This window comes from Cinclus cinclus, chromosome 7 (assembly GCF_963662255.1).
Source record: "Cinclus cinclus chromosome 7, bCinCin1.1, whole genome shotgun sequence".
NCBI classification, from domain to species: domain Eukaryota; kingdom Metazoa; phylum Chordata; class Aves; order Passeriformes; family Cinclidae; genus Cinclus; species Cinclus cinclus.
Window position 1 is genome coordinate 20,738,660 of NC_085052.1, and position 144,179 is coordinate 20,882,838.

The 144,179-nt window shown below is 43.0% G+C and overlaps 1 protein-coding gene across 8 annotated transcripts; it reads right to left on the reverse strand.

The window, feature by feature from the left end:
• Nucleotides 1-3,546: 3,546 nt before the first annotated feature.
• CAMK2G (calcium/calmodulin dependent protein kinase II gamma) lies at nt 3,547-121,382 on the reverse strand. Of its 8 annotated transcripts, XM_062496955.1 has the most exons (22): nt 121,195-121,382; nt 119,288-119,382; nt 116,383-116,511; nt 68,067-68,126; nt 52,881-52,935; nt 52,249-52,314; nt 49,353-49,425; nt 46,106-46,208; nt 45,152-45,235; nt 44,193-44,287; nt 41,475-41,597; nt 39,089-39,172; nt 38,411-38,453; nt 30,458-30,498; nt 17,768-17,836; nt 16,126-16,170; nt 15,431-15,479; nt 13,286-13,399; nt 8,797-8,872; nt 8,219-8,313; nt 6,890-7,135; nt 3,547-4,286 (listed from the first exon to the last, which is right to left on the reverse strand). In XM_062496955.1, exons 1-21 carry the CDS (start codon nt 121,257-121,259, stop codon nt 6,903-6,905), a joined length of 1,797 nt encoding a protein of 598 aa, XP_062352939.1. In that variant the 5' UTR covers nt 121,260-121,382; the 3' UTR covers nt 3,547-4,286; nt 6,890-6,902. The 8 variants fall into 8 exon arrangements, with proteins under 8 accessions (XP_062352939.1, XP_062352940.1, XP_062352942.1 ...); XM_062496956.1 differs by lacking the exon at nt 17,768-17,836; XM_062496958.1 differs by lacking the exon at nt 116,383-116,511 and having other exon boundaries at nt 121,195-121,380.
• Nucleotides 121,383-144,179: the final 22,797 nt, after the last annotated feature.

The following is a 144,179-nucleotide window of genomic DNA, read 5'->3' on the forward strand; positions in this document are numbered from 1 at the left end:
AGTACTGGAGCTATTACAATGCAGGGATGTACCATTCCCAATCCCAGTTGGCAGCTAAAATGTAAGACATAAACCAGGCCCCATATATATACTACAATAAATACTCTTGACCTGAGTGTGACTATTTTGCTTTCAGTAAGTGTTTAAATTACTCTTACCTTGGTTAAAAGAGCTACTAAAAACATGGGAGATCATCACTAATTTTATGAGTACCTTCCTAGTGCTTATCGGCTCATACTGCAACATTTCTTCAAAGATCATTAAGAAAGGATTAACTGCTTCAGGAGAAACTGTACCTGATGAATGCTCCTGCCTCATATGTCAGAAATGAGAGCAGAACGTCTCTTTGCTTCTGAAATAGCAGGAGTAATTTCTTCTGGGCACAAACAGATTGCCTTCAGTCCCAGTAAAATGGACTATAAAACTCTTACCTTTTTCCTTTAAACAGTAAGGAAGGTATTTTCCTCCTGTTTCATCAGGCAGCAAAAGTAATCATCTCTTTAAGCAGCAGCAGCTGACACCTATTTACTGGGTAATTGCTGCAGTTAAAGGGGATTAAGCACAATGAACTCGCTTTCAGTGATAAGGCAAAACCACCCCCTTCTCTTTGCTGCACTTCCCAGACACACCTGGGAAGAGCTCAGGGGCATGGAGGCCAGCCAGGCCTGCCAAAGGGGGGGGCACATGCTGGCTAGAGCGCCTTAGCTGCAGCCAGTGCCAAAACGAGATGTGTGTCCCCTGTGCAATCACAGCAGTAACTGTGCCAGACACGAGGCCAGTGGGTAGCACAGACGAGGAGAAGCCCCTGAGCATCTCTGTCCCACACAGCCACGCTGGGGCAGGGCTCGACAGAGGGCACGGGCAGCACCTGCTGCAGCCTCCCGGCTCAACCACTTGCCCTCGAGAGCAGGTGAGATCCACAAGGTGGGAAGTAACAGAGAAATGGCAAAGCAGCAAAGGCCTGAGTGGGACAAAGCCTACTTAATGGGGCATACATGAAATGCTAACAACAAGAGGCAGCATAGAAACAAAACAAATCCAACTAACTTTTAATTTCCTAAGAAATTGTGCTTACACTGCTAGACCTGACAAGTGCTGTGTCTCTGCAGGAGCATCCCAGCTAGGACACAAAATACATTATTGGCAATTAACTAAGTCACACAACTTGAAATCAGCATGTTTACATCAGGCAAACCAAACAGCGAGATAGCTTCTCCCATAAGGTGTCTTAAATATTGGTGAGGAAAACAAAGACCAGGAAAGGAAATAACAGCATAAATTTGTCAAGGATCAGGCTATCAGGAGCAAAAGCAGAATTTCCTTGTTATCCCTGGTCTCTCAGGGAAATGCCATAAAGGTTATTTTAACTGGTTCTGTCATCCTTTTGTTTTTAATGTGAGTATTCTCCCCTTCCCCCCCCGTAGGTATCGTGTCACTTAACTTTTTAAACATTACATTTTTAAATGACACATGAAAAAAATCTCCTCTGACAACTGATTCTTATCCCAGAAGTACCAATTTCATACTGTTCCATGGTTTAGGAGAATAATGTGACACTCCACATTTTACACTGTTTAAATGTTATTTTATTAAATATCTTCAAGGTTTCATTGTAACAAAGCTATGAAGGTTCTACCAACATTCAGACCAAACAAACAAACACTAGCTAACTTTAATTATTTCTATATCATGCAAAAATTCTGCATCAAATGCCTTCCATTTCCTGTTTAAAATGTGATATTTATAATATATATTATATAGATGCTTACATTAGCCCCATAAGAGAACATTAAGAATGCTAAAGGTGTACAGCTGTGTTTGATAATGGCCATACCAAGCTAAGGTTCTCATTAACTTAAAAGGAAACAAAACAAACAAAAAAAAATCCAAAAGAGTTTGTCTCCAAGACTGTGCAAAAACAAAAAACCCAACAGTTCTGTTCTTTTAAAATTTTCTCAGAAAGATGCATATACTTAATATAGAGGGTTCCCTTTTTTAACTATTAATAATCATCAGGTAAAGAGACAAGGAAGATCAGACTGAAAGAAGGCATGCATAATGTTTTGTATTAATCTTTCTTAAATGGCATAATTGTAATCTGTTTGCTCTCTTTGTGGCTTAAAAAATTTCTGAATGAAATATCAAGGCGTTTGCTTTTCCACTTCACTCACTGGTTTAGTGCTGTCTTAAGAATGTTTTGAAATAATAAAATCTAGTGTTTGCCGCCCCATGGGTTCAATGCCCTCCTCACTCCTCCCCTGGGATAATGGAGGGGGGAAGAAAAGGATGTTTGCTCAAACAAACCTGGGAAGTGTGGATGGTCTTTTCTTTCATCAGTGGTTAGCTGATCTAATCCCGGTGTGGGATAGCACCTCACCAACAAAGGGAGCAGAGCACTATCGGCTGCAAAGTGACAGCTCCGCTTTGTGCAAATGCTTTTATTTTCTGCATTTTATTAAATAAGGACTAAAATTCTAAATTGTCTTTCTTCTCTTCTATAGTCTGCTGAAAGACTGCCACACACTTAGCACACTGTCAAGACAATCATTTTAACTCCCTCTAGAGATCCAAGAAATTATTAGGGATAGATAAATTCAGGTAAAAGCCCATTCCAATTTCTGCAAGTGATGCCTTCCCTTGGTCAAGACATATCCCATCAGATCTGCCAGAACGGCCATTTTCTTCTTGGGGCTAGGCTCCCTCCTTGATAAGGTTAACAAAACACTTCCACATCCCCCACCCAATGAATAAAGGAACTGAATTCCTTTTGCAGCAAAGAAAAGAAAGGAAGATGAATTGGCCCAAAGGACAAGTATCAGATCACTGTGCTCATTCCCTTTCCCCTCAGCTTCATGAGGTATCCTCTAACACCTAAAGGCAACACGGGGTGGGGGTGGCCTGGATTCCTTCAGCTACAGCTTCTGAGGTTCTGATCTGATAGTTTTCTGTGTTACAACATCACTGTAAAAAATAGAAAAATTACCCAAATAAACACTAGGAAACATGACACTTACAAACATCAGATGGGTTAGTGATGGGGAGAAGCACCTGGCTGGGGCTGCTGGCTCCCACTGCTATTTTACTGGAGACCAACAAATCAAACAGGAGGCCAGGTAACCCCTTTAATTCTACGGGTGCATATATTTCAGTATAAAAAACACACACTATTTATGCCTCATATAGGAGTGTATGTGCAAGTTTTCATGAAGAATGTAACACTAAGTTTTTTGTCTGCTTCCTAAGGAACATGTGTTCTGCAACGCTGTGGATCCCGACTATGCTATGAAAAAGGAAAAACAAATAGAAAATCCCATACAAACAATCCCATACCCTCTTCCTCTAAAATCTCTGCTCTTAATGAATTTTTTTAAAAATTTAATTAAATAAGCTGGCTTCAAAACTCCATGTTTGTCCAGGTAATGGCTGTTTCTAAAACCAGTATCACTAAAGAGTGAGCTTCTATTCAAGTTATATTCACTTAAACCCATTTTTAAATCCTTACTTCCATCTTTAGTTTCAGATCAACATTCCATTTTGCTTTAGTTCTTAAAAAAAAAAAAAAAAAAAGGGAAAAAAAAGGGAAAAAAAAGTCTGTTTTGGGATCCAGCAGCCGAGCAACCAGGTTTCCGTAGCGTTCTTGCTGTGCAGAAATCAAAGAAACAGGCTGAAGTCAGACTGCTGGGCAACAGGAAGAGAAGCACCTCCTCTCTCTTGAACCCCAGTCTTCACACTGGCTCCTCTGGGGTCTCCTTGCCACCTCTCACCGACTGCAGCTGCGGCACAGCCTGAATGCGGTATTAACTTCCACCATCGCTTTGCGGAGCACAGTTCAGCCATCCGCTGTTCAAGCCGCCTCCTTTCTTGCTCTCCCTCTCTCTTTCTCTCCTTCACTTTTGCTTTCCCCCTTACTTCATTTCTGAAAGATGTTCTGGCTGCTGCCACTTTCTTAGCCCTGGGGGAGGGGGCATGTTGGATAATCTGTCATTTATTTAGCATTATTCCTGTTTTTCATTATTTTATACAAACAACATGTCTTTTTATTTTTTTAGATTTAAAAACACCTTCATACAGCAGAAACAGACACGATGGATCCATGGAAAACAACAGAAAGGCAGTGCCCGGAGCATCAGATGCATGCAGGGTTTCGTGCATTTGGCTGCTGCCTGTTTGTAATTTGTATTTATTTTTTTAATGTCAAAACAGACATGACCGTTGCTGTCACTCAGGCACTCCAGAGCTGCTTGCTAAGAAGATATTGCCCTCCAGCTGAGTATCTCCACAAGTTGCTGCAGTCAGGAAGAGGTGGTGTCCACCCAGCAAGAAGAGGGAAGAACACGATGGAAGATGGAAGGAAATAAAGCCATACATTAGCTGTACACAATTTAAAAAACAAGTTTTCTACAGGCTAATTATATGGTGTAGGTAGAAACCCCTAACACAAGACAAACTGGGGCTCATGAGGAGAGCTCTAAAGATAAGAGGCATTCACTTCCCCTTGCAGGTGGCTAAGTGTGCCAATGAACATTAACTAATTGCTAAAATGTATTACGTGCTGCTTTGGAGCAGGCCTGGGCTCCCTCTCTCATAGCCGTGACACAGAAGTTCAAGAAATTTCCTAAGGGGTGCTCAATGTTCCTAAGGAACATTTTCTGTCTCACTTTCCATTGGCTTTTGCCTTGAACTGAAAGGAAATTTTATTTTTCTTGGGATTTTTACTTTCCAAATCTTCAGTAGTTTTGTCTCTGAACTTCCTTAAGCTTCCTTAAGCTCAATGAACACATGAGCTTTTCTGCAGTTTTGTGAAATTATAGTCCTAGTGACTGTTTTTGGCTAAAGCCCTTCCTAGTTAACCTTCATGTGCCAAATTACTTGTTTTATTTTGATCAGTTGTAAGTTTGGGGTTTTTCATGTCTGTATAGCATTATGTTGTCATGAAAGTATAGCCAAACACTTATTGCTACAATTTCTTAGTTTGCAAATTTTTGTAGAATCTCCTCTATTAGTCTTCTCCCTTCTTGGTTCCCACATTCTCCTTACACAGAAGTCCTCTGATTAACATTGAACTTCTTTTCTGGCTGCAGTTTCCTTTTGAGATGATTTACCCAGAACTGAACTCTGCCTTCCAGGTGAGAAGAAAACACTAATTTCTATTTAAGCATTCTTACTCACCTCATCCATTCTTCATCCTTAGCTTTCACTGCACATGGGATAACACTGCTTCCAAATGATTCAGTGAATTCAGATGGGGGCTGCCCACACTGACCCCATTTGTAATTGCTTGTGGGTACACTTCCTTCAGAACCCAGAAATGTATGCAAATACTTCAACTTCTGTTAGTTTACAGGGTATTTTTAAATATTGCTTTAACCAACATTTTGTGGTTTGGAAATAGCTTCTGCCTGAAGTTTTCAGAAACCCTCCAGCACATACTTTTGGAGAGCTTTAGCATTTCCACAGCCAAGAAACATACCTCTTTTGCAGCAGACTTTCCATTCCTAAATTTCCTCAGAACTCCTAGGCATAGCCACACTGATCTTTAATTTAATGATTTCTTCTGCATCTTTTTTTTGGGCAGGCATCCAAATCCAGGAATCCAGGACAGACATCTCCCTCACCATTTCTGTGTTAAAATCTGATGCAAGTCTTTTTGTTTCCCTGCAAAGGCTTTATCTTCCTCACTGCCTTACTTCCTGGAAATTCAGTTGATTTTCCAGCCCTCTTGAAAGCTTCCCTGCTTCTGGTGCCCCCATCTGGCTTTTGCTTTTCAAATTCCATCTGTGACCTCTGCAGCTTGCTTGTGATAGTTCACATTCCTTCCCATTGCCTTCAGTAGGGTTGAATACCTCACAACACATGAACACAAACTGCTCTTGGCTTAGTCCCAAGTTGTTCACAGAACTAGGACTCAAGTAGCAACTACACTTGAGTGGTTCATCCTTAAATGACCACATTAAAAAAAGGATGCCTCCCAGCTGTAGATATTTGTTGTGTTTGCCCTTAAATAGAAAAAGGATTGCCTCCAAGCTGTAGATACTTGTGTTTGCCCTTAAATAGAAAATATTTAGTAAAATGTTCCTAAGATTAGGAAACTTTGGGCTATAAAATGAATGTGACATATACTTCAGCATAAAACAAAAGGATGCAGGAAGACTTTGTACATCTAATTAAAAGAAACCACTAAGGCAATAAACAAGAATGTCTTAATGCTGAAGAAGTAAATGGATCTGATGTCCTTCAGGAGCAAGCAACAATCATTCCTTCGTGACATATTTTAGAGTCAAAGTTTCTTCCAATGCTGAATTGTGGCAAGTTAATTGGGGGATATTTTCAATCCTCTGATATTATTATTTGTTTAGATTCTTTGCCCCTCTCAGTTTTCTCAACACAGTACATTAAATAGTTTTTGCTTATCAGAAATTCAGTGGTAAAATTTCTATGAATTAATATGAAATCCTTACCCCTTACAGCATAGAAATTGTTCTGTATGGATTCTACATTATCCTTTCTAGAAGATGACATAATCATCAAAATGACCCCCAGCATGGAAAGGTAGATGTGAAAGGGCCAACCTGTGCACAGCACGAGATACTCTTCCTCTCTGCCTCCTGATTAGCAGTTTGCCCAAGCACAGACCTGAGCACCTGGGAGGAAGCACAGCTACTACAAGGGTACCTATGCCCAGGAACACCTGTCTGGTTCACCAGGAGTGGACAATAACCCTACTGAGTTCAGAGGGCAGGACTTAAAGGAACAGCATCTACAGGCTGAAGTTTTCAGCCTACGGACAACTAAATATGGTTCTCTACAGTCAGCTAAAGAGCCTTGAATGCTGAATCCCTAATACAGCAGCCTCAGCTGTGTGATGTACTCCTACCCTGAGAGTCCATACCCGTATTTGATCCTCACTGGAGAGGTGCTGCAGGAGCTCCAGAGCAGTGGTAGTGGACATTGAGCCACTTGCCATCTCGGCGGTGCCAGACACGGGTCTCCTCCGACTGCGTGGTGCGGGGCCGGCCCTGGCCGTCGATGTACTGCGTCAGGCGGATGTACGCGATGCACGCGGCGTCCTCCCCGATGACGTGGACGTGGGGGTTCAGGATGGTCGTGTGGATTGGCTTGCTGTTCTTCGACAGCACTGGTAGGACATGTGAAACCATCGGATTTGTTTTACGACTAAGAAGGAATAGCGTCCCACATTCTCTAACCTCTTCTATATTCTACTCACACTGGATTCTGGAATACCACAAAAATTTCTCCTGCCATTTTTCAGGCAAAATCCGAGCAATTCTTTCCCCTATCACCTGTTGTTCTCCTTAGGACTTGCACACTTACTGCCAGGAATCCCCTGGCCCTTTTGCCCCCACTTCCTCCGTAAAGCATACTCGCTGCTTTTTCAACATCAGTGCTGCTGTGTCTTCAGTTATGGGGAAAGATCTTCCACTTACAGAATATCATTGCAAAGGAGCCAGTAATCAGGAGATCTTTAAGCTAGGACGGCATTAAATATGAACAAACCTCAGAGAAGTGTTAAAATCACTCCATAATAGGCTCTTGAGAGAGTCAAAGTCCCTGCATACTTAGAGAACTATATATTGCCCATACTAAGGACCTTGACATAACCCCTAAAATAAAACAGATTGAACAGCTCAGGATTTAAATTTCAATTATCTCACCCTGTGGAGACATCCAGGAAGGGAGACAAATCCTATAGTATAAATGATAGCATTTCTCCCAACTCTTTCCTGCCCCAGGCTGACAAGGTGACCCTTATATCTATGTAAAATGTTCGTTAGGTGTTAGAGATCTGAAACCATCCAGGGAAAACTAAGTGAAAGCATCTTTATGCCTGACCATTCAGTATGTCTACCCTAAACATACATGCTGATTTCACCAAAATCCGATCTTTTTTTTTTTTTTCCATTTTCCTGTCAGTAAGGAGTCCAGTGCCTCAAATTTTTAAAGATCCTGCAGTCCATACCCGGTACAAAACATTTTCATCTGGCAGATTATATGACTAGAGTGAAGGAATGTGGGGTTAGAATTGAAATTGTTGCTGAACAGGCTTTTTGACAGAAAGCTACTGGCTTTTGTGAATGCATACAAGCACAGTCAAGTTCCTGTTTATTCTGATAACCAGTAAAAACAAGGTCAATTTTCCATCCCATATAAAGGAAGAGTAGAGAGAAAGGTGTTGGAGTTACCAAATCTACCCACTCACAGTTTTCAAAGTAAAACTTATGGAAATCCATTCCTTCAACCAGGTTCCCCAGTGCTTCAGGTTCAAATGAGGTCAAGCCAGGATCACAGATTTTTCTGCAAAGAAAAGCAGCACAGGCTTACAGTTTGTATTTGAGCCCAAGAGCTATTCATGCAATGAAGAGCTGGTACGCCATTTGACTCACCCTGTGTCCACCTAACTACATCTCCCTACTCCAATAAGTAAGTTCCTGAAGACTCAGGCCTACTGTAACTCAAGGAGCCAACTAGATGGCATTTCACATGAAATAAACCTCTAGGTTTCTAACTTTCCTTTTATTCTCTTTCTGTTCTTCTCCCCTGCACTTTTCTTACAAACCCAGGACATTTTCCCATTGCTGCTCCTGTTGCTGTTTGATACCTAACCTGATATTCATTTAGAGCTCTACTGCTCCATCCCTTACTCCTAACTGATGTAGGCTAAGAAGGCTAAAACCTTTTTACCATCCCTGACTGTGTGACAGCTCCTCATACACAGGAGCCAGAGCATCACTTGCACACAAACTGATAAACAACCTGTCAGAAAGCATCTCTACTTACGTATATGCCTCAAAATCTCCATTGTTGATGGCCTCTATCAGCTGCTCTGTTATCTTAATGATCTCTTGCTTACGCACTGTGAACAAGAAGAAAGAGCAATTTAGCTGTGCTGAAGAGTTCAGTAGAAATATGAGGCTAGTGGGCGCTTCCTACAAGCAATTTGTAGAGCACCATTAATCTAGATCTCATAGAATGCTGCTCTCTGCATTCTGGAGATATGCAGTAAAGACAGGCATCCACATGAGAGTAGAGGGGCAGTGATATGAAAGGGAAATGGTGATCCCATAATGCAGGGAGAAAGGAAATAAAGAGACCACATTCAATTTTTTTCTTCTAGAAAGGTCTAATGTGTCTAGAGGTGTCTTCTGAATCACAGCCTGAGCTGCTTCTGGGGAGTCTTACCAATGAATGCCAGTGACCCTGCCCATGTGAAGTACTTGTCTGGCACCTTAAGATGTGGAAAACCTTCACCACAGTAGCCATATACAAATGGCCACCACACAGATCAAGCCAATTGGAAAGATTCTCCCAGTAACTTGCCTATCACCATTTAGCAATACCTCAGCTATTGCAAACAAGCAACTGGGACATGTAGGGATGGCTTCTGCAAGCTAGAAAGACAGCTGCAGCAGGATGGATGGGTTGGATGAGCAGGTCCTAGCTATGTCTGAGTGTGCACACAGTTTCTCAGGCAGTTAGCTTCTGCCAATCCCTATGGCACAATTCTTCACAGCACCCTGACAGCATTGCCATTAACCCAGCCCAGCATACTAGACTTCAAATGAATGAAGACAGGGCCTGTCTGTCTACTGTTGTTTGGCCTCCATCTGGCCAGCACCTCTGCACTCTCCTCTCTTGGCTCCCCACAGCAGATTGTCCAGGCCCCATCCCCTCTGCAGTGCTCCATCATCCATGCTGGTCTCAAGAACTCTTAACATTTACAAAGTTTAAATCAGCTCTGTTAAACAGCACAATTCCATTCTATGACTACTATGTGCACCACACCTATGCCTAAGCCTATATGCACAACCTCACATCTCTTCAGCCTTCCCCACACCTGTAAGTAGACTTTCTACACATTATACAGGTATTTATGAGGTTCTCTAGCATTCTTTTCAATATTAGCAGATAATATATAATTCCTACCACTAAAAGTGCCATTCTTGTGCCTTTCAGCATCTAAAATACAGGTGTCTGAAATGGAACCCGTCCCCTTTGGGCCCTGAAAGAAATTGGGACTTCTGAAGTGTCACATAGGCATGTGACAGATGCCTATCATTAGGGGGATGGTGTTTAAATCCAACCTAGCATCTTTAGATGTTTGAGTCAGGGAAGCTGAACTCCATTCTAAATGCCAGAAGATGCTATTCTGCCTTGATGCTATTCTCCCTTGCCCATAAGCTTTCATCTACACGCGTACTTCATCCTACCATTGGTAAGTGCAGCCGAAGAGCAACAAGGTAATAATCTCACTGGTTATGAAAGATGTTTATACCCACTCTGGAAATCAGTTAAGACAATTTTACTACAGAGCCAGCCACAGACAGCTCTCAGACAAGGGACATCTGGCTCATAACAAGAAGGTGGCTGGTTTTGCCATGCAGGCTGCACACACTTCCACATGTGAAAAGATGTACACAGGGAATGAGTCAAAACAAGACAGTGGGCTATGTCTGTTGTTTAAAGTGTCCTTAAAAGCAAATTGTCTGGGATTACTTTTATATGAAGAAGGGCTACTTGTTGGACCACCAAACCATGCACCACCAATGTCCAGAAGACGGAGTCCATTGGAAAGGCTGCATGAGTAAGGGAGCCTGCAGACCACAGTTATGGTGTGCTGGCTCATCTTAAAGAAATTTGCATCCCCTTCCAAGGTGGCTTGATGCAGGGACATCAGGCCTGTCCTTCTACACTAGTCCATCCCATCAAACCGTACTCGTCCCCTGGCTTTCACTACATGTCCCGACTCCACCCGGCACACGGGAGGATGTCAGGGGACGGCATTCGCGCCTGCCACTCCCGGTGAATCCGCGGGGCCTCCAATCTGGCACGGCAGAGGCGCAAGCGGGAGGCGACACGCATCATCACGGACATCGAACACGGCCAGCGGCGGCTACACCCTGCTTTGTGCGAGCCCAGGAGGCAGCCCCGCCACAGCAGCTACGCCACCGGCCGGGAAGCGCTGCGGGCGCGTTTAGCGGGCACGGCTCGAGGCCGGGGCAGAGGTTGGGCCGGGCTCCGTCTCCTCCAGGCACGAGGGGGGAGCAGCGCCGGCCGCGGGCGGAACGGGCTGGGCTGAGGGCGGCACGGGCTGAGGGCGGCCCCGCTCCCCGCCCCTGCGCGTGGCGCCCCCGGCGGCCGCCGCCGCTCCCCGCACCCGGGACCGATGGCGCCCGCTCGGAGCGCTCAGCCCCGACCCGGCTCGCCCGGACGGGGTGAGGGGCAGGGGAGGAGAGAGAAGGGGGCTTTACATCTAGGGAAACTAGCACGAGTTGCACTACTCCACTACTGCTACCCAGTCGCTAACTTACACGGTGCTCGGTTAAGTACAAAGGGAACTACTGGAGTTAGCAACGGCTCCGACCGAGCACGCTCTAACTCCAATGTCTGCCCTGGGCTGTCCCAGGCATGGAGCTTCTCTTCACAAGACTGTGTAGCTGCAAAACAAATGTAAGCGTTAAAATGACAAACAAACATAAAATAGAAAGTAAAATAAAAACGACAAAGTACAAACACACACAGCCCCAAGCCCTGGTCGGCACGCAGACACATCCACATCCCAGTAACTTCTACCTGCGCTCCTGCCTCTGTCACATCATTTGGGCCAGACACTGCTTGGCAAGGGCCACCTGGGCACTGGTGCAAAAAGCATAGCAGGAATTACACTGATGCTGGAGGAAGTTTGAGGGTGACCTAAAACAATGGTCGGAGTAGTGACAGAGCAGCACGAGGGCAAATACAAGACGGGGTTAAAGAAAGTAGGGATATCCAAATCACTGCAAATCTCAACCTGGAGGGAAGCAAAGTGGGAGGACACTGACCCACTTGACAGAGAAGTGATTTGGCACTCCTCAGTGTACCAAGCAGGGCCTTGCTATGAGCAAGAGGGAGGAATTAACAAGAGCAGTGATGGACAGCTCATAGCAAACAGGACTTGAGAAGAGATCATTTCCCTTCCATTCTGGCTAACCCCTTTCCCAGTGCACCTTATAAACCAGCAGTCTGACATCCTTTGAGCTACTTCAAAAGCAAGTAACAGAGATGCTCCAACTGCTGCATCGTATAACATATTGGTGCTGTGTGTAGAAAACCAGGGAAATACAACAGGAAGAGGTGGAAGAGGGCACACCTGGTTCTTCCTTCCTACACTGACATGAACAGAATCAAATACTCCAGATGGTCCCAGCTTACACTAAAGTTCCTTCTACTGTTGCTTTGAATAGGCAGCTAGTACAGTATGTCTGTGTAGGAGAAAGGCTACAAATTCCACCTAGATTTTCTCCAACCTAATAGCCTTTCTCATATGCATTTTCAGAGTTTTTTCAGCCACAGGCTCCTCTACAGAGCTAAGAAGTTCAGGAGATATCAGGCAGAACTTACCATAATTCATAGTTCCAGTCCCAGATTTCTTTTCCTCACAGCATTTGTATTCCTAACTTATAACACCCATTGGTGCAACTAGCTCAACCATGGGACCTCTCCAGAATAAAAAGTGCCACAGGAAACAAGTTTCTGGACAAATACCTGTTCTAGATGGCTATCCAGAAGAGATGATAAATCAAATGCATTACCTCACTACAAAACCCTACTGACCATGGTACCAGCTAACTGAGCTAGCAAGACAAACACAAAAGGGAAAGCTCACAACAGACAAATGCTCTTCAGAGCCAACATTATCCCAGGGTCTGCACTCAAAGCACCTGATAATGGATTCAAAAATGCTTTGGGGTCTTTCAGGAGCCACAGCCTCCCTTTCAAAGCACCTTAAAGTAGTCTGGAAAAAGTGGTTTTTGTTCCTTTGGTATTTCTGAGCACCATCCATGTCTGAGGTCCTCAGAAGTTCTGACAAGTGAGACTGAATTCAGTCTCATGCATCCCCTCCATAAACAGACCTGTACCACTGACCCCATCTTACCACAAGGAAAACTAAGAGATGCAGTGACTTGCCTGAGGAAAACCCAGAAGGCAGTGTCTCTGCAGAGAACTCCACATCTCACCCAGATGAAAGCAAGGGAATGAAATTACCTAGGATGAGGTTCTGGGGGTTTCTTTCAGAAAGGGAAGGAAATGTTTGGAAAATTTCAGTGTGCAAAGGAGGGTATTTTGCAGGAAGGGAGATGATTTCTCTTTATTCTGGAGTACTGGAAATGAAAAATCAAAATTTTGGAAGGAAGTTGAGGAAAGGAAAAATCTTAGGTAAGGAGAAATGGGAAGGGTGGAGGAAGGGGTGGGAAAAAGATGCTGTGAAGCACTGCACCCCTGGACTTACTGGCTGAGAAACAGAGAGAAAGCTGGGACTGCATGGACTCAGTCTGTGTTTTGCTCTCACTGTGCCTCCGTCCTTCAAGCACTGAGCTGCCGTCCCCGGTGGAGAGAGGGGGAGCTAGCATGGCAGGGAATTAAAACACAAACACAAACAAAACACGCAAGTTCAGTAAATAAAAAAAGAAAGGAAATAGGAGAACATTAAAGAAACCACAATGCTGGGCACAAAACATGCAGGAGTATCCTCCAGGGTAAAGCCAAGTAAACAGCTCTACAACATGAACCTGCTGTGCAATTTAGAACGACACAAGGGCAAGGGGATGGAGGAAGAATGACAACACACACTGCCTTTTAGCCCCACCACAATGTAAACAACATATCCCTGAGGCAACTGTCAGTGATGGATAAAAACAATGTCTCCTACAGCACAGCAGAGCTGATCTGTGCATCCTGGTGTCAATTTAAAACAAGAAGTTGGCAGAGGAACTGCACAAGCACTTCCATTTTCCAAGAGCTATGCAGAACAGTGAGAACTCCAACACTCCAAAACGTTTTGGTCTACTTAGTTTTGCTCACATGCTTGCTTATCTTAAAATGTGGAAGCGCAGGAATGGAAAAGGAACACTGGTGAACACAGCTATGCTTAAAACTGGAGGACTAAAATGACCAAAGCTGACCACAGCACAAACCACTAACTACTGTGCAAACTCTTTCCCTCCCAATCACCATTCAAATGCTCCCTTCTATTAAAATCATAACAAAATTTTCTAACCTTTGCCAAAAAAAAACCCCAAAACATAGTTTTGAACTGTAGCAATGTATCCCTATACAACTCTATACACTAACCAGCTGCCTTCCTTCCTCCCCACCTTCTGTTCCAGTCCTAGACTTCTCCTCACACATTTGTATTCCTGACTTACAACACCCATTGGCTCAGCTACCTCAACCATGGGACCTCTTCAGAATAAAAAGTGCCACAGGAGACAAGGTTCTGGACAAATACTCTGGCTATCCAGCAGAGATGATACATTAAATTCACTACCACACTACACAACCCATCCAGTTCCCATCCCTCAAAGCTAGGTTCTTAAACCATGGATTACTCTTTGGCAAAAAGGTGGGATCTAGAACACTGTCCTGTAATGAGGCTAGGTCTTATCTTAAACAATCTGTGTTGCAGAGCTTATTCACTCACTGGCAAGTATTTCTGCTCCCTGTGATTCCTCAGAAGAGGAGCCAGCAGCTTGTGACATGCCACAGGAAAAACATCAGGAACCACCCCACTGACAGAGGTGACATTGCTGCTACATCACAGGGAGGGTCAGCACTGATTTTTCCCTGGATATGTAACTCAGATGAACTACAAAGAGAATGAGAATACCTCTGCCTCAAAATGCAAGTTATTAACAAGTTTGTCTCAGAATGCAAACTACCTTCACCCATCCCAAACTTGCTTATTCAGGAAAATGTCTGCTCATCCTTTGTTAGGGAGGTTAGGCAAAAGATAGCTGTTCAAACAACACGAGCAGATATGGAACTTGGAGCTCCTTCATTTAAAGAGTTTTACAAACACAGAATATTTATGATATGGTCACTGAAAGGCACCAAATCTCTTCTCAGCCTCTCCCTCTACTGATATCTCAGTCAAGGACAACAGGCTAAGAATGATCTTCATCTTAGAAAAAAAATAGACCCAAAGAGAAAAAAATAACAAGGGAAGTCTTTGCGTATCACCAAAGACATTCCCAGAAAGGGGTGAAAAGGGAGACTGAGTAGTAACAGAGAGGTTTCAGCTCCCTATAATCTACAAGGAAGCACAAAAACACAAGCAGAGTCCAAATCTCAAAGGACTGGTAGGGATTTTCCACATCTCGAAATGGACTGGAGATGAACAGATTATGATATATGCAAGAAAATAATTCCAACTCTGAGACAAAAGCAAATTAGCTCAGTGTTTATATACCACAGAGGGCAAGTCAGATGGTTCCCCAGTGCACAGTCCCACTGTGACAGGAATGACAACGTCATGGCGAATTTATGAACTCAGTCAGACACAGAAATCTGGGAAGCTAGTTCAGGGCAATGACTGAATCTCTAGAATCCCTTGTCTACACTTAACTGTATTAGAAATTACAGGCAAAATACCTACCTTTCAGATCCTCATCTTCAGTTGTGGTATTACAGCTCTCTGTGGAACCCTGCGTGGTAGAACAGAGCATTACCAGGCATCAGTAGTCAGGAGCATGAGCAAATAGTTTGATTTCTTTGTGAGGAAAGATGGGGGAAAGCACAAAAACGTTGGCAGGAATGGAAGGGAGATGATACAAGGAAGATTTGGATGTAAGCAGGCCAAATACAAAGCATAACATGGCAGCATCTCTGCTCAGCTTTTGCATGTTCAAGCCATTGACCCAGAGCTTTTATAAGTGTGGAAGTTACCAAACTCTGTCAAATGAAATCTAATAAAAGTTGCTTCTGTTTGGAAGAATAGCCACCAGAGACTAAAAAGAAGGGCTCCTAAGCTTTCTCAGAGGAAGTGCCCATTTGCAGAAGAAAAAAAAATTGCGTAAGTGCCTATATCTCCTGTTCCTCTTCCCACATATGAAACAGAGTGGCGGTTCTACATCACAACAGGAAAGATGTGTTAATATCTGAACAGTTGTCTTTACTCTGCCTCTTTCAGAGATCCACTGCCATATAACACAACCCTCCTAGTCTATTGTCAGCAGTATTCAGGAGCACGCTACAAACCAGACACTAGAAAGGTAGAAACTGAATTAAGACACACGAAGACAAGAACAAGAGAGAAGCAGAGGTTTCTCTGGCAACACTCCCATCCCTTACCTTTATGCCATCTGTAGCATTATGGACAACAGTTGTTTGAGGCTCCTAGGAAAGGATGGAAGAATCATTAAACTCTAGCTCCAAAGCATTGTCTCATTTACTTTTACTCCCCAGCAAGTAGAGAAAAGGTGACTGACATTAAAAAATCAAATCAAATCACAAACTCCAAACAGCACACATGTGTCTGCGTGTGTGTGCACACACTTCCTGCACAGGTTTCATTAATAGAGAGGCTGCACTAAAAGCCACAGTCACAAGGAGACAAAGCCCCCAGCTTCCCTGCAACTGCCTCTAATTCCCAATTCGCTTCCAGTGAACCAGGCTGGCACAGACACCAGGGGGCAACCAAGCAGCCAGTCTGCACCCTCTGCATGAAGTAATGACCCCTCAGCAGCATCTTCACTGGAAAATGCTTCAGAAGAGGAGAGGGGGAAAGAAGAATAATACTGGGCTGGGGCCTTTGTCTCCCGGTTTTTGGGAAAGGTTGCTGGGTATTTTACCCTAAAAAAGGGACATTCATAATTTCCATAATAAAAAAAAAGATGAGCCATACCACCTCAATGCCTCTCAGAGAGGAGTTGCTAAGGAGCTCTGAAAAATGACACATTTTTCTAGAAGTCTCTGAAATAAGCTCCAATTTCAATAATAACCATATTTAATAATTTAGAAAGGCTCTCTCAATATCAAAAACATTATGAACAAAGCTAGTGAAAGAAAAGTGGAAAATTATGAAGTGTCCCAAGAATCCTTCATCATACAGCAAAAAAACCCAACACCAAATCCCACCCTCCCACGCCCCAAAAATGCCAAATCCAACTCTCCAGAGACAGACAACAAAGAGCAGCTACCAGGCCTAGGGGTGATAACTAGCTCCTGCACTCATCTCTTCATTACCAGGACAAGATTTCAAGATCCTGCACCATCTCATCCCACTGCTGTCATTCGTGCTGGGTGGCTCAGCAAGGGCATCAGAGACAGTGCTGGGCAGAGCTGTACACTCACCCATCTGCCTCTGCCACCCACTGCACTGCTGCCTGATCTTCCATGGGCACTGAGGCAGGCCACACACCCAAGCTGTGCCGTTCAATGCACTTGGCACAGGCACTGTACTGGCACTGTAGAGCTTGTACATGGGCCAAACAGAAAATGCCAGCCCAGCAAGCCAGTGAGCTGCAGGAGATCAGCCACTCAACTAGGCAGGCCAAATAGGCCAGCAAAGGCTTCTTCTAAAAACCCTTTGTCTGCTCTTATTTTCTGATGTCCTGAAGTCCATCCTCCATTTCCTGAGAGTTGGAGAGTGGATGGAACTTGACACTCTTCTTCAAAACCATCCTCCCCAAAGCCAGCAGGAACAGTTGAACGGGACACACAGAACTATACAGGGGGGGCACACGGGGAAGACCAGGCAAGCTGCGATCCCCACATCCAACCACAGCTCTGCTCAGCACCCCAATCCCAAAGCCTGCAAGGCTGTGATCAAGCCCCACAGCAGCACAGGGACACAGACAGAATGAAGCCAAAACATAAGCTGAAACAGAGTGGCACAAGCAGCACTCAGGAAGGGGTTTGGGAGGAGAAGGGGAGAGGACAAAATCAAAATTAAACCAAACAGTAAAAAAAAAATAGCGGTTGGGGAAGATACCATGGACGTCTGCACTGGGGATGTTTCTTTTGCAGTGCTTACTATACTGGTTTTGTTGTTGCTCTGTGGCTGAGACAGAAAAACATGGTTTTAGTTCCCCTGCTAGGCAGCAGAGGCAGCAAGAAAATTACAGTATTGCTTCAACCCCAACCATCTCCTCAGACCCGACCCTCCCCACAGGATCAATCACTAAGAAGAGGGAGGAAGGAGGAGTGCTGCCTGGGTTGCTGGACATCATTTTTCCCCCAGAGGCAACAGAAGTTGTAATGGATGTACCAAAATCCAAATGAATGGACTGCTAGAGCTATAAGGAGGGAAAACAGAAGGCAAAAAGGCAGCAGCCCAAAGGGGTGGGGAGAACCCTGCAATGAGAACTAATAAAAATATCTGATGAAGGAAAATGAGAGATGGCAGCTGTCCTGAGAGAAAGAGATTACAGAAGTGAGAGACACAAAATAGCCATGGTCTTAAACAGGGCACAAATGGGATTCAACTCTGAGGTGTCCCAAAGTATACAGAAACAGTTCTAGGTATGTGATAATGCTAACAGTTCCATGGAATCTATTAATTCAAGTAGAAGTGTGGCCAGCCCTAGAAAAGGTAGAGAAAAGGTAACGTATGATATGTTGTATCCCTGCTGTGACCTGAACAAAGAGACTTCAGGACCAAAATATTGAAAGGAATAGGATTGGGACATAAGGAAAAGGCCATATAGTTCCATAAGTAGGAAGTTCTCTGGATGGTGCCCAGCAGCTTTACATCTTTCCCCTCTTCAGACTCTGTCAGAGCTGTGGTAGAAGAATAAAGTCTCTGTTTCCTGCATTCATACAGCACAACAGTGACGCCATCACCAGCTTGCTTAAAATAATAATCCCATTGAGTCATGTACAACAGGAATGAGCAAAGTCTATGTGTGTAGGAAGTCAAACCTGTGTCCATAAGTATAGAGATCCTAACCCACAAATCCAGCCCACGTGTTACCCCTCCACGAGGCCATGTCTTTTTTTGCTGCTAGATGCCAGCAGCAAGGTCAAAATTGGCACTGCAGGAGCCTTGCTCACACTCCATAGTTCACAGATCAGGGCACCCGATGGGAGCTCACCATAGTGTGCCCTCGTTGCAGTGTCTCTCTATCCCACTCAGGGAGTGCAAACTCATACCGCAAAACATCAGGCCCTCATCACTGTGCCACAAACACCACGAAGAATGGAGAAGTCAAATGCTAAGCTGGAAAACATCTGCCAAAGGTATAATTATGTCAACCAGTGACAGATCTTATACGACTGAGACTTAACAAACACTAACAAACTGCTAAAAATGCGTTTTTTTTCTTCACAAGCAACATGTCTTGGCTTAATATCCCTTTTGGAGAGGGAGAGAAGAGAAGAGAAGAGAAGAGAAGAGAAGAGAAGAGAAGAGAAGAGAAGAGAAGAGAAGAGAAGAGAAGAGAAGAGAAGAGAAGAGAAGAGAAGAGAAGAGAAGAGAAGAGAAGAGAAGAGAAGAGAAGAGAAGAGAAGAGAAGAGAAGAGAAGAGAAACAAAAGAGGAAGATGGGTCAGGTAGAAGGGGAAGGAAGTAGAAGAGAGAGAGGCAAGAATGAACTCTTTAGAAGTCCATGGGGAAAAAAAGAACATATGCACTCAAACTCCAACATAGGAAAGGATAAATAGCACAGAAATTACAGTTTGCTGCCTCTTTCTAGAAATCCCTGCATTGTTCTAGGACTCTGGCCTTCCAAGAGTTTTATTTTATGCATGTATTTCTAGCCTGATGGCAGAAGAGATGACAGGTCACTGTGGATGTCAAAGAGAAGCAGATCAACCTGAAAAAATTAATCTCAAGCTATTTTGTGGCTCAAACACAATCAAACTCCTGACAATGGTCCACTCATCCACACAGCACTGAGGCTCTTGTACTTCTTTAGAAACGGTGATCCTAATGCAGAGATCTATCTTTCAAACCTCTTCCAGTGAGAGGAATGTAACCCATTTTTCTTAGTCCACTGGGATAAGAAGATAAAATTAACATGAAAGAAACTATATAAAAATAATTCCAGTGTTTTGGAAGACTTTATAGCTAAGGCCAAATGAGGGGGGGAAAAGCCCAACAAAACCAAAATGAGAAAATAAATTAAAACAAAACGTAACAAAAATCCCAAACAAACAAACAAACAAAACAACAACAAAAAAATCCAAAACCAACCACAATCTAAACAAATATCCAGGCAGCCACTGTTCAAAAAAAAAGTTGACAACAGCCTATTAGCAGTGTTATGTTGCCTTATAAAGTGCAAACTCCTACACACCCAAAGCACACAGCCTGCCCTCCAGTCTTAACTGAGCACCCAGCTCACCCATAACATTCTTCCCCAGCCAGCTGGGGCTGAAGAAGACCAAGTATCATGTTTGCTAGTCCAGAACTGGATAGCATTTTACTACAGGATAATGTTCCAATGAAATTAGAGGCAGCTTAGCCTAAACATTTTTTCACAGTTCTTTCTCAGGTGAAGGAAGGTATCTGACAGCAAGCTTCCTGCACACACTCATATCCCGTGGCCATCTAAACCAACTGCTCTACCCTGGAAAAAGCTAGTCTTCTCTTCCCAGAAGTACAGGCAGCACAGCCAACGCTTACGTCTCCTTCCTCCCTGCTGCCAGCCAACATCAGTCACTGGCCAGTGTACAATCCTTTGTAATTCTCTACAGCTCAAGTTAAAAGAGGCCAATTCACCTAAAAAGGTGCTAGGCCCTTCTTAAAGTGTGTAGCACATTAGTTTTGGCAAAGAAGTTGGCAACATTTCCTGAGCTCGACAAGAGACAGAGAGGCATGAACAACACAGAGGGTGCAAGAGAAAGAAAACAGGCCAGTGCTCATATCGTAGGGACACACACATGTAGCCCTAAAAGAACTACCAACACATGGGCTGTCTCTGGTTATTCAGCCACTTTCACTGCTTTCATGTTTTCAGTGGTAGATGCTTACATGGTTTACATATCCCAGCTGCTTTAAAACAATAGGCAAAGGGAATATAAATACTGCTGGCAGTGGGCAAAAAAGAAGGGCAAGAAAGGCACAGTGAACTTTTTTCCTGCATAAAGGCTGGGCTGGTGAAAAGTTAGTCACTCACTTCAGGTTTTCAAAGCAGTACTTTGGGATTACTTTTTTTGTGGAATTTTTTACACAGTTTTAAGATGTCAATGAAGGAGGAAGAGGAGAAGTATCTTCCAGGTAGTAATGCAGAAACAATTATTCTGCTTTCTTGGTACTGTAACATTTCCAATTCTATCTGAAACAGGGGAGAAATATTTTCTGTTATTTTTCTGTGCACAGGAAATAATAGTTGATTTTTGTACTTTAGTTACTGTTCATATCTTGGTGTCAAAGTGTGTCACTGGGCTGTGTATGACTTCTGACAATATGACACTGGCCAATTTCCTCTTTGGACCCTTGAGAGTGGATTTGACTACTTTTTTGACAAATTGTATAAATGTCAAACACCTTGATGGATGAAAAAGGAAATGAACAGGACAGGGGAGGCAGTTACTGGGCATTTGGTAATGCTGGGATACATAAACAAGATCAGGACAAAAGGAAGTTTTGCATTATGAAGGCTCTGACAAACTTTTTCAGTAAGTATGCTAAAAAAAAAGTGACTGGCAGCTCCGAGCTGCCCAGTGGTGCTGTGCCCACACATTTCATCAGAAGAGTGGAGCCCCGTCAGTCTCTGCCACATTTGGAGTGACTCCCAGTTTGTTCTACACTGCAAGGCTCCTATTAAGGATGACAGCACCAACACCAGGCAAAGCACCTGTTCCTCTTTTTGGCACCTCTGCAACAGAATGACAAAGCCTGGTGTCCAGGCAAGGCACACACCTGCTCTGCTGAGCCCAGGAGAACCACTGCCTTTTTTTGTTTCACACTCAGAGCAGGCAAAGTCAAACTGTGTTGCCAGCAGTTGGATTTTCAGCACAAAATGGGAGCTGTATGTGGCCAGAGGATCACAGAGCCCTTTTTGTGAGGACACGGACCCTTGAGTGCATACTGATTCCCCCTGCCACCCCCCTGCACGGACATGCTATGTAGGGTGATGAGCACAAGCCGAGCGTGCATGGCATGGAAATGGCGGAGGCACGAATCGCAGGCAGCTTACGGGAGGTGCTCACCATCAAATGCACACTGGAGCTCGACTTCCTTTTCTGGACACATCATTGAGAGAGGGAAAGAGAAGGGAAGAGAGGAGATGAGAAGAAAAGCACAGAAACTATTCACACATCAGTGTGCCAGCAAGGGCCCCCCTGCCAATAATGCTCCCCTGAGGCAGGTATAAGTAGCAGCAGAAATGCACAAACACAGAAAAAAAGAACAGAGAGAGAAGTCACCATTAAAGTAAACAACTACACAGCAGGGGAAAGGGCAGGGCTGAAGACCCCCATCCCCTAAAACACTGAGGTCAGAATATAGGTGCCCCACACACTGATATAAGGAAAGAAGAGAGAGCAATATGTATGCACAAGGTACAAGGGATACAAGGGGGTGTCTCTCCGTGCTCTCCCACCTCAGGAAATGGGGCAGTTTCCCCAGCCAAACTGAAGAGGTAGGCAGAAACCCGGTGTGTTCACATTTGCAGGATGCAGAGGTGTGTTTGCAACTCAAATTAGAGGGTAGGGAGGAGGCCACAATGGAACGGCACACGCAGGGGCTAAAGAAAGAAGAGGGAACCTGTGTGCATAGCATGGGAAGGAGAAAGGCTCCCTCACACATAATTTGGGGCTGATTGGAGAGGTAAGGTGTACTAATGCTCAGACAAGAAAGACAGAAGCACTCAACAGCCAGAACACTTTGCACTGTCAGCTATTGGGAGAAGCACAGCTTCAAACACTACCCAGCCTTCTTGGACTCTACACTTGTTCAATGGTATCTTCAGTCATCTTCAAAGACACCTTCACACCAAACTGCACTCTCCAATACACAAGGCTCAGCAGCTCAGCATGCACTTCCCTCCTCTTTCTTCTGTCTCCACGTACATTTTCCATCTGCCCTTCTCCTTCAGTACTATCTAGGCTATTTCTTTGCTGCTTACTACAGTCTTGCCCACAGAGTGGTACAGGACAGCACACCTCACGTCAGTCCAAGCCCACGATGGTGTGGGCTCCATTCTGCAGCTCTGGACTCCTGCACACTACCACAGCACCCACTGGGGCAGCCTGTGAACGCACAACAGGCCAGGGAGCTGTAGCTCCCCACTTTATACACTTACTAAGCCTTCACAGCTCTTACCTTGAATATTGCCTTCATCCCTGCTACCCTCACATCACAGCTCAAGCACACACAGACTGGCATGTTTTTGAAAGCAGAAGTGCCCAGGTTCACCTCATGCCCAGAAGCACATTCATCATCACAACCATACAGTCCACGGTCACTGCATGAACAGACACAAACTAGCAAAGCTTCTGCCTCATCTGATCTTTAATTCCAGTAAAGGCAGACTCTGATCCGTTCAGCATTTGGCACACTAATCCTCCACTTCACAGAGGCACAGTATAGGACTTGCTATTACACGGTTTACAAATTTGTGTTTCCCCTCATTTCTTTCAGGACAATTTAGCTTCTCCACAGGCTTTTCCTCAAGCTAGAACTAAAATAGCATGTACTACCAGTGCATGAATATAATGCTTAGACTGCCATCAGCAGAGAAATCCTTGTATGCCATCACAACAGGGAATTTTTAACTGGGAAAAGTGGAAATTCATACCAATGAAAAACGTCAGTTTTTAATGTATCCCTTAAGTTGCAGCAGACAAAATGAGACTATAAGAATACTGAGGTAAACCTGTCTCTGAGAAACAGTCTCATTTGAAATTCATACAGACTTCCAGTAAGTTTCAAAGGAAAATAGGGACAGAAAAATGTTAAGATACCAACAAAAGGTTCATTATGAAAAGAATCAACCAAGCCATGCAGAAAACATACACCCTCCTACACAGAGGCACAAGTAACACTGACACAGGAGGAAAAAGAACCCTCTGCAGATCAGAACTTAATTAGAGTACAAACTAAATTTAAAATAGTGTTAGTCTATTACAGGGCATGATGTAGTATAGAAATCCCAGAAGGCACATTATTACTGGCTACTAAAATAACACAGGGAAAAAAAGCTAGATAGATTGGCAGTACAAAAAGGGAAGGGAGTGAGGACTGTGTTATAACCAGAGCAGGAAAATACTACTAAAACACAAAACAGTTTAGATAATGCCAACTTGAGGCACTGGCAGTAAGTGCTAAAGCGTCAAAATTTATTAAGTCAAATCATATGCCAGGAAGTTACTGAAACCAGATCAATCTCCCAATACATCTTAACAGCTGCATGAGAACCATCTGTTGTTACCTTCCCAAGGTGACTAGCTGAGTGAGCAAAGCTTTTTGCTCTTCTTGTAATGTGACTGCAACTTAGCAAAGTAAATAAGAGAACAGAAGTTTATAGAGTTCTCTTTCCCTTCATAACACAGATACATCTCTAAGAGCTACTAGGCAGGGCAGAGATGTCCCAGGGAATGAAAAAAATTGTTAAAGGCAGACACAGCCTATAGTAAAGTAACTCACTGATCACTTTAAGGGTTTCCCTACACCTGAGTAACAAAACATTATCCCAAAGCAGTACAGACAGACAACAAACCTAGGATGAATGTTGGTCACAGTTCTCTTTTTACTATGTGTGTGAATTTTAGGTGTTCATCTAAGAAGAGAAGCAGATTCTCTACTGTGAAACTTAAGGAAGAGTCTTGCTTTAGGAAACACTCAACAGAAGTCAGTGGGTGGCAGAAGACAATCTGAAGAATCACTTTCTCTTCAGCATGGCAGCAATGCTAGAAATGGTGAGCATAAATCATTACACAGCACATGCTAAAACATACTGTAAGTAGTAGAGTGGTTCCAAGCAAGGTCCCATTCACAGTCCCGGGAACTTAACAAGACTATTTTTTTAATGACAGCTTTCTGTGTTTCCATCTGGTACATGAAGTTCTCCCCTAGCCTGATACTGACAGTATTTATGTTAAAATATCATGCTTGCAGCAGCTCATATTCCTATGGAGAGTATAGTAATTTCAGAACTTAAGTCAGGGAAAAAATGTTGAACTAAAAGCAGATCATCATAGTGAGAGTCATCTTGAACCAGCAGATTTGAGGTCCTATTTCTACTTCTGCTTTAGCCCTTTTGTGTGACGCTGAGCAAATAATTTAATCTTTTTCAATCCATCTTCTCTCTTGCCCTTTTATCAGCTTGTCTATTTAAATTGTAAGCTAAGAGGCAGGGATTTTCTGCTTAGCCATCACTAGCTAAGCACACTGGACCCTTGATCTCTGTTGGTGTTTCTAGGCATTACAACAATGCAGTGAAAAAACTGAATGCATCAAAAGTGGATAAAATGTGCTACTGGATGTCAGCACTTAAACAGATCTGAAGCACTCCCCAGGTGTCTTGCATAACACAGTTCAGCACGAAACTCTGCTGTTCAGATGAACTTGGTTCTCCCTGTTTAGCTTTACCATAAACGATCTTTAAACAGTATGGCTTTAAGATTATAACAAGTCCAGATAGAGAGATAGGAGCATTAACTCCTGTTGGTCACTGTGTGAATGTTACTTGACCCTTGCAGATTTTATGGGTCGCTTCACCTTGCTACTGTGCCTTCTCTGTTTAAGGCATGCTTTCACCAACTGCTTCCCAGCAGCCATGCCAGTTTACAGAACATCATTGCTTCACCACATACTCTTTTTCTGGGCAAAGGGCAGGGAAAGCTGGAACATATGAGGCATAAAATGTACACTTACTGCAATATTCCTTACAAACAGCAGAATAATTGGTATATGGTATCTCTTTGCAGTTATGTAATATATAGGGCAGATTTTAGAACCTTAACCTTGTTAAAACAAATAAATTGATTTTTTTCCTCTTTCAGTTTTGTTCTCCTTTCAGCTGTGCTATTCAGCTTTTACAGGGAAAAAAAGCAAGAGTGCATGTGGCAGAAAGGCAAGGTAGAAAATTAACAGACTTGACAGAGCATTTCAAGTGAATCCCACAGCATACTTCACAATTTACTATCTACTTAGAGTGTTTCAGTGGGCATGAAGAGTATTACTGATGTATTTTTGTAAATCCTAGTCACAAACCCAAGTGGTCAGAAGTAAACAAGAAAGAGAAAAAGAAACTGGCAATGAGCTTAGAGAAGGACCAATTTAAAAATAATTACAATTACATGCTTAAGTGAAAGTAAGACCTTGTGCATTAAAAAGTTCTGATTATAGAAATGGATCTTACAGACCCTGTTAAAACTGGAAACACACGCAGCCTCTCACACCAGCAGGAAGTGAAATACCCCTTTGGAAAAAAAGGAACACAACTCTTTTAAGTGCTACTCAAAAAAAAAAAAAAAAAAAACAAAAAAAAACAACCAGCAGGAGGACTTACAGTAACTACAGGGAGCCCAGACCCTGACAAGCTTAGAAGGACACTCAGCATAAAGTGTCCTTAGTCTGCACCCAGGTGTTTGCCCCAGCCCACTCCTTAACCCCTCTCTCACCTTGCAGTAGATGGCAACTCCAGATTACAGACAGAAAGGGGAACAAGAAAGCAAATAAATTTGATTTGAAACTATCTAAAGTAAATTCTAAAATAGTAGATGCACACTGTTGCTCATAAACTTAGAAAAAAAAATACCTGGGACCTACAGTGATGACCACAAGATATGTGGCATGCTACAGGGGCTCTGCAACTCGTCACTCAGTATCTTCTAGCCTCACTTTCTGGATTTGAAAGCAGAAAACCATATTCCTTGGGGATAAAACTTGGGCCTTCCTGCTGCTACTCCAACAGCCTGGATCCAAATTCTGCCTAAAGAAAATTAGTGCAGCACTACTGTTTGGTGAGCAGGCAGAATTTAAGATTCAAGGCAGTTTAAATCATTCATTATTTAAGATAATGGAAAAGTTCTCAAGTGCCAAGCTGATGAAATATCTACCAATTAGCAAAATTAGTACTTGAAATAGAAGCAGCAGTGCAAAATGAAAACCAGGAACGCTTCAAATAAAATTTGGAAAGGAATTTGCTAGGGGGGGGGGGGGTCATATCCATGGAAATTTATCAAAACAACCCCAGTGTGGACACATTAGTACTGGAATAAAAAAAAAAGTTTGTTTCCTGTCCCACCCTCATTATTTAAGCTTCTCCCACTGCATTCCAAAATGGTCTGATCCAAGTAAAATGCATGCATCCTCACTGCTTTAGTACTAAACTTTCTTCAGTGAAGGATTTGACTCTACTGTTAAGAGACAAAAATTGTGTCTTTTTTTTATGTATCAGTTCAACACAACTCATGCTGGATGCTCATGTCACCACGTATGACTGTTAAATCATCCCTCTCTCATTTATGCTGTCAGCAAGTACGTGCTACACCTTGCATAAGAAATTCACCAACACACATTTTCATGGAGTTATTGGGAATAAAGCATGAGAAAGATATGTGTGTTTTACTCAAGCTTGTGTAATACTATGTAATAGAATTCCTACTATCCTTGTCAAACAATGAGGAATTCTAGCACAGACAGCTCTGAATACCAGCCATAAAAAAGGGGAAGTTATCTTGAACAGAAAGTAAATTAACACAAAATGGTGGTGCTTTTTTCTCAATGTCTTTAAAGGCATTAAGTTTTACACTAGTGTAATAATTTATTTGTGGAAGAAATACTCTTTACATTCTTATCTACTTTGTGGCTATCTGTGACAACAGTCTTATGGCACATAGTCACTCTGGATCAGATAAAACCAATGAAGAAACTGAAACATATTTTCTCTCAAATCTCCACAGAGAGCTGATTTCCAAGAAGGTTGTAAGAGACAAATGAACAGAAAATAAGCCAGTCTTCTTATCTGGAGGAAACATGAGAAACAGCCTAACCAGATGGCATGTGATCAGCAGCAGACTACAGTTAAAACTACAGCACGCAGTACTTGTTCTAAATCTACATCTGATGTAGAATAATTTATATAGGAAGTGGGAGTGAAAAGGATACCACAAAACTGAAAATCTGGTTGGTGTTCAAGCCATGGTATTTGTGCTCTGCACTACTGTAATGAGCAGAAAATCATCGTTGTCACATGTAAGACCGGATGCTCTTACCTCAACCAGACACTGGCACAAGTTATTTGTCAGAACTCTACAGGGTGAGAAAGTGAGTGGAGCTAAAATTGCAAGTTTCCTGCACACAGAGCAACACATGGCTAGTATGCTGGTCAGTGGTGAGACCACCAACCAGATGGTGATCAGCACAATGACATCCTAGCAGTAAATAGGCCAGTACTCCTCCAACAACCAAACTGACATGGTAAAAGTCTACACTTCTAATGGGATGCAGTACCCATTACAGTAGGGCAAGGAAAGAGATAAGCATGTAGACACAGAAATCCTACACCAGAAGTGTTAAGGATGTCCTACAAACATACACAGACCATTACGCACTCTCTGTCTTGTCCAAGCTTAGCACTGGGGAAAAACAACTTGTACTTTTAAAACTCTGTATTACTGAGCAGAAGAGTAACTCAAAACAGGAGCTTTAATAAGAAATACATGATTTATTTCTGAGTTTTAACACTTACAGAAACAAGGACTCAAAATTCATACCTGAAGGTAGACACCATTTAGGGAAAATGAGAAGCTTAAACACCTCTCCTGGGAGCCCTCAGTCCAGGGTGAACACAAGCAATGCACCTCATGGACAACACTGGGGTTCACACTGAAAAGCCAGACTGCTATAACATTTTAGAGGGAGGAAGCTGCATGCAGACTCTTGACTGAAGGTTTCCAGTGTCCAGCAGAAGCAGTGGTTTCCAGAGGACAATCTCATTCACCATGAACAGAGAATGCTACACCCTCTAATTATACCTTCCACTTTATCAAAGTATTCAATTACACATACTAGAAACATCATATACAGCAAAGGGCTGAAGAAAAGTAAATCCAGAATTATCCTTTTCGCAGAGGAAGACATTGTGTAGTCCATGATCCAAATACCACGAGCTTTCTATGGAGCTGGAAGGTTCTAACATACAGGGTTTCCTTGTAACTACATTACCAGGAAGGTGGTCCTCAAGATTTACATGTACATCCTTTGTCCTTTTTTTTGAATATTTTAACCCAAGATGTGACACTCCCAGAAGGCTTGTTAGAAATCAAGAATCCTAAGAAGAAAGCCATTTTTATTTCTAGAGAGGTAACAAAACCATGTAGACATGTTGATACCTGCTGTTTTTCCGATGACTTCTCCCCTGCCTCATTGGGATTTTGAAGCAAGCACCTGTTGGTTTTCATTTCACAACATAATCCATTCTTATTCCACTGGAATTCTACTGTAACATTTTAAATATCAACAGATGCAATAACTCTAACACACTTGCTGTATTAGTATGCATGTGTTCAATGCATGTCTGTACAAGAGGCAGGCTGGTGCAATGGCCAAAAGCTCACTCTTGCAGGCACATTTCAAAGACAAGAATCCTAGGGCAGGAACAGCATTTTCACAGAACATTTTGATCAAAAATATAAACAAACTCCAAAAACTGGATGTCAATAGGGCAGAATACTGCAGAACTGTAAGAATGCGTGTTTTATTAGAGCAGTCCTTCAGCTCTTCTGAAAACACCTCTTTTTCCAGCAGCCTGCTTGTACTGTGAGCTCTCTGGGAACAAAGCCTCATTAAAATGGAAAAGGGCTCAGAGAGCAGGAGAGAACAAGTGTGCTGGTCCTACAGTGTGAATGTCAGCCCCCAGCACGGGGAGAATGAAGACTGCCCACAGTGCTAAGCCAGGAGATGAACTGTTCCACCTAAGAGCTGTGAAGAAAGGTCTGGACTTCAAAGGAAGCAAATAAACCCAACTCTTCTTTTCCATGTGGAGGACAATTATCCTTCAGAACAGTTATGGGAGACCATGCTCTAGCCTTTAATTGTATCTCCTCCAGTATCAGATGGTAAAGGGCTGCTGCCTGCAACAACAGAGCCTTAGCAAGGGATTGTGTGACGTCCAGCAGTAAATGATGATCATGCAAGACAAAGAGTGGCATTGAAGTGGGGAAAAAATAATTCCCTTCAGAAGGGAACAGGAGAGTGCCTCAACTTCAGGCACATAAATGGAACTTTTACACAATCCTCAGTTTCCATTCTGTCCAAACATGAACATTTGGAGGCTTTTCTTTCCCCACCCTTCTTCCCAGCTCAACCTTCAGCATCTGTCCAGTTGAGTAGACCAAGAAACTTGGGTCTGCTGGGTATATCATCAGTCACTCACAATTGCTCTGTGCAATTTTCACAGTTAGAAGCACTGAACAGAACAGACTAATTAGAGGCATGTGTCACAATTGAGCAAGGCCTTGGTCTTTCTAATCCAGTGTTGACCAGTTTTCTCCATACGTCACAGAAAGGGGAAAAGGAATTCCTGCTGCTGCAACATAACTTTGCTAGTTATGCGTGTAAGGAGCACTAAGATCCCACCCAGGGTTCCATAGCAGGACACTAATTATAGCAATCGCAGCCACAGGGCAGGGCTGTGGTTTTACCCTGGAAGGGGACAGGCACCAGAGAGAGTGGCTGCGTTCTGTTCAGATGGTGTGAGAGACAGTGAAAGGGCAAAGCAATAACTTACCTTCACTCCATCTGACTTCTTGTTCAGCAGGCTTTTGGCAGCTGTGGAGAGAAGCAGAAGTAGGTCAGATTTGGGTTTCAAGACTATCTTCTCTCTCTCCCCCCCATTTCCCTTGAAAATGCACAGAACTTCAGAAGGACAACCATCCTGCTAATTCCTCTCTACCAGCAAGAGACCTGGGAAACAGGACAAGTCACTCATCAAATTCAGCCTGATAGCAGAGGGTAATCTATCCTATCTATTGTTTGCCTATTCAGGCAAAATACTACTACTTCCACCACATCAAGAAGAGCATGTCTCAAATAGTAATTCAGAGCTTCTCTGTCAATCCTCCACTCACACACTGTGACCCCACTCAGAAGTGTCAGCAGTTACAGGGGGAAAAGCTTAAGAAACCTGTCTGACTTTTGCAACAGGATAAAGGTAGAACCTGTAAGTGCAGCCGTTCACATAACAGATGTGGTTTATAAAGGGGGTGCTGATAACATAGAAGCCTTCTAATTACTGTTATTCACAGTTTCTCTGGGGATAGCTGGAGAGCTAAAAAAAAGGGACTGAAAAAGTACAAAAGGCAGCACCTGAAAACTGTTAAGGAAGAATGGGAGAAGAGACATGGAACAAGGCTGAATTTCTTCACTGAAAGATAAAGATGCTCTGCTGTGCTCAACTTTAACAAGTGGCACTACCAATGAAACTATGAGAATGATAAGCACAGAGAGCCCACAACAAATGCCTGGCAGAAGGCACACTTGGGAGTGATGAAGGAGCTGCTCCACCTATGACAGCAAAGTGGTACATTAACAATGACTGTCAACAGCAAGACCCCATCTACAGCTTCAACAGATGTAAACCATTCCTTGTCTACTTAAGAAGAATGTATTCAGTTCTATCAACTTCTGTAAACAGCATGCAAGACCACTACTGTACCTACACATCCTATGGCTCTCCTAAGCAGCTTCTGGGAAGCTTATGGGTCTGGGCACCTGGCTTTTAGGTGCAGCAAAGATGAGGCCCAGAGAAAAAGCAAGTCTCACAATGCTCACATAACTGCTGAAATGTTGAAATGTTCCATTCCCAAACACATACCAACCAACTTGCATAGAGGGCTCAGTCTGTCAAGAAGCAGCAACGTTAGGCAGAAAAGGTTTTTGCAATACCTAAGCAACTCTTCCAATTTTATGTCAACCACATTTTCCACCCTGCCTTCCCTACAAGACCCTACAGACATGGATTAACTACACAATATTAGCTGAGTTGATGCAAATGACTACAGCATCTCCTCCCAACAAAGAGGTGGCACCCCACATAAGCTTACCAGAATATTTGGTTTCCTAATTCTACTCTCTAATGCAAGTATAAAGCTAGATTAGAAATTTGTTTTCATTACAGCTCTCAGAAACCAAGAACACTGGAAGAACCTCATGCCGAGGTTTTCTGAATGTGATGTGTCAAAACACAGGGTTCCAATGTGCACACATGAAGGTGGGCAAAGCAACTCATCTGCCCTGCAACAGTCTCTTTTCTGTGTACAATATTAAAGCTTTTCAAGACTGCAAGACAAGTAAGTTCTTGCCACCTTCAAGGCATGACAAAGGCTAGCTTGATTCTACATGCAAGTGAGAAGGAGAACAGTGTGACTGTGGAGTTAAAAGGGGTCCAGAATTCATACCACACATGCATCAAGGCATCTCACACAACAACTGCTGAAAACAAGAAACTGTTATGACCTTACAACACTTGAGAAGGAGTAAAGGATTCTGCAACTTAACAAATATGTCAAATGGGACATCCTTGAAGTGAAAAAAACAAAACAAAACAAAAAACAAAACAAAAAAAAACCCCAAAACACCAAAACCATCATAAGAGAAACAAAATAGTACCACCATATGTTCTGGGAACATCCCAGAGACAAGCAGGGAAGCAACATTTTTCACACTTTTTGCAGTTTTCCCACAACCTCACATTTGTCTTTGTAGACAGAAGGCAGCTAAAATCATGTTCTACAATGTTAAAGCAAATTCAGCTGAGAGTCCCTCTGTACAGCCCAGCACTATGTGATGTTGATCCATATTCTCTGGTGCAGCCTGCCCATCCTGCCTCCTTCCCTGATTGTACCTCTGCATGGCACACCCTGCTCTCCCACAGGCCTGACAGCATCCCAGTACTGCAGAAAGAAACTTGGTCTCTGGTATATAAAGGCAGCGGGAGAGCCCATAAAATGCATTTAACACACAAAGATGACTCAAGATGCCTCAGACACTAGGGAAGGATGCATGTCTACCCAGAGATCAACTTGTACAAGTTACAAGATGGAAGTAAAAGGGGATGCAAGAGGAATTTCTGCACAAGCAACAGACAAGACTTTCTGTAACAATAATCCTTTAAGAAGACAGGCAGATTAGCAAAGAGACAACAGGAGGGGGAAAATCCAAAGACACATGCAGGCAGATTCTTTACTGTTCCTGAAACTGTCTTGTACCAATGCTCTAATGTTTTCCAGGCATGAGATGCTAATACTATTTTTTTCTCTCTTTCCCATTTCCTCTACATGTTAAAAGGATTAAATTCCCTCTTGACTACTAGAAGTTATGAGCTCTTCTAGAATAAAGAAACATGAAAGCATATACTGCTAACACAGTAACTTAAAAACACAATTCTGCTCCTGGCCTAACAAGACACTCTTCAGTTAGTCTATGAAGAGAAACACAAAAGGCCTCTCCTGCATATATCCCTCCCTCTTCCCACATTTCTCAGGTCTGGCCTCCATAGTAAACAGCCTGGGCTCTGGACCATGCTCCTGGCAGAAACACAAATCCCTAAAGCTGAACTCATTAGCAATAAACACCAGGCACTCTGGATGTAGCAGAGCCAAGGGGGAACTTGGAAAGAGGAAATACTCCAAGGACAACCACAGTGCCTTCCCCACTGCCAGCCCCACTCCTCCTCTTCCAGAGAGAGCAACCCTTCATCCAGCCTGTCCCTGGGGTTGCCCTGACATCAGCTGCCAAAACTCAGTTACATTTCTCACTTCAGTTAAGATTCCAGAGAGTTCTTTTTGGGGATGTAGGAAGAACACTGAGGCTGCTTTTATTAAGTCTGACTACCTTATGATACTAGTCTAACAAACAAGCCAAGTTATGGTTACTAAACACAAGCATTTATACCTGAAGAATTCTGGACTTTTCTGCGAGTTGATAAAATAAAAATTGTATCATATCAGCACAGAATTCCCAATTACACAGAGTTGCAGCTCTTCATTCTCATATTCTCAGTTCAAATAAAGTCATATTAACTATTTCTCAACTTGACGTCACTTCTGGGGTGACCACAAAGGAGTCAACAGTCAGTGTAGAGTGACAAGAGGCACTTCTGGTTACCATCACACACAATGCCCATGAATGCAGTGCAACTTCAATAATATCTATTTATTAAGGACAAAAAGTATTCACAGAGCTTTCCTGAACTTTGAAGAGAGGAACGTAGAAGTAGAAGAATTTATTCTAATAATTTACTTCCACTTTTGATGATAAATTAGACTCTCTGGCTATAGTGATAAACACTTAAATGCAGTAATGAAATCCATATCACACTAGGAAGTTACTAAGTGAAATCCACTACTTCGGCAGGTCCACACTGTAGTAGTTGAGCACCATTCACTAAAACCCTTACTGTTTCTTAAGAGATTTAGTAGATACAGAGAAAACACTTTAAATCAACTTAATTTTTCATTAAATGTGACTTAATCTTCTGCTTGGGAAATGTGGTTTCCAGTGACGTTACACTTATTTAGTCAAAGCTCTGCAAATACCTTAATAATTCCCCCCCCCCCCCCCCCCCCATATATTCATACCTTTGGATTCCTACCAGGAGATACAAATTTCTGGTCCTGAATCAATATCTACCTAACACAGTACAGTAGAAACTAACTTCACATATATTACTCATTTCAGTTAAAGAACAGAACTCACATTTCAACCTGAGTATAAATATATATGTATATGTACACACATACATGCAAGAGCAAAAATTCAGTTTCATGCTTCTGGAAGGGAGGTATAACAAGTCAGCAAAATATTTCAGTACCACTTCAGTATTTGCATTATTTCCTCCTTCTTGCTCTTTAGTCAGCTAAAGAAAAATGCCTCTGCACAGGCATATTAAGGCCTTCTTTACTTAGTTTGAAAGAACTCTGCTCCTTGAATCTGCCTCCAGCCTCTCTCAACCTCACCTATCTAGCCAAAAATCCAAACCTGCACATTGGGAGGTTAATAAGGATCTGTAGAGACATGTAACAAATTCCAGTTATTGTCACACTCTGCCACAATAGCTCCCTCACAAAACTGACTTGAGCAAGCAGTGACAGTAACCTAGAATAAAGCTCAGCATCAGTTAAAATAGAGGTTTCAGGCATAAGGCTTAATTACCTGCAATGTCTGCCTTAGGATCTATTTTGAATACAGGACTTGTGCTGAACCATGTGATAGAAGTGAATTTCACAGTGCAAAAGTTTGTTGAACAGCTCTCCACATTAACAGTTGCAATCCAATTAGGAAAACAGTACTATGAATTTCAAAGGCACTTGAAGGTTGTGCATAAAAATCAGAGAAAAGTCACTTCTCTGCGTTTTGTGAGGATGGCTACTCCTAAGATAAAACCCTGATTTTTCCATCCTTTCACTCAGTTTATAGAAAGCTTATTTACGGAGTTCTATCTACATAAATGAGTCCAGGCACCCTTAAATATTGCAGGAATCTCTAAAAACCTTGCCAACTCTCTTCTAGTAAAAAATTTACATTTACTTCTCAGAAGATGATTTAGGAGTTTCTTGCATATGATCTAATCAGTTGATTTACACGACTGCACTTCTGTATTCTGTAAGTGAATGCAGATCAGATTAGTGTTGTCTTGGATCATCTGAACATCCAGAGCCTCAAGTGAACACCCAAGTAATCCTGTGTATACCCTGGTGTGACCCTAACAATCCTACAGCAAAACTCAGATTGCATTGTTCTCTCTTGCAGCTGAATTAACATGTACCAGAGTGTGGAGAGAAGCTACAAAATCCTTCTTGTAACCAGGTTGACTTATGCTGAAAGGAGTGCAACTGTACCTGCTTTCAACTGTACCTGCATCTCAGGTGGCCTGAGATGTAATCTTCTATAAAAAGCCATAAGCAGCCAGTATTAAATGGCTGAATATATCATAACCGGGGAAAGGAATCAGATATCCTTTAACTTCCTTTAACTTAATTGGCCTGGGGCAAAAGGCACATAGCAAGCAGCAGATTACTCACAAAAGTACAGAAACATGGGTTTGGTTGCTTTGTTTGTTTTGTGGGTTTTTTTTGTTTTGTTTTTTTGTAAAGGTAAGTATTTTTGATGGGCTAAAAAAGAGAGAGTACTGCTACAGATTCTTTAGGAGTATAATTTGTCACAGGCCTATGCAGTGAAGGAACTCCATATTACAAAATGTGACACAGGAGATAGTAATGACAACAAGATTAAAGGAAACGTCTCATATTTCCGACAGATAGTAGGATCATGCCTAATTAATTGATACTGGGGTCACAAGAGCCTTCATTTTCCTCTTCGTTCAAAACATTTGTGAAAGAAGCTTTCAGGAGATCTCATCCCCAGGCAGGAAGAAGCTTCTCTCTTTATAAATCTAGTTCCCTGTCTGTTGGGAATGGGACTTTTAAAAGTACACAAAACAGCATCATCCAATTAGAGAAAATAAAAACCCCTTAAGGGCTTTAGGGAAAGAAACAAATATTATTGCAGAAACCTTCAAGGGCAGTTAGATGCCTGTCATGGTAAGAAAAGTCTTGAGCTCTACCCAACAGTCCCACACAAACTTTTTAACTTATTACCTTCAGTTAGCATGCATTTATTCTTTAATTCAAGCAGATGTATCTACTTCAACTGCAGCCAACAATTGTAAAAAATAATTACAATTAAATATATAAAAAATAATTACAATTTAAGAAAGGCCAAGCTCGTATTACATACAGTCCTGCAAAGAAAACAGGAGTAGATGATCTCACCCCTCTAAAAACACATAAAAATGTAAGGAATTGTTACTCTCAATAGAGGCTTTGCATCTAAATTCACAACATCTCTCTCTGGACAGGTTTTCTGAGTGTCTCATACTTGGAATCACAGTTTATATTCAAAGCAGAACTCAGTGACACTGCAAACCCTTCGCTCACTGTGGGCCACCTAGGATTTCCTTTTCTTCAGCTGTTAACTGAAGTGGATCCAGAAGCTTCAGCCCTTGACACAGAGAAAAATGAGTACAGCAAGCTTTTTCCTCCTCAGTACTAGCTCAGGGATTAAGTGGATGTATAGGTCACACACCATTAAGGAGAACCCTTCTCTCTGGCACTTCACGCACTCAAAATCTTAGCTGTAAGAGGTTTTCTTACCCACGCACTTCTGCAGTTTCATTAGAAGTGACAACATTTGCAGACTAAAAATTAATCTAAAACTTCAGTTCATAAAAAAAAGAATAAACCCCCTATTTCAGAATCATCAATTAAGCGAAACAAAAGAAAAGCTGTGTAAATAGAACAAAAACAGTTCACACCAGCAGCAGGCTCGAGAAAAGGTTTAGCTCTGTACAGACCTGTGGAAGTCCTATCTTTGTGCCACAGTTCTTCAAACAGTTATTTCAGAATCAGTCTCAGAAAACAGCATAGAACTTTTAAGTCCTGTAATAGCACAACTGTGGGACAGATGAATGGATAAAATCACTCTGTCCCTTCAAGGCCAAACTATGAGAAATGCAGTAAAAAGAAATTGCTGTAGCCACAAGTAATGCTGACATATTGGCACAGGTCTACCTGAAAGAACCAAGAAAAAAATGTTTTTATGTTGCTGAGGGTTGACCCTTAAGTGTAACATGGTTTCACATAATTTTTTTTTTTATCTCGCCATACAGAAGGTTAAAGACACTGCCTTGAGTTTACAGAAGAATGTATGCATGAATGTGCACTTTGCATGCTGGCATGATAATTTCACAGAGGCTTTCATTCCAATTACAAGTTTACTGTAACAACATCCAGTATTGGTATCCACCATTAGTAAATGACCAGAAATTAATACACTTCCACCATCACATAATCCATATAGCAGAATTCCACTTGAAAGCAGTTGTAGTCAGGTGCAATAAAAATCTGACGCATGCATTCAATGATTGCTCTTTTAAAAGAGAAAGAAAATTACAAAGAAGGTAAAGAAAGATCCCATAAATCAAAAGCACTTACAAATAAAGGTTTTCCACCCAAATGAAAATGAACACAGATAAGAGTGCGTCACCTACGTGTGCTGAGCCAAGATTATTATCTTCCAAAAAGCATGGATTTACATGTTGAGATCTGCATTTTCAGTAAATGCACTACGTAATGCAGTTGGGTGGGAGCCAGACTACCAGCTATTAAATTTAAAAGGATGAAAACCACTTCTGAGACTCCAAGAAGGAAAACTAATAGCTAGACACTTCAGACCCATTTTTGATGAGTCAAAGTAATACAATACCCAAATAGCTCCTGTCCCTGTTCTCACCAATATTACTTCTCTGTCCCTGCCTTGGGTCTAAAGGAAACACTCCTACCTAATAGGAGCTCTTCATTCCCAGTTTATGATGTGAAAGCTAATGACACTGGCTAGAATTTCTCACAAGTAATCTGCTAACAAAATATCATGAGACTATTATGGAAACTGTCTTTACTTCTGTTTTGTACCAGACTACAATACCAGAATACAAAATGTGCTCCTCTCCAAACAAATAATTTTCTATTTTGCAATGATCACCAGCTCATGCGATCACCACTGCACCACGATGAACTGAGAGCATGGTTCCTCCCCTGCTACTTGGTTAAAATGGTTAAAAATATTCTCCAGCTCATTCACACAAAACAAAACCAAGGAAGGGATGGGAACATTGAGGACTTACCTGAAAAATTCCGAGACACAAGCATCGTTGTAAGGATTGCACCCTGCGGGGAAGACAAAGCAGAGATAACAGAAAGTGCCACTTGAGAAAGGGGCTGGACTGACCCGTGGAGAACACAATGCATCAGCTACCAATGCAGAGGTGAACCACTGGTACCCTGAAGAACCCTAGGGTATCCAGGATTCCCACGTGTGCCTGACACGGGAACACTCGCAGCCGTGCCTTTCTAGAGCAGCAGCAGATGCCAGGCAGAATAGCCTAGAAAATTTGAAATGGCACCAAGAATTAAACACGTAGCTGCTTCCTAGATTTCACACAGCAGAGAGCTGCTTTGTGCACAGGCCAGAGGCTTTGCCCCAGCTGCAGGCAACTAGTAACACTAGTACTGGAAGGTGCAGTGTTCAGAACTAGAAGCCCCAGAACTAGCTGCTCTATTTCAGCTCACTGGCAGAAAGTAGAAGGGGTGAATGTGTAGTAGAAGAGTCATGGGAAGCTTAGAGCTCTGAGAAAGAAACTACCCAGCTCCTCAGTACACTACCTCAGTGCCCTGTACTGGAGGATCACATCAGATACTTCTCTCACACTGTACTAGTAATGAAAAAAAGTATTGTTGCTATGGCACTAACCTCAAGTTTAGAGAACTAAAAACAAACTTAAGGCAAATTAAGATGTACTTACCTTTAGCTTCCTTCTAGCATTGAACTTTCTCAAGCATTCCACAGTCTCCTGCCTGTGCATCATTGATGCAACAGTGGATCGTTGCTGGAAAACACAAACAGCAGAAGATCAAGAACATACCCATACCAAATCAGCCAGGGAAGTTCATTCCTCTAGCACACAATCAAGACATTCAGGCTGACATGGCCAAGCCTCTCACCACTGCATGGCTGCAAAAAACTGCAATGAGTTCATAACCTGAGAACTTCCATAAAGACACATTAAATCAAGGTGGGCTATGACAGGAAATTTATGATTACACCCATTTCTTACACCCAAGAAATTTATGACTGAAGTACAGGTGACAATCAGTGCTCCCTGCGTTTCAGGCACACACAAGATTTAAGATAGTATGAAGACAAAGCCAAATGAAAAAGCATACCCATGGAGAACTGAGTTAGAGGCACTACAGAAAAGACCTGGGCTGGCTGCATTAGTTACAGCTTGAAAGGGAAATTTCAAGCAGTAAGGGAATACTTGTGAGCAGCAGCTTTCCTGGATGTGGCAACCCCTCTGAATGTAAGAGGTTGATTAGCAGAGACCTTGACATCTTTGTATCAGTATTGCATAAACAGATTCTCAGCATGTAAGAGAAAAGGTCATATATTTCTATTTTACCAATGCAAAAAAAGTGAATATAATCTCTCTGCAGTGATGAACATCTGTCATCCACAGCAGACTGGGATCCCATCAGCTGCAAAAAGACAATTTCCCCAAAGTGTTGTAGCCATTAAGACCACAAAACTAAACCAGAGACTGATACTGCCAAGCATTTAAAGCATATGAGGAAGCCAGTGACTACTGCCAAAGTAGATGTTGCTCTTGTAAAGGTAATTCAGGCTTGCAGTTCTATGCAAGGACAGTGGGTGAATTTCTAACTTAGCAGATAAGTGTGAATAAAGTCTCCACTAACTTTCTCTTGCTTGGAAAGAATTCTGCAATACCCAAAAGAACTGTAAACTGTGCATATATTCATCTAGTTTCATGGGAAGTCTCTGCTTTGATCCTATTGTCAAAGCTGGTCACCTACTGCAGCACACACAGCAGCACGTGGGGAGAATGAAGCCAAAGTGTCCTCAAACAACTCAGGTAGTCACAGTTGCTCCAGCCTCTTTAGAAGAGACCAGGTGATGTCCAGTTGTTCAATGTGTGCTTACAAGAATCAGGACACAAACTTCAGAAGTTCAGTGATGCTAACATACTCAGTGTCTCAGATAAACTTTTAAACATTTTTTAGATTTCTTACAACATTTACTTTGAGGAGCCATACATATCTAGAAAGGAAACATGTTGTGCACACAAGGCCTGCAAAGCAAAGGGAAACAACAGATTCGACAGGAGGCAGTTCTAGCAAGAGGCTGACATGGCTGGGAAGTGAAATCAGACTCTCCCTAGCTCAGAGAAGCAAAGTTGCCACAGGGCTATCATAATACAACTTTGGCTACAGGCATTGGGAGAAAAGTTTAATACACAGAAACTGCAGGGGTTTTTTATTGCAGATTACAAGCATGCAAGGAGAGGAAAAAAAAAAAAGAGAGATGCAGTCTCAGCTAGTCTGAAATTTTGACTTCCAAGGAGCTTGCATCATTTTACAGCACACTCCTGTTAGACAGATGTTCACATAAGTAACTTTAAATTACTATCTGTTGATTTGTGGTATAAGGACACCACCACCACAGTTGCTCAAGCACAAATGAGCAAAAGAGCACACCAGACCCATCCCAGAAGTACGCTGTGGTATTACCAGAGCATCTGGTTAGACTTAGGTGAAAGTATTTCATCCTGCAGAGATTAAAGCACATCACTGCTGCCCTCCCCTACACCCACACCCAGCTGTGTTCTGGGATTTCCTTGCCAACTTCGCAAAAGATGAAAAATACTTATGTGTGAGGTCTGGCAAGGCAGAAACTACACACACAGAACAGCAAAAGATTTTTTGCTGATTTCAAGTTTACAGCTAGTTAAGCTGCAGCATAGCAGAAATGTCCCAAATACTGCAAAGATGCTATGCCATAAACTGAAGCAGATGAAGAACAAAATGGTCCTGAAATTTTTGTCAGATGCCAAACTCCATTTGACATTTTAGGATGCTATGGATTGGAAAAGATGTGGGGGAAAAGCCAGAAACTGTGGACACTGACAAAATTCTAAAATAATAAGGGAATCTTTTTTACTACTGTGGCAATAAAAGCACCACAGCATGACAAAGTTGGCTTGTTGAGGGTCAGTATAAAAAAAAAAAAAAAACATAATCTGAAATATTTGAAATAGTTAGGTCCTTCAAAACTTCCTGGCCTGTCCATTCAAGGTAAACCACAAATCAACCAGTAATAAGGAGAACACTTACACAAACCCATGGGTGTTTGAGAGCCTGGTCAGCTGTGATGCGCTTTGCTGGGTTTATCGTCAGCATCTGGTTGATCAAATTCTTGGCTTCAGGAGTCACAGTGTCCCACTCAGGTGATGGGAACTAAAAGAGTAAGAAAGAACAGATAATAAACTGAATAGAAATATCTTCTACTAGCAGAAGAGATTCTCCCCCTTTACACAGCTAAGTTCCAGACTTTGCCCTTTTGATACCAGGGCTATCACACTTGCAAAGCCCGCCAACTTTTGTGAAAACCCATATGGAACAAAAAACCATCCAGAATCCAGCAAATGAATGGTACCAGACAGCAGGACACACCTGTACCATTCACCAGACATAAACAAAAAGATTAAGAATTCAAAAGCCTTTTAGGAATCACACAGACCTTTGAATTTCTTTCACACTCAACAGTCAAAAAAGTAAAGTCAAAAAGTGAAGATCTTTTAAACTGAGTTCTTACATGAAAAACATAGGCACTATCTTTTTTTACTCCACCTGTCTCTTTCTCCAGCATGCTAAAAGCTCTAACAGCTTATGGTAAATCACAAACAGTTAACTACAGCAAAACTGCATGAAAGCAGAAACCACTAAGAGAGAACATCCCATCAGGTACACCTTTCCCACCATAAAACACAATATCCTGGAACAATACCAGCCACTTAGGTGTAGCAACCCACCAGCAAGTTGTTAGCAACCACCTACCATACCAAGATCATTACTTGGGGTGGGGTCAAGAGAGATGCAACAGTGCATGGGAATACAGAAGCATGAAAACAAAGAAAATAATTTTAATTATTTCAGCTGCTGATCATCCATGAGGGGTAACTGCTTTTTATAATTCCAGTAATGATAAAGATGAGATTTTACACCATCCCATAGAGGCTTGCATGTGGTATGGATGACAGCATGCTGAGATTAAATCCTATGAACCTACTGCACAAATACAGGTGAACTTCTGAACACCAATATGCTGTTGGGGTAAAACTCCCTGTATTTAAGTGGGAGAAAAAAATGGATTTACGCAGAAAACATTTCCTTACAGTACTAGATAATTCAGAAAAGGTTTTATTCCATCTTTTTTTTCTCATGCTTTTTTATCGCTTTATTCAGTTGGGTCATAACAATATAGCTGCTGTATTAGATTTGCATATAATCTCATTTTTGCATTTGCAGGCATCACTAAGGCATTATATAATTTATTCTGCAAACATTGGAAGAGGATACTCAAAAATCATGATACTGAAGTCTCAAGCAAGGACACTTCCCCCATATCTGAACTGAACTCTGAAGTATTCATGGTAATGTCTTACAAAACCCCTACCCAAGAGCACGAAGTAAAAAAAAAAAAAAAAAAATTTAAAAAATCACTGTTTTCACTGTTGCCACTTCCTCTCTGGTCAAGGGAGAATAACAGACTGGTCCTGCGCATACAGGCCCCTTGGAGCTGGGTAAGGACACCAGGGCCAGGTGCTACAATAAAATGCAGTAGCTTTCTATCAGACAAAATGAGTGAAGAATATACTGAAAGATAAGAATCTAAAAACAATACAAAGATAAGGAGGGATCAGGCACTTCACTCTTCGTGATCTACAGGAAGAGGTATTTAATCCCTGAAGTGCTTTGAAAATTCCCATTGATATAATTAGTGCAAGAATATTTCAAATAAGAACAAACAACAGAAAAACTAGAGGGGCAGCAAGGCAAGAGAAGAACACAAGTCCATTTAAGGCCATCAGGCACAAAGACATCACTTTGCTTTCACCCAGGAAGCCACTGAGCCAGGACACAGGCAAACCTTTCTTCTCACCAGTACTGCTGCTCTCATGGTCTCAAGCACAGAAGCTGGGAGGTAACAGGCAGAAGGAGTCCAGCAGAACACTCACCTTTTGGGTTTTTATTTTTGTTTAATACAGACCATAAGACAGCCTACAAAATGAACTCCCCAACTCCCTCTTGATATTCGTGCCCACAGACTTTGAGCTAGGATTTCCAGGAGTCCCTTCTTCCGTCTCAAGACTCTCCTTACATGGAATAATTTATGTCAAACATTAAAGCTGTGGTACCCAAACTACATTTCATAGCACCTTTGCTTCCCTCAGTACTAACATCCTTACTATTCCTCTTTCAGGCACTTTTTACACCTCAGTTTTGCCATGCTCTAAGAAGCGTTCCATGATCTGCTTGGCTTTTTACCAGAGCCTCCAACACAATCCACCATGCTGCACCCCACCACAAAGCCACCCCTCCAATGGTCGCCAACATTCAGTTCTCTCACTGGGCTCCATGCTTTCCATGGACTACAGCACAGAGGAGTAAAAGACCATTATTTAAGCTATTATTCTACAGAATACATCCCCAGGCTTTTTATTAGGCCTTGACAAAGACAAGCTCCTTCACCCTATCTTCCCTCTACTCCACTAAAAACATTAGCATTACTTCAAGACACCATTTCCCACCCTCTGCATTTCCCTAACAAGTGTCAATGTTCTAGTGCCCACTGTGATGCTTTCCAGAGATCCCTTCAGTAGCCCCAGACAGGACTGTATCCCAGGCAGTGAAGACAACGAGGTGTATGAGCACGTCAAACATCACTTGGCACAGAAGCTTGGGGCCTGCTGCTGGACGCCAGGTAAGATAGTGCCATGTTTTGGATGGCTTCTACACCCATGCAGGTACTCAGCAAGAAAGTGCCCTTACGTCATAGGCTCCGGCTTTGATCTGCTGATAGAGTTTGTGCTGATCTTCATCCCAAAAGGGAGGGTACCCCACTAGTAATATGTACAGAATCACTCCTGGGAGGGAGAGACACAGACACACTATGGTTAGGCTAATATGCCATTTATTCCTTGAGCCCCTCTTCCTTCCCTCTTGACAGTCCCCAAGGCAATGATTGCTCCTTGGCAAATGGCTTCATTTGCCATCATATTTAGCTGTCTGAGATAGTACAAATCTGTCATCTGCTGAACCTCACCCTGGCACCTGATATTCAGCTCTTAACGCCAGTGCCAGGAGCTAGAACGAGCTGCACGATGTCCTTCTACCCTCCTCTGGCTACCATGGCTGGCAAGCCACAGCGCCCAGCTGCTCTCAGAGAAAGATGAAGCCACATCACCTAGGGTTCCTGGGCAGCAAGGGACGTTTGAGAAAGGACTCTGGTTTTAGATGCTTACTGTGTGTGGTGTTGGGACAAAAATGACACTGACAAAGCTGACACTCCTGGCCTTCAGAGAACCATTTAGTCCATGTTAGGGAACACAGATATCATGAATCTTTAAACTTATCAGTCCCACATACATTTACACTTACTTATTTTCTTTTTAAAAAATATACCTCTTCAGTATCTCATCTTCTACATAGTTACTGTAATAGGAAATTATTACAGTTATCTAAACAACTGACTCTGCAAAGCATACACAGGTCCTATCTCTTGAGAGATAGGAACAGGATAGGAATCTAATCTTCTGATAGGAAGATTGGGAGCCAGAATCAAGTGAATTCAGGCTCCAATATTCATTCCATCAAGGTGCTTATTCTCAATTATGCCTTCATGTCTCCACCCCGTAAGAAGGAGCACTGTGCACCCTCCCAGAAACAGGCTACAAGAAATCACATGGAATGATGCTGTTTAAGTGTAAAACAATTTATCAGAATCTTACCACATGCCCATATATCCACTGGTTTTCCATAAGGATCTTTTCTTAAGACTTCAGGGGAGAGGTAGCCTGGAGTACCAGCAAACCCTGCCAGAAAATGGATGATATGAAGCACTTACAGTACCCAAGCAGAAGAGATCTTGCCATATCACAAAGTTCACTAGAGGCAACTAATAAATTTCAAAATCTGTCTCTCCCACCCTTCATCCCATATTCGCTAGAGCTACTTCTTTGTAAACCAACAAAAAGAAAAAAGAGGCAACCCCCCCTCCCCCAAATAAAGCATAAAATCAGATGGGATCCAGTGCCTGTGTATTGCAAGAAAAAAAAGAAAGTAAGAGGGACCATGACAACCAGCTGGGCACAAACTTGTACGCAAGGCCTTACATCATTGTTACATATAATGGCTTGGAGTTTGAAAACACAAGACATAGATGGGACACATCCGATTGCCAAGTGGTGTGGGGAGATCAGGAGAAGTAGTTTTCCCAGAACCTCTGCAGCATTGCAGAGTCTCAGAGCTGATTTTTAGCCTGAAAAGGTCTCATTTCTAATTATGTTTTAGCTAAACAAAGATAAGGTCAGATCCAAATGTGCCTGAGGAAGGCCAGGTCAAATGCATTTCTGTAACGTGACCGAACAAAATTCCAGATTCTGAGCAGTAGGAAAGTTCAGATCAGGGTCTAAACTTAGCAGCTGCATTCATCTCTGACACTAGCATCTACTGTAAACTGAGAAGAAAAATAAAGAAACACATAACCATTTTTTCTGTCTTTATTTATCAGTTTTTCTTCTATTGCACCTAGGCTTGCACCTAAGACCCAGAGGCTGTAATGAAAAAGAAACAGCCAAATACAGAGAAGTGTGCTGGAAGAGCTGAGAGAAAATACTCAGGAGGATGCAACTGAACCAACCACCAGAAAACAGGGTAGTAAAGCTGGGAAAGCTCAGTCTTACCAAACCAGGCCTGCTGCTCTCCCTGGACTTCTATAGCCAGTCCAAAGTCAGCCAGTTTGACAGCAGCACCCTTACATTTACTCGCTAGTAGTAAATTTTCAGGCTGAGGAGAAAAAAGAGAGTATGAATGAAGGACTGACATCCTTGTTAAAACCTCTCACCTAGTATTCACATCACTAAATTGCACACGCTGACTGAATTTAGCATGCAGTACTAAACCTGTTCAGGTGAATACACGGCAACAGCAATAAATGGCTTTGAGCTAGAGTGGCAGAGAAATGCCAAGTCTAACACAAATCCTCTGGCTCCTCTTCCAACCCAGCCCATACATTACATGCTGACACCAGAGGGCACTGGCAGTACAGTTCTTGCAGCACTTAAGCCAAAATTCGATTCTGCCCTCCTCAAAGAGGATAACTGGGGGGAGGGGAAAGGGAAGTCGGGGGGAGAAGGGAGGGACAATGCAGGAGATACAATCTGCAGTGATGTTTCTCCCCCTGAACGTTAGACAGTCCCCAAGGCAGTGAAAAAGTAAATATGATGTTAATAAGGGCTGCCAAACACACTGCTGTAATGTGGGAAGGCATTATCTGGCTAGGCTGTAGTTTTCATCCCTTACAGAAAAAGCCTCAGCTTTAAACTGGCATAAGCAGCATAGCAGTGAGTATTCTTGTAAGCAATTTTTTCATGCTACACATTTACAGCAGTATAAAATATTGTCTTGCTACTGATGCCATCACCTATACAAGAAGCAGCCATGTCACTTTTTCATGTGCCAAGAAAGGGAGACATACTTTTGACCCTCACATTTCCACCCTGAATGAATCTCACTCAAACCATAATTCTATTGTGTTCCAGCAGAAGGCTTTATACAACTCCAAAAACTGGACCGAGAATTGGCAGCTTCCTCTGAAGCACCAGAGCAGTTAATTACATGGGACCCCTTGAACCCCCAAAGCCTTTAAGGTGATGGCTATTATGGCTTTGCAGGAAAATCAACTTGAAGACAGGCAGGTCAAATGTGGTTTCTCATCCTATCCTCTTCTCATCTTTTGTGCAATTCATATCAAGTTGATTTTTTAACTGAGCAGGATGGAAGCCTGGAAATCCAGAAACAGGAGCTTGTCTCAGTTTCACAAATCTGATAAAGGTCTTTTTTTCAGCCTGCTCACTATTTTCACCCCATAGCAACTCTTTACCCCTGTTCTGCCTGACAGGCACAAGATGCTTTGCTCATTCATCTGTCTTAAAGTACTGGGCATGTGCCTTGAATGAAAGGAGAATAGCCTTCCTGAACACAGGCCTTGCCATAAGCAGCATGGAAGGAAGGGCAACTGGGTCTCAATACATTCAGATGCCACTGGCTCTTCACTATATGGCAAAAAGAAAATATTGTGGTAATCAAGCTACACTAATGAAATTTCACTGCTATAAACAAGACCCTAAAGCAGAAGATGAATGAAATCTTCTAAAAATCCCTCCCAACTCCAGATCACACCTGGGCATAGTTTGACTAAGAAAGAGGAGCATTTAAGACAGACTCGTGATAGTTAAGCTCTTTGTAGCTCTATTTTAGAAGCAAACACCTTAAGGCTAATGGTGCTCATCCACGTGCATGTTTGCCAACATATGGGCTGTCTCAGATTTCACATACTTTTTGGTGAGGACGTGAATGCACTCCCTAATTTCTTACGGTCTTTATGGGCAGCTCAACATTTGACATTCTTTAAAAGCATGTCAGCCGAAAGACAAGCTTATGAGAGAGAGGTACAAAAGACAAAACTTTACTTGAAGCAGGCTCTGCAGTTATTACACACTGACCCTGAAGGCCAAGTTTTTGGAAATGAGCTAAATATTAAATAAAAAGCATAGGAACTTCCATGATAAAAGGAACAGTTTACTCCTCAGGCCTAGATAGTTTCAGTCGATCAGAATAAGCAACAGAAGAAACATATTAACTACAGCAATAAGTTTCTAGCAGCTGGTAAATTCTGAACAAGTTGCTAGCTTTCCTACAAACAAAACTTTTGGAAGGAAACTAGATTATATTTGAACACAAGGAAAACTTCTTCTGTACTGGAAAACATTACAGATTTTCACAAACTCCCTAATTCTGGGCAGTAGTGCCTCTTGGATATTGCTTTCTCAGGAGCTGGTGTTGGGTCATCTAATCAGGAGCAGCCACAGTCCACAGTAGATCATTTGCAGTTTTTCAAAATGTAGTGAATCAAAAGGTCAAAAGTGTTGCATGGGAGTTTGTCAGAAACACAAAGGGTTTTCCAGTAGATCAAAACATGAGAGGAACACTGCCACCAAGCTTGCAATGTGCTTTTACTTTGCTCTCTGCAAAATACTTTTCTACTTTCCCCCTGTACATTGTTTAACAAGCCCAAAACAACACTAGTAGCAGGTGTCATCCTGCATTAATTTAACTGGACTGCTGGTGACCATCACCATTCCCACTTTAGACAGGAAGGCTCCAGGGCACACAGACCTTCCTGCACAAATCTCTTCATTCTGGAGCCTGCCCAGCTCCCAGCACAGCTGCCCAGTGTGGGGAGTTTAGGTAACTCCGCTGTGGAGGCTTAGGGGCTATAAATGTGTTATACTGCATAAAATGATTGATTCATCCAGTCTTTAACTGGCAAGAAGTTTTGGTTTTAGATTAAAAATGCTTCTACTGATGAGAGAAGAAAGAACTAACAGAAAAAATTCTTGTTGAACATCTCTGTCCTAGCACAGAGGCATGTGTTTGGCAACACTGCAGAATAAAAATATACATGCTCTGTGCAGACAAACTCGTCCTGGCAGATTGAACAAAGATTGCTCCAGGTCTTTAGAGATCTCTTCAATCACAAACTAGAAAGTGTCCTTCATTATAATGAATCCAACCCAAGTTTCTCTGGAAGCATACTTCTCTCCAAGATTCACAACTACTCCATCCTGGAGCTGCCTCAGAGAGGCTGAGAGCTGGCAAGGTTCACAAAGACTGAGAGCCTCCTTGGGAGTTCAGCACACCTCTAGCCCTCTAGAAAACTCTGAAGAAGCAAATTTGTGCTTCAGGAACCCCTGAACCCAGTTCAAGTTTAAAAAGAACACAAAACAAACAAACAAAAAACTCAAAAAACCAACCCCCCAGAAAACCCCACAAAAATCCCTGCCAGCTGGCAACACAATATTCTTGTCTTGCCTCCTCCAATGATCCCCTGGCTGCTCTCCTCAGATTACAGTACAGAGTAAACATTACCTTCAAGTCCCTGTGCACAATATCATGCTGGTGAATGTGATTCACACTCTCCAGTATCTGATGAATACAGTGGCTGCAAGATAAAAGGGAGAGAGAGACACACAAAGTTATGCACACACATTTAACATCCCATCCCAGAACTATTTCCATAACTATTATATTTGTATTAGGGGGCATTCAAGATCTCATGCTGAATTTCTTCATGACCACTGGATGCTACAGCTCAGCACCATGGCAGCTGAACAACCCCAGCCACCCCGCCAGCAACAGGATGCCAAACATCCTTTCTGTAGCAGGACCACAAAGCCTCCTTCCTACCTCCCATCATTTCCTTCCTTCCCTTCCCATCATACTAAATCTCTCACTTGTTCCCTCAGCCAGCAGAACCCACCCCACACAGAACAACTGAGGCATGCAAGTATCTTCAAACAGCAGCCGAAACTGTGCAAGCAAGACCAAATTGCTCCAGGAAACATTCCACTGCTAGTCCTGAGCAAAGAATAAATTTTGGAAGAGCAGTAGCCTCCCCCAGCAAATTCAGGATGATGACGCCTGGGTGCCTGCCAGTTTGCAAAGCTTTCAGAGCAGCATCTCAAGCACTTTATATACACAATGTGCACACACACCCGCTCACTGGGTGCCTTTTAAGTACAGATCCCACTTAAGGGGTTAGTAATCTGAAAAGCAGACTCATTCCCTTAAGTGCAGCGGGCTGCACTCCCCCAGCTCACAGAAAACCCTGCCTCTGCCATTCCCACTGCTGTAAACCACAGGGAAAAATCAAGATGTTATTTACACCTGTCGCATAATGACAGAACGATCAACCCATGGGTGGGAATCCAGGTTGGAACCATCTCTTCCACTAAACATTTACTTGACTCCCAAGGGTGAATGTGGAATGGAATAGGGATTTTGACAACTCCGGCTGTGCACTAAGCATGCAGATGTGGACAACTCATAGAGGTCTATGTCCTCACTGTAGAATCTCTCAGACCCTTCACTGATTTCTACAAATCTCAGAGGAGCAAAATTGAAATATGAGTGAAGTATCTGAGGGAAGGAAAAAAGGCTACAGGAAAAGATGGGAAGAAGGTGAGGAGAGGAAGAGGAGAGGAGGTGCAGCACTGTGTATTTGCTACCCCCACGCCTCTGGAGCTGGCAGTATGATCCTCAGGGTCAGAATCCATGAAAATTTCCCTGCTCCCAAAACAAAAATGTATAATTAGAACAGAGCTGAGTCTGAGCGAGAGAGATTTTCTGGCCAAAAATGGCAAAAGTGTGAGGTGTCCCAGGCGAGCCAAACACGGCAGATTGGCACAGACCTCGCTCCCTCGCTCTCTCAGACTGCTCTGGAATTCAGCACAGCATGGGGAGAGAAAGGGAGGAGTTTCACTCTGTCATCTTGTGGGCATTTGGAGACCTGACCAGCTGACAGTCAGAGGGCTGAGCACCCTAAGGAGGGCTCACAGAGCAACAGACAGTCCTCCTTTTCCCCTAACCCTGCCATAATTTTCCTGAGCAGTGTCAGTCACTGACAGCTTTTGAGCACTACAGGGAACAGGCACTGGCAAGAGGAACAGGGGAAGGATTATGATTGATAACCTCAGAACTTCTCAACTTCAAGGCAGAGCGGCATGACTGACTGTGTATCCATCTGAGATGCTGTGCCTACAAGATCTGTACACCCCACTGAAAACATCTGTGGGGCTCTCAGACCTCTCTGCCAGGAGCTCCAGCAGAGCTGATGAGCTCACTGGCCTTCCCAATCACCAGATGGCTCCTGGCAGAACATGCAGGGTAGTGCCTTATTTGAAAGACTGCAGTGCCCAGAAGACAGAGGCTATAAGTGAGCCACGGGGAAAGGAAATAAGTGCCTGCAGACTCCATTAGCAGTACCTACACCAACACTCCAGGCCACGCTCTCTTTCCTTCCCTGTGCTCATTATAATCATCCTTAAAGTACTGCCCACCAAGCTCAACCTGCCACAGCACCCATTTCCTTCTATTTCCTTCTTACTCCTCTCTTCCTGTGGCTCCCCTGATTTCTGCTTCAGCAAGGGTTAGTATGAGATGAGAACACGACTGCAGAATAAGCAGGGTGAAATGTCACCACTGGGCCACTCCCAAGCCATACAACAGCAGAACAGGAGTGGTCTAATCCCAGCTTTCATTCCAGATGCTGCATGTCCGCAGAGGGATGGGTCAGACATCACCCTCAGGCTGCACATAATGCTCACACTGTATAAACAGGGACAAACATGTGCCACTTCAGGAAAGTCACACGTGAGAGAGAGGGGACACATTCAGGAACAGAAGGTCATAACTAAATCTTTTTAACATTAAAATATGAAGGTTGTTCTGTCATATTGTGCCTTCCGTCACTGCACTGACCAGGTGACAGAGAGAGCTTCCACAGAAAAACAGCCTTCAAAACCCCCTCTCCTCACTGCCCTGTAAACCATTACCTAGACACAGGTCAATCAGATGGATCTGCCCAACAGTAGCAGCACATCACTGGAAACCCTGCTAGAAGAATAAGGCCAAGCAGGCAGCACCCTCACAGCTCTCTTTTATATTAGCTCAGTAAGAACACACTGTCACCCCATCAAAAAGGCCAGGTAGACAAAGCTGCTAGCAGTGGCTCTCCCAGCAAAGAGCACAGCATCTGCAAGTGGCAGAGAAAGCAATGTCTGCAAGTGGGCAAGGGCTAGAGATGTCCTGAGTCATACTGTCTGGTGACAGTAAGTTCATGCTAACAGCAGAAAGAGGATTTGTTTTATCCAGACAAGGGGCAAGAGTGTTAGAACACAACCACACGCAGATCAGCAGTCAGGAAAGTCATTCCACTTGTACATGTACATGGAACATGCATGGAAGGGTCTGGAAACAGTCTTACCTGGCATCTGCTTCACTGTAGTATTCTCTAGCAACAATATCCTCAAAGAGCTCCCCACCAGTGACCCTGGAGTACAAAAGAACAAAGGATGTTACAGAGCCCATGCCTGTGCAGTTAAAGGCTGCACATGGCCACCCACCTAGGCCCTTTGCCACAGTCTGCATGGCATACTGAGTTACAGGGGAGCCAGGGCAGAGTTCCATACCATGGCACCAGCACTGTTATATCCACATGACTGAGCCCTTGGACTGCCTTTTCACCAGCAGGGTACAGGACATGTTGATCCACTGGGCACAAATTGCCCACACACCTCTGCTGAGCTTAGTGTATGCTGATCTTGGGAGGGACAGTCTTCCTCTAATCCCTGTTGGGCTGCCACAGAGACAAACATCCAACAGTTTCCATATACAGGATAAATGTTCTTTGCCATCCCACACTTACACCTGGTGCCAGGAGTCTTCCTGGTCTGCCCCCACCACACAGACAATGATTTTTATCAAACAGGCCAGGGGTATTTACAGGTCTCAAAAGAGAAAGGGAGAATTACACTAATGAAGACGCTTTTTATTCCACTCTTTGTCAACCACCAGTGTGCCTGTATCACTGGTGAAGCATCAGAAACAGACACTTACAGATCAAAGACGAGGTAATGGAAACCTTCTTCTGAAATACTGTCATGGAGTCGCACTGCAAAAACATAATCAAGTATTGGAGATTTATAGAGCACGTAGCAAATATGATGCTTCACAAGTCAAACTCACACACAACCAAGTTCTCCCTCAACCCACTCAGTCTATTAATTCCCCATGCCCTTTATTCGATGTGCTCCTTTAGTGACCTATTTCCTTCCATTATCTCAAAAGAACAGATGGGTGTCCAGCACACACATTCACCCCTCACCAGAGTCAAAACAAGCTCTGACTATCTTTGACCTCCTGTTCATTCTTCCTCTCTAATGTTTCAGTACCCTCCTTTTGAGTCTGCCAACTTTTTCCTACATGATCACATTTTGGCATCTCTCCCAAAGCATTATTTCATAAAACAAACCTTTTTCCGAGTCCTGAAACAAGCCCTCAATCCATAAGTTGACTTCTGATCCTACCTGCATGTCAGTACCATTGGTCTCCTTTCTGCCATTTATCTGAAAGGTTCAATGATATTCTCTTCTGCTACTTCTTTTTCCTCACTTCATACCGACTTACACTCCAAATCCTTACCCAAAATTCAGAAGCAGTTTCTTGTCTCATTTTTCTGACCTGTTTGTTTCCAAAGACATATTTGATCACATTCTGCTTCTCAAAATTTCATCCACCTTCAGCTATCCCTCCTTAATTCTGCTCCTAGTACCTAAATTAACTTTCATCTTTTACCATTCCATGTCCCAGGCCCATGATGGGCCACTATCCCCTGATATTTTGGAATCTCTGAGGTTCTGTTCTCCTTTCCCCATGTTACACACAGGCAATAACTATTGTACCTATGCATTTAGCACGGTGCCATTTCCTCTTCTCTGAATCAAAATCTACATTTATTTGACCCTTCTTGGATACCTAGGCACTATTGTAACTCAAGAGGAGAAACTTCATATAGCTACATAAATTCTACTTTTTGCTTTTTTCCTCTGCTTCAGAACTACAGTCTTTTCCCTGCCAATCAATCACAAGTTAGCAATTCTCTTTGACTCAATTCCTAAACCTTCACATCCTGACTAGAACAAGACATCTTCTTCACATTGACCATCTATAGTCTTTGCCTATTGATTCACCCAAGTAAAGCAGCTAGCTGAGACAAGACTGGTTCTCAGTCATTTTAACACCTTGTAATTGAGTATTGACCAAAGTAGCACCAACTGTTCTCATCATTACAAGAAAAACCTCATTATCCTGCTCTGTCACTTCAATGGTACTTTTGCCTCTCTTCCCTATCCTCAATTCTCTTCCACATATAATGCAGGTGACCTGCCTTGATTTTCCCAGCATCATTATTTTCTCTCTGTCAGTATCAAGAAGTCAGTTTGCACCTCATATCAGTGCATGACATCAGCTACCATCACTGTCTTGGGAATGTTTCAAACTAGCACTTGGCATATACGGAACAGCTTTTGCACGTGTTGTCACTGCTCTTCTCTAGTCCTCCTTGCAACTCTCCTTTGTTAAGGCACTCTTCCACATGCATGCAAACACACTCAAACCCAGAAGAGAGTAGCATGAATGTGCAGAGACCACTGCCAGTACCCTTCCTCAGAGGATTTAATTCTTTCCTTGTCCTGTTTGCCTGTTGATTCCCATATTTTTCCTCCCTTTATCTACAAACTCTCTGACCTGATCACTTGGCTAGTTTCCTTTCCTTAGCATTTTTACTGCATATCTAACTGCATGGGTTTGAGAAAAGAACTCCATCCAGCAAAATGCTGCAAACAAGCCAGTACAGCATTAAGGAGCAACACGCAGTTCCTAATGTGTGAGAACCAACACATCACCCTCACGAACTATGTCCTGTAAATCCCTTGCTGCAAAAAAAAATTCTTCCAAGTAAGCAGTTTTAGTTGGGTTTGTAATAACTTCATTGCAACAAAAATTTGTGTTTACAAGAAAACTTGCCTCCCAAACACTTGGCAGAAACCAGCAGAGATGGCATTACAAAAATACAAGTGAGAAGAAAGGTATTTCTTAGGAGAGAAGATTTCCATTCAAGATTGGAAACAGGATGGAAAGCAGCTGAAAAAGACATTTGGATTTCCAGAGCAGGGCAGTTTTCACTCCAATGAAGACTGCTTGAGGTGAAAGCAGGACAAAAGCACATCAACAAGAGCTGAAGCCCAGAACACAGGCAAAAGTCTGCAGAGAGAACTTATGTACAGGTAGAAAAACTTCAAGGAAAGCTCAATGTACTAACAAGGCCATGTTTGGTGATGTTCAGTGGTCATGAAAAAGCATTCTACTACCTCTGGGACCTGAATGGGCACCAAAGCACTGACAGAAACACCAAGCACAGAGGAGAGTGGCATGAGTGATATCACAATGGAGAAGTACAGTCACCAGCATGCTGAGAACAATGGCCTTGAAAAAGACATGCAAACATGTCAGCAGGTAGAAGCGAGAAACAGTGAACGATAAACTTTGATGAAAATATTCGGGCAGCAAATTATATCAGAAAATAAAACACAGATGAGCTGACTGATATATTCCTTCGTCCCAAGGAAAGCAATTTTGACAGCTACATTATGAAAAGGGAAGGAAGTAGCAATTCAGCTGGCAGAGACTGGCAGAGGCAGCAAAAAGAGCCTTCAAGGACAGTAAAACACTACTCACATCCTTAGGTAAGGAATCATGACAGGACAACAGAGACAGTTCATAAATACTGACCACCCTAAGGCTGCACAGCAAAAGAAGGCCTTGAAGGCAGGACACAGGTCATTAACTTAACAAGGGAGCTACCTCCTAACAACAGCCCACAATGATGCTGGAACAAAACCTGCCTGGGATTTCATCTGCTGAGGTGACAAAGCTCAGGGAGTAATGGTAGAACAGCAAAATCCAGAAAAGCTGTAGGAAAAATTACACTGGGCACCACCACCTTGCACAGGAATAATTAGTGACAGCTCAGAATAGTAGGCTTTAAGCGTGGAGGACAGCAATGAGGGGAGTCAGAAAGGATAAAAAAACAAAAAACAAAAAACAAAACAAAACAAACAAAAAACCACAACAAACAAACAAAAACCACAAAAACAAAACAAAAAAAAACAAACAACAAACCAACAAAAAAAGTCTGAATATACCAAAACTGTTGTGACTCTCAATTCCAGCCCTAACTTCACACTGATGCAAAGAAACAAAAGCAATAGCCAATAGCAGAACAGAAATAAAATCTAGTGTCCTTACACCCTTAAGTTTTGCTTACCTACTCTCCTTCAGGGCCACAGGAGCTTTCCTGATTAGCAAGGAGACTGCAATGGGCAGCTCCAAGGCCATGGTTTAGTCTGCTGATATGCAAAGTTAAAACACCCTGCTTTCTATTACAGTGCTAACATCCCTAAGTAAGGGATGATCAACTTAAAAACATGACCTGCCTTTTCCAAAACTACGCAGCTAGTCCATTAAATGACATATATTCATTTCAGAATATATGTTCAGAAGTAACTGAATGATAAAAAACATTTTAAAAGTTTCTGTGCCTCCTCTCCACCTTGGTGGTTCACAAATATGATCCACATTGCGTGATTCAGCACATTCATCATGAAGATATGCGAACATCAGAAAACATCTGATACCTTCACCATCCAGACAGTATAGAGCCCTCTCTGCCTAAAGATAACTTGTGCAAATGTTCTCCACCTGAAGGCAGAGCACAGGTTCCTGAATGGCCAGTTCCAAGAGTAAAGCAAGTACTGGACTGTCCTCTGTTACAACCATCTTCCCATGAAAAGAGGATCCCATTTCTTCCACAGGATGCTGGTCCTGACACACTGTCTAACATCTCCTTTATTACCACAAGTTCAGCTTTAACACAGTGCTTGAGCAGAGCCCACAAAAGCTGCTTATATCTGTATAATCTGTTGACAGAGGTTATGAGAGAGTGAAAAACATAATTATATGGAGACACTGGAGGGCAAAGTACTCCCGAAACCTGATTATCCATAATAAGAAAAACAGAGAAATAAAAACAAAAGTATTCATCCAGTTAAAATTTTCTTCAAAAATACTACAGTACTGGGTTTTTTTTTTCTCATCAGAGGACCAGTGATGCATGCATCTAGCATGGCTGGCTAGACAAATGCACACATCACAAAAAGAGTCTCAAGTAGCAGCAAGAGGGAAGTTGCACAACAGTAATAGAGTGTCTTTCAAAATATGACCAAACTAAAAAGAGATCAGTATTTGCCAAGGAAGCTCATCTCACTCTATTCACCAGAAGATGAGGTGGATTATTTCTATTAGCTGATTCTGTTACCCAGAAGCAGCAATTCAAACCATATTTTTTTCCTTGCCAAAAACTTTTAACACAGGGATTCTTATAGATGTAGGAAATTAGACCCTGACAACACCACTCACAGCTGGAGTCACCTGATGATTTCCCATTCAAAGATGTCTGAAGAATGTACTACAATGGTTAGGTTCACAAGAACAGAGAGGGGAGTAAGAAAGAAAACAGAAGCAAGTCAAACAACAAGGCACTAAATTGCAGGATATGGTGAAAGGCTTCACCCAAAGTTTTATTCAGGGAAAAAAAGGTCCCATTCACACACCAAAAAAAGAGGTTTTGTAGAGTTCACAAACACATCTAATTTTGTAAGACTGACAAGTCTCACAGGTAACTTTCGAAATAATGCCTAAAAAAGCCCAGAGCACTAGTAAACACTGCCAGAACAAATGCAAAGTAGCAGCATCAATTACAGACTGATAGGTAGAAACCTCTCCAAGAAAACCAGCTGCTCAGTCAGCAGAAAGTGTGCTTCACCACTTGGATGATATCTCCAAGAAGCACATCAATTCTGGGAGGAATAAGCAATGGTTTTAATACAGCATCTTGATGAAGCAATGTTTTCAGCAAGCCAAAGAGAAAGCCTATTTTTTTTAAAGTATCTCCTGAATCTGGTACTGCAGTGGTAGTCCACCAAGGGTGAGGAGAGTGTTACTCAAAGCTGTCCCTGCAGTTTTAAATGCACACATGTAACTGCACTGTTAAAGAGCTACGAGGCATCACAACACACAAGACACGATCTAGCTAACTGCTTTAAACATCTTTTTCTTCCTTCAGTCTCCTCTCCAGCCTTATCCTAAGTAAACTCATTTTACCTGGACAGGGAACATCTCCCACAACACTGGTCTTTTGGAAAAGCAACTAACAACAGAAAAACAGTGCTATCAAATGGCTCCCTTTCCCCAAAAACTCAGATCTTCAGCACATGCTGATGCAATTTAGGTCAAGTTTTTTTCTGTCTTGTGTGGGAATGTGTGTAAGGTCCGAGGCCCTAGCACAATCCAGAGCATTTGCAAAGAGCCTGATACCACACTGAGTGGCTCAAGGGGACGTGCTGCGGTTACTGAATCTAACAGCAGCTGTGTACCAGGAGTTCAAGCACCTTCTAAGAACATCTGCTGTGAATATTACTTTTCCCTGCCTGCTGTCTTCAGAGTCTCACTGGAAATCTTGCCTCAAGAGCAGAACTTCAAGCTGCTACTTCAAAGTGTTTCAAAATCCTTGTGCACTTACATTTTTTATTTTAGAATGAAATAATACTGATAAGGTATTATATTAATGAGAGAAAATTAGGCATTTTAGTGAAAAACAGCAATGCCAGTTATGCCATATGGCTTGCATAACATGCCTGAGTAAAGTGACCCTGTACAGACAGCCTCAGCTCTCTGATGCCTGAGTGTGTTACAAACCAACTGAACATAAGAGGAAAATCTTCATCACAAACCACAGCAGCCTAACAACAAATGCAAATTGCTGCTGAGTCACGCAAAGCAAAGCTCTGTGAATGCAAAAGTTGAAGTGAATCATGAAGAAATCAGAAAAGAGCTATCAAATTTTATAAAAATCCACCTGAACTACAAGAACATAAGACATGGGAAAGCAACTGCCATCTCATCTTTAAAAGGTCGTATCTAAAAAGCTAATTGGTATTGGAATCACAAACACAGAATATGCCTAGCCTAGCTTTGACTCACATCTCCCTTTCACCCTGTCCAATGCCCTGAATATTACTATCTTCTTACTTGTACATCAAGCACAAAAGGCCAGGAGCATTAATGCCTGCCACAGAAGCCCCAGGATGAACATTCCCTGTATCCCATATCCACAGGAAATAGCAGAGCAGGGCTGTAGAGGGGCTTAGCCCATGGCTGGGGCAGGCAGGATCTTTTTAACACAGGATGATTTCTGGCAACCTGCTGCAAGTGAATATCTTAAAGCAAAGAAGTTTCCAAAGTTGCAACAACAAGCAAGTACAGCAGCAGAATTTCACAGGACAATTCCCAGCATCTTCATGCAACAGTCACTTATCTCTGCTTAGGAAAAGGTAACATGGGCTGAAATCTACTTGTTCCTACATATCAGTGGTCTTTGCCTGTCCTTAAGGAAAGTGTTCAAGCTACAGATAATCCTGTCTGCCAAATCTAGGTTGACTGGTGCTCCTAAGTGTGAGGCATTTTGACACTAGGGGTACATAAAGGATAGTATCAGCCAACTAGCTCTGCACCAACACACACTGAGTGCTGTGTTTATGCAATATTTGCACAAATTAAATTGCCAGTGTTGCAGAGCCAATACCAGAAAATGCAGAGGTTTATGGTTGTCTCCTGGGTCACGGTAATTACAACACTGGAACTCTTCCATGCAGCCTTAGTAGTGCAAACTCAAAAGTTCACAGGGATCTTCTACGACTGAACCATGTTATTTAAACATCAGCTACTCATTAGGAACAACCACAGCTTCACTTTTCAGCAACTTTCAACCAGACATCAGACATTTGCCTGTATCATGGAGAAATAGAGGAGGTAAGAGATGCTGCAAGGGTTTATTTCAAGAGACTCTGCATACCAGAAGCAGCAGAATAAAACTGGAGGGCAAAATCTACCTGATGTCCTCTGTCATTGATACTCTGCAATGTGCCAGGAGGTGCTGAAACTATTACAAATACGCATGGCCCAACAGACTGCAAACTGAGCACTATGGTCCACGGCAGCACAAGTGACAAGTGAACTGACGCAGATGGCTACCACCCACAGTCTCTGCTTCCCCAGCTGCTCACCAGCCTGGGCAGCCAAGATGGGAACTGTCCCACCATCTCCCAGCCTGGCTGTGTGCCAAGACACTTCCTGCACGCTTCACATCACTCAGGATGTCTGTCCCACAAGGAGCCACCACCAACCTGTGACTGCTGCGAGCTGGGCGCTCAGCTCCCACCCCAGCTGTTTCTCTAATTACATTAAACACGCAGAATTCAGCTGCAGCTGCTACGGCTCCTTCCAAAAGGACTCGCCTTTTAATTAAAAATTTGCTATTAAAAAGCATTAAATTGTGTAATGCAAATAATCCTCTAGAATTCATCTGTCCCAGCAGCTAATGACGAGCTTTGTCAGAGCAGTAACCAGCAGCAGCAGGACAGTTAGCTAACAGGACATAGTGGGAACGTGCTCTCCATCCCTCCTCTCCCAGATCGGACACAGCGAGGTCACAGTATGCTGGACATATACCAGCTTGCTGCAGACTCCCCAAAGACACAGCATTTCACACCAACTGCATTCCAAAGCTTTGGAAAATGGAAGAAAAGGAGGATTAGTTAAGTCTGCTCAGGTTCAGGCAGGACCAAGCTGCTGCAGGCTCTGCAAAGAAAGGCACAGAACAGGGCTAAGGAAGTATGAAAAGGCCTGCAACCACAGAGGTGGGTTTCCTGTCCCCCTCACCATTGTTCTCACTGTAACCTTTCTAACTCTCCAGCCCTAAAAGATGAGGCTAAGGTAGTGCCCAGTCGGGAAATTCCCTTATGCACAGAAATTCACAGCCTAGAAAGGAGCTGCAGGGAGAATAGTACCTTCCCTGTTAGGAAACCTGTCTTTCTGCAGACATAAAAAGCAAAAGTAAAAAGAAAAAAAAAACACAAAGTATTTTTAAAAACATTTCAGTGCCAAGTAAATGTTATTTTTCCTTTGATTTTATAATGTCTGTATTGAAAAGCTGAAGTTCAGCACATGATACATAACATTTAGAATGCCCTAATTAAACATTAGATGAGCCAAAGGAGTGCATTCACAGGAATATTTCCTGCTCTCCTGATAACAGTACAATCATGACCATCCAGAATTGTTAATAATTTCCTATTAGCCACACAGCAAATAAGCAGAGTACTTCTGATAACCACTAGTATTATATGAGAACTTTTTCTAAAAACACTCAAAATAATAACAAGCCAAACTCTCTGCTGTCTCAAATAAAACAGAGAACACCCACTTTATCAAAATTAATAAAATACAGACAGTGACCATGACAAATTTTAGATCTCTCATACAATGCTCTGCATTTCTGCCATCAGGGATGAATCCATGCAGGCAGATGCTCTGCCTGCCATCCCCAAACCTTGCTGTGTGACCCTGATGTTCTCAGCTCATGCCTCGTGCTGCCCAGGACAGTCATGACCCCTTGGCACGGAGGCGGGCTCTGCTCCAAAGGCTGACAGTCACCTGCAGGATTTCACCTGAGTGCAGCCACCCCCTGCTCCGAACCCAAAGGAGGCTCCCTCCATTCCTCAGGGTGGGGGGGAGGGGAGGAAGTAGGGGAATCCTCCTCTGACTTCTGCAGTACCTTTGAGTGCACAGAATCTGGCCCTCGTCCCACTATTTACTTTTTTAAGGGCTTGCTTGCATACAGATAAATTTCACAGCTAAATAGGTGAATAACGGAATGCAAATATGTCTCTAGTACAGACCAGAGAGACAAACAGAATAAAAATATCCCCTGGCAAGGAAAAAAAATGCAATTATCACTCCATTCCCAAACTGAGATGGATTATGGAGAAATGGCTTTCTTAAAACTACAGGAAAAGCTATAGGAAGAGGTGGCAGTAAAAGAAGAAAATATGCAGTGGCAAATAATAGTGAAAGAATTAACTGTGAAAATCAGAATGAGAAATGACAAGGTGGATTGACTGGGGTTTTGGGGAGTATTCTATCAGGCAAACATGCATGGGCACTCACCTAAATCTAACAGTGCAGAGACTGAAAATAACAAATGGCAACTTGCAGCTCAAAGGCTCAAACTTTCTAGCAGGAACTCACTTCAGCTGATAGTCTGAGTGTTTGTTGGTGATATTATTTTCTTTTGGCAAAATAGAAGGAGAGCAGGTTAAAGGCATAAGTCCAAGAATATTATTATTGGACCTCTTAGGAAGCTCAGCAACTTGCTGTCCTCTCAGACAGCACCACATTTCCAAGGAAAAGCTGCTCAGTTACTGAGGAAGTCCCAAAGCATAACTCCTACTGCAAGGTCTATTTTGCCTGTACTCCACCTTCCCCATGCCATTCCCTCTGCACCAGCAACAGAAATCACAGGGCAGCAGATTTAAACAGACAGCTAGGCATGGGAGCATCCCACTTGGATGCAACTATCCATAGGACAGCTATCATGGCCAAAACACTGGAGAATGCCCAGCATTTTAACTATTCTTTGCACATCACATCCTTTCTGTCCCAATTGCAAAGGCAGTCTGGATGCCTACAGCCAAATGAAAACAAGGAAATCTGCTGTTTACAGCAAAACACAGCCTACAGATTTTCTCTTGTTCACTAAGGAAGCAATTCAAATCTCTTCTTAAGGAAAAGGTGATAGGAAAACATTCCAAATGGCAGTAGCGGGGAAATACTGAAGGCTTTGTTATCAGGACTAGTATCTTAAAATGAGGAATGAGTGAATTCAAGTAGTGGCTGATACCACAAAAACAACTCCAGTATTAAGTCTGCAGACATGATCCACGCACCCTGTTTCCCACAAAGGTTCATTATGAGTATTGTGGGATTCTCCAGCTGGGCTGTACACAGAATCACAGCACCCTTCTTTCTGTCTTTGCCCCACTTCACACTTCAACTGTAAGCAACATTTAAGGGCACACAAACTGGAGCCCTTTTCTAATACACATCTATCAAAATCACTCCCACGACTCAGAGGTACTAGGAGGACAGACCACTCGTCAAAGGAAATAAAACTCAGCTGGGTCAAAAGAAATTCTTCTAATTCATAGGATATTTTTATACCATTTTCTCCCCATTTTAAATAAGGACATGTCCAAAATTGTGGTTTTGTGCTGAGAAAAGCCAATGGATAGAAGTTAAAATAAGAAGAATTCAGGTGCAAGCATATTCTGGAGAAGAAGTCTGAAGTAGGAAAAACCTGAAAAAGCAATAATTCTGATAGATGCTGAGGACAGCATTTCACCACTGCTATAAATTCCCTCAAAGAAATTAACTCTGAAGCAGTTCAGCAGAGGATACAAGGCAGAAATCAGAAAAAGAATTTGGCCCTGGCTCTTGGGCTACTACCAACCTCTCTTAAAATATGTGTTTTTATTATTCTAGACCCAAGTGCATGCAGTTCTTCACAGCAATGGGCTGCCATGAGCTGGGGCACAATGACCAACCAGAAGTGCTCAGTTCCAACTATGAACAAAAGATATTCAAGAACTACTTTTGTACATTTAGATTAAAAATACCTAAGAAAGAGTACAGATCAAGTAGCGACAAATCCAGAGAAGAGGCACATATTTAGACTGTCATAACAAAGAAAATTTAGGAGAAGGGCAACACCTAACAACACACTGGACAAAATCCACACACAGCAGAATTCTTCTCTGTACACTGAACAAGCCAAAGCCTTACCTTTGTAGGAGAATTCTAGAAAAGACTTTTCAAGACTATGAATGATGATTTTGATTGAATTTTGCATCATTATTGCTTTGGGAGTCCTATGACAGGAAAGGTCACATTTAACACTCTTTTGAACTTCATATCTGCACTGAACAAACCTGCAGGAAGATTCTAGCTCTGTCACTGCTTTAAACATTTGATGGGTAGCAGGAAGCATGGGGAAAAAAATGAAGTCACAAGACTGTCTGTAGTGAATGAACTACAGGAGTTAAAAATCAAATTCAGATTTTCAGACTGACTAAAGTTTTCAACTAAGCAGAAGACCAAACGAGGTGTTCCTCTAATCAGGAGTTGATATTCAAGACATTAAGTTTAAGTAAGTTTAGCTCTAATCTCAGCAATTGCACAAGTTTCAGTGGTATAACCAGCAAAGCACATGCAAATGAAGGGTCAGGGTTGTGAATGTTCTTACAGAATTCTGCCTCCTTCCAGCAAAACAGGGATTAAGGGAGAAGCAGCGGTATCATTCTCTTCTTCATGTTCACAAATACATCCATGTCTAATGTCACAATATCTATATGTAAGTGAATTACTGAAACACTAAGTTGTTCTAGAAGTGGAATTTCCCACAGAGCCGTAACTCTTGCCAACTTCCACAGGCACTTTATCTCTTTATGGACAGTGAGGTTTTAATGATGCTGTCTTCTGCCTCTTTTACACACCCATATCCTCAGTAATGGGTGCCTTTTTTTGAAAAGAACAGATCACTGACTGATCTCTGTCCAATTCTGCTGTACTTGATGATCATGGCTAGCAAATGGCTCTCTGGGCCAGAATGCAGAGCTCTCTAGTTGTCAGAAGGAGAAAGAACAAACTGAAATTTAGGGAAAGAAGTCCTTCCTCTATTGAAGTTTGACCAGCTATAATGACACATTCCATATGTGTCCATATGCTATAATGACCATGTATACCATAAGATGGGAATCAGAAGAAAATTGCCTCAATTTTGTCCAGGCCGAAATACCCTTATTACAACACCAAGCTTTTAGAAGGATTACTCCACTCTGATTACCTTGGCCATAATGTGCATCTGAAGACAAGCCAAACACCCAACTACAGAGACAAAGCCTATAATTGGAGCTGATATTGATGAAGGCATGTAAGGATAACTCAGAAAGCAGTCATAAAAAAAAATATCTATCTATCTATCTATATATATATATATATATCACTAGCTACTTTATATCTAGAGAAATCTATTTTATCAGAGTAGCAGTGTTATGGGTCAGTGCATTGCAGTTCAGAATCAACTGTCCTGCAGTAAATGAACAAGACCACAAATTCAGCAACTGACTTGCTTTATATCTTGTGTACAGGCAAGAGAGGAAAGTAGTCTGCCTTACGGAGTTGTAAGCTCCAGAGTTGTGCCCCAGACACACTACAGGTTGAGTCCCTCCAGAAGAAGGCACTTTGCTGCAACACAGCTTGCAACAAAAACAGTAACAACAAAACTTGAAATTGAAAGCAAGTGCAAAAGCTGCAGAATTCTTCATGATTTGTGCAATGTTACTCACATAGCTCACACTGAGGCAACACACCAAGTACTCACCCAGAAGAGTTTATAACATGGAATGCCACTAACTAGGTGATTACTAAGTGCTAATACACATTTCAACGAAAAAGCCCCACTATATCAAAACAACATGTTTCCCTTCTATGACAACATAACAAGTCCAAAGAACATGGAAGCAGCTATGCATGTAGCATCTGGACTTCAGCAAGGATTCTGACAGCATCTTACATGCTCTTTCGACAAGCAATTAAGAAAAAAAAGGGTATTAAAAACTAGCTGACAACAGTGTATACAACTCATTAAAAAAATACTCAAAATTGATCATTGTAAAACTGGAACAATATATTAAGTGATATCTTAAGGAGTTTGACTGGAGTCCAACAGTATTAAACAGTGTTATTAACTATCTACATAATTCAATATATGGCATTGTTATTAAAGACCACATTACTGTGGAAGCTGCAACCCTTTTACACTATCAGAAGATAAATCAAAATGGTGTTGACAAATGTGGAGAGGGGAACCCACAGACTGGATTTCTTCGCGTCTCTTTAAATAAAGACAAAGGTAATATACAAATCCTCATTTATACAAGATGGAAAAAATATTTGCTTGCCAGAAGTTGTGCAGAAATTTGTCTGGACCACTAATGTGTCAAAAACCAAATCAACAATATGTTTAAATGAAAAGCTTAAAAGGTTGATGTACAAAACAAACATCTTTGGTGGGACAGGTGAAGCAATTCTTTCCCCTCTGGACAGCACTGAGATGACCTCAGTCATGTCCAGTTTTGTGCATCACATTTCTAGAAAGATATGAAGCAACTGGAGAGAGTCCAGAGAAGAAGGAGGGGGAAAAGGAAAAAAAAAAAAAAAAAAAAAAAAAAAAAAAAAAAAAAAAAAAAAAAAAAGAACTGAAGGTCTAGAAAACATGACATATGAGAAAAGATTGAAAGAACTGGGTTGTTTAGTCTGAAGAAAAAGACTAAAAAGAGACATGATAACAGTCTTCAAATATGTAAAAGATTGTTACAAGAAAGAAAAACTACTCTCCACAGATACTCCCGATAGAACTAAAAACAAGCTAAGAAAAAGGCAAATTATGTTTTTAATGTCTAACTGACAGAAAAATGAAACATTTGAAAGACTGCGACCAGGGGCTGTGAAAGGATTAAAGGTTTTTAAGTACAAACATGCCTGGAACCAGCCAGGTATAAAAGATTTTCACAGGACTGCTGAATGAACCATATAACTTCCTGAGGTCTCATTCAACGCACATTGATTCTGTGTTGTAGGCATAAAAATTAATTCCCTTATTTTTATTTGTAAGCACTCACTGAATTTACAGTGATTAGTTCCTTTTCTTAAAAGAAAAACTGTTCTTTCTAGAAAATGCAAGGCCCACTGACATTCCACGAAACTGTCTTTTCCAAACCACAACAGAACAGGAGACAAGCACTGCCACACATTGCCATTGTAGAATTGAACCAGGAATGTGATACATTTCTCTATCCATGCTGTTTAGTAATAAGTGTGGTTTTCCTTTTGTGTATAAGATTTACTCTGCAAGAGGTCTGGAAAGAAAAGATGTAAAAAATTATAAAAAGGAGAGATGATGGAAGTGAAGATCAAAATATAAAATGACATCATCTTCTAAAGTAAGTATAGCAAGTCTTACAGGGTAAATGAAGTGCAATAATTAGAGTTTTAGTCAGTCTGAATACTGACGAGCAACAGATCTACTGGCTAATATTTTCATCAGTGCAAATTACTGCAGAAGGTGGCCCCTGGTCCTCCCAAGCCAGACCCACACCAGAACTACACTCAGATGAAGAAAGCTCTTTCTGATTAAAAGCTGCTGCTAAGGAACTTTGCTTTATGTGAGGTCCTGAGCTTGTGGAAATTGCTTGTTCATCACACATGGAATAGAGCACGGATGCCAGCCCATGGGGTATGCTTCAAGGCACCTTTCCTCTCCCAGGCCTTCAGATGACAGGAGCAAATGATTACAAAGCTGCCCTTATAGTATTATCTCCACTGACTGAGTTATGCAAAAGTAATACATCATAGTCTGCCCAGGAATGGATATTTAACTGTGGTTTGGTTAAAAGTGGCAGTTTGGTATTTTTTAATGTTTTCTTATATAAATTAGCTCAGATCAGATTGTAGCTAGGATCCCAGAGGCTTTATTTATTTAAAAAAGCTAAAAAGGGGATTATTAATGGTCCAAGCTTCCATGGTGCTTTGGAGCTAGATAAAAATCCATTCCCTCTCTCTACATTTCAGTAAATAAAGTAGGATTTTTTATGTTGTGCCTTATTTTTCCTCCCTCTGTATTTTTAGACAAACTATTCCCTTTGCTCCAGCACTCTTCTTTTGCCCCCTTCAACATGGACAATTTGGTTTTGGTCTCTTGTTTTCAGAGTAAGTGGCTACTACAATGAGAGGAGCTGAAGTATTAGCCCACCCCCCTTTATCTTTGGACATGTCTCTGAATACAGCATTTAAACTGACATGTCACTAAAGGCCAAGGAGAACAAACAGAAGACGGATGTGGGGAAAACAAACATAACACCTCACTCCCATTGCAGAATGTCAGATGAGCAGACAAGAGCCATGCATCACCCAAAGAGCAGGGACAGCTCTGCAGGGGTGGGTAGGTGGGGACATGGCACTCCTTGGTGAACATCTGGGTCAGGATGCTAAGGAATGGGACAGGGTTGGATGCAGAATTAGTCAGAGATAAACTATTGAGGTGATTTCAACAGGCAACTTTGATGAACTGTTGTGAACATTCAGAATACATCTCTTCTCTTACAGCACGTTAGCTGAGACACATTGCTACTCCTGTCTCATCCCCATCCCTCTGAGCCCAAGGAAGTTTACCAATATTTGGATGCTTTAGAAGCCGGCAAATTCGAGCTTCACGTTCCAGTTTCTGGTGATCTGAAAGAGAATAAGAAACAATGTGTTAGGCACCACAACTCTAGATTAAGCTCTTGCTCATATTCAACACAGTGACCCAGCAGACATCCCAAAGGCTGAGAACAGCTGGAATATGTCTGTCTCCCAAAACTTCAAGGCATTTCAGGTGAGGGTCTATGCAGCAGAGGCTGTACAAGGACTGCTGCTCCCACTTCAGAGCCAGCACTAAACTGGTACTGCATCCTTTGATTCAAAGTGAGTAGCTGCAGGATGAAAGGCACTGCTCTTCCATCAGCTTCTCAAATATGCAAAGCCACTTCCAGCGAGACCCCTTTTGGGAGGTATCCTTTCTCCAAGGCTGGAGAATTGGAGGAAAATACTCAGAAGAAATACCACACTTGAAATGGGAAAAGGAATTGCTTCCACTCCAAAGAAACACTGCAAAAGAAGGGCAGTGTAGGAGGGAGAAATACACAGCTCCTGCTACTGCTCAGCCATCACATGAAATAGGGAACTCTGCCAGCTTCAGTGAACTGTAAAGGTAACCATACTTCAGTACCCATGGACAAGCTCACTGGTGAAATGCTGATCACGCACTTAGAAATCTCCAGGCAAGAAGTTCTGCTCAAATGCTAAGTATGCTTATTCCAGCCCAAAGGCAACATCAGTTCAAGCACAACATTCATCTGGATTAAAGAAAAATATCAAGGAGAGTAAAAAATGGTTTCTCATCCCATGTGCGAGTTCAAGGAAAGGAGAAGGAGTTAGAGCAACTCTGCCTTTCTCAGCCAAGAAGCAGGGGACTTTTTAATAATGGAGACTTTTCACTTCAGCAGTGGTTGACTCCTGAATTTACATTACAACAACCCCATCATCTCCTGTGAAAAGCTCACACTGGATAACCACAGATTAACTGAAAGAAACTGAGGGAGACAAAATCTTATAGGCAGCCCTGGCAGCTGCTAAAATCTAGACTTTTGTAGATGCAGATGCCTAGAACAAGACGAGTAAGAATGTCCAGTCCTTGGAGTTCCCATTCCAGCCATCTAAAGAACATAGCAAAGGGAAGTAGCAGTCCCTGCCCACTCTTTACATTTCCTCTCTAGCAGATCTTCAGCACAGGTATGACTCTGCATCACTGTGACACACAGACCTTCACAGGAGCAAGCAGGATCCCTGGCTGGTTGGACCACTCAGCAGATCACTGGTAGGAATGCAGCACCCTTTGATTTATAGGAATCCCACTAGAGACCCTCTTCAACAAAGCTGCACTGCACTACTCTGCCTGGAAATTGCCTGTTCAGCTCCTTGGTCTCTGCATCATCTTCCCTTCCCTCTGTAAAGGAGTCTTTTGGCAGTTGTTCTCTTCCCTACGAGCAGAAGACATGAGACTGAGCCAAATCCCAGCACAGAACACTTTCCTCTCCCAGGCTGGGAATAGAAGCTCAGGGCACAATTCCCGTCTACTTTTCCATTGCTGAACTACAGAAAATGTCCCAGTTAATACTTTATAGAGCTGAGATGTGCTTACACCCTCACCTGCTATTGTTCAGGGATGGGGGAAGGTAAATTACTCCTTTCATCTCTTTCCTTCTCAGTCCTGGAAATTATTGTTTTTGTTACATATATTTTAGAGTTCTGTGCCAGAACCACTCTCCAATAAAATACCAGGCAGCAAGAAAGCCTGGAGAGCTTCTGTGCTCCTGAGGCCTTGGTGCAGTGCAAGCACTTCCTCACCTGCATTGGTTGAGAGGGGTGGGGGTGTCTTTTCTTCCCTTTTAGCAGCATCTCTCACAAATGAAGTTTTGCAAAACACCGTTGCAAAGTAACAGCCAGTGCTGCACACTCTGCACTCAGGACAGATTCTCACAGCAGGACAACAGTTTAAGATAAACTATCCCCAGCCTGCTCACATGTTTTGGCCTTGCAAATTCCCCACTTTCCCTCCCAGCTCTACTTGGAACTCCTACAGAAGGGGATCCTTCATCCACCCGGATCACGTGTCCCTCGTGCACAGCTATACTTGCTGAGAATCTGCTCCGGAGCACAAGGACACAGAGAAGCAGACAGCAAAAACAGCTGAGCAAAGGGGGAAGAAGAGGCAAGAGCTAACCACGTGCTACTCAGCTACCAAGTCCTGACAGTCAGGACAGACAGCTGACAGGAGCAAGGCTCAAACAAAATGACATAACCACCAAAATGCCATGGGAGATGTAAATCAAGAGCAATTGCTCCCCTGAAATCCTACACCATCGTGTAGAGGGAGGGGAGCTGGCAGGGCAGCTAGTGTTCATGGGCAGCAGCCATACCAGAACTTGTGACAAGAGGTCACCACCCCACACCCCATCCCTCCAGCACCACACAGCCTGGCTGGAGACCAGAGGAGGAGTACAGCACTCCGGTCACAAGGTACAGGAAACTATTTCTGGTCGGGGGGAAAGCATACCACACTCTTCTGTCTCCAGGGCAACAAAACAGGCCAACTCAAGCACAACTCGCAGAGAAAAGGCACACTGCAGCCCCGGGAGCAGCAGCCCGCAGCAGTCAGCCGCCACAACCGAGAGCAGCGAAAGGTCAGGCTGGGAGGGTTTCCTCCTGGGAAGGTCCTGGAGGATCACAGCTCCTGCAGGATCGCTCATCCTGCTCCAGGCAGCACCAGCACACACAGCACACAGCCCAACCAGTCACTTGATAATCCCACCCCATCCCCATCCCAAAGGTCTTCGTCACCCAGTGGTCTTTGGCACGGTGTAAACATTTGACTCTCATCAAATCAGCACCAGAGTAAATTTGGTACCTGTGGGGAACAACCTGGTACCTAAACGCATAAGGAATAAAAACAGAACCTAAATTTTCTACCTTATTCTGGTGTAACAAAAGTTTATTCCCAGTAAGAGACAAAACATCCGAAGTTTTTTGAGTCCAACAGAGCAGTGAATGGGTTGGTTTTAACACTTTTCTCATACAGGGTCTCTCTGAACTTTAAAATGCAAAGTAGTCTTTATAATATTAAAATAACAATGAAAAGATCCCCTACTTATCAAAAGCTTGCAAAGAAATAATTTCTCCTCCCTCTGCCCTAAAGATAAAACTTATTTCTGCAAGTCATTTGTGGAGTGGAGGTGTTTATTCCTAATGCACAGTGGAACTATAGCTCCTAGCTAACAGGAGCACAACAGCACATCTGACCTACCTTACAGGATTCTAGGTCTGGGACATTGGGCCTATTTCCCACCTTTCACAAAGCTGTGAAATTCAACCAGTAATTTCCATAATTTGCCTAAAACAAAATATATCCTTTGGAAAACATAAGGGTTCACATTCAAGACTTCAAGTGATAAATAAAGTCATACACCCACAGAAATTACTCCAAATACTAGCTATCCTTCCTGTTAAAATTTGGCATTGCTGTTCCAAGTCTGAATTCATCTACCTCCTGCTTCCAAATATTGGATTTCATTAAGCTCTTTTCCTGCTATGTTACAGAGCTGTCTAGCCCTGAACAATAGCTGATGCTTAAAACTTAAGTACAGGATATTACAAACACTCATCCAATATTAATTTACTATTTTCCAGCCAAAAAAAAAAAAAAAAGAATCTTGCTATTTGAGAAATTATTCTATCTGCAGTCTGAAGCAATGAGTATCTACACAGACAGGAAAGTGCAGTCTATGTATCTCTTTTGTAACAAAACTTAAAATATAAATGCTTAAGAAGATGGTGCTTAAAAACAAGAGAAAACTTACTTTTGTTTAATACACAAACTAAGGTGTGAATATCTATTTATCTTTATCAGCCCTTTATATAATATGATTTTTGTATCTCTGTTCAGCCTGTAAACCTACATTTAACACAAGTACTTTTAACACCATTGCTCTGCAAACATAGCACTGTCATTCTAGTGACGTTACTGCTGGGTTTCTTTTGAACATACCTGATGAGAAAATGCCTTTTGAAAGAACTGGGATTTCTTTGGGATGGGTTTTGATTTGGCTACGGATTTACTTAAATAGAAAACAATAATGGCTGTGTTAGCATAATTTGTAAGAGTTAAAGACCTATAAAAATGAAACTGCTCCATTTTACACAAACTTGCAGCTCCCTCACTGAGGCAGGGCTCTTCATGCACAATGGATGGACAGGAATGGCTGTGCATTATCAGAGAAGTCACTGCTGTAAGGAACTCAGACTGGGAAGGTTAAAACAACAACCCTGCCTGAAGACAGAGCCCTAAAGAAGACAGCAAACAAAAACTATCGTAGTTTGTCCTGATTTTCTACAATGCATCAAACTTCACCAGATACTCAGGATAACTTGATGCTAAAAGAAAGTGTACCCAACAGAAATAAAATTCTAGAAGCAGATAACGTTACTTCACAAACACCTGTCAGTCTCCAGCAGAGTGTGGAATATAACTGGATTTACATTGATGCACATTTCTTTCTCTTTGCTAAGAAAATAATTTTATTATCTGACCAGTTGTATCTGATATCCCAAGGATGCAGCAGCAGAGATTGATGAACAACATGAGACCAAATTTCTGGGCTCCATTTTCCTCCAGGGAAATAGTTCCCAGTTTTCTACTCTAGCCACTACATGCATGGCTGCTTTGCAAGAAGTTCATCCTCACCAGGTCTTTCTCCTCCAAGGGTACCTGAGACCTGGAGAACATTTTCAGACACAGACAAGGTAGAGAATATCTATAAATCCCAGTGGTCTAGAGCTGCCAAGTGAGAACATTCACATAACAACAACAACAAAATATGAAGAAAAAGTTCACTGTGCCTAATCAGCCTGTTAGGAAGGTGTGTGAGGAGAAGGGGCTGCCAAGGAAGCACAGGGAGACCTGTCTGCATGGAGCTGAGGTATGCTTGTGAGAGGCAGAGCCTAGGGAACAACACCTACCACAAACCCAAAAAGGAGATCAGTCCCAAGTAGGCAGGGTGAGGGCCAAACCTGAGCCAGAGAGCAGGAGAAGCTGGTTGGGTGTCAGGTGCCAACACTGCCACCCTGCACTGGCAGCACAGCACGAGATCCTCCTGACTTCAGACAGAGCTGTGGTGCCCTGAGTGACTCCTGGTCCCAGGAGATGCAGATACAGTTCTGTATGCAGAGGGGTTCTCTATCAGCTGTGGGCAGCTGCCATGTGAACACGCTCTCCAGCCACAGCTTTGCCACAAGCTCCACAAAGAATCACTGGCCAGGGAGGTTGAAAGAGAAGTGCCCTTGGTGAATTCCATCCCCTCAACCTGCCCAAGGAACACTGAAATTTATTGCCCTAGGAACAAATGTGAGCAAAAGCACACCTATTTCAGGTTATTCCCTCTACTGCCAAGAGGAAGTAGAAGTCAGCATTAAAAACTAATTGAAATACTGGATGAAACAATTATTGACATAAACAAAGATTTATCAGCAAAAGTGATTAATTTCACACCTACCAGAAAGCAAGGTGTAAAAACTCAATTCTAACACACTTTCTTCAACAAGCATTAGAAATACAGCACTATTTCAAAATGGATCCCTATGCAAAGGACTACATCTACTGCAGCATTTACTGGCTTACTTTACCAAACTGCAGTCATACTGAGGTCTTGTGACTAAAGCTCACTCTTTATTTAGTACACCTGCCTTAAGAAAGGAAAAAGAAAAATGAGCAGGGGATAACTTTTAGCAGTCTAGATTTTAGCCACCTCAGTGAAAAGGCAGATTCTTTCCTAAAGCAGAAAAACGAAGCATCAAGAAAACACTTAGGTGTGAATCAGCTCTGTGATAAGAATCTATGTAATGAAGTAAAAAACAGGGTTCTTCCCTTTACAAACACATAATCTTACTATTCTCAAATGGAATATATAATCTGGCTGCTCAATACTGCAGTATCACCTGTCTTCATCCTGCATTAGGACCATGCTCTGTCCTTGCTGTTAAAGGAGGCTTGCAACTATCATTCCTGGGGGAACACATTCTAGATTACATTTCTGAGAATGGGAAGAGTCCGGAAGAAGAATCAAACTCTAAGCAATAAATTCAGTTTGATTGCTGTCATCATGCCAATTCAGGGAGATAGTCAATTGGTGCCAGCTGCTAAGATATCATTTGAGTTGCTTCAAGACAGAAATCGAATTTACATCAAATACATTTTGTAGTGCAAGACTAGTCTGAACCTTCAGGTTCCTTCATGCTTGTTTATATTTAAATTTTCTCTTTGAAACATTCCCAGCAAAAGAGAGTTAGTTCTCTCATCCTGCACTTCAAGACACAGACTTCTCCCAGATTCTCTTATTTTTTCCAGCAAGACTGTACTACAGAACAAGTGAGATGTCTCAGCATCTACAACAGGGTAGCAGAGGACAGTATGCCATACCACACCACCAACTAAAACAGGGATACCAGCAAGTGTCAGACTGATACCACTTCCCCATCTGCAGAATTAGTAGACACAAACACCAAAAAATCATCCTAGGCCTTAGTAATGACCAGAGGCCTCCATGGATTCAGTATATTCTTTCTGACAAGAGCTAAGAGCAGATGCCTAAGGAAAAATGCAAAGAAAATAAGCATATAATGACCCCCTCCCATTTCAGCGTTTCTACATGGCCATTTCAAAGACCAGCTAAAATTAATAAATCTGTAGCAGCATACTACTGACAATGCAGGTGACATTTCTGAAAGCCAGAGTCTGTTTTCCAGCCTCTCAGAACAGAACAATTCCAGTGCAACGCTGTCCCAAGTGCGAGGGCAGAGGGGCTCTCACACCCAAACAGCACCTCTAGCATCTCTGCTGTAGCAACTCTGCAAGAGTCATGAAGTCACCGAGAGGAAGACACGTCTGGAGACAGCATGTGAAGATGAAAGAGCCAAGCTCCACTTTTCTCAGCCAGTGAAAGCCAGAGAAACAAGACAGTGGCAAAATCCTCATCACTTGCCTTCAGCTACAGACAGAAGGAGGTTCAAGTGCCAACATGACACAATAAGAAAATACAAGATTTCTTTTAAGAAATGCTGGCAAACATTTTCTGAAAACCATTCCTCCAGAAAAACCACTAATATTAGCACCTTGTAACAGCCTTTTCCCCTGCTCTCACAACGTCCCAGAAACAAACAACTCCACCTGTGAAAGTGTAATACAACTCCTAACAGTACATATACACACAGATCTTAAAGACAACCTGAAGTCCACACAGTTGGTCACAAGCTCTGTTTACACACACTACTGTCTGTGAACCCCTTAGTATTACTGTACTGGAAAACCAAAGCAAATAAATTAAAAAGAACAACTGACATAAACTTAGCACAGTCTCCACTTTTCTGTTCAAGTAATGCAGAAATTAGACTTGGAACACCACAGAGTGGAAGTCAAGATGGTTTAAGTAATTCTATTTGTATCTCAAATAAGCACCCTGAAGAGTGGGCCAAAGCAATTTATTCTCTTTTCCTACATTTCATTACCTTGTACTTACTTTGCAAAGATAATCTAACTACAGGCAGATATTAATATGTGTACAACAGTACCAAAAGCAAAAAAGCTATTAAAAATACCTAGAAGAGAAGAATCTTTTTTCAAAGCCATAGTGTGCACCTTTGACACTGCACTTTCTACACTTGGTGTCACTCAAACCTGCCTTTTCTATTCCCATGTACATTTTTCAGTTTATCAGCTAACAACCCGTCCAAAATTTTTCTTTGAATTATCCAGCAGGTGGACCTGGTAAGGGAAAGAGAATTCCTATCCACTTGTTTTCAACAGGAACACATACCCTGAGTATTACCTACTGTACACCTTCTAAAGCAAACCAGCAGCACACTGACATGCATATTAAGAGGAGGTGGGGAGCTTGGGCTCTCACAGCCACCAGCAGCTTTCCAGGAACTTCAAGAGTCAAAGGAGGTCAAATTAGTGAATCAGCACAGGCTCGCTGGTACAGGTGAGAGTAATCTCTGGCACAATTAATGATTTGAGCAGACTAAGCATGCTCAAGCCTAGCGTGCCATTCTTTGCCTACAAAGGCACAAATAAAGTCATATTATGTGTTTTCATTATCTGAGAGAGAATGGTAGCCATTTGCTTAGGTTCTTGCCTGTGGAAGATCCCACAGTTTGACCAAAGCCAGCACTGCAAACCAACATGAAATACAACTGCATGGGCACTCAGGAAGGGGAAGGAGCAAGCAAACACTCCAGCCATCTGCTGCAGACATAGTCCTTGGCTTCAAACTTGAGATAAACTCAGAATCTGGACAAGGGAGCTCCTTCTGACCTTGCTACAGCACTCAGAGAAGCATTTTGTAAATCTCTTCATGAAACATCCCCTCCATAACATACACTGTCCCCTCCCCACGAGCCACAGGCTCCTGCAGCCCCTGCTCTTCAGACTGGTTTAAAAACTTTACTATTCCCAGTCTAACTCAGCAAAGCGCAATGAGCCAGGTAGAACCCAGTGGACTCAGCTGGAAGCCCTGGTATCAAAGAGCCAGCAGCATGAGCAGAGTGAAGGATACCTGCCTACAGAACAACTGACAAGAGGCTGAAGCACCACTGAGGCCCCAGCTAGAGTCTGCAATAAAATCTCACATGACATACATGCCATCTCATGTGCAAGCCCTGTTTGCAGTCCACATTTCTCAGGCCATATCAGTCCCTTTTGCTGGCAAGATAAACATCTCTCCATCTCCCCAATCACCTATCCCATGCTGCCAGTGGGATATACAAGGCCTGTGCCAACTCTGCTTTATTCTGCTTTATTATTATCTGATTTTCCCATCAAATATTTATTTTATTTGCTAAAAACCAATGAAGAATTGACTCTGACTTGAATTTAATTCCCCCTCTTTTCCCCTGCTAACCATCAGTTTATTTCATGTCACCATGACGGAGACAAGTCACAGAAGAAAGTACGCTCCCAGGTTTGGTGGTGAATGGGTGGGAAGGAAATGTTTCACCTCAGAGTGAAACATTTGCCTATGTGCTAGATTAACACCTACAGCCACAAAGTTGGTACCTACAGTCTGCTGCAACAATTCAGAATTCTACAGACTGACCATTAAAATTACCCATCATTCACCAACAGCACCTGTTCCATTGGCTACTGCAAAGAATGCCATTTCTTGCTTTACAAACTTCTTCCTTGCTCAGGGTGGGATGCAACACAAGGAAAATCAGCGCTGAAGTGGGAGGTACTGGCAACCATTCCTGCAGCAGCAGATTGTAGCTCCCTTCTGAAGGAATACATCCTCCAGTTGACAAGAACAAAAATGCAGCCACCTTCCTCCTAATCTGAAGCAATGGAGATCACCAACCACAAATGCTGTCAGACCAATAGAAACACAGCAAAGGGCATGAATTCTTTTATGCTGTGGCCAGGAGGCATTAGTGCACCCATCACAGCCCTGACACAGGAAGAAATGTGGTGCAACTGCACACCCACTAAGAATGGTGTGATCGCCCTGCTGGCCAGCCCGGCACACTGGGGGCATTTGCTTGAAGGTCCCCACTAAGTGTGTGGTGAGTGCAACAGCTTATTTTAGCTCTTCTTGGGCATATTAGCCTAGTGTAATTTAAAAAGCTTTGGAAAGCCTACATCCCAGAGAAAAGAACTGTGCTGAGCTCCTCAGCTGTGAATAGTGAGACAACTTCCCCTTTCTTGCACCAAACCAGCGCAAAGATGACGGCAGCTCCATCACGGTCACGTCAGACTGCGGACTTTGCCAGAAGACCCTCAGCTCAGGGTATTTGTGTAGCCCAGCTCTCAAAGCACAGCCCCCACCCCACTGCAACAGAGCCCTCCCTTTGCTTGTCCCTGCCCCACATGCACCACGCCCAGCTCCTTCCCCTGCTAAGGCTGTGGTTCAGCACCTTCTCCTCCATTTTGCTCCCGCAGCTTGCGCTTTCCTCTGCAGCCCCACATCCCCCCAGTTTCAACAGCTCAGCAGGGAGACATCCCCTTTCCCTTTGAGACAGCCCCAGCGGCACACAGGGCAGCCCCAGCCCAGCTCTCCCATCCGTAGCTTCCCATCTGCAAGGGCACCATTTTTTTAAACTGCATTTTACAAGTAAATCACGTGCTCAGCTGCTAGTTTGGGTGCAGAGCCAAGAAACACTCCGGTGTATGGGGGAAGGGAGCTGATGTATTTTTTGCTTCAGCTTACCAGAAACTTCACTGAGACCAAGAGAGATCCTCCACCCACACCCCTCTTTCAGCACAGCCCCTTCCCCCAGATACTCTCACAGCAAAGGCACAGAGTAAATGCACAACAGGAGAATCTGGCAACTCGCATGCCTAGAGCCAAGCATCACGTCCAAAAAGAGGTGGGACACCACCTTTGCATCCCAGTGGATCCACTGAAGACACACATTCAAGGAGCTCATCTCCCCTACAAAGGCTATGGCTCCCACACGGAGAAAGGGAGAAGTTGTGGGTTAAGAGATGCTGAGGCAGGAGGCTGCAGTAACAATGCTAACTTACACAAACACACCACAGTCTCTCGGTTAGAAAGCTGAGGGGGAGTGTTTCAGATCCAAGAGGCCAGCTGTAGGATGCATGCTTAAATAAAGAACAACCCAACATGCTCTCACAGAGACATGGGGAGGGAACAAGTGATTTTTTTTTAAAAATACACAGTCTGAATTTTAGATAGGTTCCATATGCTTTCTGCAATGAGATGGACAGGATAATATGCATAGCAGCATCTCTTAGCTCACAAAGAGCTGTACAATAATGTATTCCCTTAGAAATGTGGTAGTGCCCTTTGGAGACCTCTCTTGAATTGCCCCTAAACCTATACAACACAAGCAGAGATTTGGGAAAATAGAAATTCTAGAAAATTTCTAAAAGATAGATCATTAAATGGTTGAAAAAATATGTTAAAAAACAAACAAAATATGCTCATAAATAAACTACCACTTCCATAGTGTCTTTTTTTGGAGAATCTCTAGGTGTCTAACAAATATTTACTACAAGGCCAGAAAACCCTTGAAGCACAAAGTTTCTTTCCCTTACCTTTAAAGAGCTGGAGGAGAAAAGTAGAGGTACTAAAACCAGAAAACATTTCAGTGACAAGTCTATGAACAAACTCGGTTCTTTGGAATCTGAGCCTTTCACTACCCTGTTTTTCATCCCTCTGCAGAAAGAGAAATTAAGATAGAAACAATGCAGTTCAAATATAACAAATTTGGAACACTCAAAGCAAAAATTGATAGGGGCAGCATTAGTACTGCTGTGATACCTCATCATGCCTCACTCTGGGAAGCATGAAATCCAACTTCAGTGGCATGCTAGAACCTAAGGAATTTTTATTATGAGGTCTGGTGTTCAGAATTGGGAAAAAATATTTTTCTTTTTAAAAACACACATTTAGTCTCTTTGGGAACTGCCACCCAACAAAGACTGCATTGCACTTGACAAGAGCACAGCCTGAAAATAGCTTCCTTCACATGAAAGCTCCAGATTTGGACAATCTGGTGCACATAACAGCTTTAAAGTGGTCACCCTGTTCCATTACCATGCTTGTTTTCAGATTCTCAGGGAATGAGGCACCTGACTTGAACCTTTTTCCAAAAAAGCAGCTGTTATGCTACAGTTTAAATTTATTCTCTGGCTAAGTTAATTTCTTGTTTTGATCAATGTTTAATGCTCCTGGCTAGATAAGTTTAGATCTTGTTTACCTGAAGGCATTTAATGCTGCTACATTACTGTAATACTAATTTTAAGGTCATCTACAGCTCCCCCCCACCAAAACTCTGCTATGATTTGGATCTAAATTATGTGGTACATTTTGGCATCAAATTGCACAGCACCATATCAAGTCAACAGACACTTACTGAATCTCAAGAGATGGTCAGATTTGCTGATTAACAGACAACACACCCAGAATATTCTCACTGATTAAGTCCACCCCGCCACAAAGAACGACTGAAGATGAGGGCTTGAAACTGTAGCCCTCATCTCAGAGCACACAGCTCTGTAAATTGCTGCCTATCTAAGGCAGAAAATGAGAAGGGAAAGGGTGGTGTGTCAGATGGAGAAAGAAAATGTGGTGAAACAGTTATTAAAGCACTAACACTGATGGCTACAAGGAACTTTCTCTGCTGAGATTCAGTTTTAATGAGGTGGCGGTTAAGATGTTGTGCCAACATGTCTGAAGACTAAACCCTCCTTTGTCTACAGAACACATAAATGAGAAGAAAATGAGGCAAGAAAAACTGCTCCACACTACCACCAGACAGCTTCAGCTTTGACCTAAAAGGAACACTTCTGCCCTACAAATGTTATTTCAACAAAGAGGTTGAATTTCAAATCCAAAAAAGACAGCAGAGCATCGTCTTGCCTGTGGCCAGTGCCCAAGGAGCATTCACAGTGCAGTAGGAGCTCCACAGAACACAAAGGTAGGCTGCAGACTGCAGCACTCCCTGATAGAAGAAACTTCTGAACAGGCACCAGTGTCCTTATGCTTACTTTTTCTGCTATGTCTACCTGGACAGCTGGTCTAGCAAAATAAGACTTAGGACCTTGTTCATCCTATCACTAAAACTGCTATCTTCACTTCAAGGCGAATGCTAGCAAAGGTGATCCCTGTCCCTTTCTAAGCCTCGCTCCTTTGCTTCAGTTCTGTCAAGCAGTGTATCCAAATAGCACAGTCCTTCAGCAGAGCAGGCAGAGGACAACTACAGCTGTATACTGTGAAGATACTGCTGCAGTCCCAGCACAGAAATATATAGCTCACAAGCTCACAGGCAGCTGAAGAACATGGGAAAAAGCAGTACAGCCCATTACCTTAACTAACTAACTAACTAACTAACTAACTAACTAACTAACTAACTAACTAACTAACTATTCACCAGTGCTGTAGAACTGCTCTCTGCAGAAAAAGAGGTTCCTGGGTTCTGTGACCCAGCAGAGCGGGGGAGCAGTGGCAGAGCAAGCAGCACTGTTCAGGACTTGGGGACAGCAAGTCTCCCAAGCTGCTTGTATCTAACACAGCCAGGATCTAAAGTGACAGCAGCCAGCGGGCAGGAAGACCTAGAAAGTGTGTCCTCCAGGCCCTGGGAAATGCAAGCATAAAATGTGCTTCTAAAAGAAAAAACATTAACGGCACTTGTAGACAGGAAGAGAGACAGAAGACAAAGACAACTAATGAATTGTCCAGAGGGGAAAAAAAGCCACACGCATGGTGCATGGGAAGGACAGAGAACCCACCAAAAGGGGCAGCATAAGGAAAATGGGATCATGTGAGATGAGAGAGCCCAGCTCAGAGATGAGACTTGTTGGCCTTGGTGAACAGGAGCAAAGGGCAGCACAGTGGCTGCCCAGGGCAGGCTGCTCTCCTTCATGGGCCACAACCCTCAGCAGCCTTACTGACCATGTCACCCACAGTTCAACAGAAAGCAAGTCTGACAACTTCTGATTAGTTTAGCAACTGTTATCATCACAAACTAATCAGTTTTTCATTTTACAATTATTTAAACAATTTCTCGTTCTTCACACTGTACCCACATTCACTCCTTTACCACACACTGAAACACGTTTCTCTGTTCAGCTGGAGCAAAGCCATAAGACCTCCAGTTCTCAGAGCCAAGGAGGTGCCAAGAGAGGGCAGTCAGCCTAACCACAACAGCCACCATCCAAAACAGTGACCATGCTGTTGGTGGATCAGCTTAGGAGGTTTCTGCCTCCAGCCCATTTGCTTGTTCTCACCTCCTCAGCCAAGTTCACTGCCAGATCAGCTGTTTGGGTGACAGCCCTATGAGCAGGGAAGGAGAATAGATCAGCAAAGGCAATTTTAAGTCTTCTCTGAAGTCAGTTAGCTTTGAAAGCAGTTGATAAAATTAACAACCTTAACAGAAACTGCCCACTGCAAACAGCAACCAAATAAAGCTGCTAGCTCCCAAATGGCTGATGACCAAGGCACAGCTGCGCTGGGGGGGAGGAGTGGGGGAAAGCTCGCATGAATCCTCGAGTGAGTCACTCACTCCCTGTATCCCTGCTGGCCTAGATAAATGCTGCTGCCAGTCGACGATGGGTGCTGCAAACCAACTCTTAAGCCCACAGTATCCCCGCTGCTCATCTCCTGGTGGGCACAAAGCCTGCGCTGAACAACGCCGCCTTTGAGCAAGTGGGCAAGCAAGAGAGGTAGTCACAATCACCATTAGGGCTCAGAGATTCCCATTTGGCTATGACTGACTTTTATGTCTCTTCTTGCACTTGCTCCTGCTTTCAGGAATTGTCTCTCAAGCACTGAGATCTCAGGCAGCTGAGGATGCATTATAAAGCTCGCCCATTTAGACAAGGAAAACACTGAAAAAGTGTGAAAGCAAATAGATAATAAAAATAGTAATAAAGACACTGTATAGGAAGTTGCTCTGGATCCCTGCATTGGCATTAGTTTGTCTACAGTGCAGGCTGCTCACTTGTACCATGTGAGCAACAAATCCTGGTGGATCACATCAGAACTGCCTTACTTTGATGCAGAAGTTTAGGATGATTACCCAAAGCACAAAATGCATCAGAATTAGGAGGAAATCATATCAAGTCTATACCACATGTAACATCTCCACTACAGATGCACCAAGGACAAGGAACTGGTCTAAAACAGACATTCCAGCTAGTTAGATCTCTGTAAGACAAACCTCAAACACTGTAATACTGAGGCACCACAGCTGCCAATCCTGCAGTCAAGTCATTAATTGTTTTAAGAATGAAAGAGTTTGTCTAAGTCCTGTGCCCAACGCAATCCCTGTGGAAGAGCTATTGAAATTTTAACTGTCCTCACCCACTGAGAATGTGACAGATTTCTTTACCCTGGTTTCCCAGGTGTACAGCTACACTAGAAGGAACAGGGTAAGAAAAGAAAAAGAACCTTGAAGGAACAGAGTCTCATTTGGCTGCATCTACAACAGTGGTGTTCACACTGGACACTAAGAATTTCAGAAACAGAAGCTGGCCAGCTGATACTCATACCAAGAAGAAAAGGTCAGGCCACAAACTCCAAGTTTCAGATTAGTGATGCTACAGTTTGCAACTTTCTAAATTCTACTTTCTATGTCACACAGTTCTGAAAACTTCCCTCGTTGGTCTTGGTTGTGAAATTACAAAACAAATGGAAGGAACCCTCGGCAAAACACAGTTATACTCACAGTTAAAAACTGACCAAGATTGCATTGGCATCTCCTCCAAATAATAAATATTTCAGAGAATCCAAAGAAATAAAAGAACAGCTTATCCTTCATCTAATCCATCTTTGCCTCTGGCCTGAAGATATATATTACAGTGATTTTCCCACTCCCACAAAAAGAAAACCAAATCATTTTAGATGCACCTGTAAAACTTCCTAGCCTGTAACTTTTAACACATGATGGGAGGAGTACAGTGTTACCACACATGGTTAAAAGCAAGGAATCTGTGAAGAAGAGAGAGCAGCACAAGGCAGCAAGTAAGGTGCTGCACAGGTCACCCACCTCAACCCAGAGCATGTTAACAACAAATCCTACCAAGTGCACATACATGCAATAGCTTCATAAAGGGTCAGTGATATAGCTAAATAAAAGAGGTCAACAGATTAAACTACTTGTGCAGTCTTCATACAGCTCCCTATGCAGGTGGAATTGCTTGAAAGAATTGATGCCAGGTTTCTCTAATGAAACTGCAGCCAAAACAAGCATATCATAGCTCCTCTACTTTGCATTGCTAAAAAGTGAAGAGGAAAGAGATTATCATTTCTACAGCCTTCAGACCAACACAGTGCACACTGAGAAACCACAAGAGAATGGATGAAACAGGAGTGGTCAAGACATGAAATGCTGCCCATTGGACCCTAAGAAAGGCAGAGCAAACTGACTTACATTAGTCACAAGCATTCTGTCCAGGGGTACTCCAGAACACTGCTTCTTCTGAAGCACCCAACGCTTCTGCCTATTCCAAGAAAACATCTGGCTAGCAATGCTGATGTGGCAAAAAGCAGGCTATCCCAAGAAAATGATGTATTCGTGAAGCTTCTAAAGTCTCCTGAAAATGCAAAGAAGTCCTGCCTTAAAAAAGTTCTGTCTTCCACCCAGCTCTAGCAAAGATATCCTGAAACAGCGAATTCCTGCTTTATAAGAAAACAGTCCAGGCACCAAATGAACTATGGAGAGGCAGAGGAAAGCATCTTCCTATTATACTGAGCTCATGTGAGAATACAGCAATGGACTAATCAACCAGTGGACTTGGAGACCTGGGAAGACTTCTTTATTTCCTTCTATTGGTCATCTTGGTCCATCCAATACCACCCTAAAGTAATCTCTGCTTAACTTCCCTAAGCATTTGGCTCCTGAGCACAGAACACACATCACGTGCCCCACTACTTATACATCTGTGATAGAGGCAGATTGATATCAGCTGGCTCAGGTCCTGTTTGTGCAGTTACACTTTGTCATATTTAAGGGTGGCATTTCTTTAGCCTAACTCTGAAGCCTAGGGCAAGAGACTGCTCACTAAGTTCTCAAGGAGACCAAGAACTCAGAGATAAAAGGTCTGGGAGGAGGAAGTCACTAGGATTGTTGAACCTGTGTGGGATAGACCAGCGGTCTATGTTCTTTGGAGAAAGAAACACTCACAGCTAGGAGCAATTATGCTACCTTTTAAATGGGAAATTTGTTTCCATTTTGTGACCAGAGTATGAATTAATGTGTGATTCCAACACAGATTTCTTGCTTTTGAAGTCCAAGTTTCCCCTCTTATACTCCTATCTCACCTTAATTGTGGACTATTTCCTTACTTCACATTTTAACTAATAGATCTGTTCTTAGAAATAAACTATTTAGTTTTGAAACATAAACAACTAACTCAAAAGGCCTAGAGAAGAAAATGCATATTTTGTCTCTTCAGAGTAAAGTCAGCAAGTCACTTCATGTAAATCTTAATCTAGAAAGTACCCAAAAGACATCTGAGGGCCACTGCTGATGAGCTCCAAAAGTCAGGCAGGACCATAACACTTGGCTATCTCCACTTGTGTGTACAGACTGGGTAATGAGATACTGGAGAGCAGCCCTGCAGAAAGAGATGAGGGTCCTGGTCAATGGCAAGTTGAACGTGAGCCAGCAGTGCCCTGGCGGCCAGGAGGGCCAACCCTGTACTGGGGGGCTTCAGGGACAGCATCACAGCTGTGCAAGGGAGGGGATTGTCCTGCTCTGCTCTGAGCTGGGGCAGCCTCACCTCAGGTGCTGGGGGCAGTTTTGGGCTCCACAATTTAAGAAACATATAAAGAGCATCCAGAGAAGCACTATGAAGGTGGCAAAGGGCCTTGAGCAGAAGGCTTATGAAGAATGGCTGACATCACTTGGCCTGTTCAGCCTGGAGGAGAGTGAGAAGAGACCTCATTGCAACCCACACCTTCCTCATGAGGGGAAGTGAAAAGGCAGGTACCAATCTTTCCTCTCTGATCACCAGTGACAGGACCTGAGGAAATGACCTGAACCTGAGGGGAGGTTTATGTTGGATAGGAAAAGGTTCTGCACCCAGAAGGTGGCTGGACCCTGGAACAGGTTCCCCAAGGAAGTGATCACAACACCAGCCTGACAGTTCAAGGAATGTTTGGACAATGCTCTCAGGCATCTGGTGAGACTCTTGGGGATGGTCCTGTTCAGTGCCAGGAGCTGGCCTTTCATGATCCTTGTGAGTCTCTTCCAGCTCAGAATATTTGGTGATTCTGTGATTCACTTCTACAAGCACCCCAGAGACCTGTGAGTACAAGTGTAGGCAAGAGCAAACAACTATGCTGCCACAGGAGCGGCAGCTAAGGTCAGTTATAAGCTGGATATAAAGAGGGGGTGGGGAAAGGCTGCAGTGAAGCCTTGGTGTCATACCAGGACAGGCAGAGAGAGAGCAACCAAAGAGAACAAATCATGATTTGGGAGAGGGAAGGGCAGGATGGGAGCTGCAGAGTAAAACAGAGAAAATAAAATGAGGCATGATCCTGCCTGACAAAGGAAAAAAAAAATCTGAAAAATTCTCCTTTGTAACATTGCAGTGACATGTAAACTACTGCTCTAACAACATAGAACTGCCAGAGGAATGTTACACAGGCTGGTTTGCACAGAGTGGGAATGAAGAGGATGCACTTGACGGCCTCAGAGGACACATGGTCTTACCAAGTACTGCTCTTCTTTGCTCTCTCCAGAAGGTTCAAAAGGTAGAGCTGGAAGGACAGTATTTGACAGCATTAGGATATATTTTCCTGTCTTTGCTGCCTCGAAAACAGAAATATATCTGAGGTGCAAAACAACCAAACCTAACTTACAAGCAGTTTTCTAGATCCCTTTCCAGAAAAGGTCAATGTGACAAAGTTAGATAGGCTTTCAGGGAATCTGCTTGCCAAATCCAAGGCAGCACTCGAGAGCATTACTGCTCCAAGTCCCTTATGGAACTGTCTCCAATGATGAATAACCTTTGAGACCATGGAGACAATTCAGAGCAGGGTTCAGAGAACTTCTGTGTGCAATTTTTTCTATTTGATATACCATTTCCACGTAAAACTAAGCTTTCTATTGAATTGCAAGTCCTTCTTTTTAATAATGCACTTACCACATGAGGAGTATCTCTGCAGACATCTTGGTGAATAGTGTTTCTGGTTCTTTAGGGTAGCTTGTTAGCATACTGTGTGTATCTGTGAGGGCCAGACAGCATGGCACTAGCACAGTGAGCTTTCTCCAAGAGCTTTTAGCAAGCCCACAGGCTTCCTAACCTGCAGGCTGGCAGCTGTCTGTTAGTAGAATGCCAGGAAAAAAAAATAGGATGCCCCTTCACAAAGATGAGGTGTGCAATCAGGAGCAAGTGTCTGAGCACAGTCCAAATGGACAGGACTAACAGCATGCTGTCACACATCTAAGCAAAAGAATTAAAGCAAGGGTTGATTCTCCTGCATCATAGACATGACACAGGTTCCAATATGAGAAACAAAGATCAGCATATGGAACAGAAAATCACTTCAGGAGTGCACCATGACCCTCATAAAAAATGAATAAACAAATTACCATCCAGAATTAAGTTTCACATGAGAAGAAAGGGGCAATAAGCTGTTTTTTGTAAAAGATCTGCATCACCTGCTACACCACTAATAAGAATAAAATGAAACAAGAGGAAAGAGAGCTCTGAGCAACTACATTTATATAAGTGGAACAGGAGGGGAAGGGAGAAAAAGCCTTCATTAGTCACTGATAGGACTGATAGGATAAACTGTATTTACAAGGAGCGCATTAGTCATCCACTGTTTTTTCTCCAGACGAAGCTGAGGAGGGGTCTATCTTCCTGGCTTCCATGGGAGACAAGGCCTCCATGCCCCAAAGTGCAGCTGCTACACATGTCCTTCCAGAAAGCCCGCATAATGCACAAGGTTTCCATATCCCTCCACCTAGGTACGACCTTCTGCTCTCTAACAGACACCAGCAAGGAAAAAAATGGATCTTTCCAATTGGCATTGGCCCACACTGTGTCAAGGCTTGCTCTATTAAACACACATCAAAACAGCTCTGGTGGGAGGAAGACGCAGGAAAATCCTGAGGCTGCAGCTTCTTTAGTAGCTGTCACTGTTCTCATGAAAGCTCATCCACAAAGAAAGAGTGCAAGGCAAGCAATTCAGAGCTTTTGAAAAGACAGCCACTCCTCTTTTCCTCCCTAAAGTTGCAGCATGCTGCAAAAAGCCCAAAATACACAGAGACTAGCCAGGGCAGTTTGAAGTGGCGGGACTACACTGTACCTCTGCATGGCTTCTGTACCTGCTCCAGCTTTCTGAGCACACCTCACCCCCAGCAGTGACAGGAATTATCTCTTCCCACACACCTCCTTGTTCTGTGTTGGATACAGCCAACAGGGAAGGTGCAGCAAAGACCTGCCCCTCAGTATGAAGGGAGCACCAAGTAAATGCTGCTGTGCTTCCACCAGCACCTGCAGAGAGGTTTGCATTCCTGAGGGCTGGAGGGTCAGGCAGGCTGAGGAATGGAAAAGTAGTCACAGAGTAAGTATGCTGTCCCGTCAAGTGCTGAGCTATTATCAACTGTTCAAGAGTTTCTGAGCTGTGGGGAATCTGCCTCCAGTTCACGTGAGCAATTCTGCAGAGTTCTCAAATTCCTGAGAAGAGGGCTGCCAGCTCAGTGCATGCTTTACTGCTACTATCCTAAAAACCTGTTCATTCCTGTTAAAAACAGAACAAAACCCCACAAAAATAAAACGTGTAACCACACTTCAGTCTGCCCTGCTAACAGTGATTTTGCTGTCTCCTTCCCCTGCCCAGCCACTCATTCATCTTCACACAAAATAGCAAAGGGATTACGCAGATGTTGCTTTGCTATCCTGACCTTCTTAACCTATGCCCACATGCCATCAGTGATGTTGTGCGTTCACTGTCCCTTCAACCATACGTCAGAGGCTAATTCCCTTCTGGCTGTACTCTCATTCAGAAGCTGGATGATAATTCTCATCTCCTGCTACAGAGGTTCACAGGAACAGAGACAGGGACTCATTGCATCTGTACACCTGAGGCTCAGAGCACAGAACTAGTTGTAAAGCACAACAAAGAAGGACAACACAAGCAGTGTATCCAGAGTTGTGTCCAACTGAGGGGCAGCAGGAACACTGAAAAACTGAATGCTCAGAGAGGCAGTCCACGGCATGGCCAGCATAGAGCATCTATGGATGTCTGCCTGGGGAAGAGAACTGCACCATGAGGGACAGGCTTTCACGCTAGTGCTCAGCAGAAGCAGTCATTCAAACGGAGTTGAGGCTACTGCAAAGGAGTAAAAAAAAAAAAGGTGGCTGAGCCATCAATTTGCATGCAAGCTGTTTCCTTCTCCTGCGTGAGTCTCTGTCTAATCCAGAAAAAAGGCTGCACAAATTCTGAAGAATAGGTCAGCAAGGATTTTCATAGTGATCACTTGTCCACACTTATGGACACAGGAAAGTTGCATCCCATCCAGCAATGATAAATGACCTTCACTGTCCACTTCCTGCTTCACAGAGCCCAAGATGCTAATAGCAGCCTTGAATAAATCTATGAATCCATGGTGATATCTAGAGTGGGGAAACACCTTTGACTCAGAACAGGATCCTGATAGATCTACAGCTGGGGAGATTCAAGTGAACAGGAGGAAAGATTATGAAAACTACTTGGCAAACTGTAGGAAGAACAGACTCAGGACCAGGTGGCAGGGAAAGGTCTCTGGCAGGGACAAGAGGGTAACTTCTGCATGGCCATGACTGCAATGATCACAGTCAATACGGCTGGTGAACTTTGTGTCAAGAACCAAGCACCATAAAAATGAAATTCTCAGAACCTGTCATCAGATCTGACAGATCACCCAGAGCATGCAGGGAAGCAGCAGGTATCTCTTATTTCGATTTCAAGAATCAGGTGATCTCGGTCTCAGCCTTGCCATCCCCACAGTTGTCCCCTATTTTCTGCAGTGCTCGAGGTATCTACCCTGGGGAGTTGCAGGGCTAACACATCCATGGGCATAGTTGAGTCACCTTTCCAAGAACACAGTTTTATCTGGAGCTTTGTGGGGAGGGAAAAAAAAATCCCAAACAAACAACAAAAACCAAGGCCTCTTTAAACCAAAATCCCCAAGACAAACCACAACCCAAGAATCCCACTGCTGGAACTTAGACAGCAATATAACTAACCATTCCCATGGTTGCATTTTCATTCCTTTGTCAGGAAAGGTGTGTGGAGGAGCAAAGCAAGGTATACTACAGCACACATAGGTTACTAGGCTTTATGGTCACTTTCCCAGCTTTTAGATCCCTTTTTCACATTTCGTAAGCCATGAGAGTAATGGTAATTTCCTATGCACACTACAGCAGCAACACTAACTTTTATGACCTCCAGGACATTAAAAACACCAGCACCCCAACACACCACAGCTAGCCCAGACACAGACTACCAAAATCCTTTGGCTTTCTAGAACCCTCTTTTTGCTACTCTGCCATGAATGGACAGATGGATGGCTCTCAAACCATCTTCCATCCATTTGCTTCCTCACCTCAACTGAGGGGGCAGAAATCAGCCATCCCTTGGACCTGATGGTGATGAATCCAGCATTGTGGACAAGCTGTTGCCTATAAGGACTCCAGTGATGAGACAGATTTTTTTCACCATAGGGTTAGAGAAAAAAAGTTCCAGGAGGCTGGGCTTCAGTGAACGAGATCCTGTGCAAGGGGATATCATGAGCAGCTGTCCTCTGATAAGCCAAGACCTTCACTTTAAAAGGACTGCAGCAGAGAGAGAGAGATGGTGTAAAACTGAAGTGAAAAGCAAACTGCATAACAATTTCCTCTAGAACTGGCACTCATGAGCAGGAGACAGACACCCAGCTTCTGATACTGCTCCTGCTGGGCACCTTCTGTCCCTGCAAAAGAGCTCAAATCTTTATGGAGATGTCTACTCCACAATCAAAGGTTTAATTGCAGCATGAACAGACATATCTATGTTAGCACTACCCCTCACTAGCAGGAGCAGTAATAGTGGGATTCATAGACTTGGACACAAACTGTACAGGCCTGCTGGGGACTTAAATATGTGCCTGAGCTGCTAGCCTCCACTGAAACCCACATCACTGGGACTTCAATGCTATTATCTCTACACCACTGAGAATAAAGTTAGTGAACTATGTCCTTCATGCTGCAATCACACCTTCTGCTACACTAGCAGCAGAGACTCAGCTCTCTCATCATCAGCCTCGGATGCTTAACACTTCTGTTTAGACAAGGAGTAGCACAGTAAAAGGAATGGAAAGAGGGAGACACAGAGAGAGAGAATATAGACACAGTGAGATATTAATAATTATGCTTTGCTTGCCCAGTCCTGTGCATTTTCACTCTCAAACACTGAACCCACCTGGAAACAAAATTTTACAATAACAATAATTATATAAATAAATAATAATAAGAGAAAAGCACATTAAAAGGGAAAAACACATGAAGACCACCTTCAGGAACTCAAAGCACACATGGGTGAAGCGATTACATTTCCTGTCTCACAACTCCACTGTCCACAGTCAATTTAATTTTCAGTGCAATGAGCAGCCTCTAGAGAAGCTGCAGGTGAGTTCAGTCACACACAGGACTGGTCCCTCATCTCAGCATACTGGCAGCACTAATTCCTCATTCAAAACTGTGATCACTCCCTTCACTTGCCTTTTTACATCACATCACTAGGATGGGGCAGGATGGGCAGTACTAGTAGTTACTCTGTTCAGCTTATAGCTCAACTCTGTACTTGAGTGAGCTGTTCCTAGGTTGAGTTAACATTCTCCCAGGTCTGACAGTCAGAAGATTGCACACAAACAAACAAACAAAAAAAGAGGCCAGGCCTCAATCACTCAGCATTTCACTCTTTTCCCTCCAAAAGAAAAAAGGTTTTCAAAATTATCATTCTGAATTATGAAAAGATTGGGCCACTCTCAAAGGCACATTGAGAGGAATAAAAATGAGGGTACAGAACTGAAAGAGGCTTTGGACCAGGAAGGTCAGAAGAATGACACCAACTGAGCCATCATCAACAGGACTGAACTCCGTCCCAGTTAAGCACGTGCTTGTTGTACCACCAGCATGCTGCCAGGAGCTCAGGAGCCTGAGCCATACTCAAATTACGAGCTACAGCTGGCTACCCGAGGCCACTGAGCCAAAGAAACTGAGAAGCAGACCACCCATAAACACACAGTGCTACTTAGCTATGGATGTGTGTTTTGGGACTTCTGGAACAATGAGGTCCATGAGGGCTCAGGTTATTGCTGGAACAAAAGTAAGTCTCCACCAGCTGATTGTATTTCCTTCTTTTCTCTTCACCAAGCAAAACCCTCAAAATACATGACTCAAGAAAATAATCAATCCTGCTAACAAAACCAGTAGAATAGCTGAACACTGCACCACTACCAGCCCACTACTGGGCAAAGAAGCACTCATTAGTACTCCCATATCCTCTATCTTGCCATGTCAACAAAGCAAGTAAAATAAGAAGCCCACGAAAAAATGCAAAAATAGCTATTAGAGTAAAATAATGTATCAGAGAAACCAGTGGCCTCCTCCAAGAATTCAATAGGGTACTTTAAAAACTCACCAAAAGGGACAGACTTGCTTAATTGTTACAGCAAGTTTATACAAAAGAATCCTGTTAGTTTGTGTCAGAACTCTTCCGGAGGGAACTGAGGGAAAGGCACTTACTGGGGGGACAGGACCTGAGGAAAGCCCTGGTGGCAAAGATGCTGGGGTGAACAGTGACAGCTTGCTTTGCTCACTGACAAAGCACACTGCCCTGCCTGCACATGCAAACCCACGTGCACGGAAGGCATTCCTCCCACTCCAGTGCTTAATTGTGAAAATGTTTGAGTGACATCCCACTAGGGTACACAGGGGACATTGTTCTGCCCAATGGTCCAGGAAAGGCTACATCTTGAGATGCACAAAGGCAGAGAGGCAGCAGCTGAGGGGGAAGGTCTAGGGAGATTAACATGTTTATCTCCTCGCTTAAGTCTCTTACCGGCCAATGGTTTCAGCACGATGGCAGCAACAGGACTAAAAATAAGAACTCGGGCATTACCAGTGACTCACCGTGTGGGCAATGACACTGCGAGGGATCACACAGATAACCGCTCCCACTCCTGGAGCTTAGCTCTTGAATTGTATGAAATGACTTCCACAGAGACAAAGGAGATACTGTACAGAGGTCTCTTCATTCATTTAAGTTATCTTAAGACTGTATGACATTCTCTTCAACCATGCAGTAGCTTTAAATAGATAAACAGACCAATCTCAGACCCAAATTTTGGGTTTAGCACCTGACATGGAAGCTTAAGGGGATAGAAAACAACATCAAGACTGCACTTCCAGAACATTAAAATTCTCTGCTAGAGGTATAGATACTAACCACTGCTGGTCTTCCTTTCCGTCTGGATGATGTCTACCAGTAAATAAACTTCACAGGCATGGCAATTTCAGGATGTTGCATCCTTCAGCAAAGGCTAGGGCACATCAGCAAAGCTAGTACCACAGCAAGACAGTGTTTAGTCTAAAGAAGCTCACACTTCCTCCAAAAAACCCATATACCCATTAGATAGTATTTTAGCAATTCAGCTGCCTAGAGAGGCAACAGCAACTCTGATTCCTTAGGTAAGCACCTGGAATTGAGGGTTTCAGTGGTACAGCTGTAGGAGTGGATGTCCCACAACAGCACTGATGTAGTACCCTGACTTCTTCCCTTGAAAGGCCACAGCTAACATAAAGCCAGATATTTTTTTACTATCTCTAAGAAAAAAAAAAAGAGAGCACTCTTCTGGCACTGTCTGTGGTGCAGATTTGTCCAACAGCAGGTACAGGAGATCCCCTTGTTGCAAAGCTGGCAGTCACTGCAGTCACATCCTTCCTCTGCCTCTTGCTAATGGCCCTGTATCCTCTTTACTTCTGATGCTGACGCAAGCACTTGTGCAGCAGTGCACTGAACTGGATAACTGAACTGATCCATCATTAACCTGGTTCACCACACACCTATATAAAGAATTTGTGCTAGTGCAAGGAGGCAACAGCCAGAAGACAGGCTGCCTGTTTCAGCAGCAGCAGAGCTCATGCTGACTGAGACTGCTCATGTTGCTATGGGGGACAACTCAACTACCCTTTGCTGTGGTACTCCAAGATACTGCTCACATACAGTTCATGTCAGACCATAAGATGTTCTAGTATTCTAACTGAATTACCCCTTGTTTCTGATCCATAGTAAGAGAAAACTCTTCAGCGCTCTCCTAATATTCTCCCTTCATAACTTCTGGCACTCATAAAGAGGCCATAATTTTTATAAGTACATAGAGAATATCTATCTTTACCATCCCCTCATTGTGTACTGAAGGAAAATACTCAGTTCTAGGGATCAAAAAAGTAGAGTGAGAATACAGAAATTTACTTGAAAACTGCAAGGAGTCAGAATCTGAGCCTAAAAGAAGGAAATAAAACACCATCCATAGAATACCAGGATATCACATGAGATCTGTATTGTACCAAGGCAAACAGGACATTGCTATTGAGACAGCAGTGCTTAGAGATGGGCTGTTCAGCAGTCAGTGAAACACAGCAATTTCCCAAGAAGCCATTATGCAGTTGGCTATTTACAGCCAGAACAAAGGCTGTCTCTCCCATAAGAACAGACACTGCTTGATACCCCTCAGGTTGTCTACTGCTCTTTAACAAGAAGAGCCAAAACTAGAGTGTACCAACTCCTAAATCTGCACTTAGCTCTCTCTCATTCCTTCAATATACTGGAGAACTTGCAAGGAGCAGCATCTCCTCCTATGTCTTTAAGAGTATAGAACAATTCTTTCTCTAGCTCTTGCTGGTCAGGAAACTACCAGGTTAGAGCACCAAGGCATTTACAGTATCCAAAGTTAAAACCAGAGACAGCTAAAGCTTCCCAGTTTTCCCTACAAGATCAGAATGGAGCCACACATCAATAATTATTCAAATATTAGAGAAACAGGACATTTGACTCTGCAACCAAAAGAAATGGAGGTTTCAAGGGGACAGCAGCTTATCCAGAAAAGCACATCAGTGACTGCTTATGTGAGAAGCTCTTCTTTATTACAGCCTATACATAATTCTGCATGATAAGAGAAAAAATCATAAAGATTGGCTCCACAGGACCAAAGGAAAGTGAAGACATGTCTGGGGAAAGCAGCTGCCGAATTGCCCAGGCAGGTGTGGGAGGAAGGTGTTTCAGAAGGAAGAGCCAGGAGACACCACCAAGAGGCATGGCTGGCAGGAAGTGCTGTGCCACACTCACACTGATGGCAGGCTGCACTGCTGTGGGCTCAGATAAACCTGTTGTGGCCTCTCTGATCTGCAGCACAGGGAAGACAAGATAAGCAGAGTCCAGAGAGGGAAAACACCCATTTTACCAGGAAAAGAGGGGATTTTGAAGAGTTTGCTTTGTTTATCAAATAAGCAGGTCCTCATATAGGAGGACTTGGGGCAGTTTGCTTTCTGCCATCAGAGGTAAAAGAGGGCAACCTGAGAAAACCTAATGTCTGCTGCTCTAAGGTGCTTTTCCAGTCTTCTCTGCCTCCTGCTGAGTAAACATATTTTGCCCTATCCAGCTATTCTGACAAGAGACTGTCCTTAGGAACTTTTGGTTTCCTTCATGATAACAAGATGTATCGTTTAGTCTTAAGCCCTGGGCAAAATCAGTTTGCAACCCTGTGGTGATCAGATGCTCCCAGGAATATAATTTGGACTAGAAAAACAATGAGTCATATTTGGGCAAAAATACACCAGATCTTTATTTTGCATCTTCCTGTGTTCGTCAGTGCAAGGGTGCTTCCCTCTGCTCCTCACACTTTTAAAAGAGCAGTAACTATCACCATTCCCCCCACCCCTCACGAAAAAAGCTTCATTATTTCTTCTGATTTTATGCTGAACCATCATATTCCCAACATGTTAACTGTCTTCATCAAGTCTGACTTGTGCAATACGAGAATTCAGACTGAGCTCCAATTTAAGATACAGTTTCATTCTGTGATTCCCCAGCCTATGACTGCAGCAATTCAGTGGTCCCATTACCACTGACAGCTTGGAATGCACTTTGAGATCACTCAGCTTATGAAATTTTATTACAAAGATAAAATATTTGCTCCTGATTCAGTACATAAGATTCTGATTAGCAAAGCTCTAAGGGCATCACTAAATCAGCTCTAATAATCTACCTCAGTAGACCAGAGTGACCCAAAACATGACAGCTTATTAGCAAATATTTCATGTTATAGGAAAGATCCTTGTGCTCAGCACATAAATTGTTAAAGTTTGCATTTACTATGTAGAAAATGCCTGTTAACATATACAGAAGTCATGACTAAGCATCAAGAAGAATTTGAAACACCCTTCAAAAACAAAATTCAGATCTAGCATTTCATACTGGCAGCAAAAACAACACCTAGCATTTCCTATGACAACTTCTGGCATGGGATTTTCAGATGCTTTGAACAACAATTAATTTAGCCTAATAGCTACAGCCATAACAGAATATACCATTTTACAGAAACACAATCCAAGACTCAAAATTTTCTGCAAGCTAAAAGGTTGAGGCCCAGTATGTCTCTCTGCTTTGACCAGACATCATCTGCTTCTGAAAGAATGGAGACAGACAAGAGAGGAGAAAAAAAAAAAAGAAAAGAATTAAAAAGAAAGAAAAAAGAAAATAAAAGAAAATAAAAAAAGGAAAAGAGCAATATTGCCCCAGAGATACCTGTTTGCTATAGGCGCTTCTAATAAAGGGCACTTCTTGGTGTCTCCATATCAGCTACACAGAAACTATGCTCTAATATCCAACATTAAATGCACTTTGAAGTGGCACCCAGCCATTTATCACGATTCACTGTAGTCAAAAGACATTCTAGACATCTTAGAAGCAATGGCAGATTGTGACAAACTGTATCTTTATTCCCCATGCTCTATTTGCATCCTTTTCACAGGTCATAGAAAAGGAGATTAAAGGAAAAGCTACTGCAAAAGACATGATCTCTTAGCAAAGGATTCACAAATATAATAGCCTTCCTTCCCTATCAGCCAACAGTTAACTCAGGAGAGGAAGTAATAAACACTGGACTGCAGCACTGAATGACCAAGTCAATGAAGAGAAAGAGGAGGAACCTTTATATAGCTCCAGTAGCACAAAACACATATTTTTTGAAATGAATACCTAAGTTTTGTTCCAAAATATCTAGAAGTTTAAAAAAAAGTAGAATTAACATTGTCTCTGCAACTTGGTAGTGATGCCACATAATAGATGTGATGAGAGAATGCGTGATTAGATGTTTGATCCCAAGGAATGCTTGACAATGAGAATAATATAAATTATGCCCAGTAGATGCATGGGCACTCAGTACTTCCATCTCAAAAACTGATAAGCTAAGGAGAACAAGAGGCAATTAATAAAATCCAAGTTTTAGCACAAGCTTACGTCATGGTATTCAGGTTTGCTGAACTGCTTTTTCCTTTCCTTCTGTTAACATCTTATTAGAAGATACAAAATTCCAGGGGAAATCATTTCTATTTTGATTTTGCAGCAAGGAAATCCCAATCTTTTCAAATACACCAGTCTAGGAAAACAGAGCAGAGGTATGTCCTTGCAATTCTGGGTCAAACACACAAATCTTGGACTTGTGGCAGTGTACAGCAGGAGAGAACAAGACCTGGAAAAGAAAATCTGGCCCAATATGCATGCAAAACTGGCACTGGTTACTTACTGGCTTTGTCCATCAGGCCACAGAACACTCTGCACCAAGAACTAATTTCTCCTCTCATCTACAGAGCAGCTCCCTGCATACCCCCATCAGTGCTGCACCCGGCTTCACTGTCAGCCACCTTCTCTGACCCATTTCCCCTCTAACAATCCTGCACTGGGAATCCCCCCACTGGGGATGCAGCAGCTCACCATGCAGCATCTTTCTCAGCTCCATTTTAAAGGAAGCTCCTAGCCAATGCTTCTGCATGTCCTAGGTATTCACTAGATTCCAATTTCCACAAAGAAACAGCTTCAGGAGCCTATTTTCTTTTCAAGAAGCTGTTTGTCTCCCACAGATGGCTCAACAGTCCTTACAGTAGGGGTTGAGTGCTCAGTGACAACCACTCCAACTCTTCTCCACAAAGGACACACACATTAGCATATAACATATCCTGAAAAATTACATGAACCTCCCAAAACCTGCTAGAGGCAAGGACAAAGTGGTTTGAAATGATTTCTTTATAGTGCATAAACGGCTCCTCTGTGAGCAGACAATGACACCTTCCTGCTTAGCACCAGAGGATAAAGAGACAGAAGAATCACCACTGAGCTGGACACTGTCTATCCATCTAGGACTGCTTCGAGCACATGATCCTGCCACAGATGGCAGTTTAATAGGATGGTGCCTTCTTAGAACATGAAGTTCAATTAAGACCCTGAAGGGTGTGGTACCATTAGCTTGAGTTGGCAACCAGGGTACAGAAACAAGAAATTAAGTCTGCCTTCACCAATCAATGCTTCCCTCAAAGTGGGAAAAGAAACATCCCCTTTATATGAAAATCTCTCCTTTGTCCTAAAACGTACCCACTCTGTCTCACAGCATGGGAGTTCTCCCAATATACACAACACCTATAACCACAAAAAGCTGTAATTCTTAGAACAAACAGAGCAGTAACAGAACAATGAGAGAAACCCTTTTCAGCCAAGATGGAAAAGGTGGCCCCATACTGAGTGAAGCTATTCCAAATCTGCTGGCTGGCATGATGGGCTGTCCTAGCTGAAAAGGGAATTACTAAAATGTACACAGGAGTGCAGTACTGAGTGGGAGGTCACCAAGGCAGAGATATACGTAGCTTTCACTTGTCTAGACTTTCCCTGTAATGCCTTACTATTTATTCATATGAACAGCCATCATCCAGGCAGTCTCCTTGTGTCCTTTCCTAAGCAGGAATGTAGGGGTTTTTGTATTTCAAATCCAATAAAATCATTGCCAATCCTCCCCTTTCCTTAAGCAGGATTATTCACATATTGAAAAGCAATGCATATCCTGTCTAACTAAAACAGCACATGATGTGGAGGTGGCAACACAATAAAATACAAACATAGCCAGATGAATAATTATGTAAAAAGTCACTTTTCTACTCCATGCAACTGCTCTGTGTTGTTGACTCAGATGTGTTCATTTGAGCAGACAAAAAAAAAAAAGGGTTTTACTACTGCCACTCCCACTGAGATTTGGAAAGAAAAGCCAAGCCTACACACCCCAGTCTCAGCTACGCTCAGTCTGGGAAGCTCTTTAGCTCTGCAAGCCCCAGCTCTGCAAATCCCCAGTGGGAACTGCAGATCATGGGCAAATATGTAGGAGAATAATTAGTTTCAGAGCCAAGACTGCTCCTCCCCCACCCCTTAAATTAAATAAGCCAAGAAAGAGTACACAGCCATCCAGTCATTCTTGGAGAATTATTTTTCTGACTAGCTCTGCACTTTAAGGATGCCATTTTTCATTATTGTTAATAGGTCTCATTAACTAGAAGCTCTTAAGCACAAGACCATTACTAAATGCAGTTTACATTGCACAAAAGCAATGCCCTTATCATGGCAAGGGCAGGAGGGAAGGAAACTGTTTGCCTTTCCATAAATACCAATAATTCAAAACCAAGCACTATTTGCCCTTCATTTGGGTTCACAGTTACTTCAAATTAGTAGACAGTTAAAAGAAGGATGGTTTTAAAGATCTCCAGTTTGCAATTAAACTGTACCTGATGACTTAAAAATGGGCAACACTTCATTTTAAAACAGAAGCTTGATTCAAGCCAAACTTTCAGACCTTTCTGGGTTAATGATCACATAGATTTATAGATATGCAACCACACCCTTGAATTTCAGGCACGTAAGAGACTTAAAAAAACAAATATATATTTCTCCCCCTGCCCCCCCTCACCCATAGAGACTGAACAGTGAGCTCTCACTTCTGCTGAAAGTCTGAAATAATGTGCGTATTTGTAAGCCCAAAGAGAAGCCTGAACGAGAATTTCACTTCTGTGAAGCTACAGAACTACTGAGCACAGGGAAAGTTGGCTTCTTCCTAGAAGAGTCTGCCCAGGCTGACATTCAGAGGGATGTGGAAAAGTTCAAGTGGACCCATGGGAGTCTCATGTTTAACAAGTCCAAGTGAAAGGTGCTGCACCTGGCTGGGGCAACCCCCAGGTATCAATCCAGGTTGGGGCATGGACCAATCCAGAGCAGCCCTGCTGAGATTTGGGGGTGCTGGTGGATGAGACAAGCCAACAATGTGCACCTGGAGTGCTGCCTTCAGCTCTGGCGTCTCCAGCACGGGAAGAACATTGATCTGTTGGAATGAGTCCATAGGAGGGCCATCAAGTTGATTAGAGGGATCTCATCAACTTCTCCTATGAGGAAAGGCTGAGAGAACTGAGATTGTTCAGCATGGAGAAAGGAAGGCTTCAGGCTGACCTAACTGCAGCCTTCCAGTACCTGAAGGGAGCTCACAAGAAAGATGGAGAGGGACTATTTACAAGTGCATGTAGTGACAGGACAAGCAGGAATGTCTTCAAACTGAAAGAGGTTTAGCTTAGATATTAAGAAGAAATTCTTCCCTGTAAGGGTGGTAAAGCATTAGCACAGGTTGCCCAGAGAAGCTGTACCTACCTTATCCCTAGGAGTATTGGAGGCTAGGTTGGATGGGGTCTGAACAGCCTAGACTTCTGAAAAATGTCTCTGTCCATGGCAGAGGGGCTAGAACTCAATGATCTTCAAGGTCCTTTCCAACTCAGGCCATTCTAGGATTCTGTGATTCCATGAAAATTAAAATCCACTCCTGAGTCAAAGAAGCTCCCCACTTGTTGCACTGTTACAGTGCCTCACAAAACCTTTAGAATCACCAGGGCTTTCAGTTACTAATATTAGCTGACACCATTACAACTTATGCATTGAAACAGCTAGCAACTTTTAATATCATTTTCCATAGGGAAGGCTTGACATCATACTCTTCACACCTTCAATTCAAATATTGCTTAACTCAGAGTGAATTTCTAGTCATGAACAGACACCCTGTTTGTTTGGAGGTGACACATCATCCACAGGGAGAAGCAGAACAATGTTTATAGCTCCAGTATAACCATGCACCACATTGAGGTCGTTCATAGGATGGAGCCTAGAAGAATAGTGCTTCACATCCTCCTTCACAGTATTAACATTATTTTATTCTTAGGAGGTAAAAATCTCGGGCTGGCAGGGAAATGCTTCTTGAGTGTCTTTTATAAAAAAGACCTGCACCACACAGAATTTTTTAAAAAAGCATCATAAAATGCTACATTTTCTTGAGGCTTTCCTTTTCTCCTCTGTCCCCCATCAAAAAAATCCCCCAACAAACTAGCAGAAAAATTCTTTGCAACCTAGAGTCCAAAACATTATGTGCAATAGTGCTAGCATAGGTCCATGCATGAGCATTAGTCCTCAGCAGCATTACACACTATGTAAATCTGCTGAAGAGGAAAACAAAGCTCAAGCACAAAAAGACAAACACAATTTCCAAAAGTAGAGAAAGTCAAGTCATGATAGGCAGTACTGTCAGCTCCTAAATTTAATATACACTCATTGCCAGACCTCTAATTCATTTTGCCTCCCATCCTGTAATCAATGGTGTCTGAAACCTTCTAATTCAGGTAGAATAGCAACACTTCAACTTGCAACATGCTGGAACATTAAGACAGCCAGATGGTAGAAAAGACAGACTGAAAAAGGATAGTGTCTGGATGTCCTTTGCCACTTTGTTGTTGTTGTTTTGTTTTTGTGGTTTTTCTTGCTTGTTTGTTTGAGGTTTTTTGTATCAAGACATAGGATGAATCATTCCCAGTGCTGGAGCTGAATATCCACCCCTTCCTCCATCTTTCCCTTTCCTGCTCTGGTGTTAGGAGAACAACTTTCTCTCTAAAGGGAAGCCTGTATTCTTTGCTGAAGTTATGAAGAAAAAAAAAACTGTCAATTAAAAGAAAAAAAAAAACAAGACATGTATCTATGTTTCAGGATGATCCCAGTCACCCTGTATAAGGAAAACAAGGGATTAATCTCACACTGAAAAACACAAAAAAACCTGAAGAAATAATTCTAAGCCCCTTACTTTTTAAAAAGCATTCCTCTTCAAATATGCTGATTTAAATTACACACAAGTTTTTCATTCTTTTTTCCTAATATTTGTCTAAAGGCAACAAGTTCAAAATGAATTATTGAAAAGATAAAATTTCCATTCATTGTATAACCATGTTTGTTTTTATTACAGAAAGGGCAGACCAGAGCATCTAACTAGTTTTCACAGTACACTTTAATTAACCTTAATCACATTCCACCTCTCCCTAGTATTTTCCTTTTCCCTCTATTCTCCCTCTTATATAGCTATTCCTTGCAGCATGGCCACAGTATAGTTTCTAACTATCTTCTAAACAAAACCTGAATCACACTATTTGAGAAGCAAGCAGTATCCCCAGCATACACATTATTAAGTGTAAAATAGCTTTCTGGTCATTCCCTCACAGTTTTTATTCCTTCCCCTGGATTGGCCTTCAGTTAATGACAGGTCTTCAGCTCTGTCCCATAACTTTTCATTATTCCTCCTGATGAGCTAACAGTAATCTTCTTAAGCACACACAAGATTTTATTCCTCCCTGGGTGGTAAAGGATGTTCTGCTCTTGAAGACTTCATATTAGTTTGACATTACTATATGGTCAAGCAGGCTTGCAGCGGTATACCTTGTGCACCTACAGCTGTTTCCTGGGAAAAGACTTCAAATGCCTTAACTGTGCATTAATATGGATGTTTCCAGATTTTCCAGGAACGTAGAAACCTTTGCACTAACAGACAGAATATTAGCTAAAAAAGACACAGCAAAAGCAGGGCAGAAAGTTTCCCGACAGCATCCCATAATCCAAATTTTCACATCTGAATCAATTACTTAGATCTCAAAATGCAGACATTTTAGAGTTAAGCCCAATTTCATTCCAAGAGTTTAGGTATTCTTAACTCTTAGGTACAGTTGCTTATCTTGGAGACTTAAGTTTTCATTTTTGCCACCTTACTTTTACACACTTGCGAAAATAAACTATTGCAGATGTTACTGTCCCTGTAATTATGACTAATAAAAGGAAATAAATTTACATCTAAGTGACCTCCTATAATTTTTCTGATTGGTCTTCAAACACACACACAAAACCATTGTGTGTTTACTGTCATGTGTCTTCTGTACCAACAGCAGTTACCTACCTCTGAGTTTTCAATCCTCTTCACCTGGAAAAAAAATCACAGAAAGGGAGAGTCCAAAGGCATAAAAAATAGATCTTGGAGCTGTATTACACAAACAGTAAGCAAATCAGAGTGAAAAGTAGTACAGAAAACACATCAAAATATTATTTCTATAACCACCAAACTAGACCACAGCTACTTGTACTACTACATGCTTTAGCCCACGTTATTTTCTGCCAAATGCCCACATTTTTTTTCTACTTACACTCTTCCTATCACTATTACAGTTACTTGGACCCTTTTCCTAAATCATCATGGCTCATTGCCAAGTGTTCTGGAAAGCACTTGAAAATTTGCATCTTTCTGAGTATTTCCAAGTGTAAAACAGGGCTAATACTTCCCTGCCCAGTAGTAGTACTGGGAGGATAAAGGATGCTTAATGAAACCTGTTGATGCATTACATATTAGGCAGGGAAAACAACAAAGTAAGACTGAGAGTACATGATTTTTAAAAAGCTGCAGGAACACTTTCCTGGTTGTGCAGAGGAGCACATTACAGTGGAATGATGACATTCTTTCAGGTAGGGGAATACAAATTTTGGAAGGACAAAGCATCAGGGGAAAGAGAGCCAAGCTCCTGGAAAACAAAACAAAACACCCACAGGTGAAAGCACCTTAACAAAACCCTGGGGAAAGCCCTACTTGGAGGGGGAAGCTCCTGGCATTGACTCTACCTTTACCAACATACGAACAGAAACCATAATGCTCTCTCTGTGCACAAGGGGCTACACTTGCTCCTTTTCAAACCCAATGTGCTTCAATCCAGCCATCACTGTTAGGGCTGTCCAAACCTGCAGACCTACAGCATCCAGTCCCAGTTTTCCCTTAACACATCTGTACAGTGTTGCTCTTGAATAAAATGCTACATGATAATGCAGCCACTAGTCACCAAACAGCTGGATTTCTTTTGAATGAACCAAGGAAATTTATGCTTGAACAAAAATGAGAGATGCTCAGGAGGGAGCCAAAACCACAGAATTTCTGCATACTCCTAATACTGGTATTCAGCAGAACATCATTCTTCACTGCATAATGCCATTCTTCATTGCAGGAAGCATCTTTACTGTGTCCATGCAATACCAAGTCTATATCCATTGCTTCTTTTTTAGCTATTCCAGCCAGTCGGGAGAAGTAAGGATGCTGGAAATGCTGTCTTGATTTGATATTTGAGAGACATGAATGAGAGAAGTAAACTAAAGAGAAAATCTTCTTAAAGGCACAGATGAATGGCCTGCACAACAGTGCTGAATGACTTCTCTCCAAAAGAGCTAATACCTCTGTTAAAATACGCTTTTCTGACAAGAAGGAACATCAAGCCTCAGGGGATTAGAATAATTAAAAAAAAAAAAAAGGTCAAACCATCTATTTTAAGGCTAAGTTCCCCTAGCGATGCTAGGAGAACTTTAAATTAAGCAGAGCAAGCTGTAAATACAGAGCAGCTAACCAGACATTTCAATGAGAGAAGACTTAAAATGCACACATGCACCACACCAGATACCACCTGTAACAGTGCCACCAAAATACTTCTGCACTAAAAAGCAAAGCACACCATGTCTCAGTAAATCCAAGTGGCAGTCAGGAACATGGGGCAGCAGGGAAAGGCGACAGCGTGGTTCCCTCCGGCTCCTAAAGAGTCCAAGAACTTCACCCGGTGAATATAAAGTGCTCAGGCACTTCAAGTTATTGTATGGAAGCAAGACAGCAAGAAGACATAATAAAAGTTACCACTCAGTTGAACAACTTCAGATGTCAGCATTACTTACAAACATACACAGGGTTATGGTGTATGTTACACACATGGAAAGAAACTCTTTGTATGTAAAAGCGTAAGAGGAGTTTCTAAGCACTGATAACTTTGAAGATGCTATCTAATCAGGGAGGAGTCTCCCCCATCTTTCTGTAACTGGGTTTTCTTGTGGGCAGCTCACAAGTCTCTGTGTTGTACAGGCACAGCACCCACGCACTCGAAACTGCTGCCAAAATCCCTGCACTGCAGCCACACAGCTTCCCGATCCCAACAGCATCAGACTTTGGAAAGCCAAGTTAGACCTTTCCCTTACCTTGATCCAAAGCCACTCAAGGGGCTCTGCTTCCTATGCTCTCTTCCAGGAGTGTCATACAGGCACACAAAAGCTATTTCCACATCTCCACATCACTAACATAACACTCCACATGCACTTTTCTCAGACCCAACTGCAGAAGATCCTGGTTTCCAGAGCTACACTAAAGCAACCCCGTCTACGGTTGCTCCATGAAATATGAAGATCTAAATACATCTCCAAACTACCTGGAGAACAAATAACTGCCCATCCCCAACACTTAAATAATTCCTTACTGAATAGTTCCTCTGAACTTGTTTTCCTGATCCAAGGCATGAGACTGAAAAGGAAAGGAAATGTGCTGCAGTACAGAGGGAACAGACATCTTCGGAGAAAGACACAGGTGCTCCTTAACCCAACATTGACACCAAAGATTGGATTCTGCCAGCACGTGGCCTTGGTGAGTTGAGCTTTGTAATTTGCCTTTATTACATTCATGCTTTGTTAGCTATAGCTGCCATAAAGATCAACTTTTTTGGGTGTTGCAAGCCACAGACCTGGGGTGGGAAAGGTGTTTCAAAAGAATAAGCACACACCTTCTCCTCTACCCTAAACCAGCCATTTGGCAGGAACCCAGTGCAACATAATACATCCAGTACAAGGAGCAAATTGCCTGTGAGGGACTTCCCTGTACACTGACACTCAGCTCTGCAACACTGACATCCCTATACACAAAAAAAAAAAAAAAAAAAAGGGCAGAAACAAATTCCACTGCAACCAAAGAAAGGCTTTACTTATTTTTAATTTCTTTTTTTCTTGTATTCTTGTTTTCCCCTGGGCTAATTCAGAAGCCCGTTATGCTTTTAACAAGGAGTTATGCTGCACAGACACTGGGGCTGTGTCCCTGAGCACTGGCAATGCAGTTGCAAGGAACTCATGATATCCATGGGCACCCTTACAAGAGAAAGATCAGGCATGCTATCAATGAATTGGGAGTCCTTTCTGCATGTCATGACATTTTCATCACCATAACTGGCCATGGGTAGAATATCCCAGGAAGCAAACCCTAAAAATAACTTCTTACAACAAGTCAGACAGTCCCCCAGCAAAAGGGGAGGGAACATTGCTTACACACAGTTAGCACTATTTGGTTATTGCGAGAGGGACAACAAATGCCCCTCAAACAAAACAGGAGAGGCAGAGGAGGAAAAGTGGGTAGTGAATCATACAACAATTTTTTCTGCATTACCAATGACTGTCAATTGGAAATGCCTTCCCAAGTGGAAATAAAGAAATGGAAATAGAAGCCCAGAACCAAATCTGCCCAGAATACTTTTAAATACAGTGAAGGAGGAAGCCTTGCCTGCTAGGCACCAGAATGAAAAGCATTATCCACTCCCCATAAGCTGCAGCCACCTTGAAGGAAGGTCTTGTGGAGCCCTTTCCAGCAATGGCCCAAGGGGCCCGAGGTATCCCCACAGATCCCTGTGAGCTACAGAGGAATTTCTTCACCAGAATATCCTCAGAAACTTGTGGATGGGAAGCCAGGAAGCAATCGTACAAGTGCTGTCATGGCTGACAGCCAAGCAGTCTTTCAAGGAGCTTCTGCTTGTTGGAGAAGCAGAGAAGAGGCAGGGGAAGAGCAGAACAAGAAGCCATTCATTCCTCAGCCATGTGCTTAAAGCCACAAGCTCCCCAGCCAGCCTCCCTGACATGTTGGAGGGGCTGCAATCCTCACAGAGCTCCCCTCAGATGGCTCATCTACCGCACTTGTAGCAGGGCTACTGTACATGTGCCTCTTCACCTCTTCCTCCTCCTCCTCCTAACAAATCACTCGGCAGCAGTCCCCAGCCTGCCAGGTGCAGCACCTGAGCAGCCAGGGCACTCTAGCTAACTCCACCTGTGGGCTCTCTCCCTGGCATCATCCCTTTGCACCAGCACACAGGCCCTCTGACAGCCTTGCAAAGAGAGACAACCCACGGGGCCTCTGTGCACTTCTGAATGACATACAGAAGCTCACAACAAGCTCCAAATTCTAACAGGACATCCTGTGTAAGAAGGGAGTGTGCTATAAAGGCATCCTGACAGGACTGGCCCTAAGCAAACACATAGTTAGACTGTGGCAGAGTGAGGAGGGGAAAAGCATGACAGGACTTTCCAGTTCCAGGATTGCTGTCCACTGTGCTTTTCCATGTTTTCCTGCTCCTGAGCAGCTGATGCATACACGGGCACAGAACGGAGAGGCTCCTGCCATCAGCACGATGCTCCTACCATCATCACTTTATCCTCCTGCAAAAAGTCTTTTCTGAACAAGTTTCCCTGCACCATGGGGAGGGACCCAGCCACAACTGCAGACACTGGGCTCACTTGCACTCAATCCCTCTTGATTTACAGAACTTCCCTACTAACAGCTGCATTGCAGATGAACTCTCTTAAAGTGGACATGCAGTAAGTGAGACAGTAGGACACAGAGCTGCTCCAAAGGCAACACAGCCATATCAGCACCTTCTCTGCTGCATACACAGCAACTGTATCTGTGCAAGAACTCCAGCAGCTCTGTCTTAAACCCAGTAGGCACAGAGGATCCTGAAGAACACAGCCTAGCAAAGAGAAACCACACCAGGTGGGCTTATTTGTGGACATAAGTTCCCTTCTTCATGCCATCAGCTGATCACATCAGGTGTCAGTGGTTTTGGATGAACCAGCTAAGTATCAGACTACAGCTGGTTAGCAGACAAGGTAACAGTGCAACAGGGAGGCAGATCTCAGCAGGGTCAAGTCACTGCAATGCAGGATCCAGGAATACAAAGATGCAGAAAGAAGACTTTAAGTTCCTTTGGCCCAGTTGAGCTGCATGTTGCCTTGTTCCTGAGCCAACCCCTGCCACCCCTTTAGATAAGGTAACTGCAGCCATGAGATCCAAGTTTTGTTTCCAAGACAGAGAAGAAATTTTGGCTGTGTTTTCAAATGAGAAAAAACTTCAGCAATTAACATTTCATAATTCATCAGGGAGATAAGAAACTTCTTGACTATTTGTGAGGTGGTGGAAGGGAAAGCTTTTTAAGCTCAGCTTAAGGACTACTGAAGAAACTAAATGTTCATAGCCACAAAGAGTTAACAAGGCATAATGTGCTTCCTTAAAATTGTAACCAGGTCTGCAGCAACATAAACTGCTAGCAGCAAATAGAGTCACCTCAACTCATTAGCAATATTTGATAATGATTATCAAAAAAGCCAACTGCCTCTGCCTCTTTTTTCATATCTCTGATGCTGAACTTGGCTGTCTGGAGAAGACAAATGTGTTATGAGAGCTTGACTCCCAGTCTACTGCTGTAGAAGTGCTTCCACACAAAGGACAAGCTGACCAACACCTCACTCGTCTACATCATCCCTTATTAAGTGCAAGAGCAATTCAGACAGACAGAGAAGGCTGTGGATCATTGCTCTGCACTGAAAATTTTAATCCAGGCAACTTCATAACAAGCAGCAGTCACAACACAATATCCTAATCTGCAGATCTGGCAGATTCTAGGCCAGATGACACACAAGTCAAACAAAAATGGGCAGAGCTGAAAGCCACTTTTCAATCTGCAACCCAAAAATCAGGAATACTTAAAGTAACAGAGGAGCTATGAATCACTACTTTAACTTGCAGTGAAGAAACACATCATCATAATCAAGCTTTATCTCTGCACAGGCACCAGTTATAAAATAAAGCTGTGCAACTTCAATGCTCCTAATCTCTCCGACACAATCTCAACAGAGGACATTTGATACCCAAAGCTTACATGGACTGGCCCTGAGGCAGGCAAAATTAAACTTAACAGCACACCAATTCTTTTGGCAAACAACAGGAAAGTCCTGCTTGGCATCACCAGGCTACACTCTCTAGTAGCCTTCAAGAAAAATGTTCCAGCAAGTCCCTGTGAGTTACAGGAGCCAGTAAAGACACATTCCTCCTTCTGCATTTATTTTTTCCTCCAGCCAATGGGCAATTTCTTGGCCCATTATTCATGAAATGTGATATGCTTTGACATAAAGGAATATAATGAAAGTAAATAAAAAAAACCCCAACCAACCAAACAGAAAAACTAACAAGAGACACATGGACATTTTCAGAATGGCAGCTGCTCTAATATATTAGAAACACAAAGTTTATTTGGCAGGCACTGGAGACCAATATAGGATGAGTTTTAACAAGCTGTTTTCTCTGAAAAAGATTCCAGGGTACCCATGTAATTTGAAATGTGCATCCCAGAGAAAGCACTGGACTGCCCCTTATGAAGTCACATTTCAAGTCAGGTGTATGAGATCAGATCTCTAGCAGCAAACAGAGCTGGATAAACACACACATCTCACCCATCTCCAGAGCTCCAAGAAACTTTACACAGACTATATTCTGCTGCACAGACAAGGAGAGCCCTTGTGAAAGAGAGGTCCCTCTAAAAGAACAGGGAACAGAGGAACTACACAGAAGTTTAAGGATTTAGCTCTTTGGTCTCCTTTTTTTCACCTCAGATGTCAGACTATGTCAGACCACTTCTCCTTTTCTCACTGCTCTCCTGGGACTGAGAAAACCTCTTTCAAAAAAGACTTGTCTTCAACATCAAGAAACGACATTTCTGTCTTCACAGCTATCACTTACCACAGTCTACACCAGCTGACTTATCAGAGATGACACAGTAACTGCAGAAGATAAAGCATGTCCAAACACTGAGTTACTCCAAAGACAAGCTGCAGCCTACACCAGCTTACTCAGGTGCCTTGAAAAGGAGGGAAGCAAAAGGAAGGAAGCGAAAGGAAGGAAGGGAAAGGAAGGAAGGGAAAGGAATCCTTTCCATAGGCTTTCAGGAAGTGGCTTTGGAGGGTTAAAATCTTTGTTCTCACATATGGCCTGTATTCACAGGAACTTAAGAAGTCCACTGGGGTTTGGCCTGGTGGGAAAGACCTTTATCAATAATTTCCATAGATATTAGTGTCTCATTTAATAAATAGATACTATAAGTTGAAGAAGCCCTTCTAGAATGAAACTAGTTTTTATTACCACAACTCTATCTTACTAAGCCTTCAGATAAACATTTTATACTAGTATATTGCTGCTCAGAAGTTTCCCAGGCACAATCAGGTAGGTCTTTCCTGAAAAGCTACCTGCAAGAAGGTGCTGTGATAATTTGCAGTACTGAAAACAACCAAGTGATACCACCTTTTGCTATGGAGCACTGAGATTTTGGGCACTTAGAGCAGAAACTCCCTCACCAGCTCCGTGCTCCCCAGCCAGCTGCAAATCACTAATTCTCCTAGAACCAGTCCTTATCATGGTCAGCCTCCACAAAGGAGGCTGCAGAACAGGGTAGTAACAGGATTTCCTCAGACTCCAGTGGAGGGAAAACTGCCAAGCTTAGCCTCTCTCATGCACTGCCTGCCCACCACCCCATCAGCTCTGATATATGGGGACACTGCCCCGGCCCTGGGAAGGGAACAAAAGTATATGCAGGGTCAAGAGCACTACTAGCTCTAGTAGTGCTGACACGGTTTTGCATCAGACATTTTCAATGACAACAGCCTTGTGTTATTGATGACAGTAGTGCAGGACTGGTTAGAACCATGTTTGATAGCCTGCAACCTGCAGGCAACACTGACATTTGATTTGCGTGAACTCTAGTGCAAAAAATCTCTAAGCACAAAGTAAAGAACCAGTTACTTGGGGGTATAGGGAATAGGAATAAAAGACTAAAAAAGAGAGACCATCTTTTCCCACTTCTTACTTTCCACTGCCAAAGCAATGCAAATCCCAATGACTTATGCAGCGAAAGCAGGGTGCATTCACGCTCTCTTCAAAGAGGAAATCTGTCAGAGCAGTGTTGCTCAGAGTTCAGACTGGAGGAAGAATGCCAGTCTGCATTCCCCTCTGCCATCCCAGTAGCTATAGGAGAATGAGCCTGGTATTTCTCACTAAGATGCTGCCCTTGGTTAATATATCATCACCCACCCTCTTCCCCTCCCTTCTCTCCTACGAGAAAGTTTAATCCTTTGGCTCACATGCATCTGGTAAATTTTTCAGTCCCTGTTTGCCACTGTCATCATGGCAACAGCCCCCAGAGATAACCCAGCAGCTCTGCCACAGCAGGCAGGCTGCCACTCCCTGCCTGATCTGCCATTTAGCCTTTGGCTCCTAGGCCTACAAAGAGCTCTAGCCACTCCCAGGCTCATCTTTGCAAGCATATTCCTTCCTTAGAGATAAGTTTACATGGTGTTTGTTTTTCTTTAAGATGAACTGTGTCTTCATTCCCACAATGCCTACTGAGACAATTCTCAGCTCAATTTTTGGGATTCTGACAAAATCATACAAACAATAGCACTGCAAAAAGAGATACTACTTCTGGCTGTCTCAGAAATAAAAGTTCTGTGTTTAACAGTGAAATCACCTGTGGCTTCCAGCAAAAAGAAAAGATTAGCTAGCAATCTTCTCTGAAGCACCACACTAACTTGGACTTGTCCCAGTGTCACAGGTAAGCACACTCCAGTCACAGGTAAGACAAGGGCTCATGGCTGTAGATGCTTGGACAACAGCTAACTCAGGATGGGAACTCTGGACAGGAGCAGCAGGACAGGGAGGCACCAGAGAGATATGTAACTCACGCTCTCAGGAACATAACATGAAAGTTATATGCACACACACATTCTCTGAAAGGTCATCGCATTTACTCAACTCACGTCTCAGAGATGGGGAATTCTCCCTCTGACTCTGCCTGGAGCAGAGTGAGACAGATTCTGACAGCAGGAGTAAAGCCACCACAGTCATCTCCTCCTCTCCTGATTCCATCATAAAAAGGCAAGATACAGCATTATTCAGCTCTCCTGGCACTTCTGTATTAGTCTCAGACACCAGTAATCAGCCAGTTGCAGCAACAACCAACTTCCCAGTCTGCTCATCTAAATTGTGGGAGCAACAGAAATTGTGCAATATTCTCTGGGAGGGGAGGAGAGTAAAGCAGCATTACTAAAGGGCTATTTTTGATCAAAGCATTATAAAGTAATATAATTATGGGTTAAAATAACTGATCCATGAGAAACAAATGGACATTCAAAACAAACTCAAAATTAAAAAGGAAAGAAAAGGAGAGTAAAAGGTGAAAAAAGCTACAAGGAATCAAAATCTAACAACTATTGACTCAGTTTCAGCAGAAAGTTAAATCCATACCCCACTTATCTTTGGCTACCCTCCATGTTCAGAAAGTTTACTTCTAAGATACTGCCAGTCTTCTTCAGAGGTATTCTGCAACTGCTCTCCAAAAACCATGCCGGCAGCAATACCAGAATGTTTGGGGAGACGTTAGTGAAGTATAAAGTAGTATTTAAATTTTTTAAGGCATAAAAAGGAACATGATGTCAGCCTAATCCACAGGGCCTCAATTTTTGAAGCACTAAGCTTATTGTCATAAGGATCAGCAGCAACTACAGTAGTTGAAGGGTCACGTTTCCTCCACACACTAAAAAAAACCAGAAAACATCTAGTGAGCAACTCAAAATTTTAAGGATGCATTTGCCCATCAAGAATCAGTGCACCTCTGTTTTCTAGAAGATGACTACTCTAAGCACTGACATCACTTCAGTTGCAGGCAAACACACAGTGATGTGAGATATTCCATATTTCTTTCTTACAGCATTCAAAGCTTCTTTCCTGTGCTGGTGACCCTGGTGCCAGGCAATATAGACCTCTTTGCCCAACCAAGCCAACAGCAATAGCTCACTTTATAGTCAAACACTGGCAAACAAATGTGTTGGTTTCTTTTTTTTGTTTTGTTTTTGGATTTTTGTTGCCTTTTTTTTTTTTTACTTTTGTTATGCTGGTAAAAACTGGGAGATTTCAAGAATAGAGGAAACAAAAAGAAATACCTGAAATACCAAAACAGGTGACAGGTCAGAAAAAGTAGTGATGCCTTCATTGTCAGGGCTGTGCTCACAGACAGCACAGTGGAGAGAAATTTTTGCATTAGCACACTTCTCTTTTAAAAACTGTCTTCACCCAATCTGGAGGGCCAGAACAATTAGAATACTTGCAGGGCATGGAAAGGAACAAAAATATTGTCATAGTCCTCTCTTAAAACAGTGGTACTAACACATTGTTAGGGAGGAGGGCACTCTAAAAATTTCTTTATGGTCCAGAGATGAATCCTCCTCAGCTAGTGATGATTTTGCCACTGTCTGGAGAAGGATTAAATTTTGAAATTTCTGTGCTACACCACAAAACCAACAAAAAAAGGCAAATAGTTTTTGCACTGGATCCTTCTTACAAGAAATTGAAGCTGCTCTCCTTGCCCCAGATACCTACAGCTCAACACCCTGCTCTGCACCGTAGGGACACCTACAAATATTTCAACCATGGCTGGCTGATCAGAGTAAATGCTCTAGGGCCAAGGGTTTCGGGACACGTGCAGGAGTTAGCCTAATCACATTTCTGCCATACACAAATCCAGTTTATATTGGGAAAACAAGAAACCCAACTCTCTCACCAAGCTCCTTTCTCTAACCTGCTGCAGAGGCAGTAGGAATTCCTGCCCAATCTGTGTGCCCACTTCCCCCCCCTCCTCATTGTTCATGATAGAAATTTAATACTCAATGTGACCACTGAGAAGACAGACACAAGCTGAAATCCTGTCTGCTCTGTTCCAGCTCCTTTATAAAATATACAGAGTAAACTGAGAGGCAACCTGGGGTAACCCCAACCATCACTAACATCCACAGTGGGAGGAAACCAGCTTCTGGGCACAGTGAGCCACGCTAAAGCAAGGCTTCCACCACTCACCACCCTGACAATCTCTGCTGGCTCTCACACCAGGGCATTTTCCAGCCTGTATTGATATGTCGGGGCAGGCAAAAAGCCAAACCAATCCTTAGCAGCCCCCCACTAAGTTCCCAGGTCCAACCTCTCCTCCAAGTTCAGGGTCAGGGTGTCTTCCTTGGCAGAACCCATCCTCTTCTCCAAACACCTCTTCCAAGGAAATTTCCCCTACTGGTATATATATACTATTTGAATCCCTCTTCCCCTATGCAGGACTGCAAGCAGAGGCAAGTAGGAAGAAGAGGGGGAGGCAGGCTGCTGGTGGGAGGTAGAGAGCTGCTGTTTCTGACATCAGCTCAGCAGCCTCACCACCAGCCCCTGCCGCACTCGTGCCCTGTGCTGCAGAGTGAAGAGTTCAGCCACTTGCTACCCACGAGCCCACTCCGCCGACTGATTCCTCCCCTGCAGCCCCCATCCCACAGCACTCAGCCTCTTACAGTCGCTCCACCAGACAGTTCCCAGCCTCATGCACTGCTCTGGGGAATGTGCAGCACTCTGCTCTGCTGCCTGCTTCCCTCCATGTGAGCAAAGACCTCCAAAAACCTTCCAACCCACTGCAGCAGGTCTGCTTTATAGGCTCCCTAATCACAGCATCTCTCAGACTTCTGCAGGCAGCAAAGGGGAAGCACAGGGTGGAGCTGGAGCAAAGGGAAGCTCTTCACTTAGCCCATGCTGCAGGAAGGGCAGCTTCTCTCCCAAACCAAATGACTGGACCTGATTTGGCTGCTCAGCAAGTATGGCTGAGCAGACACAGTTTGATTTGCCATCCTCTGCAAGAAAGGACATTTGTCCTCAACCTGCAAACACAGGGGCACATAGAGGGGACCCATCACAGGACATTTCTACGTGAGTCTGGCTTTGCTCTTGAGCCCCCTGTGACAGGGTGTTGTGCCTGCCTGCCCTTGCAGAACCAGTGGCCCCGCTGCAGTGCAGCAGCCTGCACACAGCCAATTCCAGCAGTGTGCCCCACAGACTCAAAACCTGGCAGCCTCAAGAGCAGTCCAAGGGGGTCCTCATGCAAGCAGCAGCTATGAACACATACAGAACAGATCAAGAGAGCTCTTAGGAAATGAGGCTGCAAAACTTCCTCTGCAGCATTCAAGCTCAACATTTTAGCGTCCAGGGAAACTACTGCTGACACTTCCAACAAAACATATTGTAAAGCCCAAATCAGCAACCACTACAGAACCAAAAGGCAGGACAATAGTGGTGTGGGGGAAAAAAGCAGAGTTGGAATATAAAGAGTGTTTTTTCCTGTTGGGGTTTGATACAGAAGTAATTCCCTGCTCCTCCCACAATCCACATAATCTCCTACAGGAACAACAACAAAATAACTCAGTAGACTGCATTTTTATCTGGTTTACAAATTTGGAAAGATGAAAAGCAGGGAGAGAAGTCACCTTTATTTCACAGTCAAAAGCAAAGCCACAGTAAGGACAGCACAGTGAAGTGGACTAACTTACAAGACAGCTGTTTTTAATTCTTTCATCAAGAGATATCACTTGCAAGAGTTAAAACATACAGATTTTCAACTGAAAATAAATTTAACAATAAATGTAATAGAGATTTTTTTCCTTCTGCACCTAAAAAAGGGGCAGAAATACTACAGATGGTGGCAGGATCACTAAATACTATTTGGTATAGAAAACATTGTAAAAATTATCAAATCCTAAAGCTCTGCCTACCTATTTCCAAAGCCAGACCCTCTCTTGAAGTATATGCTGGCAAGTCAAATTGAGCATATCTCCCTACTGCTACCAAAGCTGCTGCTTCTCTCTTGATCTTTTGATCACTGTAAGTAATTTTACTTTATTTGAACTTCACTGTAGCACTACTTGCTATAAATTTTCATGTTCAAAAAGTATTCTGGTGAAAGCCACAAGACACTTTCAAAAAATTGCAGTTATTACTTCCCTCTACCCATAGCACTGGTGAAAGTCTGTGCATTCAATCCCACAGGAATTTCAGATGACTGAAGCATTGTATTTCCTCCACGTGTAATAACCACTGCTCTTATACATCAGCTGAACACCGACTAAGGTGAAGTCTGTTTCCTCTTCCTCTCCACAAGCATTTGGACCCTATTTAACACTAAACTTCTTGGTGTGGTCTTCACTGGGCAGTCATCAGCATCAATACAACATGAATAATAGCAAATACTTGACTAAAGCCAAAAATATGAATTTTAGTTTAGACCAGCTTTTACTGACAAAACTTATTAAAACAGAGAACAAGCATCCAAAAATCACATACAATATAAAAAAAGAGGTCCTCCTCTCAACAGCTGACTTGGTATTTAATGAAAAGTGAAGTTTACGTGACTGAAGCTGTTAGGACCAGCACCCTGTCCATCCTCCTTGCTTTCACAGAGAAGCTTTGTAAAACACCATGCCTTCTCAAGTCTTTACCCTTTCATTGTATACAATTCACCCTGAAGCATTCCTCTTCCTCCTTTTCAGCCATATACAGTAAGCTTTTCAGCACTTCCTAGTTAGATATCTAGTATTTCTTCATCACAAGTCTTGAAAAACAAAGGTAACAAGAAGTCTGCAGGAGGAGAGCAAGATTCTGTTACCATTACCTTGAAGAGAATCAAGGAAAGCACTACAGCAGGCAAAATCTCTGTGAAGCAGCAATGGGCTATACAGCAAGATGCTGACTCTCCAAGTAGCAGTTACTGCATCAGGTGTCCATACAGGTTCAAATTCTGCTAGAGATAGTAAAAAATGTTAAATGTAGTATGCTTAAGTTGGAGAGGGGCTGGCTTATATGGTCCCCATATAAGGGGATAGGCTCTGTGACCATACCTAGAAGAAAAGCAGCAGTGTGGGAGGCAGGTCTGGAGGATGGGTTACCCTGCACAATGGACAGCATGCAGCTGGGTGCACAGGAGAGCCCTGGGCAGAGGTACTGATGGGCAGAGACAGAGACAGCCCAAGGAGAAGTGCCAGCTTGGGGAAAGGACACATCAGGCAACACATATCCAGGATGCTGCAGAATTAACACTATAATTCTGCTCCTCAGGGAGACAGCTTTTTAAAATGCCTTTTCCCAAGACTTTCATTTTCAGGTTGCTGAATTGAATCTCCCTAATCACTGATTTACAGCTGCAATGCCTAAATAGCACACATTTTTCCTTCAGTGCTTTAAAGACCTATTCCAAGGTGAATTCACAAACTTCCTATCAATATACTCAAGTCTTTTACTATAAGTACTTTTTGTACTTATCCCTTGAGCTCTCAGCAAACACAGCTGGAATAACTAAGGAACCTACATATTCAGCTGAAGTCACCATCCACTTTCCACAGATTCCCCAGTTCTCAGTTGAAACTTCAACACAACCTGACCAGTCCCTTGTATCTGATACTCTTCTGTAGTAGCAGAAACACACATTTTCTTTCTTGGTTCTCCTCACACTTACCCTACCTAACCAGTACATCATATTTGCATACATTTAAGTATATCATTGCCAGCTGCCTCAAGCTTACTAGCTGAGGACCAGGCTAGCAGCGTCAATGGATTTTATTTATAGAAAGGTATGAAATCTAAATAGTAAGTATAGATCAAAATATGGCCTGTATTCACCCATACTTACTTTTCCTACTTTTTGGGTCATTAAACTGTCATCACCTTACTATGAAAAACAATTAGAATCTATACATTTCTCCCTCTATAACTCACTAAATGACCAAAGACTTAAAAACTGACTCAATTAGGTTTTTTGAGAGTTTTTGACTTCAGCTAATATATTTTTGAATTTTCAACTATATTCAGCCTGTCTTTTTTTCCCATTTTCTTATCTCCAGAGTTAACTTCAATACCCTGTCCTTTGTATGATAATGGTTTAACCTTCATGAACAGTTTGTGGAAGTGACCCCTCCCTTCTCCAAGCAGCCTGGTGTCCACTAACATCTGAGAAAAGGCTCTCCTGAGCTTGAGTCCTCACTACAGGATGGACAGGGAAGTCTGAGGAGCAAACACAGCATTAATGAGCGTCAGCAGAGCCACTCTTCAAACACCTCCCATATTAAGTTGAACTAATTTTGAACTTGAGATTGGATATCCCACCTACATCAACACGCACTGTCATGTGACCACTGAGGGGACACTGATTCTCAAAAGATCTGCAGCCACCTCATTAACGATCCAGGGCTCCACTGGTTGGACCCCCAAAAGACCTCACTCAGGCTAAATATGAAACAACTTTGCGTATATGCTTGCTTCCAGAAGGAAAAAAAAAACAAAAAACAAATAAACCACCAAAGAAGAGAAAAGAAAAATCACAGTTTCACAGCACACTACCACTGACAATACTTCTTCGTACAAACCATACAAACTACAGTAAATGGAAATTTTTCACTATTCTTCAAGATGTCTTCAGCTCTTATCATCACATTTCATATTCTGGCAAAAAGGAGAATACATATTCTATTTCTCTTTTTTGTAAGGATTAGACAAAACATTATTCAGTTCTAAATCATTTCTCAAGATCATTTGCTTTCTCCTCATGCTTTTCTCTTTCGTTTCTCAGTCAACCCCCCTACTAAGCCCTCTACTCAACTAGCAAAATAGTGAAGGGCTTCATACATTAATTTTGTGAAATCTGAAAGGCCTCTAAAGACTTACAACTCTTCTTGTTCACCTTTTCTAGAAAGCGTTGCCTCTGGCATGTCAACTTGTTGCACTTCCTGTTTTCAGCATCTTTCATTGCAGTTCAGTTTCTCTTATTATCCCCTCATCCACCCAACAATACTTTAATCCCTGTAGTGATTCCGCACCCACTAGAAGATGTACATTCCCTTCATACTATATGGTCTACTACCCTTTATGCATACGTACGTCCCTGAAAAGCAGAAGACTAAGAGCTTGGAAGAGTTAGATTTTTTTCTCTTTTCGTAACACTACAGTCTAGTTTCAGGTTTTGTAAGTTTCCAGGAGCAATAAAAGCACAAGTCCCTTGTTCTAATATGCTGAGAAGTCAAATCAACAAGATTTCTCCATCAAACCCATTTCTGCCTTTGAAGACAGACTTTTTAGCTTCCAAATACACCAAATTTAACTACAGCATGAAAGGAGCAAGGCATAGAGCATTATCTTTCAAAAATAATCACATCTGTTCTGGTAAGACAGACCTCCTAGGTAAAAAAAGACATTCAGCAAATAAGTCTGCAACACTTCTGTTTATTATGAGTGATTGGTACACACACACACACATAGATTAATCTACCTCTAGCTCAGCTTGAAGAAGAAAGATCTCAAGAAGAAAAAAGACAACATCACTTTGCACAGTATCCATTTCCAGACACAAGAATTTTTCTGTCATTCCATACTACCTTCTGTCTCCTCTTTGCCATACAACTGAATTATTTTGAAATGCTTAAATAATGACTGAAACAAGTAACTCCAGATCCCTTAAATTCATTACCACCTCAACTCCAGTGAAGCATTTTGCTACTCATACAAGAAAGAAAGGTAGAGACACTAACCTCTGGCTGACAGTTTTTTGGTGTTGATGATTTTTGCAGCATATTCCTGTGAGGAATTTTTCTTTACACATCTGCGGACCACAGAGAAGGCTCCCCTGGAAGAAAAATAAAGAGGGTAGGTGCTATGAAACTGAAAATGAGAATATAATAGAAACAGTTCCCATCCCCTGAGTGGATCAGATTAGGGACGGGGCAGAAGACATACCGAGGAGGGACACAACACCTGAGAATCTGATGAACAATGCATGCTGTTTGATCAGCAAAACACTTAAGTCTATATGGTACTCAAGCTTCCTGAAGACTCCTCAAGCCCCCTCACAGTGTAGTAAGAAGAGCACACTGTGTGGGGAGAGAGACCATAGAGGCTCAGAAACAGGACATGAAGGGATTGATACACAGGAGACAAACAGCCCCAAGCAGCACTGCAAACACTCACTGGTAAGTCCATCTCCCAGAGACAGCATCCCCAGCAGTCACAGCACAAAACCAGGACTCATGTCTCCCATGCTCAAGTGTAAGTACAAAATCACTGCAACACTTCACAGAAGTTACTAGTTCCCTTATATCCCTCAACCCACCTGTAAAATGGGGATAAGCATGTACCTATTCATGAAGTGAGTAGAAAACTACAAGGCTTTGTACAATTTCACGAGCTGAAACTATTGATATTATTACAAGTATTCCAGAGAGAATTACTCTTGGAGAAGAGGTCTGAGAGAGGGAAGAAGGATTTCTGTGAGGAAAAAGAGTGAATACTACAGAGACCAAGGTGAAAAGATAAGATACTGAAAATCTATAGGACTATATAATTAGCACTTGGAAATAGCCCCTTAAAAAAAAATAAATACGGTGAGTAAAGAATAACAACTAGCTTTACAGGGAAGATCAGAAAGGGGGAAAGGACAAATACAAGGAAACTAGAAGAAAATTCCAAGTCTTGCAGACCAGGAATGCAAAGCCATGTCTAGGGACAAATGTCCGTATTTCAACTGTGAGAGGGGAACAGAAACTGCACAAGGGCCCCACACACAGTTAGTCCTACAGGGAGCCTAAAATAACTTGAATCCTTCCAATACTGCGGAGTTCTGCCTTTTTATCCCCTTCCTCAACCTCTACGTTCAAACCAATGAGCATCAAGGTGAGCACCAGCACTGGGGCTCGGGCTTGGTGACACACAGCTGCAGCAGTCTGGGGAGGGACAGGGACACGGGGCTGGAAAGAAGAGATGCAGCAGAGCCCAGCAGTTGGTGCAGGAAGGGAGGGAGCCAGCAGCAGCACCCACGAAAGCACTGTCCCCATAATCCTACCCCGGCCCTTTCTGTGCTGCTTTCCTGCCCAACCGCGCTCCCCTGCAAAGCCCTGTCCTAGGGTGCAGCAGCAAGTCTGCCAATGCGGAGACAAGTGCGGAGAGAGGGAGGGAAGAAGCGGGGAAGCGGGGAGGGAGGAGAAGCGCGGTGCAGCAGCACCTGGTCCTTTCACAGGGACAAGGAAGTGGGGACTGAAGCATCGCGGAGTGGCTGTAACAGTGTCGCGTCCCAGCGCAGGAACAGTTGCAGGGAACGGCAACGTGTAGCTGGGAGACGGTGCGGGAAGGAGAACGGGGCAGCCAGGTCCTGAGGAAGGAAAGGAAGGAAGAGAGGAAATCTCGGGGTGCAACAGGAGCGCGCAGCCCGAGACAGGCGGCAGGGACACCCGCTGCGGCGGGGCGACCCAGGAGGGCAGGAACACCTTTCCCTCCGGCGGCTGTGCCGCTGGGGTGGACGGAGGGCTGGAGAACAGGATTACAGCGCGACAGCTAATCCTCCTCCGGTTCCTGGGAGAGCCGGGTCGCTGCCGGCAGCGCCGGTGGGTCCCGGGGCCGGGGCGGGCGGCAGGGCGCGGCGGGGGGCGCACAGCAGGCTCCGTACTTGCCGAGCTCCTCGTAGAGCTGGTACTCGTCGGTGAAGCGGGTGCACGTTGCCGTGGTGGCCATGTTCGGGCTGCGGGAGGCTCAGCGTCGCTGGGGCATGGGGCAGGGCGGCGGGGACGGGCCGGGCGGGCGCGCTGCTCGGCGGCCTTCCTCCTGGTTCGGCGGGGCGGCGCGGGCTCCCCCGGCGCCCGGCTCGGCGCTCCCCGCTCCGCCGTGCACAGTCACCGCTCGCCGGGGAGGGGAAGGAGGCTGAGCCTGGCCAGCACCGCGAGAACTGGCTCGGAGACACCCCGCGCCGGCCCCCTCCCTCCGCCGGCCCCGGCCCGCCGCGGGGTGTGGCCGCCGGGGGCGCTCCCGGGGCGCCCGCAGCGCCGTCGCCCGCCGGGGGCTGCAGCCGGGGCGCGGCCGCTCCCCCCGCCGCGGGCGCGGAGCGGGCACTGCAGTGAGCGCCCCCGCCCCGCGCCAAGGGCGGGCGGACTGCGGCGGGCAGGCGCGCCCCCTCCCCACGCGCTCCGCCGGCGACCGGGAGCAGACCCCGACCGGGGGCACCGCGGGTGTCTCAATTCCCCGCGCGAGGGGCGCCGGTCTAGTCGCGGCCGGATAAGCTTCCTGCGTGCGGCGGGAGGGGAGGGAAGAGGGAGCCGCCGCCGGCCCCCTCCCCCGGGCGCACGTCAGCGGGGCTAACACCGGGGCACCCGGCCCTTGCGTGTCGCGGCCCGCCGGCAGTAGCCGCCCGGCTCGCTCCGGCCGCTCCGTGCGCGGGGAGGGAGAGGCGGCAGCTCCCGGCCGCCTCCTCCCGTCCCGACCGCGGTCAGAGTCTGGTGCACAGCGTAGAGAGCCCGGCCCGCTGCGCTGCCGCCCGCGACCGGGGGAAGCGGGGCCTCAAGCCCTTCTGCGGATCCACCTCAAAGTTGGGCCCTGTGCTCCCGAGCGCTGTCAGGCTGCCCGACCTTGGGGACGCGTGTGGAAGTCCCCGAGGAAATGAACCATCTGGTGCAGAGGTAAAGCGGTAACACGCGAAATTGCTTGAAACTGTTAGAGAGTGAGAACCAGCATTGGCACACACGCGTGCTTTATGGGACTTGGACGCGGAAGACAAACAGAAATCATCAGTCTCCCAACTACAAAAGAAAACAAACCAGCCTCTGTGCTGTCTCTACTAGCACAGCATCTGAGAGTGCTGCTGCAGTGCCTTCATAAGCGAGTTTGTTTTCTCCTTTTACTTAAGTGAGTCTGTCTCTGTCTGAACAATTGCCAAATCTGCTTAATATGCAGATTTATATAGGGCAGTCACTGATCCAGCCAGAGAGGGAAGGGCTGCACTGGCCTCTCCTGCGTGACTGGGAGTACAAGCTGTGTTAAGAACATTCAGAGAGACAGATGAGTGTACCATAAGCCAGGAGTAGCATTAAACTGATCTGAAAATTAAGGGTACAGTATAAGTACCATATATTTCTGTGCCTTGTCTGGACTATGAAATCATCATGTTATTCAATCATATGAAAAGCAGTGACAGCAGCCACCTGCATATTCTCCCCCCAGCTCCCTGTCTCCAGGTTAAATGCAGCCAGCCCAGTGCTGCAAAGACTACTCCGAAGTGATGCAGTGGGCAAAAATTCCCTCCTCCTATGCAGAAAGTAGATAGCAAAAGTAGGACAACATAACAGTAGCATTACAACAAAGCAATACCTCTAGAAGGTGATTATGAAACAACAGTATTCTGCGTCTTACACCATGCCAGTATTTAAACCTGGCAACCTGCTGACACAGCTGTATAATTCAGAGAACCAACAAATTATCTAGCCAATAGGTATCGGTTGATTGGGGTCCTGCCAAGATAAAACTCTTCCAAAAGCCTCATTTGGTGGTCCACCAGTTTCTTTGACAGAACAGTTGCAGCCAAGAAGAAAAGCAGTTTGACAACCCATGGTCCTTACCAAGGGAATTGGCTGATAACATGAAATTCAAGTGGGAGATTATATATAGAGAGGTGGGCAGTGTTGCTGATATGCTGATACACAACCTGCACTGCATTTCCACCACCCAAAAGGACATTAGATGTCCTTTGTGCAGGAAAAGTGAGCTGTTAAGTTTGTGCTGTGGTTGTGCTAGGCAATGTCATCAGGAAATATGCAACCCATTCCCCAGTGTTAAAATGTACAGAGCAACTGGAGCAGGGCTCTGTTCCAACAACACAAGAGTTGGAGGATTAGGACCAAATTTTAGCATGCTGAAGTGAATAAGCAGCCAGGAGGAGTGAATCTAACTTTAATGCAGAGCAAAGTGGCCGAGCCATGACCAAAAGGTACAGCAACAGGAGAGGCTTACCCAAACCTATGTATTAAAGTGAGAGCTATTCTGCACTTGAAAACTGTTTTAACTGGACTCGAGTGTTCTGTGCTCTACACAAAGCACCCTGTGATATTTAAGAAGCTCTGATAGCAGTGGTCTGATAAAAATACATGAGGAACGTAAAAAGAGGGAGACATAAGAGGACATTTCTTCAAGTACTACAAGGAAAAGTGAGGTCTGGAAATCAGAAAGAGAACAGAGGAGTAAGTGTGTAAAGAAAAGCTAACCATGTGTTCTGCATAGCAAGTGCTACAGAAACAGATTGCTAACTGAGAAATTTGTGTTAAGTGAGAAGTGGGATACAAAGTGAGTGACAGACTTGATTAAACCAAGTACTGAGTGGGAGACTAAATTATGGGAGTAGAGTTTTTAAAAGGAATGTAGACAAAATGAAGCAGGAGGAGGGGTGGCAATATGGATAAGAGAGTATTGTGTCAACAGAAAGAAATATTGATGTTCTGGCTGACATTCCAGTCTACTTGTACTGAGAGCAAAACTGCAAACAGAGGTGAATCTGGATGATGCCTGGTCAGAATAATGCTGCAGGGACCAGAAAATATCTGAACAGTAAGAAACGGTTTTGAGAGCCTGTGCACTAGTAATGGGAGATTCAGCTAATGAACAGTAAGTGAGATCCTGACCTGAGTTATATGCAGGATTGAAATCTGGAAGTAATGCTTTGCTCTTAGTAGTAACCAGATGCAGATTTCACATTAGCAGAGTGGTAGTTTTGGTCTTGATCTTTGAAGTAGCACAGTTTGTCTTATACAGTAGCCTGAACTGTCAGGGATCTGTGAGGTAATAATCTGTTTTTAAGAACTGGAGCTGAGTAAGAGGCACTAAAGAAAGTAAGTAAAATGCAAAGAATTTAATGCAAAGAATTTAATGCAAAGCCTATGGGTGTAAATGGACATTTCCTCTGATGTTAATGGACTTTGGATCAGCCCCCATCTGTCCATGGAGGCTAAGGTCAGCTTTGGTTTGTTGAAGAACGTCTGTGGGAAGGCAATAACACAAAAGTGTTAGTCTCTAGGGAAGCAGAGTGAAGGACTAAAAAAATATTTCACAGAAACTAAATGGAATTCAAGCCACTGTGGAAAATGGGAAGGATGCTGGAGAAGATGCATGACAGCATCTTTCCAGCAAAGCTGAGAAAGCCCAAGGGCAGCATGTATCAGTGTGCTGAGTGGAGTAGTGCTGGCTAGTACCAGATAGGAAGAAGAAAGGATGTTAGCAAAAGTAAAGAACTTGGGAAGGGTAAGAATGGGTGGAGACAGAAAATCAGTCTGGGAGGTTGAAAGCAAGTACCAAAAAAGAAACATGCAATAAAGAAAATGAGTAGGCATATTTTTTAAACACACATTTTCTGGGTTTTTGCTATTAACTTGGGGGTTCCACAAAGAATCAGCCAATTTTTCTCTATATATACCTCTGCTTTCCAGCCTGCCTCTTTCAAGTGAGTAGCTCCAGATAGGTCTTATCTCTCATAGAGATATTACAGGGCATAAAATTCAACTTGCCCTGCTATTGTGTGGGGCTTCCTGACACTACTTCAGTATAGTAACAAATGAAAACGCAAAACAAAATATCCAAACATTTAAAACTGTGTGAAATATTCCATCATCTGAAAATGACAACTTTTTTGGCAGGTGAGGAAAGGTTTTTAAATTCTTAACTATTATGTTGCTTCTGAATCTACAAAGAAATATGCAGAGTTACCTAAATTAAGCATCATTTTATCATTACTGTTCATGGACTCACATTCATGTTCACAGAAGAAAGACCCCTTATTTTCATAGGTAATTACTAATGTTGGTTCTGCAAAATCTAATTTTTTTACTTATGCCATTGTTGAGCATCTACCAAGAAAATCAATTTTCTTTAATGTGCCTGGTTGTTCTCTTCCTTCTCCCAAACTGACATTCATTTGATACCTCTGCGGATTTATAAGTGAGGCTGATAAAAATAAAAAGTAGCATGCATAGAAAGAAGATTGGAAAGAGAGGAACTTTTTAGTAAATGAATATTAAATTTATATTTGAAATAAATGATAGAGTTCTGGAGAGAAGCAAATATTAAATTACCCTATTAGTGGGGACTATTCAGCCATCCATCTAGTTTAGTGTCTTGTCTTCAGTAGTGACCTATTCCAGATGATAAATGTACGGGAGGGGGAAGAGAAGGGTATGAAAGGAAGACAGAAAGGAGAAAAAAGGAAGAAAAAGGGAAAAGAATCAAAGCAGGCCAATAAAGAAATCCATGTAACTATGACCCATGTGCATATTGCATGCTTCTTGAGAGTGGCTTTCCTCCTGACCCCAAGCTGATGGTCAAAATGTACCCTGAAGCACCAGGATTGGTAGCCCCTGTTATTGTGATCCTAGCTTGTGTCAGTGCACATGCTATTCTGTTTCATGTCAACGCCTAATCCTTTTTGATAGTTACTAAGCTATTTAAGTCAATAATATCCCATGGCTCTGAGTGTCGCATGTTAATTATATGGCTCATAAAACATATAACCTGATCTCATTGCAAATTTGTTCTATTTTAATGTCTCTGAGTGCTTTCTACTGTTACGAGACGGGGTCAGTAGGTAGTGTGACCTAGCAGCCAGCCCTGTTCTGTACATCTCTGCTCTTTAGTGCTGTGGGTGTGTGCCCCAGGAGCTCAGACCAAGGAGGGGGCAGCTGTGTCTAGCAGGGTCTCAGTGCCTGGGTGCCTCCAGGCAGGCTCTGTGTACCTGCTGGCATCTTGCCTGCTTCCCCAGCCCCTGCCCAGTGAGCCATGGGGGCACATGCCTTCCACTGGGATTTTCCCAAGTCACCTAGACAAAAGGTATTTTCCTCTCAGCTGGAAGAGCTTGCAACTTTGGATTTCAGAAGCACAGGCCAGGTCCCCAACTAGGAAAGGGAAGCATTTGGTCCACATTCAGCGTATTTAACTGGCAAAAGCTCACTCCACATTGTCTTTTCTCTAGAGCCCTATCCTACCTTAATAAGGGATCAATATCAGGTTTATTGACTGATTTCACAAGCTGTTCTGGATTCCTGCACAACTACATATGATATAGGCAAAGCCTAGTGCAAGATAATGCATGAATAGTCTGGAAAAGCTGCGAGCAATATAGAAGGGGCTACAGCAGCCTGATTTTATTTTTCTCATCTCATGAAAATCCAAGTCCCTTCAATACTAGCACGAGCTTTAGGTTAGAAACGGAGTGAGCTCCATAAGACTCGCCTTTCCAGATTCCTCTTGGAAATTTTCTTTGCTAGAGAGACAACACTAAACAATTTTTGAATGCTGAGCTGCAATGTCTACTGTCTGCTCTCTTAACTGATCAGTTTTGCAACATATTATGCCTTTATCACATCTCAATTATCCTTTGAAATTTATCCATAGGACCCTATAAAAACAGAAAGGATTATGAAAATTGGACAAATAACGTGAGCAATAAGAACTTCCTCCAGTTCTGTATCTCTAAGAATATTAATATTAATGAATTAAAAAAAAAAAAAAACTTTTCACTTCTATCTTCTTGAAACTGGCCAATATCAATTGTCAATCGGGTGAAGAGCAGGGTTTCCCAGGCAACAAGGTCATGTTCCACAAGCTCCTTTAATAACTATCCAGTATCAGTAACTGGTATGCTAAAATCACTCTAAGATGAAGTTAGTCTCAAAACATTTAATTTCTGTTGCCTCCCTTGATGGATGGATGATAGAGGAACAGATTTTCCTGCTTCACCAGAGGAAGTGAACAGATCCATATGACCAGTGCCCAGTTTAGCTTAATAGTGACTCCAGGCAGCTCTGATGTCACTGAAGGGTTACTCTGTGGGTATACGATAGTGGGGAAACATCTTGAACATTCATTTGAATATGGCCATCACAGTGGAATGTTCAGGGGCTATTTTAAGATTCACACTGTTTGTTTAAACAAGATGGCATGACTCAATGACTGTTACGTAAAGGATGAACACAGATTTCTCCCTATATCCCAGATATCTCCACCAACTTAAAATATTGTATGGAATTATACATATACCATGCTGAATGGTATTGATTACTAAACGAATACTGAAAACTAATGCCACATCCTGGAATGGAGTCTCCCTCTTTTTAAAATAAGGTCCCTGTCAAAGGAAAGGCTAATATTGCAAAAAAGAGGTGATGGATGGACAGGCCACAAAAGCTGAATGCTGCCTTTGAGAGTGTTGAGAAGAATATGAACAAGTAAGTCCCTCATTGCTGGGGTTCACCCATAACCAAAAGGAACGAGAAATGAGCAGTTTGGTTTCCGGTGATCAGTCAATACGACCTATTGCTACTGCTGAAAGAAAAGACTTCCATTTAGTGCCAGCTGTAACAAATGGTTACTGAGAAAACTTTTTAAAATGGTCACTGAGAAAACCTCCAGTTTAACTCTTACAACCAAAGTAATCTAAACATTTGGCTATTACTAGCTGTATTTGAATTCAATTCAAAATAAGATAAACTAATGTATCTCATACAATCCATTTTGTCATCTCAGTTGAATTTATGGCACAGTCCTTGAGGAGATACTAAACTTCTTCCATTGAGTTTTCTGTTAGATCTTGATTTAAATGGCTGTATATTATTGTCCCAGAATAAAAGTGCTAAACACCAAAGATACCCTGAAGTGTGTGCAGACTCTTGAGATTACAAAGAGACCAAATAATTCCCTTGGAGAATTTGCTGTCATATAGTATATTGATGGATCAATCTCAAACTGCAGTCTGTTCAGAATAAGGCATCTGTCTGGTCTTGTTTAGGAAAATACTGCACGTGTCTGGTAGCATGTCATTGACTCATCAATTTTAAATTCTCAAATCATAGCACCCTACCAACTAAACATCAAACCATGACTGGAGTTATTTAATGTTAACACAAAAGACTAGAAAGCTATTAAAAAAATACAGGGGTTTATTATTAAGTTGGCTAAACTTGCAGTTTGAAAGATTTTGGTTTTGACAAGGAACACCCTGTGCTCCTCGCCCTCACGGGAGTGCTAAATTATAATATGTAATATGACAGAATCATCCAGCACTGGGATTCTCAAACCTTTTTATCCTGAGAGATTACTCTGAGTCTGGGAAACATTACAAGCAACATTTAATCATCAAAGCTCCTGGTCCATTATAAGCCGTGAAGTAGTGTACTTCCACAGCACAAACGTCACTGCCAAAATTGGCAGAACTGGCCCCTCCTGGCAGTCTCAGGAAGTCAACGTTTACAGAGCCTGTGCTTTCCTGTCATCACCACGCAGAAGTCCTTTCAAAATTAGGACTAAGGCAGGAAGGGTGTATTTTCACTAACAATGTCCACAGTGCAAATACAAAGGAGTAGATACAGAAGCAATGTCTCCAGAGTATTTCACCATCACTTTCACCGGCACAAAATTCTCAAATAACACCTGTTAGCAGAAAATACTGGTTTTCCTTTTTTTCATCTTTGAATCTTCTTGGTCCAGTGTTTCACCTCCTCACTTTAAACAGTAACTGTTTAAAGATGAATTTGACATTTTTAAAAGAGCCTGTAAAACCTCTCCACTGTAAAACAGCCAGTTTAACATTTGTGCGTAATTTTAAAAAAATAAACATTTCAACCAAAATTGCCTGAATGTTTACACAATGGGAGAGATGGCTCACAGGACTCTTCAAAGAACATTGGCAGTAGTCTTCTACCCTGAGTAAAATAAATTAATTAACACACACATCCTGTTTTACATCAAAAGAAAATCTGGCTCCAAGGAACAATCCAAAGGAGAGGGCCTGTGAATGTTTACAAATGCAGCCTGACCCAACAAGAGCAGCAAGAAGGTATTTGGGAACCACAGCAAAACCTCCACCCAGCAACTGGACTCTCTGGTTTCTTCAGGTTTCAGTTCTGCCTGTGTGTAACGAACAGGGAACACAGTGAGAAAGACAGGCTTGGTTTCCCAGCCAAAGAAGTAGTAAAATAGTTATTTACACTCCCCATTACAGTCACAAAACCTGTGGGAATAAGTGAAGTAAATTGTGTTCTACAATGAGAGAAATGAGCCACAGAGTGGGACAGTGACTCTCTCATGACCTCATGGGAGTGCATCTGTCATGGGAAAGCAAAATCCAGGTTGCTCCTCCGACATGAACAGATACAGACTCTTTCCTGTGGATCTTGGTTTTGGGTGAAGGTAATGCAGTGGTGCCGCTCTGAATTAAACTTGCAGCTCTCATCAGATTTATCCCCAAAATTATGCCTCAGCATGGAGTGCCATTCACAATTAAAAATGCACTAAACCTTTCTTTTATGCTCCTGCGTGTCTTTTCTATGGAGTGGCTGTGACTGCTACTGTTTTCTATGCCTCCTTCTGAGTGCACTTTGTTCCTTGTATCTTGTTAATAAAAATAAAATGCAAAAGAAAAAAAGATGGTTCTTGACAGGTTAAAAAAATTACACCCAGCATCTGTCAGTTTGGGTTGGGATCCCCATTAGGAATCCACCACTCTGAGTCTGCAGTGACACAGACTTCCTGCCTTTGAAGGGCAGTAGGCAAACACACCTGACTCTGTGGAAACACAAATATTTGCACATTCAGAAGCCCTCAAGTATCTAATTTCTATACTGCAGTGGAGGGTGTTATTTCCATGTTTAATGACCTTATGTTACATTTGAGAGGTACCAGTGAAAAAAATACATCCCAGCAGAAGAATCAGATGCTAGCTCGTGGCTGTTTTTTTCTTGAATACTTGCAAATCACAGAAGTGTGTGCAAGTGCATGAAGCAGAACTGCACTTCTGGTCATGAAGATGTGGACAAGGCGACTCGTGCTGAGGTGTGCACGTGTACATGTGACTGGAAGGTTCACAGGCCAGGTGACTGTAGGTACTGCAGTCCCACAAATGGGAACAAAAGCAGAGATACCATAAACTGCAAGGAAAGATGAAAGGTATTTTTACATATATATTCCAAGACACACAATATGTGTAAAGGCCAAGGATCCAGAAACAATAGGGAGGAATTGATTTAGAATGAGCTCCATGCAGCAAGCAAGGATAGGCTAGGGTGTGTCAGAGAGAGAGACAAAGCATTTTGTTTATATGAGGAAATAAATGCTGTCAATACAAATAAGAGCCAAACTCCATTTAGCTTTTGCTTCTGAGTGAGTTTGGAAGTGCACTCTGTGATCCCATGCAGCTGTAACACTCAGCTGTCATTATTACAGGAACAGCAAGCTCCCCGTGGAAATAACACCTGCTGGCTACAACTAAAATTCACAAAACTAACATCTGTCTCAGCTTTGGCATCTGTCTCTATTCCTAGACATGCACAGGGGTAGGTGAAAGCACAATCTGGACAATATGGACTGTCCCTGAGTCCACTGGATGGTACTCAAGTCCAGGAGCTGGGGTAATTCATTTGACAAATGAATGATGTCAGTTGAGGACTTGGAAGTCCTGCTCCTAGCTCATGCTTGCCTTTGTCAAGAGAGAATGGGGGAGTTAAAAACTTAGTTGCATTGCATGTCACTAGAAATACCATTTCAGAGTGAAACTCAAGAATTTTACAGGCACCCACAAAATGTTTGAAACTACATTTGAAAAATTTAACTCCATTTTTCTTGCTTTAGAAGAGCTTCATATCATATTCATATTTTTCTGTCAACAACTTAGGTACTTCCTAAACCTAAATGTTGCCTATTTATTTATATCTATACTTTCATCCTTTTGTCTCAAGAGTCTAATCCTCTTATTTCCTTGGGATGGTATGCATTTCTTGGCAACTGAAACTTTATCATTTTCTAAAGCATATTTACCAAGACTGATATCATAAAGGTGACTGCCTAGATCAGCAGTTCTTTTTTGTATGTGAAACGTTGTGATGGATGCAGTTTTGAGCTATGATTACTACCCAGCTGATTTAGAGATGAGGCCTCCTTATGGACACCATGCACACTTTGAGCATTAAATGTATTATTTATTTGTCTCTGTCTACCTGCTAACAGGCCAAACCTTACAGACATCATCTCTGTGCTGGAGATTAAAATCTAGCCTCCTGTATTTCAACACCCTTCTTGAGCTAGAACTTCGTTAGTTAAAAAGTGTATAGCTAGAACAATAGCAAATGTTGTATTAAGTGAAAAAGATAATATATCATGGGTAGGTTTTTGTTGCCTAAAGTCAACCCTCACAAAACATTAGCATAAGGCTTTGCTCAAACACACAACACGTGGTTGCTCTGGCCTTAGGCTGGTACAAAGACAAGGCCCAGCAACAGCAACATTCACAATTCAAGTTTGCAGCATAAGCCCTGGCGCAGTCACTAAGATGCAGCACATGCTGGGCTTGTGTGCCACCCTGTCCATGTGTGTTGCTTCTGGGGCTATTTTTGCTTCTGAATCTGTTTTAGGAACAGGAGCAGAGGACAAGTGACATTCAGGAGTCATCTGCAGCTTTCAGCTCCACCTTGGAAGCAGGCACGTCCTTTGGGAATAGTGCTTGTGGGGACCCGTGCTCATGTAAGTCCACCAGCACAACCAAGAGGGAAAGGAAGCATTGCTAAGTACTTACTCCATACATATTGTATAGGGACATTTACTAGCAGTAAATATTTAAGAAGCAGTAGGGGAAGAGATACAAGCTGCATACAGCCAGAACAGATGTGGGACATCTGAGTGAAGGGTAAGGAAGAGAAAAAGATTCAGTGACTGTTGAACAGTCCTGCTACTACTGAGTAATAAGCAAAAAGAGGCCACTGTGGGAAAAATTGCAATCCATTGCCAATCTAATTTAGCGTTTACAGAACGTGCATAAGTATGGCAAGATCTCAAGACCTACAGACAGTGAAAGTCATCAGGAGATCACTGTACATAATGCCATGGAAAACAGTCCATACCAAATAGCTTCAAATTTCTTCCTTAACAGTCAAAGAAGTTAGTAGCAAAGGAGGAGAGCGTCGGCCGAGCTGCGTGCTGCGCTGGAAGAGTTCTGATCTCCCGGCAGGAGCTGGGGATGCTCAGCCGTGCCCAGGCAAGCACCGTCGGGAGACACCTGGCGGCAGCGGCCGCGCCCGCCCTGCCGAGCCCGACCGCGAGTGCGGAACAGCCACAAAGGCAAAGGGAGCTGAGCCGCGCCCGGGCGGGCTGGGGCACCGAGCACACACCGCGCCCGGGTGTACAGACCCCAGCTGCCAACAGCCCTAAACTGCCCGAGGATTAAAACCACATCTACAGCAGTCATTTTAATCCTGTAGTTTAATTAGCTAAGAAAACACTCCCAGTTTAAGGAGTTATGATCATGGCAAAACTACGTTCCTTTCAATCAGCTTCAGCTGTGTGTGTGTCCAGCTTTTGACACCACAACTTCTGCTTTTGCAGTCCTCTGCTCCTGTAAAACTCTGTGCTTATTTGCCAGTGTTCCCTTGTTAAAATCAAACCTTATCACAGGATCTTGAAGCAGATAATCCTGCCTTCTTATCATAGACAATATCCTCTACTGAACAACTTTTTATGCCTTCTTGGTGGCAAAAAGAGCTCTTTGGAGATGGGCTTCTCGTTTGCACAGGTCAGCAAGTATTTACATAGTGATGTACAACAATACAATGAGATAATAGGAGAGCTGCATTAATAAGTCATGACCGGACATCATTACAGAGGCAGAACTCCTAATCAAGGCAAAAAAGTGTTTTGAGAAGGGACTCAGAAGAAATTTCTCTCTCCCTTTTCTGTGTCACTTACCTCAATGGTGAAATCAGAAACCATTATTTAGATTCAGTTTACCAGGTTAAAAATATTTTTGGCACTTAAGGAATTATCTTTAGCACTTGGTATTTTTTAACTATTTAGAGGAGAAATGACAAATATCCACTAATATATTTGAGAATGCCTAATTTATACAAGATACCTGAGTATGTATATTCAAATTTATTTTCTAAGAACCTATTTAAAACAGCCTTTTAATACTACATATAAAAAGGAGAGGGAAAAGCACAAGAACAAATGCAGAAGCATATCCCATGATGCCATTATAATTCACTTAAGTGATTTTCCCTGAAAATTACTGCAAATTTAACATCAGGCTGGACTAGTTATGAGGCACTCCTTCCCTTTGTATTCATCTCAGACAGCACGTACTGCAAGACATTTCCAAGCACTGTACTACAACAACCAAATCTATGTCAATTATTATTTTCTCGTGCTTTTCAGAAATTAATGATGCTATACATTGCATATATACTGTAAAAGGAGACATCAAAGACCCCAAAGTCTACCTTTCAGCACCCAGTTTAATGTGAATTAAATTTAATAATAAAATGACTGTTTTCCAGGCAGAAGATGACACTTGTTTCTGTCACACAACAGGCAGGAGAACCTCTGATCACTGGATTAAGCATCTTGCTGAGACAGTCTTTGAAAATCTGGCCTCCACAAACGGTATCCTTGTAGAACCCCTTAAACAGCCCCCTATTAGGAGTAAGTAACAAGGGAAAAATCAATATGCCTAGCTATTGAGAAAAAAATTACTCCAAAGATAAAGTAAAAACTTTGGGAAGTGGAAGTTGCAGGAAGGGGAAGGATTTACTTAATTACTCAAGTAACATCCCCACTGTGAATGAGTACAGGAGGTGTAAAGAGGAGGTAGTTCAGCACAGGAAGAATTCTTGAAACAACCACCGCATGTTTGCACTTGAGAAATGAAGCTCATCACAGTTACTGTAATTACACAAGCACACACTGCCCCCAGAAGGCAGCATCCCACACTTTTCTACTCATGTGGCTTTTTTCTGCTCCCTCTCACTTGCCTCCACTATTTACTGCAGTTAAATGTCAAGTGATGCTTGAGGAGAAAAAATTCCAGCTTCATGTATGAAATTATGAACTCTGAGCTGATCATTGCTATTCATAGGTAAGAAGGGCACTAAGGATAGTTAAATACATAGAACAACACTCTTACAGAGAACATTAAGTAAACTAGGACTCTTCAAATTAGAAAGGCAACAAATTAAAGTGATGTGGAACTTGCATACAAAATAACAATGGGATTCAGAGAAAGAAAGAAAGAAGAGAAAGATACTGATAAGTGCCGTAAACATCCTTCCCATTAAGTAGCTAGCCCTAGTATTGCCCCCTGGAATTCACCAAGCCAGGTAGCCGTAGGCTGGCTAGGTGAGTATCAGGCTAGCAGGCCTCAGAATAACAGGGTGACAGGTCCTCCAGAGTTCCTCACATTGCTGCTGCCACCCTGAGCTCCCCTAAAATACATCAGGGCCAGTCAGAAACACACTCCTACCCTCCAGCTCTCATCTGGGCCGGCACAAATAGATCACAACCCTGAGTAGAGGTGTGCAGCCCTGGAGACAGCCAAGCGTATCTAAGTGGCTGCCACCTTCAGAGCAGTTTTTTGCAGTCTTCTCAATTTGTTTATATTTATTGAGATACTCTTTTCCTCTGATGCCTGGAAGAGCTTTAAAGCCTTTTTCAAACTTCCCCTTTGCAGAACAACACAGACGCATGCACAACTACACTAATGTAATTCTCTTTATGATTTCCTAATAGGGTTAAAATATTAAATTCTGGTCCCACAAGGCACCTTGTTGTAAACAAAGTGAAATTCATGCTTTCATAAATCAAATGTTCAGTGACAGCACAAGCAGCATTCCTGGAACCACAGAGGGGAGGGATCCAGAGGGATGCCAGGCACGGCCGAGCCGGGCGAGATGAAGTGTAGAGCAACCTGGGGATACTGCATCTTGCGACAGCACGAACATCCCGCACACCTGGGGGGAGTGATGGAAACACTCGCTTGTGAAGGCGGAGCCCCCTGACACCGGGTGGGGGGACAACGCGGCGGGGCCTGCGGCAGGCACAGCGGACGCCAGGGGGCGCCCGCGGACAGCGCGGCGGCCGCTCTCCGGGCGCGGAGTATCCCGGGCTATTCCAGAGGATCCCGGGCTATTCCAGAGTATCTTCTGGAGTATCCCGTGCTATCCCACAGTGTCCCGGGCTAGCCCAGAGTATCCCGGGCTATCCTGGAGTATCCCGGGCTGTTCCAGAGGATCCCGGGCTATTCCAGAGTATCTTCTGGAGTATCCCGTGCTATCCCACAGTGTCCCGGGCTAGCCCAGAGTATCCCGGGCTATCCTGGAGTATCCCGGGCTATTCCAGAGTAATCCCGGGCTATTCCAGAGTATCCCCGGCTATCCCAGGCTATTCTAGAGTATCTTCTAGAGTATCCCAGGCTATCCTGGGCTATCCTGGAGTATCCCAGGCTATCCTGGAGTATCCCGGGCTATTCCAGAGTGTCTTCTAGAGTATCCTGTGCTATCCCACAGTGTCCCGGACTATCCCAGAGTGTCCCGGGCTATCCCAGAGTATCCCGGGCTATCCCGGAGTATCCCGGCACGTCCCGTGCTGTCCCAGTCGCGGAGGGGCACGGCCGGGCAGCCTCCCCCGAGGCCGTGCGGCCGGATGGCTGCCCTGGCCTGCGGGCTGCCCATTGCCTGCTGCTCGGCTGCGGCCGCAGACACAACAGCAGGCGGTTTTACCCGTAAGGTGTTCAAAACGTGATACGGATGAGATTTTGAGCCGTATTTTGTGACCTCAGTAGTCTCTGAAATTCGGCTTAAAGATTTTAAAGACACAACCTGCTCAAACTTCTTCAAAAATTTACAGCGATAGAAAAATTTCGAATAAATCAATGGGTTTGTGCAGGCTGTAGGAATTGCGTTTGGTTTTTCGGCTATGTGAACAGCAACTCAAGATTCCTGTAGATTACAATCGAAGCTCTGCCCCAGCCCAGCCCCAAGCACAGCCTGGAGCGCAGGTGATGAAATCCAGCACTTACTCCAGTGCAAGGGCTGCTTTGGCTCTGAGCTGTGAGAGGGAATGGCTGGGTGTGGTGCTCGCCCTCCTCCAACAAATCACCCTCCTGCAGTCTAATTCCTGCAATGTCCCGACAAGTAATCAGCAAATCCAATCAAAATCGGGAATCTCCTGCAAGACACTTAATTGTAAACCCAACAAGAAGAAGGAACTGATCAAAGAGCAAAAGGATAATACATCATGAAACATGGCACATTTCTGAAGCAACATCTAGCTTAAAATTAACACAGGCTCTGAGAGCTCATTCTTGAAAATTATTTTCAAATACCGGCTCTGTTTGTGGCCTAAGACACCTCACAGGAGTTGCGACCAGTAAGAAAAGGTCAATGCCATCAGACAATTTACATTTGCAAATATAGACCTGGAGCTGTCATATTTTAAGACACTGGCTCCACAGTAGCCTCAGACAAGCCCTATGCTTTTTCTTTTTATCTCTTTATTTGCAAGATGTGATAGGAGTTATCTCTCCTATAAATCACAAACAGGGCTCTGACTGACAACTGGTATATAAAGAATGAAGGCTTGTTAACACTCACTGAAGTTATGCCAACTAACAACCCCGCAAATTCATGCTCTTTGGCTGTGAGTGTATTCATTTGGCTAATGAATTTCAGTGTGTGGGATTAACCAGATAAACCTGTAGCCAGTGAGAAATGAATATTATGTGGGGTGTGCATCCCTCTCAGCAATCCATGATTAATACTTGCTACTACTAGAGTCTATGCTTTTCATAAACTCCAGAATAATGAGCCCCAGTTTGTCTGGGGGAACTTAATTTTTCTAATTGTAATACACCAGAGGTTTTGGCTCCCCCAGGTGTCTTACAATGGACAAACAAAAATTTGGGAGAAAAACAGTTTTTGCAGAATTGAACCTAAATGTGCATCTCTATTGCAAACAGGAGGAGGGGCTGTTGTTTGCAGTTTAGAGTTCCCAGGGCTGTTTGCCATGGCCAAGGGAAATGTTTACTACAGCTGTAATCTGTTATGTGATGTTGATTTTAATTGCTTTTCAAAATGTGAAGACAACTGTGATATTTGGAAGAGACTGGCAAGCTGCACTAATAAGCTCTGTTGTGCAGCAGATCTAGTTCAAAATGTGCTCTGCAGGCTTCTCTGCAAAATTTTGTCAGTATCCTGGGGAGTGAGGAAGGAAAGGAAGGATCTTAGACATGCCCTACCCAGCCAAAGAAGTGAGCCTAATTCACTGCTTATCTTGGATCTGTATCCACAGAAGCTCTTCCTTAGAAGACCCTACAGAAAGCAGTCAACTAGAGCCACAGAGCTATGGTGATACTAATTAATTAATTCTTATTGTAATAGCAACACAGACCATCAAATTTGACACAAATTATTTGGTCCAATGAGAACTGTCTTGGAAATTAGTAGCATAATATTTGAGTTAGAAACGGGTAGCCAGCAGGGCACCTTGGTTGAGGGCTCAGAGTTCCTCAAATATCTGGGAACACTCCAGTCCCAGGCTAATGTTCATCTGAAGGCTGTTCCCAAAAGGTTTCAGTCCCTGGTCTCAGCTGGTGATGTAGGAAGGAAATTCTTTGCTTCACCCTGCTAGGCAATTGGTATTCTGTGACACTGACTCACCTAGTGTGGGCTTCTTCTTGGGGCTTGTGTAGAGTCTCAGCCCCAAATGCAGAGTGTGTTTTTCACTAGCAAGAGATGAGCCAAATGAGAATGACATGTTAGAGGGTTAAGAAGATTTGCCTCAGCAAAGCTGTATTGTACAGACTCCACAGATAGCTTTTCTTTTGCAGCTGTGAGCTGGAAGAATCAGAAAATGAGGGAAAAAACATCAGCAAGGCAAGTAGTATAAACTGGCAGATTCAAACAGTAAAAGAGCAAAGCTACTGCTCTCATCCTGTCACACCTAAACACACAGAAACTTTACAATAAACCTGTTTGTAAACATGATTTTCAGTCATGGATCCCAGCTTCTAATCCTCCAGAAGAGCTAGGTGTGAATTCTCTGCATGCAAACTGCTTGGCTCAAATTCCAGCATCAGAAGTCACCATGTCTACTTAGCAGTAGAAGTGGGTGACAAATATGAACCGATTTTCAGAAATGCTTCGGAAATTTCAAAGCAAGCTGTGGATGTTCAGTATCTCTGAGGAAAAAATAAAATTAAGAGACCCTCAGTTGTTTTCATATGGCAAATATTAATTCTTGGAAGACTGATCTCATACATGCTGGCTCACTTCTTATTTGACCTTACTGAGACCTGTTTTTCTCCTCTGGATTATATACATAATAATGATATTTCTCCCTATAATTTGTCTGAATAATGCTATGCAAATACTAGACATGATTAATTGCTGTCCACCACACACATCAGGAATAGGCAAATTGGTAATTTAACCTTTTCTAAAGATTTTGGCTTTACAATTGTTAATTTGACAAGCAAGTGAAAACCCCTAACACTTGCACTTACATACCTTGTTAAAATCGAAGTCATACCTTACTGATATGAACAACGTCTGCAAATAAACAGGCACTTCAGATTTTCTTGCATAAACAACTGCGAACAGGGCTGAGCAAACGGAGGCAAGTCCGTACCTTCACCACCCAGTCCCTGGAGCCAGGGCACCACGGGACTGTGCAAGCTCTACCTGCCAGAGTCCTGCCTGCACCTCCCCTGCCCCAGGGGTTTCTGTGTCCGTGCTCCATGTCTGTCCTGAGAGTGTTTGACTGTAATCTGGATTCAGATTAGGAAACTGGGATCTGTCCTTTTATTCCAGGCAACAGCTGAGGACCGGTGCTAAAGCGAATGAAGATCCTCAGCCTCGATCCTTGCCCAGGCTGTGTCGAGGGTGTGGATGTGCCTGTTCTCTGCCCTGCTGTCCTCCTGGCCTGACCTCGGCCGTGCCACTCCATGCTCAGCTGTGCTGGCTGGGGCTGGATGCTGCCACTGTGCCTGCCCGGGCACTGACTGCGCTCCAGTGGTGCGGGCACAGCTCACCTTCCCTGACGAGCACCCGTTCCTGCTGCTCCCTGGCACCCTTCTCCCCTTCTCACAAAGGGATCAAAGGTGCAAAAAAAAAACCTGTCTCCTTATTATATTTCTTTATACTCAACGAAAAATTATAATTTATTTGATTGCTCTGGGTAAGCAGAAGTCCCTTCATCCTTCTGTGCCTATGGTGACCTACCTTTAATCTTCATTGTGAATCGATAAAAAAATCTGTTCAGATGGAAAGCCTTCCTGGAAAGTCTGCTTTTATGGGACAAGTGCCTATATGGGACTCACAAATGAACCAACTATATCTGGAAAATGCATCCCAAAACTTCCTATAATCTAAAATGGAAACTGCTATGTACTTTCAGGCCATGCACGTATCACTAGCGCCTCGCCACACACAGGTCTATCGAGGTGCAGTGTGCACAACCCTGACTCACCCAGAGTCTAACACAGTCTGAAACAAAACTCAATTGCCTGTGACACTGGCAGGGCTTGGAGTGATGAACACACCACCCTGACATCTGGGCCACATTGGCCTGCCTTTGCTGAGGAGCATGGAGCAATGGTAGCAAACACCAGCCACATTCACCTTGTGTCATACAACCCCAGTAATCATGCCTGGGGGAGAAAGCAAAAGCGTAGCTCAGTGTTGTAGCCAATGAATTATATACTATTTAAAGGAAAAAGCAGAAAAGACCAGCTCACTAAAGAGATACTCATTGTCACCATCCTGCACAGAGGTAAGATTCAAAACAAATGTGCTACCAGTTGACTAATTAGACATAGGTACTTAGAATGTTATTCCACTTAGCCTGTACTTTACAAGGCAAAGCACTGGGTCCTCTCCTTGTGTTTGTATAGTGCCTTAGCATAATGGGGCTTTGATCTATAACTGATATTCCTATGGCTATTCAATAGCTGAGGCATTCAAGGGATATCAGAAAACTGCCCAGTACCACCAGCAGGTAGCCCAACTGGTTGTCACAGGACTAAGGATAGAACAAAGAAAACAACTTTGAAAGAAAAGTAGAAGCAAAATGGTAGGATAGTTTTGTGCTGTGGCTACACACTACATAATCTGAAAGAAAAAAGAAAGATTTTGAAGTTGCTCTGTTTTAAAAAACAGATATTAATTACTCCATTAACCTAAAGGGAGAATGACAGAATCTAGAATTACTTTTTTCAAGTATCTTAACTTCAAAAAAAATTGGGTAAATACAGTAGTAAAGAATCAAAGTTTTATCATATTAATGCTGTAACTCAAAGCAAAAAGCTCCATGTTTCAAGCCCATGATTAGTTTTACTCTGATTTATCAATTTTCTATATTTTTTTATAACACATTTTACTTTTTCTGAGGCCAAACATTTTGTTTCCAGTGTCTTCTCCAACTAGCAATAGTTGAATGATATGACCAATTAAAAGCTGATTGCACCCCATGGTGTATTTCCATTATGTCTTCAGCCTGTGCCTAATAGCACTGTTTTTCTTTCTACAAAATATTTGGGTTTCCTTGAAGAAGTCCAGTGACAGATATGAGAACAAAGATTAAATTATCCAAACACAGATGCTCAAAAGCAAACATATAAGAGCCCCAGTACAAGGATCCTTAGAAAAGTAATGCTTAAATTTCCTAGAGAACAAATATTAAGAATATCAGATTAAGGGACATGCTGAACCTTGGATTTTGAAGGAAGCCACTTCAAAACATCCTGTTTCTTACAACGACTGATCTTATCAGTGAAACAGTAACATGCTTTTTTGACTCATTTCATGATTTGGGAAGGGGCCCCAGACCAATAGCTGTGATGGTCAGACAATTTCAATTTCCAGCCTAAACATACTTATGACCAGTGAACACAATCTGAACAGTCTGTTCCAGGGATTCCCCTAAGGGACACTTCTTTCATAAATAGCTTCTGTCATGCAAATGCCAATGGAGACATACACCATTTTCATCCAGTCATCTCTGTGCCCTCAATAATTCTCCAAATCTCTTCAAACAGTATTATACCCTCCACTCCTTGGGTGCCCAGCTTCCTACGGGCTCACCTATATGTACCTATTGCTTACCACTTTTTGTTTCTTTGGATCCACTGGTCTTGTGTCTGTATTTTTTAGCTTTTTGTCTATGTAACATACAGTGTTAGCAGATTCATCAGCCATGTGTAAGGGAAGGAAAGCAGCCTTCTTCCAGCCTTCACCAGTATGCTAAGCCTTCATCCTCATTTCCTAGAGGTGAAGCTGCAGACAACATGGCACATGAGCAGAGTTCAGCCAGGGACCAGATCTTCAACTCAACAGATTGACGCTTGCCGAGCCTGACAGACAGCTAACTTCTCTGACTATCAACAGAATATCAACTTACAGTTAAAGAACATATTTAAAGATGTTTGTTCAAGGAATTAATTCCAATGTGTTTGAATAGATTTGATTGGAACTGAAAATAAATAAATAATAACTCTACAAAAGATCCCAAGAATCCTAAGAAAATACAAGCTTTAAATATGTGGTCTGGATATTTTAAATAATCCAACAGCAGTGAAGGTTCTAACAGCCAATGTGTGAGTCAGTGACAGAGTGGGTACTAAAACTTGGCTTTGCAACTCATGAATCCAGGGTCCCTCCAAAGCACAAAACTGGCTACTACAGTAAAGCAGCTTACGTGTATTTTCAGGGTGAGAGAAGAGACTGGAAATTGTGGTGCTCACCCAACTCTCAGTTAACAGCCAGGTCAAAAGGCAGGATGCCAAATTGGATAGATCAAATATCTATCTGTGCTGACATTGCTAAAAGCATGTGAAATATATAACTGTACTAACAGATTCTGTAGTGGACTAGACCTCTTGTTATCCAGGCAACTCAAGTAGGTGATCATTTGTGATTAAGTATCAGTGAATTTCCCAGATGATCAAAAGCAATATTTTTATGAGCTCCTCTGCATTCCCTCAGTCTTGTCTAAGCTTGAAGAGAAGGAAAACCCCTCACTGATACATGAGAGCAGGAAAGCAGACACAATAAAAAGCACAGCATTGCTTAATGAATTGGGAAAGGAATGAGAATACTTGTCCTGTAGCTTTTTGCATACAAAGTCCTTCCCCCAGTACCACTTAGGGAGTGTGTACTTGCCTTGTTTTTCCAATTATGTACCAAGTAAGCAAGGAATAGATTCAAGCAGGAAGCTTGAAGGGTAATTTTTAATGTCCTCTCTGAGGTTACCAATAGGGTCTGTGTCCTTGTGTCTAACTATAGGCTAAACTGCTACTTGTAGGTATAAACTAACTTTGTATAATTCAGATTTAAAGTGGCTTAATCCATTTACACTTGCAGCTGTAGCAGCTTTACTCAATGGTTCATCATTAAGGTAAGCTAATTGTACCTTTCTGCTTACTGACCTTCTCCAGTACAGACACCCTGCAATACAGTGAAGCACCATAAATTTAAAGTTATTGAATGCAGTGAACATATTCTTCACATATCCATGTTGTAAGGCATTTCTGCCTTAGGAAGAGAAAATAGAACTGAAAAATCCCTCACAATTCATTACACATTAAAGAATTTCAATTATTCACTTGTTTTAAGAATATGACCCACATGTGGTTGGTCAAATTAGGGATTCCTTCTCCAAGGCTGATACGGTATGAAAAATTACTTGATCACACTAAAGTGGCTTCTGAATGCAATTTCTTTACAGCAGCCCATAGCCTCTCATTAGTTCTATAGGAATGCACTAACCCTCACCACAAACACAAGGCCTGAAAATGAATGTAAGGAGAGATTAATTAAGTAAATAAAGCTTTAAGTAGCTGATCCATTGAGCACAGGGGATTGTGGTTTCTCTAGAATCACTTACCCAAGCCATTGTCAGTAACAAAACTGTAATGCAATATCACATAGCATGTGAATCAGCACCTACAAAAGTGTTCACCTTTACACTGACAGCAGTGTACAAAGGTGATAGCCTGCAGCCAGAGCTTCTTCACCTCTGCAGAAGAAAAGGAATCATTTATTGTTTTTCTCATTAGAGATATCTGTCCCTTATAACATTCAGGCTCAAATTTCAATTTCAGACACTCTAAAGCAAAAAGAGTGGTGATATGTCTGAATTTCTCCATCCACAGTTTGCAGGAGTAAAATCAATTATATGCCCACCAACATTCCTTCCAGCAGGTGGGAGTAGAAATGCTCTTTTGGTTGGTTCTCTTCTGGTTTCCATCCACAGAATTGAATGAGAACTCCAAACTATTCAGCATATACATACACTGCTACTCCATATTTATGATGTCCTGAAAAGGAATGTACTTTGCAATTTGCAAGAAACCAGCTCCTTGAAGGTTAAACATTATTCAAGGGAGGAAGGAGATAAGCCATCCTAAAAAGGATGTCTGTACTTAATAATAAATACCATGAAGAAAAGTAAGATCATCCTGTTGGAAAGCAGTGTGAAAGGAAACAAGGAACCATTTCCTCCCAAAACCACACATTCACCATGCTGTTCATTCCCAGCTGCTGACAGTGTCATTATCAGTCATGTTATAAGGTGAGACCAACTCCTACTGTTCCTTTGGGAACTCATGCAAAAACCTGAAACAAACTGAAGGCAAAGGTATTTGGTAAGTTGGAAGAGAGTTTCCAAAGACATGTCTGTATTTTGGTACTTCTTTTCTTAGCAGTCCTCATGCCATAGAAAACAGAAACCTATGCAAGCAAGGTAAGGCCACTTTACCAATTATTTCTGTAAGCAGTGACAGAGAATTGAGCAGGAAATGCAGTGAGAACT

Coding starts and splice junctions, on each gene's coding strand:
- CAMK2G (XM_062496955.1), bottom strand. CDS start 121,259: ATGGCCACCACGGCAACGTGCACCCGCTTCACCGACGAGTACCAGCTC. Junction 17,837..30,457: donor AGAAGTCAGATGGAGTGAAG/GTAAGTTATTGC, acceptor TTTCTGTCTCAG/CCACAGAGCAACAACAAAAC. Junction 7,136..8,218: donor TAAGTTTTACTTTGAAAACT/GTGAGTGGGTAG, acceptor ATGTCCTACCAG/TGCTGTCGAAGAACAGCAAG.